This window comes from Megascapheus bottae, chromosome 16 (assembly GCF_031878675.1).
Source record: "Megascapheus bottae isolate mThoBot1 chromosome 16, mThoBot2.hap1, whole genome shotgun sequence".
Classification (NCBI taxonomy): domain Eukaryota; kingdom Metazoa; phylum Chordata; class Mammalia; order Rodentia; family Geomyidae; genus Megascapheus; species Megascapheus bottae.
The window spans coordinates 21,760,054-21,887,752 of record NC_143524.1 but is presented as its reverse complement, the minus strand read 5'-3'; the positions used below and the strand labels follow the sequence as shown (position 1 = coordinate 21,887,752).

Genomic DNA, 127,699 nt, shown 5'->3' with positions numbered 1-127,699 from the left:
TTTGAGGATCTCAGTTCAAAGCCAGCCTGGGCACAAAAGTCTCTGAGACGTATCTACAAGTAACCACTAGAAATCCAGAAGTGGTGCTGTGGCTCAAGGGATAGAGGCACTAGCCTTGAGCTGAAGAGCTCAGGGACAGTGTCCAGGTCCAGAGTTCAAGCTTGGATTTAGTTGCCAATAATGAAACAAAGGGAGGAAAGGAGGAGGGAAAAAGAAAGAAAGAAAGATCCTTGTAGAGGTGTTTGAAACAAGGACACTCTTTCAGAAAGACCCTGGGAAGAATAGCAGTATTCAGCTGTGGGGCAAAGGCCCCTTTTACCAGGACACTCATCTCAGTGTCCAGAGAAAGGTGCTGGATGGGAAAGAGGACTACAGCGCAGATATTACCTCGGGCCCAAGAAATCAGGGACTCTGACACTATCAGAACTTTTCAAAATATTTTCTGCCTTGTTAATTTTGAAATTGCTCATAGTCCCAGCTTTACAAAAAGGATTTATATCTGGTTGTAGAAGTTCAGATAAAAAGCCAGGTGCGGGGCTGGGAGTTTGGCCTAGTGGTAGAGTGCTCACCTAGCATGTACGAAGACCCGGGTTCAATTCCTCGGTACCTCATGCACAGAAAAAAGCTGGAAGTGGTGCTGAGGCTTAAGTGGTAGAGCTCTAGCCTTGATAAAATCCAAGGACAGTGCTAAGACCCTGAGCTCAAGACCAAGACTGGCCAAAAAAAAAAAAAAAAAGCCAGGTGCGGTGGCTTATGCCTGTAATCCTAGCTACTTAGGAGGCTGAGATCTGGGGATCAAAGCCAGCCCAGGCACAAAAGGACCAGAGACTCTTAACTCCAATTAACCTCTAGAAAATGGGAAGTAGGGCTTGGCTCAAAGGTAGGGCAGTAGCTTTGAGCTGAAGAACTCAGGGACAGCACCCAGGGCGAGTTCAAGCTCCATGACCAACAACAACAAAAAAAGTTCAGATAAAAATTCTATATGAGCAGATCAGTATTAACGTTTCTTTTCTTGATAATGATATGGCTAATGGTATGGCCAGGGTATGTTTAGGTTCTGGGCAGGGAGACCCTGGAGCTGGGGTTCCTGTAAACTGGCCACGTGTTAAATGGGAGTACTTCCAAAGAAGCCAAAAATTCCCTCTTGTAGAATGCAGCATGAGCTGAGGTTGTTCCTTGATGGGTTCCTGGGTCAAGGAGCCTCGGGTACCCAGCTCAGTACTTTTTGCCTTGCTTTAGCGTTGTCAGGAGAGCTTTCGTTCCTCTCCAGAGATGAGGAAGGGATTTTCCCCCCATTTCCTGCGTCTCAAACATGCTCCTATTGTAAGAGTTGACTTTTAGGACTAAAAAAAAAAAAAAAGAATCCCTCATGGAACGGAGACAGCAGAGCTGAGCGTGCGTAGTGTGGAATCCATGCACTCATGACACAGCTGCACAGACTCAGCCTACCACTGCCTCCTTGTCCACTGGAGCATTTTCACTGCTGGCAGATGCCAAGGACAAAGGAGCAAAGTTTAGGGTCCCAGTATGCATGCTAAGTGTTTTCTTGTTGCTCTAAAAATCCAGTGAGCTAACTTGCTTCCTGGAATCAAACAGAATTATCCGTGAGAACCAGAAAAGTTCCTTTAGTTCATTTGTCACTCAGGAAACCCAGGAAGCATTTACTTGTAACTGTCCCTTACAGGCTCTCAGAGGCAGATATTCTTTGCAGAATAAGTTACCCTACAGAATTGACTTCATTCAGCCTTGTGCTGGTAGCTTACGCCTATAATCTTAGCTACTCAGGAGGTTGAGATCTAAGGATCACGATTTGAAACCAGCTTGGGCAGGAAAGTCTATAAGACTCTTATCTCCGATTAACTACTCAAAAAAACTGTAGTGGAACTCTCAAGTGTGGCGTGCTCAGGAACAGCACCTAGGCCCTAAGTTCAAACAACAAAGCAGGATCAGCAGCAAAAAATAAATAAATGAAAGAAAGAAAAATTCTTGTATTTCATAATGATTACATTTGACTTGGTTTTTTGTCTTGAAGGTTTAGAGACATGTGTCTTCTCATGAATTGCTATTTATTCCAAAATTCTTTATGACACACTCAGAAGCGAGCACCTTGAGAGTGGGGTGAGGGTGGGCTGAGCCCCTTGTTAAGTTGGTGGTCATGAATGAATGTTGAGGACAGTTACTGTCACTTTGTAGGCTCTCTCCGTTGATGGATAGATAGGTGGATGGATTCTGAGTAGGACTAAAAAAAAATTTCATTCCTGCAAAATGTAATTATGTCACTTTATAACTCGACTCTCTACTTCATGAAATGGTGTCTTATTGATTCTATGAAGTAGATGTGTAGCATCTTTTTTTCCTCTATGAAGAAAAGCTATTAAAAGGCTTAGGCATATAGAGTGCACAATGTGGCCGGGATTCTTTTTTTTTTTTTTTTTTTTTTTTAGCCAGTCCTGGGCTTGAGCTCAGAGACTGAGCACTGTCCTTGGACTTTCTCAAGGCTAGAGCTCTACCACTTAAGCATCAGCACCAATTCCAGCTTTTTCCTATGTATGTGGTACCAAGGAATCAAACCCGGGTCTTTGTGCATGCTAGGCAAGCACTCTATGTGGCCGGGATTCTGAGCAGTGTCCTCTCATCTCTGAAGATCCTGGGAATGGAATTATCATGACCATCTTGGCACTTCATAGGCATGAAGTATTTGCGGTTTGATTTCCAGTGACCTTTTGGCATGCTCTGACTTACATGATGACATTTGAGCTTCTTTACATTTGGGGAAAGTTATTCAAGAAACCAACCAGGTTTGCATCTATGTACTCCACTTGGTAAATATGAATATTTGGAGCTTTTCAGGTAATAGAACTCAAGTTGTATATTTAAAAAAAAAAACTGGTAATAGAAAACTTTCTTGAAGGATAGAAATATGCAATAGCAACATTTATGGATATCACAAATACAATACTCAATTATTAAAAAAAAATAAAGAAACCAGGGTTTATGTACTACTGGCTGTGGTAAATTAGGGTCTATTTTGGACACCTATAAAATGAAAGGATCTTGATAAGTTTTCTTTGAATTTTCACCTTCAGTGACAGTTTCTAATGTAGAAGATATAAGTTTGACTCTATGCTTTGTTGTCTTCTTACTACTTGTGTGTTGAGCTGGTCATTGTTTATTAGGCATAATAACTGACAATTTTGCTGTGAAGACCAAATCTGTGATGGATGTGAGAAGGTACGTACACAGAAAAGGCTATAATTCCCTTTAACAAGGGAGAATGTCTCGCCCTCTGCCTGTAAGCATACATCTGCTTGGTGGTAGATTCTACTGTAGTACCAGTAGAGCATGTTTTCACAGGCCCACAGGGAGGCATTCTTCCTGTATTAGAGCTTAGAGTTCCCTTTCCTCACCTCCAGCCACTCCCACCCTCACTCCCACGTTATCTGAACTGAATGGATGAGTGAATGCTAATGGATAATGGGCTATGAACTTCAAATATAAAGGATTATCTCACTTAAAAATCTGAATAAATAATTACAATGATATTTGCAATTGTGTATTTATATTGTCTTTTGTACATATATAATTAATGCATAGCCTTTTTATTTATACATGCAAAGCAACTTCAGGAAGTGAGAGTTAGGATAATCTTTAAATTTAGGAAGCTCTAGGTTCTATCAAGCTATCAAATACTGTCATTTTCAAAAATATCACTCCTAGAGGACCGGGAGTTTGGCCTAGTGGTTAAAGTGCTTGCCTAGCATGCATGAAGACCCGGGTTCGATTCCTCAGTACCACATACATAGAAAAAAAACCCAGAAGTGGTGCTGAGGCTCAAGTGGTAGAGCTCTAGCCTTGAGAAAGTCCAAGGACAGTGCTCAGGCCCTGAGCTCAAGCCCAGGACTGGCAAAAAAAAAAAAAATATCACTCCTAGAAATAAATACCAAAAGCCTAAAAGGACTTTTATTCAGAATTGTCCCTTTTATGGATGAAATATGCTGCTTTCTGAATGAAAGGATCAGGACTAGGCGGTAGGCTTGACTTGATGGTGTTTGTTTTTTTGTTTTTGCCAGTGCTGGAGCCAGAACTCAGGACCTGGACACTGTTCCTGAGCTGCTTTTGTCTGAGACTAGCACTCGGCCACTTTAACCATAGTGCCACTTCTGGCTTTTTCTGTGTATGTGGTACTGTGGAATTGAACCCAGGGCTTCATGTATGATAGGCAAGCACTGTACTTCTAAGCTACCTTCCCAGCCCAGCATCATTGATTTTTAGTTAAATTCATCTGGTATTGGTAGCACTAGTCAAATTTCATTTCCCTAATCATTTTTAAGTTTAAGCTCTGAAAACTTCAAATGCTACTTCCTACACAAAAATAATCTTAGCCGGGTGCCAGTGGCTCACTCTTGTAATACTAGCTGCTTGGGAGGCTGAGATCTGAGAATCATGGTTCACAGTCAACCCAAGCTCAAAAAAGTTTGTGAGACTCTTATCTCAAATTAACCACCATAAAATTAAGGTAAGTGGCCATGTGGCTCAAAATGGTAGAGTGCTTGCCTTGAGCTGAAGAGCTCCAGGACGTGCCCAGGCCCAGAATTCAAGCCCTGGGACTGACCAAAAAAAATCTCAATATTGGTTGGGAGCAGTGGCTCACACCTGTAATCCTAGCGACTCAAGAGGCTGAGCTCTGAGGATCGAGGTTCGGAGCCACCCTGGGCACTGAAGACTCTTGAGATTCAGATCTTAAATTAACCATAAGAAAACTGAAGTGGTCCTGTGGGTCAAGGGGTAGGGCAGTAGCCTTGAGCTGAAGAACTCAGAGACAGTGCCCAGGCCCAGAGTTCAAGCCCCAGAACTGGCAAAACAACAAAAAAAAACCCTTAATATTGAAGCAAGACTACTTCCCATTTTATTCTTGTTGCCTTTTGGGGGGTGCAGGGGTGTTGGGGCCTAGCCTCCATCTCTGAGGCCTGATTCTGGCTCAGCTGCAATTAAAGGGCTTTGTCTAGGCATTCGGTCTTTTGCATACCTCTCTTAAGGCTGTGTACGTGACTCGATTGAACCCCCCGCAGTTTCACGGGTCTCGCAGCAGCTCAAGTCTCGCGCGCTTTCCTGCACCTGTCCTGCCCACTACCTGAAAGCCCCACCCAGACCCTTAGTGGTAGCACAGGGGCCCTCTTCCTATTGGCTAGCTTCCCAGTGCCCACCTTCTCCTACCCTAACAGTATGTAACTAATTGTCTGACGCAATAAAGGAGGAGAGCATCAGAGAGAACGAGAGATCAGCAGAGATCAGCAGAGAGATCTGATGCGCTTTCATGGTTAACACTGCTTCTGACTCAGCGTGGTTTTTTCTTCCCCGGTGATTGGGGGAGGGCTGGGTCTTCGACACTTACCATCTCGCTCGGCTCCCGGGGGACTACAGGCTGGCCCTGTGTGTCCCTCCCCGTTCCTGTGTTGCTGCCCCCGAGAGGAGCAACACAGGGGTGGGAGCAGGGAGTTTATTACTAGAGTTTAAAATCAAGGCCTTGCTTTTGCTAGGCTGTTAACAGCCTTTTTTTACTTTATTTTTAGGATATGGTATTACATTTATCCTGGGCTTCAGCTATGGCTCCCCTCATAATTGGGAAGATGGGAACCACCACACAGGGCTATTGGTTGATGAGATGGTGTGTCCCTAATTTTGCTTTAACCACAGTCCTGCTTGTCACTGCTCTTATTTTTTTTTTGGCAGTCCTGGGACTTGAGCTCAGGGGCTGGGCACTGTCTTTGGGCTTTCTTAAAACTAGCACTTTACCACTTGAGTCACAGCACCGCTTCCGGCTTTTTTCTATGTACGTGGTACTGAGGAATTAAGCCTGGGTCTTTGTGCATGCTAGGCAAGCACTCTACCACTAGGCCAAACTCCTGGCCCCATTTTTATTTATTTTTGTGGTTCATGGGGCTTGGACTCGGCCTGGGCACCGTGTCTGAGCTCTTCAGCTCAAGGCTACCATACTACCCTTGAGCCAAACCCCACTTCCCATTTCTGGAGGTTAATTGGAGATAAGGGTCTCAGGTCCTTTTGTGCCCAGGCTGGCTTTGAACCTTGATCCTCAGATCTCCTGAGTAGTTAGGATTACAGGCGTGAGCCACCACCCTCATCCCTTAACTGGATCTCTATGTAAATAGTTTTTCCAAAAATGAGTTAAGAGTTTTGTAGTTTAAATACTTAACCTGCATTGCAAGTTTTTTCTCACTATACTTAAAACTTGGCTAATTGGCTATAATTTCTTTGATGTTATCAGTGATTAGCACTGAAAGCCTTTCGAAGTATAGCTGACAGGGGCCAGGAGTTTGGCCTAGTGGTAGAGTGCCTGTCTAGCATTCACGAAGACCCAAGTGCCTCAATACCACATACATAGAAAAAGCCAGAAATGGGGCTGTGTCTCAAGTGGTAGCGCTGTAACCTTGAGAAAACCCAAGGGCAGTGCTCAGACCAAGTTCACGCCTAAGACTGCCCAAAAAAAGAAAAAAAGAAAAAAATATATATATGCCAAAGAAAGACCTGGAAAGGATATGTCACTCATTACAAATACACACAGTAAGTACAAGATGGCTTTTCATGTATTACTGACATTTATTTTAAATGTCTTTGGCTGAATAATGGAAAGTAAATACCTAATGTAATAAAATCTGGATGCAAGAAACAGAAGGGGCAATTTTTTTTTACATACTTTTATTTTTTGAAGGACTGTTTAAAATTTTAAACTACAAAACAGACTCCATACATTCTGCCATAAATAAAAACAAACAAGGCAGGACTCTACATAAGCAAACTGAGAACAATTCTTTTTCAGAAAATGTGATAAAATGCTTTACAATCATAAGCCATCCAGTTTTTAAAATAAAACTGTGGAAACTCACAAATCTTCAAGTGGCACCCTTGAAGAGGGAACAAAATGTGGTTCTTCCATTTTGTGCTGTTCTCACATTTTGTAAAACCTAATCTTGCTTAAAGCGTAGGTCTGTTCCATATTCTAAAATTCACACAGGTTTGTTTTTTTTTTCTCAAGAACCATATGATAGAGGCACCAATGACAATACAACTTTGTTTCCAAGAACCTTGTAACAAAGCGTTGTCTCTTAAACATGTGACAGATGAGGCAAAAAGGGAATCCTGGAAAGAGGTGTCAGAGGCGGGACTTAAGGCTGCCTCATCGAATCCGCTTCTGCTGCCTTGCTCTGTAAATGTCATGAACAGGGGGGACAACAGCTCCTTTTTCTTCATCTTCATCTGAATCCTCATTGGGCCTTTTGACAGCTTTGGTGAGTACGGCACTGCTTTCCACGGGGCCATTGCCTTCCGCAGCCAGCTCCGCGCCCCCCCCAGTGATGATTCTCACAGCTTCCTCGACAGCTGGCGGAACAGGGACAGATACATTAGAGGTGGCCGAAGATCATGCTGCTATGAGAACACGTGTGCTCTGTTTGGGACACTGCATAGCATTTCATAGTCTGCTATTAGCAGAGCATGGGCTTGTATTACAGGCAAAGACAAGCTGCTATTAAAACTAATAAAATTCTTTTCATAAGCCAGATGGGATATGTTCTCCCGAATAAAAGAGATACAAATGGATGATATTTGACTTAGTGGAGCTAGACTATAAGCCAGCCTCTCTCCCTGCCACAGAGGCTCAGCTTGCTCCTTGGGCTTTTTTTTTTTTACACTTCTGCAAATTAATTTGCTGGTTTGAGACCTCAGTGGCAAAATATAGCAAGTTCACCTGCCTAGGAGATGATGTAAACTCACATTGAAAATGGAGGTTGCATTACTCACTGTTTGGTATCTTGCATCTCCGGAAAATTTCCATCAGTTCATCCACTTGAACAAAAGGACCCTATTTTGACACAAAAATTGAATCCCCATTACCTGACTAAAGTAACAGTACTTTGGATTTTTCATTATACAAGAGAAAGTACACAATGATTATATTACATAACACCAGTATCTAACCATGCAAACAATGAACGAACCTGGAAACAAATAGGAGGCGGGAGAAGCTTCATCAAAACGACGGCCGCGGGGGGCACTGGAAACACTCCCCCAGGAACGGGGTGCAAGCCCGGAGCTAAGAGACAAAGAAAGGGAACCTGGTCCACACGGGCCCTTTATAACAAAAAGACAAAAATCCAGGAGTGACATGATGATATTCTGTGTCTCCATTGCTTCTTCTGGACTTTTTGGAATGCTTTTTGCACTTCCTTTGTTTGCTCAACCCAGAGTAAAGACAGGAAGTGCAGTCCCACCCCTGGGTCGCTGGGAAACAGGAGGGGGGACAAATGACTTTCCATAAGACAGCCAAGGCATTGAACTAAGGGAAGATTTGTCAAGACTTGTTTCGGAGCCAGACATGTCAAGCGTCCAGCAATACTGTTTAAAATCTGCCTGTTGAACAGCAGATTTAATCAGAAGGGCCTTGTTCAAAAAAGATTTAGAGGCGTTACTAACCACTAATAACTGGGATACCAAATAAGTAAGTTTCCAGCTGTTCAAGTAATCTGTACAAAGCAGCATTTCAGAAAACAAGTCTTGAGTTTACTGTCAAAATGGGTTACTGAAATCTGAATCACTGAAGTTCTGTTTCTAGAACATTCTTAGTTCATCCACTTCAGACTGCCGCCAATCAGGTCACTTGTCATAGTGACCTGGAGTCTAAGAAATTACCCTGCAATGGAAAAGGCCACGTTACTACCCCCACCCCAGACCTTGCACTTCAACAGACAAACTGAGCTCTTGTTACTGGATCTGAAGTCATGGCTTACGTGCTAAATGTCGTGGCTGAAATGGAATCATCTGTTGAGTGTCTGGCTTAGGGTACTCTGGTTTTCTATCCACTTCATCTTTCAGAACAGGCACTATAGAAGGAGCTACAACTGGGTCTGGAATGATAGCGGCTAGCTTAGCACGGGACACATCCTGAAAATGCAGAACAAAAGAATCCTAAACCCGAAAAGGATCTGAGGGAGTACAATTGTGCAGTTCTACAATCTTAAGGATACAGTGAGAATCACTGGCTTATCAAAGAGAATGGACCGGGTAAACAAGAACATTAAGAACATTAATGATAATGGAGAGGGTCGAATAGGCAATAAAAAAAGCTATTGACTATAGCGTTTTATTACCTTACCATAATCCCAGCTAAGAATTTTTAGAACTTGTCACCAAATAAGAGCTTTGTAGGACAGATACAAGCTCTGTGGGGAAGTCATGAGGCTGAGCATCAAATTAAGTGTAGGATGGTTTGCAGGAAAGCTGGAGGAAGTAGGGTGACAGGAGGAAAACTCAGTTCTCCCACTAGAATTGCACAATAGTGTAGAGACTGGACTAAATGAAGTCCTGCTTCATGAGTGCTAAAATAAGGTTTGTCAGAACACACACTGATTTAAAAGAGTTTGCTCATGAAATGAGAATTTTTCCTCATTATACCAACACAGGGGAAATTAAGCAGACACTACTTGTCAGCCAGTTTAACCACTGTCTGTACTCCTTTCTTGAGGCAATTAGAAATGTCTCCATTATTTTGAAGCTACTGAAGTGTAGAGGGTCACCGAGCTCCTCAGAAGTAGAAAGAGGGTTTAGGAGCCCCTAGCACCCGACCTTACCCCAATCCAGGCTCTTCAGGGCACTACAGGACTCTACAAGGGCTGAGATATGTTATAGCAAAGGAACCCTATAATCACTTGTTAGCTAGGCCTCAAAATTTGCTTTAATATAGTAGTGACATCTGGTATTATAAGGTATTCAATGTTAAAGAATAGACACTCAGGAAATTTATCACGCTCCCCACCAACATCTGAAGCACATTAATTCCTCCTTAATAAAGGAGTAAAAATAAATATACAAGATGGAAAATTTGACAGGCAGGCACTGGTGGCTCACACCTGTTCCTGGCTACTTAGGAGGCTGAGATATGAGGATCATGGTTCAAAGCCAGCCCAAACATGAAAGTCCATGACACTCATCTCTAATTAACCACCAGAAAAACGGGAGTAGTACTGTGGCTCCAGTGGCAGAGTGGTAGCCTTGAGCTGAAGAGCCCAGGCTCAGAGTACAAACCCTATGATCCACCAAAAAAAAAAAAAAAGCCAACCTATCTCCTGTATATCTTCTCTTTGGCGTTCCATCTTGGGTCTTTTTTTTTGGCATAGAAAGATCAAAGAATGATGGAATAATGGTCTCTTCAGCAAGGGCTAATTCTGAGGCTTCATAAATATTCATCTTTCCCTCTGGCCTAGACAGCTTCAAAGACCAGATCTGTTTTCTCATGATCCAGTAGTCTTCATTAAAAGAATCTATTCCCCTGAAGGCCACTGAAGGAACACTTGTTTCTAAGATACAAATTTCTCATGGAAATTTATGGATTTAATGAGTTGTCATACATTTTCATTATATCTAAAAAAAGGTACAATTAGGAACTACATTTAGATCTGAGGACCAGGCTCTGCAGCCAGCCCAGACAAGACAAATCTAAGAGTCTTCTATTTCCAATGAGCTAGAAAAGAGCCAGAAATGGAGCTGTGGCTCAATTGGTAAAGTGCCAGCCTTGAGCAACAACACTAAGTAAGGGTGTAAGACGCTGAGTTCAAGCCTCAGTACGGGCACAAAAACCAACCAAACCAACAAATATATGACCTGTCAAAACATGTTCATTTGTCTGTTAGAATTATCAGAAAAAAGAAAAGTAAAATGTAGGGCTGGAGGTATAGAATCTATTAGTAAGCACAAAGTCCCAAGTTCAAACCCCAATATAGCAAAAAATGCATAAAATAATACTCATTTTTTGTTTTTTTCAGTCCTGGGGCTTGAACTCAGGGCCTGAGCACTGTCCTTGAGCATTTTTCTCAAGGCTTTATCACTTGAGCCACAACACCACTTCCAGCTTCTATGTATGTGGTACCGAGGAATTAAACCTAGGTCTTCGTGCATGCTAGGCAAGCATTCTTACCACTAGGCCAAACTCCCGGCCCCATCTCCTGTATGTCATTTCTATTTGCCACCCCCCCCAAAAAAAAATCAGCATGAAAGACACTGGTAGTCTAGGACAGAGTCAAAATATTTGCTATATCTGAAATATTTAATTTTAATTTTATTCAGCTATTTTTGATCTTCAATGTTTTATAAATCAAAGAACTTTTTTCCTGTCATATTAACATTTCAGAATTTTAGAATGAAAATTATCCATCAGTTCTTCTAAAGCATTGGAAAAGCAAAGATATTACAGATATCCCAATCCTAAGTGCATACCTTATATCCCAGGGCTTTCAGTTCACTTGCAGAACAAGGATATAAATCCATGAACTTGTATCTGTCAACCAGTAAGGCTGTCTCTTTGCCTTCATATTCTTCTTTGAATGCTGCAAACCGCCTTTTCTCCACTTTGAGTATACTGGCAAGATCACCAATATTACTTTCAAAAGCTAGAAATCTGGCCCAGATTTCACTGTAAAAAAAAAAAATCACTGTTTAAGTTATTTTGGGTTTGGGACACAGAGTCCATTTACAAACCCTAACTGTCTCCCCTTTTCTTTTTCAATTATAAAAATCCCTTTTTATTATAAAGTTGTCTAAGACATAGGAAAATAGAACAGTATAATACCTTTATACTGTTACCCAGATTTAAAAATTGTTATTTTATCCTATTTGTTTAATAGAACTTTCAGCTAAGTATTTGAACATCAAGTACAGACATTACACATAATCCTAATTGAAGTCCTTTTCTAAGTTGTTACTTGTATAGTGTATCTTCAAATTTTTTATGGTCAACAGAGAGACCATAGATAAAAAAAAAAATGCAGTTGGAAGAGTTGGAAAAACAATCTAGACAGTTTTAATTTCTCTTGAATATGGCTTTGTCATGTTTACTGGCATGAATTTCAATGTAGAATACATATTTAAGCTTTCCATTAATTTGGATGTCATTAGAGATAAACTAATGATTCATCCCTTTTACAGCCAAAGTTAATGCTGAGATTACATGCCACAAAGCATTTAAATTTAGGAGTGCCTATTATACCATATCCAGACTATCACAAAAACCTTACACTGATGGACATTTTTTGGATTTAGTAAGAAAGCAAAGATTAACAAAACAATTATTTGTTCACCGTCCAGAGGGCAGGGTGCAATCTGAACTTAAAACTTTTTTTTGGTGTTCCACTAAATTATGTTGCTCTGTTCATTAAAACTGACAAGAATCAAAACCATTAACTGGAGACAAATATGTAATATTTAGGAAGAATCTCTTCTGTTAAAAGGGAAATGAATTTCAAAATACCTCTAACATTTGATAACTAGAAAAACATGACATATTTAATAATAAATTACAGACATCTCTCAAAACAAGGCTAATCATTATGCAGAAATAAATCATCTTAAACAGGTAAGAAAATATTCCAGGAAGGAGCCTTGAGAGAAGAAGGGAAATTGTTCCTGAAATTTCCACTCAAGCAATCATTTGCCACAGATCACATCGCAAGTACACAGCTGCCTTGGAACCTGACCAATCCATTTTCCCAGTGCTTACCCAGACTTCTCCGGAGGGAGGCTTCCAGACGTTAAAACTCGTTCAAACAAAACTCGGGTATTATTGTCCTCTAGGATATTTTTAAAAATTTAAATATTAAAAAAAATCAGTTTTACAATTCAACAAAGTATTTTCACAAGCATAATTGAAAGTCATTGAAAAAAAAATCCTAGGTAGAAAGGTAACTATTGTCACAACATGATTTTTATTTAAAAAAAATTTTTTTTTGCCAGTTCTGGGGCTCGAACTCAGGGCACTGTCCTTGGGCTTTCTCAAGGCTAGCACCCTATCACTGGAGCCACAGCTCCACTTCTGGCTCTTTGTATGTGTTTGTGGTACCAAGGAATCGAACCCAGGGCTTCATGTATGCTGGACAAGCACTCTACCACTAGGTCATGTTGCCAGCCCCAAACAACCTAATTTTTATAGATGAGGAAATCTGAGCTTCAGAAATATTGAGTGATTCTAACTTGGCTCATTGCTATTATGTAACAGAATGATGACTATATACCAGGACTTTTTGACTTTTAGTTTATTTCTTCATAGAGCAACTGTAATATAATCTGTGATGCCTAAACAACCAGGTGTCCTACTTGCATTTCTAAAATAATAAGATTATATATCTGATATATAAAGCAGATTACCAACTTTTCTTTTCTTTCTTTTTTTCTGGTGCCAACACTAGGATCTTGAACTCAAGGCATCTAGCTTGCTTAGCTGGGTGTATTAACACATGAACCATTCCAGCCTGGCATTTTGCTGGTAATTTTGGAGATAGAGCCTCAAGTGGCTGGCTTTGAATTTCAATCCTCTGGATCTCAACTTCCTCCTTAGCTAGGATTATAGGCATGAGCCAGGCACCCAGCTTAGATTACTGATATTTAGAAAATACATTGAATGTAAAAATGGCAAATTCAAACTTACATATAATAACTCTTAATTTAAGTTTCTATAGGAACTCATGTATATTAGGAAACTTATTTTCCTTACTAAATTCTAGGGATCTTTTAAAATTTAAGAATTTACTATTAGTTGAGTGTTGGTAGCTCATGTCTGTAATTTTTGCTATTCAGAAGGTGAGATTTGAGGATTGTGGTTCGAAGCCAGCCAGGACAGGAAAGTCTGTGAGACTCTTACCACAAAAACAAACAAAAACAAACTACCAAAAATCAGAAGTGGTACTGTGGCTCAAGATAGGGAGCTTGAGCACAAAAACTCAGTGCAGTGCCCAGTACTGGTGCCAAAGGGGGAGGAAAAAAAAAAGTCCACTAAAAAACAACAACAAGAAAAAACTTCCATTGAGTCATATATTTAAAATGGGTGCATTTGTGGAATCGAAATTATATTTCAGTAAAGTTGTCTTGCCAGGAGCGTGGCCTAGTGGTAGTATGCTCGCCCGTGAAGCCCTGGGTTCAATTCCCTGGAACCACGTACACAGAAAAAGCCAAAAGTGGCACTGTAGCTCAAGTGGCAGAGTGCTAGCCTTGAACAAAAAAAAAGTATACAAGGACAGTGCTCAGGCCCTGGGTTCAATCCCCAGGATTGGAAAAAAAAAAAATCTATCTGTCTATCTATCTATTTATATCTATATATCCATATCTCTGGCAAAATAGTTATCAATATACTACATTTCCATATGTAAGATAAACCCAAATGTATTCAACCAAAGAAAATGGCACCATAATCACAAGTTATAGTTTAACATAATTCACACTGGTTGCTTTATTCCCATCTTAATTTATCTACCAGACATACTTTTTTTTTTTTTTTTTGCCAGTCCTGGGCTTGAGCTCAGGGCCTGAGCACTGTCCTTGGACTTTCTCAAGGCTAGAACTCTACCACTTGAGCCTCAGCACCACTTCTGGCTTTTTTCTATGTATGTGGTATCGAGGAATCGAACCCGGGTCTTCGTGCATGCTAGGCAAGCACTTTAGGCCAAACTCCCAGCCCCTACCAGACATACTTTTAACCATTCTACACAACTTTTGCCCTCTTGCCAAGTGCTAGAGTCTTTATTTGGATAATGCTTTGTCCTTGTTCTTTACTCAGTAACTATTGCTCATGTTTCCACTCTTCTCCCTTTGCTGTGACCCGCTAGGACAGCACAAATGGAAACATTACTCAAGCCAATATAGAATTTAAATATCCTGCTGGCCATAATAAAGGAGTAAAATTGTGTGTGCTGGTGGCTCACATCTGTAATCCTAGGTACTCAGGGGGCTGAGATCCGAGGATCATGGTTCAAAGCCAACCCAGGCAAGAAAGTCCATGAGATTCTTATCTGCAGTTAATTACCAACAAACCACAAGTGGTGCTGTGGCTTAAAGTGGTAGAGAATTAGCCTTGAGCAAAAGAGCTCAGGGAAAGCACCCAGGCCCTGAGCTCCAAGACAAACAAAAACAAGGAGCAGAGGCTGGGAGTTTGGCCTACAGTAGACTGCTGCCTAGCATTCATGAAGATACGGGTTCAAGTCCTCGTTACCACATACAAAGCTGGAAGTGATGCTGTGGCTCAAGTGGAAGGGCTTTAGTCTTGAGAAAGCCCCAGGGCCAGTGCTCAGGCCCTGAGTTTAAGGCCCAGGACTGGCAAAATAATAATAATAATAATAATAATAAGAAGAAGAAGAAGAAGAAGAAGAAGAAGAAGAAAATAATAAATAATAATAAAAGAAGCAAAATAGCAAAATGAGGTGATTTTGCCATGAGAAACTATAATTTAAGATACTTAACTCACAATATCTAAATTGTAATTTCCACATGCAAACAATATGAAAAATAACTAAGATATTTCCTCCCTTCCTCTTTCTTTCTTTCTTCCTCTCTCTCCCCCCCTTTCTTCCTTCCATCTATACCATCCCTGTGTTGGCCACAGGACCTGTAGAATGGTGGCTGGCACACTGTGCAGAAGAGCTCCAGACCTTGACTATGCTCTCTTCTCCACTATGTGTCCAAACAGCTCCATTCAGGCACTCTCAGAGTATTGAGCACAGCTCTTTGATGTGTGTGTTCACCTCCATCCTAGCTAACATTTATGGACTGCTTACTGTATGTAAGTAAAACACAGGCAAAAGTTATTCAATCCTGTCAAAGGCATTCTTATGATATCCATTTTGCCATGAGAAGCGTAGTTTAAGATTACACACCTAACCTCATGTATATGTAGATACAATTCTTAAACCAACTTTTATACAAGATTGCTTTTTTGTGAATGAATTGAATTTCTTGGATAATCAATAACTAGACTACATTTTATTTGCCACACATATGCACATGCACATATACACATACAAATAGATGTGCCTGAAACATAATAGGAACTCAAAAAGGTATTTCTTTCCATACTTCTCCTTTACAATGGGACTTGTTTTGAGTTTTGGTTTTTACAAACCTGGTGGCTCTCACTGGCCAGCCAAGCTCTCTGCCACTGAACCACCCAATCCTATGGGGCGTGTGTGTGTGTGTATGTGTGTGTGTGTGTGTGTATGTGTGCATGTGTGTGTGTGTGCATATTTCACCTCCAGGAGATTGGGATACACTGATGTTTACGTTCACCAGAGATGAACTCTAACTGCAGCTTCCTCCAGTTATTGATAGTACTTTACTTAATTACAGGTCATTCTGCAGAGTCAGAATCTACCACTACTCAATAAATAAAAATTCATGGTTATCATCTCACAGATATTTCTTGGGTGAATCTCAAGTACCTATTTCTAGAGTGATGCCAGAATTTTGATATATTCAAGAAGTGAAAAAAAAATAACCTAACAACACAATTTCAGATGGTTTAATTTAAATAACCCTTGTAGATTTTAGCATCAACTTACCATTGAGGTGAGATAGATAGTCAATATAAGCCAAGACATATTCTGGAATGTCACCATATTTCTTTAGTCCCAGCTCAAAAATCTTAAAGGCAACTGATTTGTCCTAGAAGTATGGACAATGAAGTATAGATTTCCATGAAAAATGTCAGGTAAGATACTCAAAAGAATATTAAATCCACAACTCTTAAATATGACATGTACAAAGAATTAAAATGATGCATTTACTTTACTACAATAATATTCCATGAGTGCTGCAGTAACATAGACATGATGGCGGGTTCTGGTATCCTCTCTTGCTTTCTTAAATATCATTCTTCCAGATTTGATGCCTTCAGCTCTCCTTGCAAATTTCATATATTGGATATATACCTGTACAAAAAAACCCCAAAAGGATCTATAGTCTAAAAATCAAGCAGAATGTCATACTCAAGGGCTTCTAGCATAAGCTCACCTAAGTCCTATGCTAATGTCTCCTAGTTAACAAAGCAATCCTAAATCTCTAGTAAGAGAATAGGAAGTAGAACTATAGAAAATACACTATTTAAACCCATAAGCTATATTTCCTGGTATTAGGCATACATTCTAATTTGTTTATACTTTTTTTTGGGGGGGGGAGGGTCATGTAGCTTGTATTATGGGCCTGGGCACTGTCCCTGAGCCCTTCAGCTCAAGGCTAGTTCTCTACCACTTTGAGCCACAGTGCTACTTGCAGTTTTCTAGTGCTAATTTGAGATAAGAGTCTCATGGACTTTCATGCCCAGGCTGGCTTTGAACCATGATCCTCAGATCTCAGCCTGCTCCTAAGTAGTTAGGAATATAGGCTTAAGCCACCACGCCTGGCTTATCAAGATCTTTTAACCAGGTAGGATGCAAAGTTTTGACATAGTATCTCATATTACTGAGGCCGGTCTCCAACTCTTGGGGCTCAAGCCATCTCAGCTTCCCAAGTAACTAGAACTCTAGTGGTGTGTTACACACCACATGTAAAAACAAAACTAAAACTAAACAATTCAATAAATTGAGATCAGCAAATTTTAATAACTAGGACTGGGTATAAGAGGGGTGGTCTATAAAGGATCACATAAGGGACTTTTGTGGAGGTGACTGAAGTGTTTTGCATGTTGATTGGGATTGTAATCCCATGACTCTGTTATTTGTCAAGACAACAAAAACAGTGAAACGTCGTATAGAAAAATTAGATTCTTGGCCGGGCACGGTGGCTCACGCCTGTAATCTTAGCTACTCAGGAGGCTGAGATCTGAGGATCATGGTTCAAAGCCAGCCCAGGCACTAAAGATCCTGAGACTCTCTCTTTTTTTTTGCCAATCCTGGGCTTGGGCTCAGGGCCTGAGCACTGTCCTTGGATTTTCTCAAGGTTAGAGCTCTACTACTTGAGCCTCGGCATCATTTCCGGCTTTTTTCTACATATGTGGTACCGAGGAATCGAACCCAGGTCTTCATGCATGCTAGGCAAGCACTCTACTACGAGGCCAAACTCCCGACCCAAGATCCTGAGACTCTTATCATCAATTAACCACTAGAAAATGGGAAGTGGGACTGTGGCTCCAGAGGTAGGGTGGTAGCCTTGAGTTGAAGAGCTCAGGGCAGCAGCGCCCAAGCCCAGAGTTCAAGCCCCATGACCCACCAAAAAATAAATAAATAAATAAATTTTGGGGCTGGGAGTTTGGCCTAGTGGTAGAGTGCTTGCCTAGCACGTATGAAGACCCAGGTTCGATTCCTCGGTACCTCATACATAGAAAAAGCCAGAAATGGTGGTATGGCTCAAGTGGTGGAGCTCTAGTCTTGAGAAAATGCAAGGACAATACTTAGGCTCTGAGTTCATGCCCCAGGACTGGCACAGGAAAAAAAAAATTAAATTTTTGTTGTTAAATCAAGTAATAAAGGTGGGAAAAAAACAATTATAAATTTACTTACCAAGGTGGGGTCAATATCCTCAATTGCCAGAAGTCTGTTATATATACTGTGAACCTTCTCATACTTCATGCGACTCTAAGGTGATAGAGAAGCGAATATAAATATATTGTCATAGGCAAGCATGATCTGAGCTTTCTAGACTGCATTCTCTGACCCACTCTTGTACAGATACAATGTCACCTATACTGAGCACATGAGTTGAAGACAAATAACTGTTTGATATGGCATTTCTGGCTACCAAAATCTATAGGGGTTAAATTGGCAATCCATTTACTCAAGAGGCTAAGGTAGAAGGATCGAGGTTCAAGGCTAGCTTGGGAAAAATAAATTTTAAGAAAGTTCTGACCACTCTTACCTCTTCATAGTCAGCATATGCAAAATAAAGAAGCATATTCTTCTTCAATAAAGTGCTTATGGCTCTTTCATATATATTAGCAGCTTCATCACTAAATAATTTGGCATTATTCATATCCTAGAAGAAATGTCAACCTCAATAATTTTAGTATATTTGAGAAAATAAAAGCATCTATGTATGAGAATATTATAGATATACATATATATGAGAATACATATAGGCTTGAATACACATACACATTCATCTTGGATGTAAAAAAAAAAACTTCCAAAGACTTCTTCGTTTTTTGGGTATTAGGGATTAAATGCCTGGCTTCTACCACTAAGCTGCACTTCTAGCCCCCTATATTTTAACTTTCAGAAGAATCATGCAAGTATATTAGATGATTCATTAGTATTTAAAAGCAAAAAGCAACAACAACAACAACAACGAACAGCTATTTTCCTGGGTACTGGTGGCACACCCCTGTAATTCTCACAATTTAGGTGGCTAAGGTCAGAGGATTGCAGCTCAAAGCCATCCTAGGCAGGAAAGTCCCTGAGACTTTCCAGTAAACTACTAAAAGATGGAAGTGGTGCTGTGGCTGAAGTGGTAGAGTGCTAGCCTTGAGCACAGAGAGGCTCAGGGACAGAACTAGAAACAACAAACAAAAAACAGCTATTTTAATTCTGATTAAGTAAGTCAAATCATACATGAATAGCACCAAGATTCATACTGACATAATTTAACTTGTTTTTTTTTGTGGTTTTTTTTTTTTTTTTTTTTTTTTTTTGCCAGTCCTGGGCTTGAGCTCAGGGCCTGAGCCCTGTCCTTGGACTTTCTCAAGGCTAGAGCTCTACTGCTTGAGCCTCAGAACCACGTCTGGCTTTTTTCTATGTATGTGGTACCAAGGAATCGAACCAGGGTCTTCGTGCATGTTAGGCAAGCACTCTACCACTAGGCCAAACTCCCGGCCCATTTTTTGGTTGTTTTTTTTTTTTTTTGGCAAGTACTGGGGCTTGAACTTAGGACCTGAGCACTGTCCTTGGGTTTTCTCAAGGCTAGCACTCTACCACTTGAGCCAAAGCGCCACAGAAAAAGCCAGCTTTTTCTGTGTATGTGATATCGAGGAATCGAACCCAGGGCATCACACATGCTAGGCAGGCACTCTACCACTAGGCCGTGCTCCCAACCCACAGTTTAACATTTTTTAAACCCATTTAATAATCAAAGATTAAAGAAAATAGTGGAAGGAATACTTACTCCCTTCTCTGCAAGCAATTTACTCGACTGTTCCAGGTACTGGGCAGCTTCATACCAAATATCAGGGTGATGGCCCAACACAAGCAGGCATTGTTCATAAGCAAACATAACTAAGGGAAGACATGTACAAACAACATTCAGTTAAAACAAGTATTTGTGCTGGCTGTGGTGGCTCACACCTGTCATCTTAGTAAAGTAAGTATTTGAAAAACAATCACTATAATCATCACAACTAAACTATAAGTCTTAGATAGAGGCCTTAATAACAAATGACAACTGAAACAAAATTAATTCCAGTTACCTGGGAGGTTGAGATCTGAAGGATCTCAATTCCTAGCTATTCTGATCAGAAAAGTCCATGAGTTTCCAACTCAGTGAAAGCTGGGTGTGATGGTATGTACCTGTCATCAGCCAGGACAGAAAGCCTAAAATTGGTCGATTATGACACAGGCATAAGCCTAAACAGGAAGTAAGACCCTAATTCAAAAATAACCAGTGCTGGGCTGGGAATGTAGTTAGTAGTAGAGTGCTTGCCTACCATGCAGGAAGCCTTGGGTTTGATTCTTCAGTATCACATAAGCAGAAAAAGCTGGAAGTGGTGCTGTGGCTCTAGTGGTAGAGTGGTAGCCTTGAGCAAAAGGAGCTCAGGGACAGTGACTAGGCCCTTAGTCCAAGCCCCATGACTGGTGTAAATAAATAAATAAATAAATAGTGCAGAAAAATGCTGAAGGTATAATTTAGCGGTAGTGAGGGAACAGAGAAAAACTGAAGAGTAATCTGGAAGTGGTAGAGTAGTTTGCCTCACATAAACTCTACTGAATATAAAAATTATAAACTGAGGACTTGGGCTATAGCATTGTGGTAAAGCATGTGCATAGCATGCACCAGGGCTTGGGTTCAATCCCCAGAGCCTGCCCTTCAAAAATATATAGAAAAACCAAGTATGGAACTCCCCCCACCAAAATAAATAAATAAATAAAACAAACAATAATTAAATTGCACTGGAAAATAACCAAAATGAAACAGAAAATCACAGCAGATTGAGTTGTTGATCCAAAGGAAACTCTGAGTGAGATCTATATTTAATATAGCATTTTCCTTGAAGAGTATACCCATGAGTTTGCAACTAGATGTCAACTCAAGTTCTACAGTTTTATTGATTGGAGTAATATGGAATTCTGAGTTATGAGGGTATCTGGATACTAAATGTGTGCGCAAGTTCTCAAGAGGAAATTGCCAAAAAATTTGGGCATGAATATCCTCAAATCCTCAGCCGATCCTTGAAACATACATACACAGGAAAGAAGACAAAACTCTCAGTGGAAAGCAAAAGATGAAGGGCTGAGAGATCTGAATAGCTAGTTGAGAATTTGCATCCTACTTGGTTGAAAAATCTAGATAAGCCAGACATGGTGGCTTAAGCCTGTATTCCTAGCTACTCAGGAGGAGGCTGAGATCTGAGGATCATGGTTCAAAGCCAGCCTGGACACTAAAGGCCATAAGACTCTTTTTTTTTTTCTTTCTCCCAGTCCTGGGCTTGAGCTCAGGGCCTGAGGACTGTCTTGGATTTTTCTCAAGGCTAGAACTCTACCACTTGAGCCTCAGCACCACTTCTGGCTTTTTCTAAGTATGTGGTACCAAGGAATCAAACCTGGGTCTTCGTGCATGCTAGGCAAGCACTCTACCACTAGGCCAAGAGCTGAAGAGCTTAGGGACAGTACCCAGGCCTAGAGTTCAAGCCCTATGACTGACAAAAAAGAAAAAAGAAAAGAAAAGGAAAGATCTGGATAAACACTTGGGACTTTTCCATTATGCTTTAGAGCAAAGATTTTATCCCAAGATTAATAGTGCTTGCTTCACAAGTGCAAGCCCTGAGTTCAGTCCAAATGTACCACCATAAACAAGTTAATAAAAAATAGAGCATCAGCTGGACATAGTAGTGCATGACTACATAATCCTTGCATGCAGAGGCAGAGGCAGTAGGATCACAAGCTCAGTACTAACCTGGTCTACATAGTGACTTTGGGGCACCTGTGCTATGTACAGACTTTAGTGGTAAAAAAAAGTAACAAAACCAAGAGCCTTGAGAATTCTATGGGATTAATATCAAATGACCTCATCTGCATTTATTTCATTAGAATCCCAGCAGGGTTATCTTGTCACCTCTTTTAGTTATAAGAGTCTGATCCTCTGTACGAAGAGGGTTGCTTTTTTCCCACTGTATATACTTCTTCCACATATCTACTTGCTGCGCTTCTTGAGGAGTATTCTGAGGAGGCACTGAAGGTGCATTCCGATCCAAACCTTTCATTACGGTCTCATATTCCTAAACAACAAGCACAATTCTTTGGTGAGCTTGGACTGGAGTTGATCAACTTGGAAAAAAAATGTTAAAAATACCACTTTGTTAATATAATCTAAAAACTAAGAATAGGGAAAAAGATAACAATATTACACACCCCAAAATAGGTTATTAGGAATGGGTCAATAGGACACCCATGGGCTCTGTCTGAGGGATTTAGGAAGGTCTTTTTCTAGAATGCATCAGTTGACAGAGCAACACGATCAAAGATCTCGTGGCATATTGCCATCAGGAGAGAGTCTCTCTTTACAGGTAGTCTATTGCAAATATACCAGCTTCTCAGACAGGTAATTATTAGTTGATATGATGTCAATTATCTACAAGTAGTATTATTACTTAGGATTGCTACTAAAGGAAAATATCAATATCCATTTGACAGGAAAGGAAAGCCTTGCCATAAATAGAATCAATAATCATTAAATAAGTGGCCTGATGGAATTCCATACCTTTGCTACACGTCTGGCATTCATATAGTCTCTACTCCGATCTTCGATCATTTTTTTAGCTAAATGAATATTGATACCCTAAGAAAAAAACAAAAACAAAAACATACATTATTCATTTCTTGGCAGGTCAGTTCCAGGGATCAAATCTAGCACACAGTGTGCTAGGCAAGTAGGCAAGTGCTCTGCCACAAACTACATATTTCTGGGAAAAAAAAAATATATATATATGTATATATATATATATACATATATATATATATATATATATATATATATATATTTCTTTTGGCTAGTCCTGGAATTTGAGCTCAGGACTTAGGCACTGTCCCTGAGCCTCCATATGCTCACAGCTAGTGCTCTATCACTTGAGCCACAGTATTACTCCTAGGTTTTTGTGTTTGTTTCATTTTGTTTTGTTTGTCAGTTTGGGGGCTTGAACTCTGGCCTGGGCACTATCCCTGAGTTCTTCAGCTCAAGGATACAGCACCACCCTTGGGCCTGGGTGCTGTCCCTGAGCTCTTCAGCTAAAGGCTACCACCCTACCCCTGGATCCAAAGCACCACTTCCTGTTTTCTAGTGGTTAATCAGAGATAAACATCTCCCAGTCTTTAGTGCCTGGGTTGGCTTTGAACCTGATCCTCAGATAGATCTCAGACTCCTGAGTAATTAGGATTACAGGCGTGAGCCACTTGTCCCACTCCAGGTTTTTCTGTTTATGTGGTACTGAGGAATTGAACCCAGGACTTCATGCATGCTAGGCAAGCACTCCACTTGTCCCACTCCAGGTTTTTCTGTTTATGTGGTACTGAGGAATCGAACCCAGGACTTCATGCATGCTAGGCAAGCACTCTAGCACTAAGCCACATTCCTAGCCCCTTTTTGTTTTCTTACTTTTATTTATTTTATTTTTTGCTGGACCTGGGCTCTGAACTCTGGGACTGTGTGCTGACCCTGGGAGTCTTTGTGCTCAGGACCAGTCCTCTGCCACTTAAGCCACAGCCCTAGCTCCTACCTCCAATTAATCACAGAAAAAGCAAAAGTGGTGCCAAGTGTTAGAATGCTACCCTTGAGTAAAGGGAGCTTAGGGATAGTGCCCAGGACTAGCAATGAATGAATGAATAAATAAACAAATAGTACAAAAAAGTGCTAAAGGCATGGCTCATTAGTAAAGCACCTGGCCAGAAAGCACAAAGCCAAGTTCAAACTCCAGAATTAAGTTCCTTGTGTTTTAATTTTTTTAACCCAAAGATCAAAATTTTAAGTGTCAACTAGGGCTCATGCTTATAATCCTAGCTATATAGGAGGAGGCTGAGATATGAGGATTGCAGTTCAAAGCCATCCCAGGCAGGGAAGTCATGTGAGGCTCTTAACTCCAATTAACCAGTAAAAAGCAGAAAATGGAATCATGGCTCAAGTTGAGCAAAAACCCCTCCCCATCTCACCCACAACACACAAAAGTTTGAGTGCCACAGCTCTTTTCTATAGAGTTCCAATCCCCTAACTCTTCCATATTAAATGTAAGTATGAAAAATTATGAAAGAGGCCAGTAGTGTGGTAGACTGCTTGCCTTGCAGGCACGAAGCCCTGGGTTTGATTCCTCAATACCAAATACACAGATAAAGCCAGAAGTGGCCCCCTGTGGTTCAAGTGGTAGAGTGCTAGCCTTAGAAACAAAAACAAAACAAAACAAAACCCTCAAGGACAGTGACCAGGCCCTAAGTTCAAGCCCAATCCCCAGGACTGGCAGAAAAAAAAAATTTATGATAGAGCTTAGTTGGCATGCATGTTTTTATATATGGATAAATTAGGTTATCTGGTTAAAGCATCTTAGATTGTAGCTTCACATCTCAGAAGCTGAACACAATAATCATATCACTGAAATTAAATGAAAGGAGTATATAGCAATTATGTTACTGGAAATATAATTCCAAAAAGATAAAGTTTCGTGGGAGGTAAGGGCAATATGTGACTATGTAGATATGATTTAGCATTGAGTAGAAAGTGTTTTAGTCTTGAGGGTGGAAAGGACACCTCATTTTCCTAGCATGTGCAAGGCCCTGGGTTCAATCTGTAACACAGAAAAAGGAAATTATAGTCAGGTGCAGTGGCTCATGCCTGTAGACCTAGTTAAGCAGGAGGCTGAGATCTGAGGATCACAGTTCAAAGCCTATCTCCAATTAACCTTTAGAAAATGGGAAGTGGGGCTCAGGAACAGCACCCAGGCCCAGAGCTCAAGCCCCATGACCAACAAAAAAAGAAAAAGGAAATTATAGTTCACTTAGAGTATTAATATAGAGCAGTCCTTTTTATTATAATCACCATGTAAACAGATAATGAGGGCTAGGAGGGTAACTCAGTGGCAGAACACTTACCCTCTATGCTAAAGGTCCTGGTATGATCCACAGCTCTAATAAAAACAAATGAATGATCAAATGCAAACAATCTCACCAGAGACTATTTAACATTGATACTGAGGTATCTGATATTAAAAAGTCTAGATTCCACAAATTCACAGTGGAAAGAAATTAAAATGGCTTGGCTTACAATAATAAACTACTTTGGCTTAAATTACCTCTTCATACTTGTTATAGTCTCTCCAGAGCTGTTCAATGTTGATCATTGGATTAACACAACCTCGTTGATAAACTCTTCGAACAGCTGTTATCCTCTGATTTTCTGCATAAGATCCAACAGCTTCCCTAAAATTAGATGACAAATGTTATTAATTATATTAAAGCTAATTCTGTTTGTATATTTTTTTAAATTTTTTTGTGTGTGTGTGTGGCGGGGGGGGGGGGGGGGGGGGGGTTGTGGGGCTCGAACTGGGCCTGGGCGCTGTCCCTGAGCTCTTCAGCTCAAGGTTACCACCCTACCCTTGAGCCAAGCCTCACTTCCCATTTTCTAGAGGTTAACTGGAGATGAGAGTGTCAGGTCGATCCTTTTGTACCCAGCCTGGCTTTGAACCTTGATCCTCAGCCTCCTGAGAAGCTAAGATTACAGGCATAAGCCACTCGCCCAGCTTCTGTCTATATATTTTTTAAAATTATAAAATTACTCACACGCCTTTTAAGAAATTGATGTAATCCACCCAAATCTAAGAAATAAAACAAAAGGTTAGTATTTTTCTTGATGTTTTCAAATTTGTGTATATATTTTAATTATTTTAACACTACCTGATAAGACATAATTTCCATTCCAATTTTATCCAGTGCAAAATCATAAGCTTGAGCCATTTTTTCTCTGAAAAAATATAAAGACAAATTGTAAAATTTTTGTTATAAAAATATATTTATGGGCTGGGAGTTTAGCCTAGTGGTAAAGTGCTTGCCTAGCATACACAAAGAACTGGGTTCAATTCCTCGGTACCACATACGTAGAAAAAGCCAGAAGTGGGCCAGGAGGTTAGCCTAGTGGTAGAGTGTTTGCCTAGCATGCATGAAGACCTGGATTTGATTCCTTGGTACCATATACATAGAAAAAAGCCAGAAATGGTGCTGTAGCTCAAGTGGTAGAGCTCTAGCCTTGAGAAAGCCCAAGGACAGTGCCCAGGCCCTGAGTTTAAGGCCCAGAACTGGCAAAAAATAAATATAAGCTGGACACAGTGGCTCATGCCTGTAATTCTAGCATTCAGGAGGCTGAGATCCGAGACTCATGATTCAAAGCCAGTCCAGGCACTAACGTACATGAGACTCCAATTAACTACCAGAAAACCAGAAGTGGTGCTCTGGCTCAAGGGATAGTCTTGAGCTTGAAGATCTCAAGAACAATGCCCAGGCCCAGAGTTCAAGTCCCACGACCGATAAAAAAATAAATGTATAATTTCTAATCATATGATCACAAAACAGTTGAACCTTGGCTAGAAGCAAAAATTAAAGGCATCTTTGGAAGTTACATGGAGTTCTTTTTACAGAACTGAGGACTTGTGAGGCAAGGTCTCTTCCACTGAGCTAAATCCCCAACCCCTACATACAGTTCTTTTGTGTTATATTTGTCAATGTCATTCATTTGTTTACTATGCTTCCTTTACTGTTATCAAAGATAAGGCCCATATCTTATTCAGCTTTAAATCTTTTAAATCGCCTACTTTCATATCACATTCAGGTATGGAAATAGTCCCGTCAGGAAGGGGTAGGTAAGTTTCACTTAAAGATTAGATTGGAAATAAAATTAAGAAAGAAAGAAATTCAATAAAATTAGAGAAAAAACTTCAATTCTTATAAATGTAATCAGAAAAGATAATAAAGATAGAATTCAAATCACAGGCATAATTTGATTTTGTTATATACAAAAATAGTATCTGGGAAGGTGCATTATTTAGATTCAGCAAAGATGGGTAGTAGGTTGGTATAAAGCATCATGAGAAGTCAGTCAGTTACCCAACTAAGTTACACCAATCGCCTTAGATTGCTTCAGTGGCAATATAACTTGACAAGCAAGAGTGGTGCCTGACAAGTATGAAGATAATTTTTGAGAAACCTTAAGAAGTCTGTCAACAAAGTGGTTTGGTGTTGCAAATCCATAGTGCTTCCATATAGAAATGCATGGTTGATAAAATTCTAATGCCAAAGTCTCGGGTTCTTTTGTGCCCAGGATGGCTGTGAACCTTGGTCCTCAAGATCTCAGCCTTCTGAGTAGCTAGGACTACAGGCGTGAGCCACTGTGCCAGCTTTAAGTCTTATACATGACAAAAAAAGAGTGCTGCCAGTAGATGATTTGAATTCTTTTAAGATGTTGCTTTGTTTTGCCAGTCCGGGCCTGAGCACTGACTGTTCTTGGGCTTTCTTCAAGGCTAGTGCTCTACCAGTTGGGCCACAGTAACACTTCCAGTTTTTTCTATGTATGTGGTACTGAGGAATTGAACTCAGTCTTCATGCATACTAGGCAAGCACTCTACCACTAGACCAAACTCCCGGCCATGATTTTGTTTTTTAATAAGGACGGGAGAGAGCCATAGCTCACACCTATAATCCTAGCTACCAGGAGGCTGTGATGTGAGGATCGATGGTTAAAAGCCAGCCCAGGCACAAAAGAAGTCTCCGATTAATCACCAGAAAATTGGAAGTGGCACTGTTGCTTAAAGTGATAGAGTGCTGGCCTTGAGATGAAGAGTTCAGGGACAGCGCCCCGGCCCAGAGCTCAAGCCCCACAACTGACAATACATAAATAAATAAATATGGGAAATAAGGGAGCGTACTGGAGTTTGATGGGTTGCATATATGGAAATGTCAATGCAACCTCCCTTGTACAACTAATGTATGCTAATTAAAAAAACAAAACAAAACAAAAAGATCCCGATTTTACTTACTTGTAACTTGGTAGTTTACCCTTCGTTTCTCGAACATAGGAAAGATAGCACTTCCATAAATCAATGTGTAAAACCTTCATAAGGCATCTCTGAAATAGCTTTAAATGTAAGAAAATATTATCAGAATTCATCAAAAAATGTTTTCAAGGGGCTGGGAGTTTGGCCTAGTGGTTAAAGTGCTTGCCTAGCATGCATGAAGACCCGGGTTCGATTCCTCAGTACCACATATAGAAAAAAAGCCAGAAGTGGTGCTGAGGCTCAAGTGGTAGAGCTCTAGCCTTGAGAAAGTCCAAGGACAGTGCGCAGGCCCTGAGCTCAAGCCCAGGACTGGTAAAAAAAAAAAAAAAAAAAAAAATGTTTTTAAGTGTTGCCCGTTACGGGAGGTTCATACCTGTAATCCTAACTATGCAGGAAGCTGCAATCTGAGAATGGTGGTTCAAAGCCAACCCAGGCAGAAAAGTCTGTAAGGACTCTTCTCTCCAGTTAGCTACCAAAAACCAGAAGTGGAACTGTGTGTGGCTCAAGTGGTAGGGAAAAAAAAAGTAACTCAGGGACATGGCCCAGGCCCTGATTTTAAGTCCGAGGACTAGCATAAAAACAAACAGATCCATGTGCATATGAACAAAACTCAATATTTACAAAAATCCAGATCCTTTTCAGGAATTAATTTCTTATTTAATTAATTTCTCTATAAAAGACAATACCCAGTCTCTCCAATTTAAAATCATTCTTGTTCTGGATGCCACTGGCTCATTCCTGTAATCCTAGCTACTTAGGAGGCTGAGATCCAAGCACCACAGTTCAGAGCCAGCTCACACAGGAAAGTCCACAAGACCCTTATTTCAACTCACCACCAGAAAACTGTAAGTGGTGTTGTGGCTCAAAGTGATAGAGCACTAGCCTTCAGTGAAAAATAGGGACAATGCCCAGGTCCTGAGTTCAAGCCCCATGACCAAAGAAATAAAATAATTCTTGTTTTTGGTTGTCCTAATACTGCATAAACAAATATATAATTCTCCTTTTCCAGCATTTCTATGAATTTTTTTACACATTTAAGAACACTGAAGGTATACAATTCTCATATAATCACTACCTAGATTCAATAGCAGTTAATATTTTACTAGATCTGCCATAAAATTCTCAGCATAAAACTATTTTCAGAAAACTCACCTTTTCAACTTTGTCATAATTTTTAGCTTTAATCTGAAAGAAAAATGAAAAGAACATGTTTACCAATATTTTTAAGAGTATCAAGTCATTTTATGAATTTTTAAAATTGTATAACCAATTTTTAACCAATCTTGAACTTATTCCTCCCTATGCTTTTTTTTTGTTATTGTTCTTTAAGATTAAATAATAAAGGGCCAGACATGAAGGTATAAGAAAACTGGTTTGAGATCAGCTAAAGCTGAGTCTCCTGGGTTTTTCCCAAAGCTAGTCTTGGACTAAGATCCTTCTACCTACACCTCCTGAGTGGCTGGGATCACAGGTATATATCACCATGTCTATGTTATTAGGTGAGATCATGTCACTACTCATACTTGCCCAGGCTGGACTTCAATCACAATCCTTCTAAACCGCTTTTCAAATAGGACAACAGGTATAAGCTACCATGCCCGCCCTCTCAGGCAGTTTTTCCCTTTTTTTCCCTAAGGAGTACAAGTTCTGCAGTTTTCTGGCTTAAGGCTGTTATTTGCTCTTTCTCCCAGGAACTTATAAACTTTCATATTAATTTTCAGTGTTTCTAGTTTTTTTGTGGGTCATGGGGCTTGAACTTGGCCTGGGCACTGTCCCTGAGCTCTACAGCTTAAGTCTACCATACTACCCTTTAGCTAAGCCCCACTTCCCATTTTCTAGAGGTTAATTGGCAATGAGAGTCTCAGGTGTTTTTGTTCCTAGGCTGGCTTTGAACCTTGATTCTCAGATCTCAGCCTCCTGAGTAGTTAGGATTACAGGCGTGGGCCACCTCTCCCGGCTAGCGTTTCTAAATTTTATCCCTAAATACAGGGGTTTGCTTTTCACTGCAGTTTATGTAAGGCTCTAAAGTCAAACCTCTTCTCACATTCTGCCTGTCCACTTCACTTCCTTTTTTTTTTTTTCATCTGAGAAAAGGAGGTAGTTGTATCTATTGTGCAGGTTATACAAAGGTGAACACTTGGTAACTGTCATTTATTATAAGCTTGGAGGCCGGGAGTTTGGTCTAGTGGTAGAGTGCTTGCTTAGCGTGCATGGTGACCTGGGTTCAATTCTTTGGCACTACATACAGAGAAAAGCCAGAAGTGATGCTGTGGCTCAAGTGGTAGAGCACTAGCCTTGAGGAAGAAGCCCAAGGACAGGGCTCAGGCCCTGAGCTGAAGCCCAGGACTGGAAAAAAAGTTTACAATTACAGTTGTTTCTTTTTCCCATTTTAGAAGTCCTATTATATACTGAAAATCTGCTGGTTCTACTCTCACAATGATTCTGTTTGTGTGCGTGTGCGTGTGTGTGTACCCTCTTTGATGCTTTGGGTCAGGTTTAAAAAAAAAACCAACAGGGCCGGGAGTTTGGCCTAGTGGTTAAAGTGCTTGCCTAGCATGCACGAAGACCCGGGTTCGATTCCTCGGTACCACATACATAGAAAAAAAGCTGGAAGTGGTGCTGAGGCTCAAGTGGTAGAGCTCTAGCCTTGACAAAATCCAAGGACGGTGCTCAGGCCCTGGGCTGAAGCCCAGGACTGGCAAAAAAAAAAAAAAAAAAGTCTACTAGTTTCTCTAGGGTATTAAGCATCTGTGTGGCCATTTTTCTCGACTTAACCTACTACTGTATTTGGTTCCTAAGAAATGGCTTTTGGCTCTAGAAATGTTAATACTTGTTGTAAGAGTGTGAATCTTGTGCTCACACTATTACTCTGTTCCAGCAGTCTCTTTCTCTCTAGCAATTGACTTTGTGGGAGGTCTGTTATGCTGGGGCCTTAGGTATACTTTTCTGCTTAGTCATTCCCAGGGCATGAGTGAGCCCCTTTCTCTAGAGAAAAAGGTTTAGCTGGGTGCCGTGGCTCACTCCTGTAAACCTAACTACTCAGGAGGCCGAGATCTAAAGATCGAGGTTCAAAGCCAGCCTGGCCACTAAAGTCCGAGACTCTTTATCTCCAATTAACAACGAGAAAACCGGGAGTGGCGTTGTAGCTCAAGGGGTAGGATGGTAGCCCTGCGCTGAAGAGCTCAGGGACAATGCCAAGGCCCAGAGTTCAAGCCCCATGACTGATGAAAAAAAAAAAAAAAAGAGTAGCTAGGACTCAACTTGTTTGTATAATTGAAGGCCAGCATAGGCTACTAAATTTATGGGACTCTTATCTCAAGTTAACCACCAAAAAGCCAGCGTGGAAGTGGTTCAAATGGGAGAGCACCAGCCTTGTGTGAAAAAGCTCCAGGACAGTGCCCAGGTTCAAGCTTTAGTAGTAGCATGCACACACAACACAGTTATGGTTGGCAGTGACAAGGGTGGAGGAAGAATAGAAAAACTGTATGCTTGCCTAGCAAGCACAAAGAAGCCCTGGGGTTCAATTCCTCAGTACCACATACACAGAAAAGCCAGAACAGATGCTGTGGCTCAAGTGGTAGAGCACTAAGTTGGAGAAAGCTCAAGAGCAGTGCCAGGTCCTGAGTTCAAGCCCCAGGACTGGCAAAAAGAAAGAGAGAGAAAGGGGAGGGGGAGAGATTATACTATTGTATCCAGGCACTAGCCTTTAATTCTAGCTATTCAAAAGGCTGAAACTTGGAGGATCAAAGTTCTAAGCCAGCCCAGGCAGAAAAGACTCTATCTCCCACTAAGTAACATAAAGTAGTCTGGAAGAATGGATGAAGTGGCAAAGTGCCATCTGGGCAATTACAGGGCCCTGAGTTCAAGCAACCCTTCAGTGCCAGTAGAGATTATGCTACAAAGTGGTGACATAACATAGCAGATATAATATCATTATTTAAAATATATCATTTATGAGAATGTGCCTTAGGTGGTAGAGTGCTTGCCTAGCGTGCACGAAACCCTCAGTACCACATACACAGAAAAAGCCAGAAACAGTGCTGTGATTCAAGTGGTAGTGCTAGCCTTGAGCAAAAGAAGCTAAGGGACAATGCCCAGGCTATGAATTCAAGCCTCAGGACTGGCCAAAAAAAAAAAATGGAAACACAAACAAAATGTTTTTTTTGTTTGTTTGTTTTTTTTGTTTTTTGAGGTGGGGAGCAGGGTCGATCACAGGACTTGAACTCTGGCTGTGGGCAATGTTCCTGAGCTCTTCAGCTCAAGGCTAGCATTCTACCACTTGAGCAACAGCTACACTTCCGGTTTTCTAGTCGTTAAATGGACATAAGAGTCCCACAGACTTCCGTGTCCCACTGGCTTAGCACGGTGTTCCTCAGATCTCAGTCTCCTGAGTAGCTAAGATTATAGGTGTGAGTCACTGGCTCCCAGCTTAAATATGTCATTTATTTTTTAAAAAAAATTCTTAGCAGTACTGGGGTTTGAACTCAAGGTTTCGAGCTTACTAAGCAGTCACTCAACTACTTACACAATATTGCATCAGTTATTTTTCAGGCAGTTTTTGCTTTTGCTTTTTGCCAGTCCCTAGGCATGATCTCAGGGTCTAAGCGCTCTCCTTGGACATTCTCAAGGCTAGAGCTCTATCACATGAGCCACAGTACCACTTTCAGCTTTTTCAGTGTACATGGTACCGAGGAATTGAACCCGAGTCTTTGTGCATCCTAGGCAAGCACTTTACCAGGAGGCCAAACTCTCAGCCCCTCAGGCAGGTTTTGTTGTTGTTGGTGGTGGTAGTGGTGGTGGTGGTAGTTGGGCTTGAACTCCAGGCTTGGGTCCTGTCCCCGAGCTCTTCAGTTCAAGGCTAGTGCTCTATCACATTGAGCCACAGTGCCACTTCACATAGTGCCCAGGCTGGCTTTAAACCTCAATCCTCAGATCTCAGCCTCCTGAGTAGCTGAGATTGTAGTCATGAGCCACTAGTGCCCAGCAGGCAGGTTCTTTTGTTTTGGCTTGAGCTTGATCCTCTAATCTCTGGTATCCCAAGTAGCTGGAACTACAGAGATGTAAAATCACATACAACTTACTGAGGACTTGCTAATTTTTTTGCCCTAGCTGGTCCTGAAGCACAGTTTTTTCCATCTCAACCTGCTGAGTAGCTGGATTATGATATAGTAGCTGAGTGGCTACTATATCCAATCTCATTTTAAAATAAATTCTATCAACCTGTTTGGAAGAAAAAATCTACATTAATAAAATATGATCATACTGTGTGAACTACTAATCCTTCCCAGTGAAAATGATAATGACATGTATTTCAAAGGATTATTTCAAGGATTGAACATATTCCAATAGAAATTATAATTTGTAGACAGAAAGAACAAAGTTGTTATAACCAGCCCCACTTTACAGAAAAGGAAGATTGGGATCCAGGTCACATTAAAATTCATTAATGAGAGTACAGCACTCTATTTTCAGCTAGCCTATCACTAGATTATATTTCCTCTAAGAGTACTATCCTAAGTATTAATTACTATTACTTACATAAAAACATCCAATCTGTGAGTTAAATAGTCTTAAATACATTTAGCATAGTCAGGTGCACTTGCACAGAAAATCATTCTTTTTTTTAAATTTTGGTGCGGGGTGGGGGGTTGGTTGTAGGTTGTAGGGTTTGAACTCTGGGGCTTGGGCTCTCTCTCTGAGCTCTTCAACTCAAGGCTAGCATTCTACCATCTGAGCCTCAGCACCACTTCTGGTGCTCTGTGAGGCCCATCAGGCCAACAACAAAAAACTTGCATAAATAACATTTTTTCCATACCCGCTGTGGTGATGGGGATTAACCCAGGGCCAAATGTATGTTAACTATTCTAATACTCACATCCCCTGTCCAGAAATGACTTTTAACGTCTGGACTGGCTTTGAACTGTGATCTCCTGATCTCAGCCTCCTGAGTAGCTAGGGTTACAGGTGTGAGCCACCAGTGCCCAGCTTGGTTTAATTTTTGTTGTTGTTGTTGTTGTTTACAATTTTAAATGATGAATAATTCTTTTTCTTGACAGTCCTGGCATTTGAACTCAGCACCTCAGCATGATCCTTGAGCTTGTTTTGCTCAAGGCTAGCACTCTACCATTTGAGCCACAATGCCACTTCTGGCTTTTTCTGTTAATGTGGTACTGAGGAATCAAACACAGGGCTTCATATACATTGGGTAAGCACTCTATCATTAATCCACATTCCCAGCCCCTGAAGAAAAATTCCTGATACATTGAAGTATTTTATTATAACATATGAAATTTCAGATCGTTCTGTAAGTAACAGAAAAATGTAGGGATGGGAGTTTGGCATAGTAGTAGAGTGTCTAGCATTCATGAAGACCTGGGTTCAAGTCCTTGGGACCAAATACATAGAAAAAGCCAGAAGTGGTGCTGAGGCTCAAGTGGTAGAGCTCTAGCCTTGAGAAAGCCCAAGGAGAGCGCTCAGGTCCTGAGTTCAGGCCCCAGGACTGACCAAAAAAAAAGTATCCATTTGAAGCCCATTACATGCATATAAATAATTTTGCAAAGCTTATATTGCTTGTATGTTTATTAAAATCAGTGTCATGGAGCGGTTATGTAGGTGTAACAGCTGAAATGGAATCACAAATCTAGGAAAGAAGAGGAAGGAAGATCACAAGTTGAAGGTCTAATTAGGCTCACAGGAAACCTATCACAAAACAACAAAAATGTAGGACAGGAGATGTGAGTTAGTGTTAGAATAGTTAGCATACATTTGGCCCTGGGTTAATCCCCAGCATCACACAAGGTATGGAGATAATGTTATTTAAGCAAATTTTTTGTTGTTGTTGGCCTGATAGGCCTCACACTCAGCGTCTGGGTATTATCCCTGAGCTCCTTCACTCAAAGTTAGTGCTTTACCACACTGAACCACAGCTCCACTTCTAATTTTCTGGTGGATAGTTGAAGAAGTCTTACAGAGACACTCCTGCCTGGGCTGGCTTTGAACTGTGATCCTCAGATCTCAGCTTCGAGTAGCTAGGACTACAAGTATGAGCCACCAGTGCCTGGTGTTCTGCATGTTTTAATGGTATACATAACATTATAAAACAGTGGGAATGTAACTCAGTGATGAAGCATTTACCTAATATATTCTGAAGCCTCAGTACTACTTTAAAAAACTATCTTTGACTTAGTGAACTATATATAACCCCTTTGTACAACTATTCAATAACAACAACAATAAAAAAAATACCCCCCAAAAATCTTTGGGGACTGTAGTTTAATGTTAGCAGTACTGATCAAAAAACAATCAAACTAATGTTTACTTAATATCTGCTAATAATGTCTGTGAAAAAGATTGAAGAAATACAAAAAATGCATACTTAATATGGTATGGTGATAAAAATAATTTTTCCCAATAATGTGGGTATGTCATTTTCATAGTTAAAATTGGGCTGGCAGTGTGGCCTACTGGTAGAGTGCTTGCCTAGCATGCAGGAAGACAGGGTTTGATTCCCTGGCATCTCACACATAGAATAAGCCAGAAGTGGTACTGTGGCTCAAGTGGTAGAGCTTGAGCCTTGAGAAAGCCCAATGATAGTGCTCAGGCCCTGATTTCAAGCCCAGGGCTAGCAAAATAATAATAATAATAATAATAATAATAATAAGGATAATTTTAAATACTTATTCTCTGATCTGTATATCTGTCTATATCTATGTGCCTGCCTATCTATCTATCCATCTATCTAGCCATCCATCCTGTTTTTTTGGTATTGGTCTTAAGCATGCTAGGTGAGTGCTCTAGGAATAAAACCCCAGCCCTTATATTAGCTGAATTTTTACCAAGATAGGAGAAGTTGTTTAAGAAGGAAGTTTTTTGAATTGCAACTTCCTAATAATAATTTTATTAAAAATAAAAAAACAAAAAAAACCCCAAAACAAAAAAAATTATTTTACAGAATAACAAGATGACTGAAAAAATGTAAATACTAGCTAAACATTAAATTTAAACTAAATTCAAATAAGGGGTATTTAGGGGACAACAAAACAAATATAATACGTTCAACAAATATAGATTGCCTGGTCCTTTTGTTTTTGCTAGTACAGAGGTTTGAATTCATGACCTGAAGTTTGCTGAGCTTGTTTGTTTGGCCAATGCTTGACAACTTGGGCTACACTTCCAGGCCTTCCTAATCCTTTAACACTTAAGCTCTTAGTTATTTACCCAGTTACTTCCTGTGATTTAGTTGTTCAGCTACTGGTTTTTGGAACTAAAACTGTGGCTGAACAACCATTGAATTACTTACTTTCAATGGATTACTTGTATAAGTTCAAGGCTGGCCTGAGTTACATATACATAGCACGACACTGACAGCCAATAGATTTACTAACCCAAAGAGTCAGAAATGGACATATGGTAGAGAGCTAGCCTTGAGTACAAAAGCCCAAGGACAGAGCCCAGGCACATGCATACACACACACACACACACACACACACACACACACACACACACACACACACACACACACACACACACACAGCACAGTGAGGATATAGCACAGGCAGGGCTAGAATCCATCTTAGTTCTGAGTTTACATGGCAATTGTCTATAAGGAAAATAATATAAATTGCATACCCACATTCCTAATTTGCTCCCTGAACTTTTTCTAAAGTATAAGTAAGATGCATACTTTTTATCAAATTTAGGACAACCACCCTCTGCTACTTATCCAAAAAGCTTATACTGGCCTTAATCCTGAAAACAAATGTAATTCTAAAAATAATTCATTTCCGTACATTTACTTTTTTTTTTTTTTTGCCAGTCATGGACCTTGAACTCAGGGCTTGGGAACTGTCCTTGGACACGTTTTGCTCAAGGGTAGTGCTCTGCCACTTGAGTCACAGCACCCCTTCCAACCTTTGCTCTGTATGTGATACCAAGGAATCGAACCCAGGGCTTCAAGCATGCTAGGTACTAGGTAAGCATTCTACCACTTGGCTATGATCCTGGCTCTGTACGTTTACTTTTTCCCCACTATTTTTTGGCTACTTTCCAATCCTCTATACAAAACTGAAGATTTAAGAATATAGTTTTTAAGGCATGTGAATAACATTTTAGAATAACATCTTAAAAGATGCTCAGGGACAGCATCTAGGCCCTGAGTTCAAGTTTCAGGAACAGGAAAAAAAAAGGGGGGGGGTGAAGGGGAGGGTAATGGGGACCAAGACATGTGAAAGGGTATCAATATATGTGAATTAATGCACCTTCTATCTGGCAAATATCATGTAACCCTTTTATTAATTACAATAAAAAATAAAAAAAAAGAAAAGAAAAATCTAAGATGTGTCTACAAATAAAATTTTCCACATTTTCTATTAACAACAATTAGTTGTGTAACTAAGTTATAACTTATAAATCCTTACGATTTAAGGAGTCATGTTAATGATATGTCAATAAAGGTGAGGCTAACAATGAGCCACAGTGTCATTTCTGGTTTTCTGGTGACTAATTGGAGATAAGAGTCTCAAGGACTTTTAAAGCCTGGGCTTTAAACCATGATCCTCAAATCTCAGCTTCCTCAGAAGCTAGGACCACAGACATGAGCCATGGAGTCCGGCTTTTCTTTTCTTTTTTGGCCAGTCTTGGGGTTGAACTCAGGGCAAGGGTACTGTCCTTGGGCTTTTTTAAAGCTAGCATGCTACAACTTGAGCCACAGCACCACTTCTGTTTTTTTCTGTGTATGCGGTACAGAGGAATTGAAACAAGTGTTTTATGCATGCTAGGCAGGCACTCGACCACTAAGCCATGCTCCCAGTCATCAAAGAACTTTTAACCTAGCTGGAAACAAAAACTAAACTTAGAAACTGAAGTTAGAATTTAAACTTAAGGGCTTGGAGCATGGCCTAGTGCATTCACAAAGCCCTGGGTTTGATTCATTGGTACCACATATACAGAAAAAGCCAGAAGTGGTGCTGTAGTTCAAATGGTAGAGCTCTAACCTTGAGGAAGCCTACGGACAGTGCTCAGGCACTGAGTTCAAGCCCCAGGACTGTAAAAAAAAAAATGTAAACTTAACTTGATTTATGTATGTTCCATCTCCTACAAAATTAAAGAGAAAAGGAGTTCTAGGAAAAGTAAGTTTTAGTGAACAGACCCAAGTCTTTACGAGAAAAGGGGTTTAATGCAAGTCTATGAAATTAAATTAGTTCCTTAAGGTTTTTTTGTTGTTTTTTAAGTTTTTGTGGAATAGCCAAGTCATCTCATGTTAAGAATGTATTCTAGAAATGTAGATTGCTGCCCTGAGGATCCTGGTTCAAAGCCAGCCCAGGCACTAAAGTCTATGAGACTCTTAGCTACAATTAACCACCAGAAAACTGGAAGTGGCGCTGTGGCTCAACAGGCAGAGCAGTAAGCTTGAGTTGAAGAGCTCAGGGACAGCGCCCAGGTCCAGAGTTCTTTTTGGACCCATGACCAGAAAAAGAGAGAGAGAGAGAGAGAGAAAGAGAGAGAGAGAGAGAGAGGGAGAGGGAGAGGGAGAGGGAGAGGGAGAGGGAGAGGGAGAGGGAGAGGGAGAGGGAGAGGGAGAGGGAGAGGGAGAGAGAGGAGAGGAGAGGAGAGGAGAGGAGAGGAGAGGAGAGGAGAGGAGAGGAGAGGAGAGAGAGAGAGAGAGAGAGAGAGAGAGAGAGAGAGAGAGAGAGAGAGAGAGAGAGAGAGAGAGAGAGACTGGATAGAGCCCTAAAAGGCTAGCACTCTACCACTTGAGCCACCTAGATACTTCTGGCCTTTTCTGTCTATATGGGTACTGAGGATCAAATCAAGGGCTTCATGCCTGCTAGGCAAGCACTCTACCACAAAGCCACATTCCCAGCCATAACTCATTGCTTCTTTAAGCTATACACTGAATTATTTCAGTTCTCCAATTCGTTTGTTGTTGGTTGTGGGACTTGAACTTTGGACCTCAGCATTATCCCCAAACTCTTCAGCTCAAGGCCACCCCCTACCCCTTGAGCCACAGTGCCACTTCTAGTTTTCTGGTGATTAACTGGAGATAAGAATCTCACAGACTTTTTAGTGATGGGGTTTGGCTTTGAATCACGATCCTCAGATCTCAGACTCTTGAGTAGCTAAGATTACAGGCGTGAGCTACCTCGACCAGCTCCAATTCTTTTATCCATGCCTTATCTGTTAATAAATCAATTCTTTTTTTTCCCTGGTGCCAGGACTGGGGCTTGAAGTCAGGCCTAGGTGCAATGCTAGGTGTTTTTGGTGTGCTGTCCCCCATTCTTTAGGGTCCCCCTCCCCACACACATAGCTAGCACTCTATCACTCGAGCCATAGCTCTACTTCTGGACTTTTGGGGTGCCTTATGCACGAACTACGATTACAAATGTGAGCCACCAGTGTTGAACAATCAACACAATCTTAATTCTTTCCTATACGCTTAATTTTTTTTTTTTCCTGGTGAGTCATAGGGCTTGAACTTGACCTGGGCTTTGTCCCTGAGCTCTTTACCTCAAGGCTACTGCATCTCAGGTCCTTCTGTGCCCTGGCTGGCTTTGAACCTTGATTCTCAGATCTCAGCCTCATGAGTAGCTAGGATTATAGGCTTGAGCCACTGTGCCCGGCCTACATGCTTAATTTTAAACACCTGAACTGTTTCCTTTCCTTGGGAGTTTTGTACATTCTCTAAAACCTAGTATGAAAGTACATTACTCTTCAAGAGGAGTTTGATTAAATTATTATAAAGTACTTAGTGGAAGAATTCTGGAAGATTTCACCTGAAATTCAGTTTGAGGGTTTTTCCTCACCCCTTGGGACTGGGGTTTGAATGTAATGTCTCAGATATGCTTAGTTTTTGAGCCATGCCTGACTTTTGCTGGTTTGGGAGATGGATTCTCACTGATTGTTCTGCCTCAGCTGTCTTTAAACCCCAGTCTTTCAGCAATCTTACTAGCCAGTTCCACTCTTCAGATCAAAAGAAATTTTCAGTGCCTTCTATGTTATAAAATGGTTCACTGTGAATAGAGCCTTTTGAGCATAGGAAAAGTTGTCCCATAGGACGGACTTCTCTCAACTTGGGGGCAGGTTTGGGGTTTTGACTGTTGATATCTGAGCTCTGAGAAGCCTTCAAAAATGAAACAAATCTATTTGGCAAATGTTCTCCCAAGAAGAACTTAAAACGCTTGCTGTCTCCCTTCTCTTTTCCTCCCAGCAATGTTTGGTCTGGCAATTCCTGTGCTGTCAATTCATGAATGCTTATAAGATGTTCTAAAGTTCTATCTAGAAACTTTGTCTTCAGAAACAGATTTGAACTGAGTATCTGAAGCTGTTTATTTTTTTTGTGTGTGCCAGTCCTGGAGCTTGAACTGAGAGCCTGGACACTGTCACTAAGCTGTTTTACTTAAGGCGAATGCTCTATCACTTGAGCACAGATCAGTTTTCAGCCTTTTGGTAGTTGATTGGAGATAAGAGTCTCATGAACTTTCCCGTTTGGTCTAGCTTCAAATAGTGACCTTCAGATCTCAGCGTCTAGAGTAGTTACAATTTATGTGCAAACCACCAGTGCTTGGCTTTTTTTTTTTTTTTTTGGCCAGTCCTGAGGCTCAGGACTGGACACTCAGGGCCTGGAAGTGTCCTTGAGCTTTCTCAAGGTTAGCACTCTACCGATTGAGCTGACTTTTTCTGTGTATGTGGTACCAAGGAATCAAATCCAAGGCTTCTTACATGGTAGGCAAGAACTCTCCTGGCAGTCAGGCTTAATTTTTTTTTTTTTTTGAGATGTCTCGCTAATTTTTCCTGAGCTGCACTTCAATTAGGGATTTCTACCTCCCAAGTAGCTAGAATTATAGATCTGTGCCACAATGCCTGACTCTCTTCAATGTTTTATTAACACCAACCTTTCAAAACTCTAATGTGCAATAAAACAAAGTTAGAAAAAAATCTAGTTAGGGTTGCAGGTTTAACCTAGTGGTAGAGTGCTTGACTGGCATGCACGAAGACTGGGATTTGATTCCTCGGTACCACATATAAAGAAAAAAGCCAAAAAAATATATGAAAAAAAAATAAAGAAAAAAGCCAGAAATAGTACTGCAGCTCAAGTGGTAGAGCTCTAGCCTTGAGAAAGTGCAAGGTCAGTGCCCAGGCCCTGAGTTTAAGACCCAGGACTGGCAAAAAAAAAAATTCAGCTGGGCACAGTGGCTCATACTTATAATCCTACCTCCTCAGGAGGCTGAGATCTGAAGATCAAGGTTTAAAGCTAGCCCAGACACTAAAGTCTTTGAGACTCTTATCTCCAATTAACCAGTAGAAAACTGGAAGTGGTGCTTTGACTCAAAGGGTATGGTTGTAGCCTTGAGTTGAAGAGCTAAAGGACAGTGCCCAGATCCACAGTTCAAGCCCCACGACTGACAAAAAAAAAAAAAAAATCCAGTTAAGCAAATGCATTTTTTCTATATTATGGTACTGTGGCTCAAGTGGTAGAGAAATTTCCTTTGATCTGAGGAATAGAACTGGCTAACTAGTAAGATTGCTGAAAGACTGGGGTTTAAAGACAGCTGAGGCAGAACAATCAGTGAGAATCCATCTCCCAAACCAGCAAAAGTTAGGCATGGCTCAAAAACTAAGCATATCTGAGACATTACATTCAAACCCCAGTCCCAAGGGGTGAAGAAAAACCCTCAAACTGAATTTCAGGTGAAATCTTCCAGAATTCTTCCACTAAGTACTTTATAATAATTTAATCAAACTCCTCTTGAAGAGTGATGTACTTTCATACTAGGTTTCAGAGAATGTACAAAACTCCCAAGGAAAGGAAACAGTTCAGGTGTTTAAAATTAAGCATGTAGGCCGGGCACAGTGGCTCAAGCCTATAATCCTAGTTACTCATGAGGCTGAGATCTGAGAATCAAGGTTCAAAAGCCAGCCAGGGCATAAGTGTGTGAAACTTTTTATCTACAATTAACCACAGAAAAATGGAAGTGGTGCTGTGACTCAAAGTGGTAGAGCCTTGTACAAAATAGCTTAGGGATAGTACTCAGGGCCTGAGTTCAAGACCCCAAACCCAGACCCATCAAAAAACAAAAACAAAACAAAATGGCAAAATTGCTAACAAAAACAAAAAGGCAAAATGGCTAACCATATATGTGTGTGTGTGTGCGCGTGCGTGTGTGTGTGTGTGTGTGTGCCAGGAATTGGCCTAGTGGTAGACTGCCTGCCTAGCATACAAGAAGCCCTGAGTTTGATTCCTTATATCACACACACAAAAAATGTAGGAAGTAGTGCTGTGGTTCAAGTGGTAGCCTTGGAAGGACTGGTAGAAAAAAATCTAAGTGTTATGTTTATGAAGTTAAAATAGAAATTCTCTCTCTCTCTCTCTCTCTCTCTCTCTCTCTCTCTCTCTCTCTCTCACACACACACACACACACATATATATAATTTTTTTTTTTTTGTGGGTCATGGAGCTTGAACTTGGCCTGGCACTGTACTTGAGCTTTTCAGCTCAAGGGTACTGCCCTATCCTCGAGTCAAGCCCCACTTCCCGTTTTCTAGAGGTTAATTGCACCAGGGCTGGCTTTGAATCTTGATCCTCAGATCTCAGCCTCCTGAGTAGCTAGGATTACAGGTGTGAGCCATTACCACGCCCAGCTTAGAAATTCACATATTTCTTAGTTTACAAATGTATTTTCTACTCATAACTTAGATTTTGGCATTATGCAAATAGTTAAACCTGTTAAAGGGATAAAGTAAATTGTTCTTTATTAATTCAACAAATCAAACCATGAAATTTTATAAAACATGTAAAAAATTCAATTGTTTGTGATAGTACATGTAAAAGCATCTCAGAAACATTATTCCAATACAGTTGTCTTAAACTTATTGTTTCCAGATAATTCTTTTTCTTTTTTTTGTCAGTCCTTGGGCTTTCCTCAAGGCTAATGCTCTACCACTTGAGTCACAGCACAACTTCCGCCTTTTCTATGAATGTGGTACCAAGGAATCAAACCTGAGTCTTTTGTGCATGCTAGGCAAGCATAATACCAGGCCAAACTCCCAGCTCCTCTTCCAGATAATTTTTAAAGAAATAGAGTATTTCACCAGTCTAGCTACTCAGGAGGCCAAGATCTGAGGATTATCATTCAAAGCCATCCTATTCAGGAAAGTCTGTGGGACTCTTATCTCCAATTAACCCCCAGAAAACAGAAGTGGAGCTATAACTCAAAGAAGTAAAGCATTAGCTTCGAGCAAAAGAGCTTAGGGATAGTGCCCAGACTCTTAGTTCCCGCCCTAAAATTGACAAAGTAAAGTAATTCTGGGTATCAGTGGCTCATGCTTATAATCCTAGTTACTCAGGAGGATTGTGACTTAAAGCTACTTCAGGCAGAAAAATCGTAAGACTCTTAGCTCCAATTAATCAGCAAAAATCTATGAGTGATAAGGCCATAAATTCAAGCCCCAGTACTATCATATACACAAAGATAAAGTCAGGTGTTACACACCTGTAATATCACTACTTGAGAAGTTAAGGCAGGTAGATAAGAGATTTTCAGGACAGCTAGGACAACATAGTAAGACTGTCTCAAAAGGAAGAAGACAAAAAAATGGTAATTTCTAGTATCAAAGAAGCTTATTTGGGCTGGGAGTGTGACCTAGTGGTAGAGTGCTTGCTTACCATGCACCAAACTCTGGGTTCAATTTCTCAATACCACATACAGAGAAAAAGCTACAAGTGGTGCTTTTTTTTAAAAGTGGTAGAATATTAGCTTTGAGAAAGCTTAAGGATAGTGCTCAGGCCCTGAGTTCAAGGACTGTGGGGGAGGGGGGAAAGTTTACTTTAAAACTTTGGAAGTTAAAGAATTAAAAAGACCATTTTCTTTCTTTTTTCCTAAAAACTTGTATGTTAACAGAAATTTACAGAATTTTATATTCATGAGAATACACTCCTATAATCTGATATCATGCTATTTTTTTTTTGCCAGTCCTGGGACTTGAACTCAGGGCCTGGGCACTGTCACTTGAGCCACAGTGCCACTTCCAGCTTTTTTCTGTGTATGTGGTATCAACCCAGGAGTTATGCATGCTAGGAAAGCACTCTACCACTAGGTTACACGGCCAGCCCCTTTTTTCATCTTTTTAAACAGGCTGTAACTCTAGAGCTCACGTGAATCTTAAATTTACCACGAAGCCTAGGGTGGCTCAGTATCTTGAGTGCTGGAATTATGGAGACCCACCTCTACCCACTGTAGATTTTTCTTTCAATACATATTTATACCACTCTTACATGCCATCAATCTTTCTAAGCTCCAAGAACATATCAACTTGCAAAAGAGACAAATAAACCATAAGTAAACTGTTCAGTATATGAGAAGTAGGTATTATACATGAAAAGGAGAACAGAGTAAAAGAAAAAGATGTCTAGGGTGCCAGGAAAAGGCATGACAATTTAAAATAGTGATAGTGATTTGACTGAGAAAGTAACACTTTCAAAAAAAAATTGAATAAAACAAAGGAGCTAGTAAAGAAGCTCTGTGGATAAACAGTGTAAGTATAGCATAAAAGCTTTAAAGTGGGAATATGTGAGGCATATGTTTTTTAGGAATACCAAAAAGACCAATGTGATTGGAGAGTTAACTTTACTATGTGGATTATCTGCTATTTATCTACCAGACACAAAATTTTACAAGGGGCAGTACTGTGGTTTGAACTCAAGGCTTACCACCTCCTGGGCTGGTGGGTCTACCTTTTAAGCCACACCCTTTGCTTATTTTGGAGATGGAGTGTAGACAACATTCCTATTGCCTGGCTAGCCTTGAACTACAACCCTCCAGATATCAGAGTGTGCCACCAGCATGCAGTTTATACTCTTTTGTATTTGAGACACTGTCTCATTATGTGCCAAGCTGGACTGGAGCTTGTGATTCTCTTGTCTCAGTACTGGGATTCAACATGTGTATCACCACATCTTGTTCAATATCTTATACTTAAGTTGATACCCTAGTTATTACATTAATTTTCCATCACTAATCAGCCTACCTTATTACCAAGAGTAAAGAAATAAACTCATAAAAAGGTAACTCTTTTGAAAAATGCTATTTCTATCTGAAATAGAACCCTGGTTATTGTAATAAGGCTCACTAAAGTAGTCAAACCTAATAAAGCAGCATATTAATTTACAAAGGTTTCTTTACAAATCCTTATCTACTCTAATTGCTATACATTTAACATTCTTTCTAAAAGCAAACATTACTATGTCACCACAATTATTCATATTAGCCTCTCTATACTCATTACCCAGAAGGGAAACCTGCTCAACAAATTTCTAAATTTTACAATATAAAAAAAATTAAAATTTTGTAATTTGCAGTATTTACCAACTTGACTTTTGACATGTTTGGAAACTGTTCATGTGCTTTTACTTTTCAAAACTTTAATTATACTTAAATATTCCAGAAGTAACAGATATTTCAAAGACACCAAGACATTAATTTCAGGATCCCATTTAAAACTATATTTCAACTTTTGATAGTAGAATAAAAAAAATAGTAAGTAGATCTTCATAATATTGGCGATTTTTTTTTCTTTGCCAGTCCTGGGCTTGAGCTCAGTGCCTGAGCAGTCCTTGGGCTTTTTGAAGGCTAGAGTTCTACCATTTGAGCCACAGCACCACTTCTGTTTTTTTTCTATGTATATGGTACTGAGGAATTGAACCCAGGTCTTTGTGCATGCTAGCTGGGCAAGCACTCTACCACTAGGCCAAATTCCCGACCCCAATATTGGCGATTCTTAATCCCTTTGGGAAGACTTAGTGTATATTTGCATGCTAACTCATTTAACAGAGGTGTGGGGGGAGTCTCTTTAGTTTCATTAATAAAATGTATAATAAACGTAAAAATGTTGGCAATATTCGAGATTTTATACTCCCATATGAGCCATATTTCCACATCACAAACCTCTTTTTCTATGCAGTGTTAGTCAACTTTGAAACTATGTCACTGGACTGACGAGAAACTGACAATGTCTTTGGATTCATGATGAAAATATTTCTAGCAGTCAAAAAAAACCCACAAAAAAAACCCCCAAAACAAAAAGTCCCAATGAACAATTTCTCCCATATAAAACTCCAATGTATTAACATCACGGTTTTCAAATTTTATAAAGAGGAGTACTGGGGCCGGGAGTTTGGCCTAGTGGTTAAAGTGCTTGCCTAGCATGCATGAAGACCCGGGTTCGATTCCTCGGTACCACATACATAGAAAAAAGCCGGAAGTGGTGCTGAGGCTCAAGTGGTAGAGCTCTAGCCTTGAGAAAGTCCAAGGACAGTGCTCAGGCCCTGAGCTCAAACCCAGGACTGGCAAAAATAAAAATAAAAAAAAGAGGAGTACTATAGCTTATTTCATAAGACCCGAATATAACTAATGAAATCAAAAGAATGTTGTGTATCTTTCCATAGATAAGGAATATAGGAATATGTGTGATTGTACATATATATACATACACACATACCTACATACCACATACATAGTTTTTAAGAATTGAAGAACTTCCCATTCTAAGTTAACTTTGCATGCAGGAGAGTAAAGTGTAGCCATAATCATGTTATCTTAATCTTTCTTTCTCCTAGAGCAAAGCTTTATTACATTAGCCACTATAAAATCTTAGAGGTTCATGGATTTTTCTCCAATGTTTCTCTGTAACAGTTTAGCTGGAATTCTACATTGGACCATTACATTCATGTTTCCATACTAAAGAAAAAAATGTATGTAATAGTGTCCTGCTTTAAATACTGAAATCACTAGAAGCAGAATTCAGCTTAAAAACCATAAGGCTAGGGGGTTGGGAGTTTGGCCTACTGGTGGAGTGCTTTCCTAGCATTCACGAAGACCCAGGTTCAGTTCCCTTGCTATCACAAACATAGAAAATGCCCAAGTGATTAGGGGTGGGGGTGGGGGAAGGGAAATGGGGACCAAGACATGAGAAAGGATATCAATGTTTACGAAGTAATACACTTTCTATCTGGTGACTATAATGTAACCCTTCTATTAATTACAATAAAAAACATATATATATATATATATATATACACACACACAAGAAAATGTTGAAGTGGTGCTGTGGCTCAAGTAGTAGAGCTCTAGCCTTGAGAAAGCCCAAGGAGAGGGCTCAGGCCCTGAGCTCAAGCCCCAGGACTGGAAAAAAAATACAAAAAAACAAAACAAATAAAAAAATTAGGCTAAGGGGCTGGAAATATGGCTTAGTGGTAGAGTGCTTGCCTAGCTAGCATGCATGAAGCTCTGGGTTCCATTCCTCAGTACAACATGAGGAGAAAAAAAGCTGGATGTGGTGTTGTGGCTCAAGTGGTAGAGTGGTAGCCGTGAGCACAGAGAGGCTCAGGGACAGTGCCTAGGCCCTGAGTTTAAGCCCCAGGATTGGCAAATACATACATACATACATACATATATACGTACATACACACATACAAATTACACTGTGATTTAAAAACAAATGCATTACCTTTACTAATAGAGTTGTACAAGTCATATTGGCAGCAGTTTCCTACAAATGTTTGAAACACTTGTTCTCATTATGGTTCTTTCTATGGCTAACCTTTAATTGAATTCAGAAAATTTTCTTACAAGAGAAGTATTTCTTAGGAACATATACATATATATTACAAAGTTATCCATAGCATCTAATAGTGGTGTAGAATGGGTTCACTTAGTAGACAGTGAATAACAAGACATAACTAAAAATTAATGACTTTTAAAAATATTTTGAGGGGCCAGGAGTTTGGCCCAGTGGTAGAGTGCCTGACTAGCATGCACAAAGCCCTGGTTTCAATTCCTCATTATCATATACACAGAGAAAAGCTGGATATAGTGCTGTGGTAAAGCAGTAACCTTGAACACAGAGAGGCTGAGGGACAGTGCCCAAACCCTGAGTTCAAACCCTAGGACTGGCTTTAAAAAAAAAAAAAAAAAAAGGATATTTACATCTATTGTCTTGTGTACGAAAAACATTACACTGGGTGTGTTGTGATGTGACACACCTGAAATCCTACCACTCATGAGGCTGAGGAAGGAGGATTGTAAGTTCAAGTCCAGTCAGAGATACAGAGTGAGACTAAAACCTTTTTTTACCTGCCTCAAAAACTTTTCCATATAATTAGCAGTAATATAGATTCACACTTAATTCTAATACAGTTCCATGCATGCCATCTTACTCAAGAGTAAGATCTACAAAAATTACATTTTATTGCAAATTTACTAACACTGATAATAAATAGGTTAAGTTGTTCCTTAGCAGTAAAATGTTTTTAAGAGTATTCCTCTTGGGCCAGCAATGTGCTTAGCGGTAGAATGCTTGCCTAGCCATGGGTTCAATTCCTCAGTACCCCCAAAACAGAAAAAGTTCGAAGTCTGGAACTGTGGCTCAAGTGGTAGAGTGCTAGCTTTGAGCAAAATAAGTTCAGGAACAGTGCTCAGTACAAAGTTCAAAGTTCAAGCCCCAAGACTGGCCAAAAAAAAAAAAAGTACCCCTGTAAATTCAACAGCAAATTGTCTTCATTTGACTCTTAACTTATAACTTTACAGATTGGAAACAATTTCTTTCTTATGAGTTCTCATTTTAGTAGGGAGCAGCAACTAACGAATTGACAATTAAACAAAATACACAAAAAATAGTATTTGATACAGTATTCGAGTAATTTAACCAGGAAGAGAAATACAGGGTATTAGAAAAGTGAATGAATCTAGAGCAGGTAGGGAACATGTGAGAAAATAGGCTATCAGAACACTACCAGTTTTTTAAGTGTGAAAATTATTGGGGTTTGAATCATATAAACAGAAAAATACAAAGAACTGACTGACGGCAAAACAAAATAACAAAGACCCTAAGTGGAAGGCACACTGGCATTCACAATGTTTGAATATATCATAAGAATTTAGGAAGGGAAACGAGACTGGCTCATTTATCCACAGTAATTCAATGTAAGAGGTATTGGAAGACTGACTCCAATGGTCATTTCTATCACTCTGTTCAATACTGGGGTCACCTGCAAATGATATGCATTTCTTTACATAGAGAACATTTTATTACATTTCCATTCCACTACCCAAACTGACCATGTTAACTGTTACAGCAACAAAAGTAGTACATTTCTGACTTTACAGATGAGGCATATTTATCAGGAAAGGTTTTAAAACTGAAATGTTTGTCTGGTGTTTGTAGCTCATGCTTATAATCCTAGCTACTCAGGAGACTAAAACACAAGGATTGTGGTTCAAAGCAAACCTGGGCAGTAAAGTCTGTGAGACGCTCATTTCCAAAGTTGGCCACCAAAAAGCCCGAAATGTGCTGTGGCTCAAATGGTAGAGTACTAGCCTTGACAAAAAAAAAAAAAAACAACAAAAAACAAAAAACAAAAAAAACCCCACAGGGATAGTGCCCAGACCCTGAATTCAAATTCTAGAACTGGTATAAAGAAATAAACAAATTTTCAACATGGAATGTCATTTTTTAAGATGCCAGACTGTTTTGAAAACTCCAGAAAAATCAAAGTTCACAGAACTTTTCTTATATAAAATATAAATGCACACACTCACACACCTTTTCAGTGCTGGAGATAGACTCCAGCTATAGCTCCTTAAAGTTACTTTTCTGAAGTAGTAAGAACTTCTTAATTGGTGCCTCAAATAAAGAAGTTAAACAAATTGTTTAAAAATATTAATAGGGGGGCCGGGAGTTTGGCCTAGTGGTAGAGTGCTTGCCTAGCATGCACGAAGACCCAGGTTCTATTCCTTGGTACCACATACATACAAAAAAGCCGGAAGTGGTGCTGAGGCTCAAGTGGTAGAGCTCTAGCCTTGAGAAAGACCAAGGACAGTGCTCAGGCCCTGAGCTCAAGCCCAGGACTGGCAAAAAAAAAAAAAAAAAAAAAAAAATTAATAGGTGTTATGAGACACACTAGTAATCCTAGAATGCAGAAAGCTTAGGCAGCAGCATTTCCTGAGCAGCCTGGGCTACATAGCAAGACCCTGTCTCAAAATATACGTAACAGCATTTGCTAGCACAATCATCTATCGAAATTGTTTTCTTTTTGAAAGATGTCACAGGCCTTTTTTTGTCCATTTTAGGACTTGAACTCTGGGCCTGGGCGCTCTCCCTGAGCTCTTCAAGCCCTACCCTGTAGTGCTACTGTTGCCATATGCTTTTGAGATGTATGTTTTACAACAGACGTGGTGGCTCATGCCTTTAATCCTAGCTAGTCAGGAGGCTGAGATCTGAGGGCCAACGTTCAAAGCCAGCCCGGACACAAAAGTACTTGAGACTCTTATCTCCAATTAACCACTAGAAAATGGGAAGTGTGGCTATAGCTCAAGGAATAGGGCAGTAGCCTTGAGCTGAAGAGCTTAGGGACAGTGCCAAGGCCTAGAGATCAAGCCCCATAACCCACACATACAAAAAATTTTAAAAAAGTTAATACAATACAAACACACTAAAATCTTCTAAGTCATTTTATAAATTTACTCACTAGTTAGCAATTTCAGATGGGGGAAAAAAAGCCAAAGGCCAGTGGCTCAGGCCTATAATTCTACTTAGAAGGCTAATGGCTGAAGAAACATGGTCTGAAGCCAGCCAGGGCAGGCAAATCCAAAAAACTTGAGCCATAAAGCAAAGCAAGAGTGTGAGGCACTGAGTTCAAACCCCTGTACTGGCCCAGGGGGGAAAAAAAAAAATCACAAGGTACTTGGTTCACATACCTATTCAGAAAAAAAATCTAATAATTATAACAAGAGCAAAACTCTTGTGGATAACATTTGACAATTATGTTTACACATAATGAAGTATGTTATTAGAAAATACATTGAGGGGGGCTGGGAGTTTGGCCCAGTGGTAGAGTGCTTGCCTAGCATGCACCAAGACCAGGGTTAGATTTCATGGTACCACATACATAGAAAAAGCCAGAAATGGTACTGTGGCTCAAGTGGTAGAGTTCTAGCCTTGAGAAACTCCAAGGACTCAGGCTGAATTCAAGCCCCAGAGCTGGCAAAAAAAAAAAAAAAAGAAAAGGAAAGAAAATACAATACATTGAAGGACTGGGAATGTGGCTTAGTGGAAGAGTGCTTACCTAGCATGCATAAAGCCTTGAGTTTGATTCAAACAACACTGTGGCTCAAGTGGTAGAGTGCTAGCCTTGAGCAAAATGAAGCGCAGGGACACTGCCCAGGCCCCAAGTCCAGTCTCCAGGATTGGCAAAAGAAAAAAAAAATATATATATATATATTGAAGTATTAAGTCATCATGTAGCAATGTAATCATTTATAATTCAGAAAATGTAAACCCAAATGTGTGGATTCTAAATTCCTGGGTTCCACCAACTATGGATTGAAAAAAATTCCAAGAAAAAGAAAATTGCAGTGTATATTTTTCTTATGATTCCCCAAACTACACAGTATGACAAGTATTTACATAGTATTTTATTAGCTATTCACTATCTAGAGATGACTGAGATTATATGAAGAATTTTTGGGTTAGATATAAATGTTTTTATAAAGATTTTAGTTCCTGAGTTTTCATATACCAACACATAACAATTTGTCAAAACATCAATATCAGCTGGACAGTGGAGGCTTATGCCCATAATCCTGCTACTAGGGAGGCTGAGACCTAAGGATTATAGTTCAAAATCCAACCAGTAAGACAAATCTAAGATACTCTTACCTACAATTAACTAGCAAAAAGCTAGGGGGTGCTGGATCCAATGGTAAAGAACCAGGAATGAATGAGAAAGCAGTGAGTCCAAGTTCCCAGTGCAACACAGTCATACATATATATATATACACATTCTCACTAACACACATACACACACACACACATAACTGGGGACAGTGGCTTGAGCCTGTAATACTAGCTCAAAGTCCTGGAGACACTTATCTCCAATTAATCACCAGGAAATCAGAAGTGGAGTTGTAGCTCAAGACGTAGGGCGGTAGCCTTGAGCTGAAGAGCTCAGGGACAATGCCCAGGCCCAAAGGTCAAGTCCCACAACCAACAAAAGAAAAACAAATGGGTCCAAGGGTTGGAAGCATGGCTCAGGTGGTAGGGCACCATATACAAAGTTTGAGTCCCATCTCAAAAAAAAAAAAAAAAAAAAAAAGTCCATCAATAGGAAAGTTTCTCTCGAAACTTTGATAGGATCGAATAACCTCAAAATAAAAATTATAAAAGTTTGCCAAACATAGTGTTGTACACCTTACAGAAAAAAAAGGCAAGATTTCAAATTTGAGAATAGCTTGGAAATTTCCTTAAAAGCAGTAGGGAAGCTGGGAACCAGTGACTGTTACCTCTACACCTAGCTACCCAGGAGACTGAGATCTGAGGATCCCGGTTCAAAGCCAGTCCAATAAGAAAGTCTTTGAGACTCTTATCTCCAATAAACTACCAAACAAGCCAGAAGGGGAACTGTGGCTCAAGCGATAGTGCTAGCACTGTGAGGAAAAGCTCAGGGATGACTGGGCACAGTGACTCAGGCCTGTAACTCTAACTACTCAGAGGCTGAGATCTGAGGATCACGATTCAAAGCTAGCCAGGCACTAAAGTCCGTGAGACTCTTATCTTCAATTAACCACTAGAAAACCAGAAGTGGTGCTGTGGGTAGGGCAAGGGGTAGGGCAGTAGTCTTGAGTGGAAAAACTCAGGGACAGTGCCCAGGCCCATGGCCGAGTGCTTGCCTAGCATACGCAAAAAAAGCCAGAGGTGGTACTGTGACCCAAGTGGTAGAGCATTGAGAAAGCCCACGGACATTGCCCAGGCCCTTCATTCAAGCCCCAGGACTAACAAAATAATAAATATATATATTTTTAAAAAATGGTTGAGTTGGGGCCGGAAGTTTGGCCTAGTGGTTAAAGTGCTTGCCTAGCATGCATGAAGACCAGGGTTCGATTCCTTGGTACCACATACATAGAAAAAAGCCCGAAGTGGTGCTGAGGCTCAAGTGGTAGAGCTCTAGCCTTGAGGAAGTCCAAGGACAGTGCTCAGACCCTGAGCCCAAGCCCAGGACTGGCAAAAAAAAAAAAAATGGTTGAGAAACATCTTTCCAGTAAAAAGCTTAGAAATGAAAACAGGAACCTCTGTAAGTAGTGATAACTAACTTACGTAGGAACAAACCATTCCACTTTACCTAAAAGAAATAGCTGAATCAGGTCTTAAAGCTTTCAAAACATCCAAGGAAGCTATTATAAAAACAACAATGTTTGAAGCCTATCTCCAGTTTAAGTGACCTACTGACACTTGGGGACATTATATGTATGCATTAATGGAGTTTGGGCTTCAAAGCCAGCAATAAATTCAATGAGCAAAACTTGTCAAAATGAAATCACACAATCCTAAATTAGATAAAGGATGCAAGAAACAAGTCGCATGATTTCCAAGCATATGGCAGACCCCAGAAATTAATGACTAAATTACTTCATTATTTTAACAACTATACGAAATGTTCTACCAGACATGAAATGTAACAATGATTTAATTATTAACCTCTATAGCCTCAATTAACCTAACTGGCTGCCAGAAAAAAAAAAAAAATCAGGAAAACAGATTGCCTGTGGCCATCCCTTGGGACATTCCATCAGCAGTTTCAGTACACTGAAGTAGTGTATAAGCTTCAAACAAGACCATGAAAACAGTGAAGTGTTATGACTCCTAAAGGATAACCTTTCAAAAAAAATTTACTCATTCACAAAACTAGAGAGGCAACTTTAATTCACTACCTGCTAGAAATTTAAGTTGAAATAGTATCTATTTTGGTTTATCTACTTTAGCCAGATGCCAATGGCTCACTCAGATAATTCTTGTTACTTAAGAGGTTCAGATCTGAGGCTCAGTTTGAAGCCAGCCTAGACAGGAAACTTTCATCTCCAGCTAACCACTAAACAGCTGCATGTGCAGCTGTGGCTCAAGTGGTAGAATGCTAGCCTTGAGCAAAAAAGCTGAAGGACAGTGCCCAGTTTTCAAGTTCAAGCCCCAGTACAAGCAAAAGAAAAAAAAAAAAGCAATATTTAAAACAGGCATGGGTAGTTCATGACTATAATCTTAGCTACCAGAAGGCTGAGATCTGCAGGATCATGTTCAACAGTCCGCTAAGGCAGGAAGTTTACTAGACTTCAACAAAATAATCAGCAAAAACCAGGACTGGTGATTGTCTCAAGAGGAAGATAGCAAGTCTACAAACTTGAGTACTACTAAACAGGCTAATGAATATAGGATATATATAACACAGCCATAAATATACAATTGGGGGACATCATATTGAACAAGACAAGTTCAAAAAGCCAGATGTTTTCATTCTCATACGGAAGTTAGACCTAAAGACATATTTTCATGAACATGTACATATGTATACCTATATATTTATATGGACAAAAGAGAAGGGGCAAAGGTTAATCTTGAAATACATTGCAACTATATATGAAAGCAACAGTTTCTCAATTAAACCTGTTGTCAATAGTGGCTCTGGGAAGGCAATGAAAGAAAGCTGTTGGAGAGGCTATCTGTGAGAGGGGGTTGGGCTAATAAGGGAGTGTGAATGAGGATATATAGGGTCAAAGCAGTTGCATGTGTGAAAAACAAAACAAGAAAACCTATTGCTTGAGAAGTGAGAGTGATACAGGAGATGAGTTCAATTGTGTGAATGAAATATATATATTGGAAATGTCATTAAGTGTATGCTCATTATGAAATACATGCTTGATGAGTGCAAAATACACATTTCAAGAAAGTCATCATCATAAAAAGAATACTCTTCGAACCCAGAACAAATGCTGGAGCAATTATCACCACAAAAAAAGGGCCATCTCAGCCAGGTATTGATAGCCTGAAATCCTAGCTACTCAGGAGGATGAGATAGGATATCAGTTTGAAGCCAGGAAAGTCTGTGAGGATCTTATCTTCAATTAGTCACCAAAAGGGAAGTGGAATTGTGGCTTAAGTGGTAATGTGCCGTGCCAGCCTTGAACACTAAAGCTTAACAAAAATCTGAGGTCCTGAATTCAAGCCCCAGTATCCACACCAAAAAAGTTATCTCCCATGTAAAAAGGCTTATGTCATACATATGCAAAAGCTAAGGGTTGTATTTGAACATGTCATCACAAAACATTTAATTTTTTCACAAAGGACAAAAACAGATTTGGGACCTTACATGTTATCCTTTATTTTTGTTATATTTCAACTTATTATCAGAAAACATGTCAATACTGCCTTGGATATGAACTTCTCTTTTAACTACCACATAATATCTCCCAACATAATTTTCCTTTGGAGGTCTCTTAGGTATACAAATGGTGACTTACCCACATTCTGCTTCCTTGAGCCTTAGAAAAGCAGATGAGTTTCTTAGTAAGTTTTAGCTAAAGCAAACATTCATCATTTTTGTTCAAAGGTTGTGTATTTCAGCATGTGGGGAATGTAAACTTTGACCTATTATAATAATCATTTGACCATTGTAATAATCTACTGTGTTTTCTGCAAAAATTTGCAAGCAAAATTAACTTAGCAATAAATAGATAAAAAATTATAGCCAGGACATTGGTGGCTAATCAGGAGGCTGAGATCTGAGGACTGTGGTCTGAAGCCAGCCAGGACAGTCCATGATGCTATCTCCTATTCATAACAGATAAAGCTGGAAGTGATGCTGAAGCTCAAGTGCTAGTGTGCTAGTCTTGGGCAAAAAGAGCTCAGCGACACTGCCCAGACCAGAGGCTCAAATACCACGACCAGCAAAAATAAGTTAAGATAATTTACAAAGTAACAAACGCACTTGTTTGTATTCAAAAATACTAACAGGTGCTGGTGGCTCTCATTTGTAATCCTAATTACTCAGAAGACTGAAATCTGAGAATCTCAGCTGAAAGCCAGCCTGGGCAAAAAAAGTCTGTGAGACTCTAATTTCCAATTAACTACCAAAAAGTAAAGCACTACTACATGAGAAGAAAAATTCCAGGACAGTGCCCAGGTCTGGTGGTGCACAACAAGAAAAAAAAAAACGTATGCTCTTCACAGAAAGCAGCAGTGAAGTCTTAAGAGATCTTCATTTCTTTTCAAAGGACCTTTCATAGACAGTGGGTATGGCAGGGCACCCAGTGTCTGTTAAATGCCTGCAATACCACCATTTGGGAAGCTGAGTCAGGAGGATCATACTTTGAGACCAGCCTATGACTACACAGAGAAACTGTCATCCTCTAGTTCCTACAGTTGAAAATGGGAAAAAAATTTGAAAAAAAAAAAAAAAAAGACTATCTTAAAAAAAAACCTATTAAAACACGTGAATCTTATAACCTCAATGGTCTTAAGAGAAAATTACGAGCTACCTGTTTCTTTAAACTCAATTCAGAGCACCTGCTGTGTGCTGCTATCCATTCTATTTTCAAGAATGGAAGTTTCCAACTGCAATATCATGAAAGTTTTAAGTGTTTATCTGTGAATTAAAAATATAATTAGGTATAATTAGGGACAGTCATTCCATACATGTCCAAAAAAAATATAAAGCATGACTACTCTTCACAAAACTGTCAAACTGAGTAATACAATATTTTTCTGCTTCACAACTAATTTTAAAATTTATATGCTTAAAAAAAAATAAATCTAGCCGGTTGCTGGTGTCTCATGCCTCTAATTGTAACTACTTAGGAGGCTGATATCTGAGGATCACAGTTCAAAGCCAGATCAGGCACAAAAGTCTGTGACTCTTATCTCCAAGTAACCTCCAGAAAACTGGAATTGGCGCTATGACTCAACGTGTTGAAGAGCATTACCCTTGAGCTGAAGAGCTAAGGGAATAGTGCCCAAGACCAGAGTTCAAGCCATAGGATGGACCAAAAAAAAAAAAAGCCTGTTTAAAAAGTCTTACAGAGAAAATGTGTTTAATAATGACTGCATTGATTATAAATTTTGCTTCATAAAGTTGAGAAATAATTTCACCTAAAAAGCATAAAAATAAGCATATATATCTAAGCATCATTATCCAAGTGATGATGTTCCTTTGCAGTTTTTGTATGAGATGACTTGTATACAGAGAAAAAGGCCACAAGAAAAAGAAAATGTAAAGATGTTAGTATTAGTGACAACACCTAAAAACTACTGCTACAATAAAAGCAGGAGTAACACAGTTCAATAAAACCTACAGAGATTACTATTTAAAATAGTGAACTGAAAATAATTGTAACAAAGTTCTATCATTAGTCAAAACACCTCCGATAGCTAATTCATCAGCTGTGTTTACAATTCTACTCTTTATTAAGAATTATGTTTTATGTTAAGAAATTGTAATAAAGTGTAGAGTAAAATCTGAATAATCACACAGACATGGACCACATTTATTACAAACAGGAAAAGTGTAGATCTATAAGAGTACAGATTTTTGGTTCTTAAAAAAGGGAGAGAGCTACAAGCTGAAGTATAGAAAAGAAATCACCATAACCTATATGTCATCATTTAGTCTACATTTTAAGATCACAAATATACAACACATCAAAATACAATTTAATCTATTTAAAGGAATTAAAACAGTATTAAGAGTAGAGAAGTTTATTTCAATTTAGGCCACTCATGTTCCATCCTGAATTCATTTTCATTTTCCAAGAAGAAAGGTTATTTGGAAAAAAAGTGAAATTTATATGTCACAACCTATTATTTACAAGGAAAGAAAAAACAAGTATAGAGAAGAATTCACATTAAAATTAAAAAAATAAAATAAAAAGCAACCAATTCTCTACATTCGTTTATTAAAGAATTACAGCTTTTCACAAATGGGATACATTGTTGCTATTAAACAGGAGCATTACCTTCTTCATTTCTCCTTCAGCTATTGATAAAAATCATAATTCATTTTGAAACTTTTATGAACTTGGTTTACTTAAAAACAAATCACTTCCCACAAGAAATATTGTAGCTTACATGTCACATTAATTATATGAAAAGCTACAGAAACTACAGGGAACAAGATCCAAGGAAATATAGCAAAACTGTACAATATCTTAATTTGTTGTAACTTAGTGACCCTTTAGATCACTATAAAAAGTGGTTCTGTAAGAACTGAGAATAACTGAGGGTGAACAAACTCCATATTTAAAAACTTACATTTCTTAATATAAAAAATACTTAAACTATGCTTAGGGCATTTGTACGCAATAACTAGAATGTTATTTAAAATGTTCCCATAAAAGTAGGATGCAATAAAGATACTTTGATATCATTGTGATCACATTTAGACTCAATACTTGATAACTCTCTTTATGAGTAAGTCGTACCATTGCTTGTTCTTATGATATTAAATCATGTGAAGCAGTCGTTTGGGGATGCAGGAGGAAAGTATTACATTTCAAAGAATTGAGGCTAACATGACTCCTTAATATTATAATACTAAAGTTGGTCTAAATCTCAAAATTAGATAAATTATTCCTATATACTCATTCACAGAGTTTTACAGCACTTTCCATACTTCAGGGGGAAAAGTAATGAATGCTTCATATCTTAAAACGTATAGTTTACAGAAGTAATTATAATTACGTTGCTAACTTAGTTGTAGAAAAGCTGGTGATATACTGTGTCACTTTTTTCTGAATTATAACCTCAATTTCAATTGATATTTCAAATTGAAAAGTAATCTTAAAACTTTTTCTCTTTTTTCCCATTTGTATTTAAGCCAGACTTGCAAGCGTTTTCTCTAGGGAGGCAGATTACTTTTTCATATTAAAAATGTATTTTCTATTAGAATAGACTTGTGTATTTTAGAGCTATACATATTAATTTAGTTGAATGTAAGTGAACGAGAACATCACAATTTCTCCATCATAAAGTACTAAGTGAGTTACAATAATGTATTAACAGAAGTTTATTTTCTTGAGAGTGAATACAGGATAGTGTAAACACTGTTAGTATCACTTTTAATGAAACACATTCTTAGTATCAAACTCATATATTTTAAAAAATATTATATAGGTTATGCGTCCTTACCAAAAATAATGGTCACTTTGACCACAGGCAAAGGAAATTTTAGCCATTCAAAGACTAAACAAAAAAGTAAAATGTGGAAACGAAGAGGAAACCAGCAGAGAAGAGGAGATAGCTCAGGGATGCATTTGTGAACCCAGTATTCAATCTAGTAACTTAAGATTCTAAACAAGAAATATTAAATACAATTACCATTTCTTCACAAGATGATTTGAACATATATGTATTGTGTACATTTTATACATACATAATGTATTTTGTGTTTATATGATTGCAAATATTACCAACTAAATAAACCAAGCAATTTGCTAGTAGTTCTGTATATGAAACAAGCCTATTATTTAGACAACTTTCAGTCTCTTGAAATAATGTTTCTTTTCTTTGGTGTGGGGAGACAGGGTTTTCAGGATTCAATTTTTAGAACGAAGTTTTGATCTCGTAGTAAGGAAATGGAGGAAGTAAACTCACTGTGTTTATAAAATGCCAATTCTAGTTGAATTCATGCTAAAATAAAATACACTGATAATATCTGAATGTTGAAAGAACTAAAAGTCAGAAAGTACTAATTCATTATTTAAAAAACAACCCTATTTCAATCATGTTTGTTCCTATTGAGCTTAAAAAGCTAATGTGTTTGCAAGTCAGAATGCAGACCAGGTGCAGGTGGCTCAGGACCCTACTTTAATGAATAAATATGAAGCAGCACTTGCTTCGGCATCCTTCGGGAGGCCTCATTTGTGATGTTACACCCATCTACTTTGGTGATTTAAATATATACAGGAAAGAGAAAGTTTCAGAGGATCGGTGATGAAACCTTAAGGATATGGTCAAACTATCAGACTTCACATAAAATCTCACACACTCAACACACAGACCACATACACAACCACACATACAAAAATAAAGGACACACAATGTTCCTGCTACTGTCAGTAATTTCCCTCCCCACAAAGTAATAAAAACTAACCACAGCACAAACTCATGAGTACACGGTAGCCTCTATTCATGCATGCCGTTAATTGTGTCCTGAGGACACACTACAGGTGACATTGTGTTTCAGAGTCTGTTTAGTATTGTTGATGGCTAAAGCCATCCAAAACAGACCCACACATGTCAAATTTCCACCATAGTGGATAACGTTGTATTGAGGCTGCAATGTACTTAATTATGCTAAGAATTAATATTGTAAAATATTAAAAAGTACTGCATTAATAAGAAAGTCATCATTTTTAGCTTATTGGGGATATCAATTATTTTCATCTTACCCTCTATCCTATAATTTAAATAGCCCCGGAATGATTACATGGTGCCAATTATCAACATATTAACACTTTGACCACTAATTTCAATCTTTAAAAATAATTTCTCTTATAATCCTAAGAATAGGGTCCTTAGTCTTTAAAATAAACAAGCCCAACTTCAAATTTCAAGACAGATAAAAAGAAAAACAAAGGTTTTACGGTATAAATTATAATTGAAAATTTGGAATCACATTAGCTTATAACTGCACAATGTAAATTTTCATCATAAAGAAAAATAATTTTTTCTAAGTTATTAAAGTACTTATGATAAAAACACACATTTTCATAGTTAAAATTTAAATGTTTCATTTCACCTGTCAAAATACTTTATAATACTAAGTTAACATTTCTATATTTTCATATAATCCCATCAATTAGTTTATAAATACGAAAATGAGTTCTAAATAAATGACACAGGAGGCAATAAATTGACACATGACAAGTAAATAAAAGGCTAAAGCACTCCAATACCATTGAAACTGTTTTAATGTTGTTGCAACTCCAAAATGCAACAATCATCAGCTTGTAAAAGACCCAAATTTCAAAAATTCACTTTAATTACTCCTTCATACCTATTTACAATAAAGGCAAGAGACATTTAAATCCTCCTTGTCCTGATTCTACTATGCTACTAACTTGTATTCTACCACTATAGTGTATGTTGCAATTCCCACCAGATGCTATATAAGAAAAAATAAAATAAAATAAAGTATTAACCTCTGCTTCAATGTACAGTTTCCAGAATCTGCCAGAACTGGGGAACTGGGCAACAAGGCGTTCATAAGTCTTCCGTGCTTTGTCTATAGGTTGATTCTAAAATTGAAAACCAATAAACAGCATTTACAATGTTAGGACTATGAAAGTATTATTTACTGCAGAATCAAGTAGTGTGATTGGACCCATAGAGAAGGAAATGTAATCCTATATCACTAAACCTGTGCCTCTCGAATGAGAATGCTCCAAGCATCAAGGTCATATGGATTCTCTTCTAATTTCTTTTCAGCTTTCTTCACCTTCTCTGGTACATACTCAGCTGCCTGAGGGAGGAAGAAAAATAACGAACTGAAGTTACTGTTTTAAAAATCCAATGCCTTACTTAATTCAAGAGCAATATATCGGTCCTTAGATCCAATGTTATAATCCAATGCATTAAATTATATGTTTTCTAGAATCTATGAACTGCACATTTTTCCAGAAGCCACTTGGATATATGAGCAAATAATCAAATATTGTTCTTCAAGAGAAGTCTTTATATTTAAATACTTATTTTCATGTTAACACACAACATCATTTTCTAATTGGATGGTCTCAAGACACTTAAAATGTTCAGTAAGAAAAATCCTGAGTTATATCTGTGTAAATCTGCATTACACCTTTTTTAAAAGATATCTGCTGCTATATCATGTCATATACATGTTGAAAAAAGTGCATTACACACTCAAGAAAGAATAAGAGACAAATGATGTCTTAGATATTTTTCCTTTTGATTTTTTGGAGACTGACTCTTGCAGCTGTTACTCATGTTTATTTTGGGTTCAAATATTCTTCCTGCCTCCACCTCCCCAGTTGGATGGAACTTCAGTACTGGGTCACAGATTTGTTAATGAATAGTTTGAATTCACAGATGCTAAGGTCCTAGGGTACTTGAAACCAAGCCTGAAAATCACTGCTGCTGAAGAATACAGGGAATTCATTTTGTAGTTAAAAAACAAAAAGACATGATTCACAAGTTGTATACGCAGCATAATGTAAACTATGAAGAAGCCGGCAATAAGAGATTTAAAACAGGGGCCGGGAGTTTGGCCTAGTGGTTAAAGTGCTTGCCTAGCATGCATGAAGACCCGGGTTCGATTCCTCGGTACCACATACATAGAAAAAAAAAAAAAAGCCAGAAGTGGTGCTGAGGCTCAAGTGGTAGAGCTCTAGCCTTGAGAAAGTCCAAGGACAGTGCTCAGGCCCTGAGCCCAAGCCCAGGACTGGCAAAAAAAAAAAGAGATTTGAAACATACTAAGCCAGGCAGGGCGGAGGATCATGAACTCCAGGCATCTTATGCTACAACACAGCAAAGCACTCAAAACATGCTTTAGTGATCATGTTTAGGTACTAAACATTCACCAAACTCTTGTGGTGCTAGAGATCAAACCCAGGTGTCTGTGTACCTAGAAAATTGCTCTGCCACTGAGTTACATGGTAGTCCCTCTTCCAATTACTTAATAAAATAGGGAGTTTTTGTTTGTTTGTGACAGTACTGAGACTTGAACTCAGAACCTGAGTGCTTCCCCTTAACATTTGGCTCATGGTTATAGCTATACCACTTGATCCATAGCTTCTGGTTTTTTGGTGGTTAACTGGAAATAAGAATGCCAGAGATTTTCCTACCCCGGCTGGCTTTCAACCAAGATTCTGATAACTAAGTCTTTTGCCCAGCTAGGATTACAGGTGTGCGCAGACAGCACCTAGTGATCATTTTATTTCTAGTACAGAAATTTGTCTAGGAATGTCGAGTTCTCAGTGGAAAAGTGTGTGGCAGTTATGTTTAAGATTTGGAATTCCGAGCCATGAGTTTGGCCTAGTGGTAGAGTGCTTGCCTAGCATGCACAAAGACCCGGGTTCAATTCCTCTGCACCACATACATAGAAAAAAGCCGGAAGTGGTGCTGAGGCTCAAGTGGTAGAGCTCTAGCATTGAGAAAGTCCAAGGACAGTGTTCAGACTCTGAGCTCAAGCCCAGGACTGGCAAAAAAAAAATTCGGAATTCCAGGCTGGGAATGTGGATTAGTGGTAGAACTAGCCATGAACAAAAAAGGATGACTGATAGCTTTCATTCAGTTCAGTATTGGCAAGTAAGTCTGAAAAACAACTGTGTACCAGGAAAAATGTGTGACCAAGTCAGTGAAGTAGATACTAATTTAGTTTTTTTTTTTTTTTTTTTTTTCCCCCGGGGTGGTGGTGGTGGTCATGGGACTTGAACTCAGGGTTCAGGGGCCTGGGCATTGTCCCTTAGCTCCTCAGCTCAAGGCTACCGCTCTACCCCTTGAGCCACAGCACTACTTCCAGTTTTCTGGCACTTAAAAAGATAAAAGAGTCTCACAGACTGTAATGACAAAGGGCTGGCTTTGAACTGTGATCCTCAGGTCTGTCTCCTGACTAGCTAGGATTATAGGTGTGAGTCACCACACCCGGCTTGTTTTGTCTTTTTACCCTGGGATTTCCTGAATCCTATATGGCAATAAACAATGACAATATTCAAGGATTAAAAAGGTATAGCTAGGGTTGGGAGCATGGTCTAATAGTGTTAAGAGTGCTTGCCTAGCATGCATGAAGACCCAGGTTCTATTCCTTGGTACCACATACATAGAAAAACCCAATCGGTGCTTTGGTTCAAGTAGCAAAGCACTAGCCTTGAGCAAAAAATGTCCAAGGACAGTGCCCAGGCTCTCAGTTCAAACCCCACAACTGGCCAAAAAAAAAAAAAAAAAAAAGTATAGTTGCCTCTATCATTTATTCTTTCCTTTCTTCAGCCTACTGAGTATTGGGGGTTTCAGATATATACCGCCACTTTCAGCTCCTTCACCCATTTAAAGTTAAATTATCTCATGGAACAATTCTGTCAAAATAAGTTTAGGTGGACCCCAGTAGCTAACATCTGTAATCCTATCTACTCAAGAAGCTAAGATCTGAGTATCAAGAGTCAAAGCCAGCATAGGCAGAAAAATCCATGACTTTTTATCTCCAGTAAACTAATACCTCCCCCCCCCCAAAGCTTGAAAGTGTAGGTATGGATCATGTGATAAGAGCACTAGCCTTGAGCAAAAAAGCTAAGGGATAGCATAGAGGCTCTGAATTCAAGCCCCAGGACTGGAACACATGCATGCATGCAGGCAGGCCCACAAGCACACGTATATACAACATACATATGATCAGAGGAAAAAAATTACTTAGAAGAAAACTTTTCTTTGGAATAAATTTGCTTAAACCAGTTATGTCTGTGCTTATTTAGAGAGAAAAACAAGACTATAATAGCCTGATGCTTGTAAGCCTCACTATTCAGGAGGCTGACACCTGAAAATTACAGTTTAAAACCAGCCTGAGCATGACAATCTGTGAGACTCTTATATTGAATTAACAAGCAAAAAGATGGTTCGAAGTGAAGGTATGGCCAAAGCAACAGAGCACCAGCCTTGAGCTGAAAAGTCAAGCAAAAGTGGAAAGTCCCGAGTTCAAGACTCAATACTGGCAAGAAAAAGAAACACAAAACAACCAGTGTAATCTAAATTAAATTTATGCTTTACTAATATACAGGTAATTTACAGATAGCTTAATAAGTGAAAGCTAAAAAGGCATACTAATACACTATTAGTGGAAATCACTGTAGAAGATCCCTTTAAAAATGGAACATTTTGTCAGGAACAGTGGCTCATGCCTGTAATCCTAGCTACTCAGGAGGCTAAGATCTGAGAATCAAGGTTCAAAGCCAGCCCAGGCACAAAAGGACCTGAGACTCTTATCTTCAATTAACCTCTAGAAAATAGAATTGGGGCTTGGCTCAAGGGTAGGGCAATAGCCTTGAGCTGATGAGCTCAGGGACAGCCCACAGGCCCAGGCTGAGTTCTAGCCCTATGACCCACATCAAAACAAAAAACAAAAAAACACCCTGAACTTTTGGGGGCCACAAGCCTAGTCTAGTGGTGGAGTGCTCGCCTAGTATGCACAAAGCCCTGGGTTCAATTCCTGGTACCACATACCAGAAAAAGTCAGAGGTGGTGCTGTAGCTCAAGTGGCAAAGCACTGGCCTTGAGAAAGCCCAAGGACAGTGCTCAAACCCTGAATTCAAGCCCCAAGACTGGCCAAATCAAATAAACAAAAACTGAGTATCTTAAATGCTCTCAATCACAAGGAGGGCTGGGGGGAACTGAGCGTAGCTACACTATGGGGGTGGGGAACTAAAGCTGTAAAAAAGTTTTTAAAGCATTACAGGCCCCATTCACTTACATTTACACATCTACAGTTTGGTAATGGTGACAAACCATTCATCTGACCAACAAAGCTCAAAAAAAAGATCAACATGAAAAGAAAAAGTTCATGTTAAAAAGTAAACAGTAGGGCAAAAGTGACTGGTGTCTATGATACTAGCTACTAAGAAGGTTGAGATCTGAGAATGGATATTGAAAGCCAGATGAACAGGAAAGAAAGTCCTCTTTCCTAAGAGTATAGGCATGAGAATGTAATCTTAGCTACGCAGAAGGCTAAAGATTATAGTTTGATGTCAGCCCAGGTAGGAAAGTCTGAAAGACCTTTAATTCCAATTAAACACAATAAAAAAAAAGCCAGACGCTCATCTTTATTTCCCCCCTTCCCTGTCCAATTTCAAATAACCAATTAAGCACATACAAAATATATCAGATAACAAGATAAAATATTGTAACAATATGAGATAACCAAGGGATAGCAAAAGATGAGAGATAGCACAGTACATTAAGGATAACAATCACTCATTATATGGCTTTTGGAAGGGGGGAGGGAAATGGGGACCATGTCATGAGAAAGGGTATCAATGTTTGTGAAGTAATGCACCTTCTATCTGGTGAATATAATGTAACCCTTCTATTAATTACAATAAAAGAAAAAAATGTGGAAAAAAAGAGTAAAGAACAAAATGTGAATTCATAAGGCCATATAGAATGCTGTTAAATGAAAGGACCTCCAGGACATAGAAACAAAAGCCATATAATGAATGATTGTTGTCCCTAATGTACTATGTTATCTCTCATCTCTTTTGCTGTCCCTTGGTTATCTCATATTGTTACAGTACTTCTCCTGGTTATCTAATATATTGTATATACATGTATTTAGTTATTTGAAGTCGGATGAGGAAGGGAGGAAAACAAGATGAGGGGCAGGGGTGGGGAGAGGGAATTGGGGACCAAGACACGAGAAAGGGTGTCAATATATGTGAGTATGTGAAGTAATGCACCTTCTATCTGGTGACTATAATGTAACCCTTCTATTAATTATAATAAAAATATATGGGAAAAAAAGCCAGACGCATTGAGCCAGAAGTGGCACTGTAGATACAAGTGATAAAGGACTAGCCGTGAGCCAAAGCTTAAGGAAAGCAGCCAGAGAAACTCAGGGGCAGCACCCAGCCCTAGAACCAGCACACATGCATGTGCATGTTCCCTTCCTCCCCCCATCTCTCTCTCTCTCACCTGAAAAGGCAAAATTAAAGCAAAAGGGATGGGGCATGACTCATATGGCAGGGTACTTGCTAAGCAAACTTAAGGCTCTGAGGTCAATCTTCAATACGGGGATAATAAGAGCAAATAAATTTAAAACATGTCACATGACAAATACCAAATTTACAAGAGCATAAAATCCAATCAATAAAGTTAAAGAAACAATGATTCAAAATGAAAATGGACAAAAGGAGCCAAAAAGTATACAGCTCTATGGCAGAGTCCTATCTGCATGGAGGTGGCCCTAGATTTATCTCCAGCACTGGAGAGGGTAGGGAGAGGGAACAAAGTATAAGAATAGATCATAGAAAATGCAAGCAGCAGGAAGGGGCTGGGCTAACACACAAGAAGAATAACAATGAACATATGAATATTGTCAAGTAGACTGTTTGCCTGTATAGAAACACAATAAAACTTTATTCATTAGAAGGGGTGAAATTAGTGGAAACATACTGCATTACATTGCAATACTGCTTGGAAGTGTTGCAAAGAAACTCCCTTACATAATTTTTGTATGCTTACAACGATGTTCATTGCAGCACTATTTACCATAGCAAAGATATGGAACCAACCCAGATGTTCCTCAGTTGATGAATGGATCAACAAGATGTGGTATTTCTACACAATGGAATTCTATGCAGCTGTCAGAAAGAATGACATTTGTTAGGAAATGGAAAGACTTAGAAAAAATCATATTAAGTGAACTAAGCCAGACTCAAAGGAACATAGGCTCAATGGTTTCCCTCATTTATCATAACCAGAAGAAACCTTGGGCTCTCCTAGCAGAGATTTGCAATAGAGCAAAACCTAGATACATAAGGCCATATAGTATGATGCTAAATGAAAGAACCTCTAGGATATAGAAACAAATGCCATATGAGTGATTGTTGTCCTTAATGTACTGTTATCTCTCATCTCTTTTGCTATCCCTTGGTTATCTCATATTGTTACAGTATTTCACCTGGTTATCTGATATATTGGATATATTTGTATTTGGTTATTTGAAATTGGATAGGGAAGGAGGAAAACAAGATGAGGGGTGGGGGAGGGAAATGGGGACCAAGACATGAGAAAGGGTATCAATGTATGTGAATTAATGCACCTCCTATCTGGCAAATATAATGTAACCCTTCTTTTAATTACAATAAAAAATATATGAAAAAAAAAAAGCTGCCAGGTACTGGTAGCTCATGGCTATAATCCTTGCTATTCAGGAAGCTAGGATCTGAGAATCACAGCTCAAAGACAACCTGGGCAAGAAAGTTTTTGAGACTCTTTTCCAACTAACCACCTTTTTAGTGGTTGGTTTCCAGTTTTTTAGTTGGAAGTGTAACTATGATTCAAGTGGTAGAGCACTAGCCTTGGTCAAAAAGGGGGCTGAGGGAGAGCTGGAGAGAGAGAGGGAGAGAGAGAGAGCTAGGGAGAGAAAAGAAAAAAAGGAAACTGTACTCTCACCCATAAAAGAAAGCACCAGCAACACTCAAAAGAAATACAAATGAAACCTGAAGTCTGTAAGATGTATCAAATGTCTTGCAATTGACTATGCTGGCAGGAGAATGCAGAAACAGACATGTATATATTATTGGGGTTGGAGAACAAGTAGCAATATGGAACAAAATTTAATTCCGGAGCTGGGAACATGGCCTAGTGGTAGAGTGCTCGCCCAGCATGAACGAAGCCCTAGATTCAATTCCCTGGAACCGTATACACAGAAAAAGTCAGAAGTGGCACTGTGGCTCAAGTAGCACAGTGCTAGCCTTGAGCTAAAAGTATCCAAGGATAGTGCCCAGGCCTGAGTTCAAGTCCCAGGACTGGCAAAAAAATACATAAATAAATAAAAATAATTCTGGGGTCCAGGAGTTTGGCTGAGTGGTAGTGTTTGCCTAGCATGCACGAAGACCTGGGTTTGATTCCTCGAACCACATACAAGGAAAAAGGCAGAAGTGGTGCTGTGGTTCAAGTGGTAGAGTCCCAGCCTTGAGAAAGCCTAAGGACAGTGCTCAGGCCCTGAGTCCAAACCTCAGGACTGGCAAACAAACAAACAAAAAGCATAGCAAGGAAGAAGGCTCTGGGTGGCTCAAACCTGTAAGCCTAGTTACTCAGGAGTTACTCAAAGTTTAAAGCCAATCTGGGCAGAAAAGCCAGTGAGATTCATCTCCAAACAACTAGCAGGTGTGGCTTAAGGAACAGTGTGCTTTGCCTTGGGCAAAAGTCAAGGAAGAGCTCCTGGCCCTCAGTTCAATCCTCATTAAATAAATTGTGCTCACTAAAAATAACAAGGAAAGATAAGCAGCAACATGCTATGCTTTTCATAATACTGGGTTAAAAACAAGTAAATGCAAAACAAGGGACACAATGTACTTATTTTTACAATGTATACTCTGAAGCTCTGTTTAAGTTTTTACTATTCCTCTAAGAAACATCCCCACACTGTTTGGTATGTGCGAGTTTGGGGAATAAAATACTTCTTACAATTAGATTACGTATATTTTTCTCCTCATCCAATTTCTTGGAAATCTTAGCACATGAGGATCATCATGAATTTGTTACGTATCCCACTAGTCAATGATTTAGTTAAATATTCAGAAAATGATCTAGAGGTTAATATCAAATACATTCATAATGGAAGCTAACCAGAACAGCCAGGAGTGCACCCTGCTACTATTTAAGTCCCACAACAAAAAGCCTTTCATTGTCACAGTTATGAGCCAGTAGGTGACCAATGTTGACAGTAGCATATTTATGTTTGAGCCTGGCTGGTCATCATATTGCTACAGAGTAAAGGAAAATGAAATAGTATCCCATTATCTGCAGCATTAGGTCTGTGTAAGGAATATGGTTGTAGTATTTTCTGACTTTTGCCTGAAACCTAGCTATTTGGGAAACTGGGATCTGAGTGAGGATTGTGGTCCCAAGCCAGCCCAAGCAAAAGTTCATGAGGCATATATCTACAATACTAACCAGGAAAAAACTGGGAGTGGAGGAATGGCTCAAGTGGTAGAGTGCTAGCTTTAAGCTACTCAGAGGTTCAAAGCCAGCCTGGATAGATAAGTCTGGAACTCTGACCTTAATTAACAAAAAGTTGGAAATGGAGGTGTGGCTCAAGTGGTAGAATTTCAGCCTTGAGCGGGAGGGGGGGGGAGGAGTCGAGCAAGAATTTAAGGCTCCAAGTTCAAACCCCAGTACTAGTACACACACACACACACACACACACACACACACACACACACACACACTGTTTTTATTTTGGTGATCTTGTTAGTGTTTAGCAGAACAAAACATGTCTGCTTCTTTCAGTTTCTTGCAAAACTGTTTTGGATGCAATGGGCCATGGACTGACTGCAGTTTGAGAACTAATCATAACCATATAATTACATTTCAGACAATGTCATGCACTATGATGATCCTAATAAGACTAAAGGAGATGTAAAATTCTGCTCTATCATAGCTTGATATTATCTATCTTGGCCATCATAACAACTCAAGGCATTATTCATGTGTTTGAGGTGATTCTGATATAAAACAAAACTACTTTGCTACCAGTCACATAAAGGTCTAGAACATACAATTACATAGAACACGAATTACGTTATAGTAAACAACTATGTTGCTAAGTAGTGTAGTTACATTAGTATATTTTTTATCTAAAAGCAGTGTACAGCCAGTGGAGAGAAGAGTGAGCAAATGCAGTCATTATATTCAATATGTACTATGTAAAAATTAAACTACATAACTTGGGGATAAAGATGAAAGGGAGAAATTGGGGGAGATGGATGGAAGGGATAACAATTATCAAGATGCACTGTACTTATAACCTAACTTATGAAATCGATCTCTCTTGGACAACTACCTAATTTTTAAAAATGGTTTTAAAAAGAAAAGCCAGGTATAGTGGCAAACACTGATAGTGAGGCAAGAGAATCTTAAACTGAAGGTTAAGCTAGATCATAGTGAGATGTTATTTCAGAAGCAAAAACTGTTTAACAGGTGTTATATTAGGACTAGATACCAGACAGGTCTGTTCCTTTACCAATGCAAAATAACTCTGTTTTCATGAACAAAATTGAACAACTCACTGGGCACTGGGGGCCCAAGTCCATAATTGGAGGCTGAGACCTGAGGAATGCAGTTTGAAGGCAGCCCAGGCGGGAAAATCTATGAGACGACTCCAATTAACCATCAAAAAGCTGGAAATGAAGCTGTGGCTCATGCAAATGGTAAAGCACCAGCCTCGAGCAAAAGAGCTAAGGAACAGTGCCAAATCAAGCATCAGTGCTGGCTGGCAAAGGAAAAACAACAAAACTTCACAACTAACCATGAACTCAAATCCCCTTTTAGATCACTCTCACACAATTACCAATCCAACTAAATAAAATGATTCTAATTCACAACTAGGTCCAGTTTAATAAGAAATACACTTAGAAATATGAGAAACTTAATGTTGAAGAAATGTTTCCTCACTTTTTTTTTCTGTTATATCTCTAGGAAACACCAATACTAGTAGTTCAAATCAACTGCCCTTTGGAGCAATCACTGCCAAAGTCCAGTTTTCCTAAGAAATATTCATAAAGATCAAATTAATTCCACTAAATATTACTTTTAAAAGGAGAGGATGGAGTGGGAATGTGGCTTAGTGGTTGAGTATATGCCTAGCATACATGAAGTCCTGGGTTTGATTCCACAGCACCACATAAACAGAAAAAGCTGGAAGTAGTGCTGTGGCTCAAGTGCCAGAGTGCTAGCACAAGAAGCTCAGGGACAGTGCCCAGGCCCTGAGTTCAAGCCCCAGGACTGGTTTAAAAAAAGAGAAAGAGGGTAGCTGGTGACTCACACCTGTAACCCTAGCTACTCAGGAGGCTGAGATTTAAGGATTGGAATTCAAGAACAGCTTGGGAAGGAAAGTCTGAGACTCTTTTCTCCAATTAATAATAGAAAACGTTGGAACTGGAGATGTGGCTCAAGTGGTAGAGTGCTAGCCTTCAGTAAAAGGAGCGTAAACAGCCCCCAGACCCCGAGTTCAAGACAAAAAAAAAGCTAGAAGGGGGAAAACGTAGGAAAGGCCATTTACAAGAATTTCCTTAAAAAACAAACATAACTGTACAAAAAATATCTACTTGGTTCTTCCTCTAAACTCCATAGTTCTAACAAACAAGCATCTTGATTTTAAAAATGCTTGGTAATGCTGTTACCTTTGAACTGTTTTGAAGTACCTAAGGCTTACCCAACAAAATAAACAAGGTTTCAAGTTTCAACACTGGATATTTTAAACTTTCTTCCCTCATTACACACATCACAGCCAGGTACCCATGGCTTACACCAGTAATCCAGTAATCCTAGCTACTCAGAAGGCTGAGATTTGAGGACAGCAGGTTTTAAGTCAGCCTGGACAGGAAAGTCTGTTGAGACTTTTATCAGAGTGCCAATTAGTCACCAAAATGCTGGAAGTAGAGCAGTGCTCAAGTGTTAGTGCACTAGCCTGGAGCAAAACAACTCAAGAGACTGTGCCCAGGCCCTGAGTTCAAGCCCAGGATTGGTATACACACAAAAAAGTATATCATACAACACCTCTGTATCTATCATAGATATCTTCCCAAATCTACTTTACACTAAAAATAAACAAACAAAAATACACACAAAGAAAACACTGATAGATAACCCAGAATTACCCTCTTCGTTGAGAATTATTATCTTCTACTTCTTGGGAATCACATAGTTTTCTAAACCAAGGGTCATTTTGGTTATAATCCTGGCTTTCTTAATTTCTAGGATAGACTATACATTGTCTCAGAAATGCAGAACGAAGAGTAGTGACAAATACCTGCAATCCAAGCAAAGCATAGCTTGGTGAGTTTTAGCCTTCCTGGGCTACATGGTAAAATGCTCATCTCAAAACAGCAAAACAAGTCAAGAGTGTGGCCTGGTGGTAGAGTACTTGCCTAGCATGCTTGAAGCCATGGGTTCAATTCCTTGGTTGCACATACACAAAAAAGCCGGAAGTGGTGCTGTGTCTCAAGTGGTAAAGCATTAGTCTTGAGAAGTTCAAGCTCAGGCCTCGAGTTCAACCCCAAGACAGCCCCCCCCAACCAAAAAAAAGGAAAGCAAAACTGGTGGCTCATGCCTGTAGTCCTTACTACTCAGGAGGCTGAGATCTGAGAAGCATGATTCAAAGTCTATGAGATATGAGACTATTATCACCAGAAAGCTAATAAGAAAGCTAGAAGTAGAGCTATAGTTCATGTGGCAGAGTTCAAGCTCCTTCTAGAATCAGCTCATATGGGTGCATACACAAGCAAAACAAAATAAAAACAAGCAAACAAGAAGTGAACACTTTTTGTGGGGGCTAAGCTTGCAGGACAGGTCAGTGGTTGAGCCTTCCTCAAGAATGTTCAGAGATCTAGGTCCTATCCCCAGAGCTGAAGGGGAAGGAAGTAAGAGGAAATATCTTCAAAAGTACAGGAAGGCTAGGAGTTTGGCCTAGCATGCACGAAGACCAGGGTTCGATTCCTTGGTAACACATGCATAGAAAAAGCCAGAAGTGGTGCTGTGGCTCAAGCGATAGAGCTCTAGCCTTGAGAAAGCCCAAGGACAGTGCACAGGCCTTGAGTTCAACAACCTGGACTGACAGAAAAAAAAAGTATAGCAACAGAACTTTAGCAGTTTAAAATAACTGGTACTCAAATTTATCTTTTTTTTTGGCCTGAGCTCTTCAACTCAAGGCTACTGCCCTATCCTTGAGCTAAGCCCCATTTCCCACTTTCTAGAGGTTTACTGGGGATAAGAGTCTCAGGTCCTTTTGTGCCCAGGCTGGTTTTGAACCTTGATCCTCATCTCAGCCTCCTTAGTAGCTAGGATTATAGGCGTAAGCTTCTGCAACCGGCTCTTTGGACACTTTCTGCTCAAGGTTATTGCTCTGTCACTTGAGCCACAGCACTACTTCCTGGTCTTTCTGAATATGTGGTAACCAAGGAATTGAACCCAGGGCTTAGGACTATAATCCTAGCTACTCAGGAGGATGAGATCTGAGGATCAAGGTTCAAAGCCAGCCCATGCACTAAAATCCATGAGACTCTTTTCTTCAATTAATCACCAAAAAAACAAAAGTGGTGCTGTAGCTCAAGAGCTTAGGGAAAGCGCCGGGCCCAGGGTTCACGACCGCCACCCCTCCCAAAGAAACTAAACTTTCAACCAAGAAGAAAAAATGCCGGGGCCTACCGGCAGCAAACTGGGGTTCCTGAAATAGGGGGCAGGGACTGGAAAAAATAGAAGAGAGACAAACACATCGGGTCCGGGAGGTCTGCAGCCCAGGCAAAAACTGCCGCGCCCTTTATTCTCAACTCAAAGCTTATATCCCTTCTTGAGACCAGGGCACTGCCAGGTGTTACATCCAGATGGTTAATCAGGGAACTGTTGGGGGTTACATTCATATGGTAAATCTCAGATCAATTGAACAGGAGAAGGCCAAAAAACAATAAGACAATCAAGCAATTATCTGATGCAAATCAAAGTACAGTTTGATTCCACTCTGGCTCCCAACAAAAAAATATATACAAAAATTTAAAAGAACAGCTATAATTTGACACTGAAACTAGAAATGTGTTTGGGGGAAATAGGGAAGCTGTTTACGTGCACTGAATTTTATCGTAATTATATTCGCAAAACTAGAAAACAAAGGAGCATCAGAAGACTATCCTTGAATACTTCCTTGCTACAGTTTAATCTTCAGCAATGACTTTATAATTACTTCTCTTTCGGAGGGCAAAAAAATATTCACAAACCTTAGTACAAAAATAAAAACAAAAACCCTGCATAGGGCCGGGAGTAGTAGTGTTGCCTGCCTAGCATGCACGAAATCCTACGTTTGATTCCTCTGTACCACATACACAGAAAAAGCTGGAAGTGGTGCTGTGGCTTAAGGGTAGAGTGCTACCTTTGAGAAAGCCCAAGGACAAAGCTCTTGCCTTGAGTTCATGCCCCAGGACTGGAACAAACAAAAACAAAAAACCCTAAGCCAGGTGTGATGGTTCATTCCTGTAATCCCAGCTACTCTGGAGACTGAGATCTGAGAATCAAGGTTCAAAGCCAGTCCAGCACAAAAAGGCCTGAGACTCTTATCTTTAATTAAACTCTAGAAAACAGGAAGTGGGGGTTGGCTCAAGGGTAGGATGGTAGCCTCCAGCTGAAGAGTTCAGGGACAACGCCCTGGCCAAGTTCAAGCCCCATAACCCACAAAAACAAAACAAAAAAGCCCAACCCTGCATCAACTTTTAGTAACAAAATATTATTAGACTTATGTATTAATTACAAACTTGAGCTCTCAAGCTACTACTAAAAAGCTAAAAGATATCTAAACTATGTATATTGGTAGCATTCTTTGTCCACAGTCCATCTTGTCCTCTTTCCAAAGCAAATTTATGGTTATCAATGAGATGTGCATGTTTGGTCATGGGACCTGAACTCTGGGCCTGGGCATTGTCCATGAGCTCTTCAGCTCAAGGCTGCCACCCTATCCCTTAAGCCATAGGGCTTTCTGGGGATTAAACAGAGATAAGAGTCTTATGGTTTGTTGTGCTGGGCTGGCTTTGAATCATGATTCTCAGATCTCAGCCTCCTGAGTAGCTAGGATTACAGGTGTGAGCCACCCCACCTGGATTTAAGAATGATTTTTTTTTGAAAGAAGAAAAATTCAGAGACAGGTATCTGTGGGTCACGAGCAACACAAGAAGTTGATTACATGTTTTGAACCCAGAAATGGCAAACAAATCCTCAGACTAATCCCCAATTAACAGCAAAAAAGCTGGAAGTCAAGATGTGGCAACAGCAACAGAGCACCAGACATGAAGGAAAAAGCCAAGAAGTCTCAAAGCCTGGAGCTCAAGCCTGGTATTAAGCAGGACACCTATTCATACCAGTAATCCTACCTGTGTGGGAGGCTGAGAGTATAAGAATGATAATTTGAGGGGCCGGGAGTTTGGCCTAGTGGTTAAAGTGCTTGCCTAGCATGCATGAAGACCCGGGTTCGATTCCTCGGTACCACATACATAGAAAAAAAAAGCCGGAAGTGGTGCTGAGGCTCAAGTGGTAGAGCTCTAGCCTTGAGAAAGTCCAAGGACAGTGCTCAGGCCCTGAGCTCAAGCCCAGGACTGGCAAAAAAAAAAAAAAAAAAAAAAGATAATTTGAATACAGCTTGGGAAGAACACATTTTTTTTTTTATTTTTGCCAGTCCTGAGCTTGAGCTCAGAGACTGAGCCCTGTCCTTGGACTTTCTCAAGGCTAGAGCTCTACCACTTGAGCCTCAGCACCACTTCCGGCTTTTTCCTATGGAAACTGGAATTGAACCTGGTCTTCATGCATGCTAGGCAAGCACTCTACCACTTGACCGAACTTCCGGCCGGGGAAGAACACTTTTTATCTTAAAAATAACCAGCAAAAAGTAAAACTGTGTGTCTCAGGTGTCAGGGGACTGGCCCAGCAAGCTCAAGGCCTCAAGTTCAAAGAAAAGGTGATTTAAATTTTTCCCTTACACTATTTTTTTTTGCTTGTCCTGGGGCTTGAACTTGGCCTGGGTTCTGTCCCTGAGCTTCTTTTTGCTCAAGGCTAGCACTCTACCACTTGAGCCACAGTGCCACTTCTAGCTTTTTCTGTGTGTGTGAGTGGAACTCAAGGTTTCATGCACGATGGGCAAGCACTCTACCACTAAGTCACATTCTCAGCCTTTTCTCACAATGTAGATTGGGCACTAACTAGTGATCCAAATTCCCCCACCCAGACTGGGAATATAACCCTGTACCATTATGCTCAGACCTTATTTAGTTTCTTTTTTCTCACTTGTAATTTCAGGCCACTTCAGGTATTCCTTTCCTTTTGATTTTCACTGGTCATGCAATTCACAATGACTAGTGAACATTTAAGTGAACAATGTAAGGCCCTGACTTCAAGCTCCAGTATCCCCTTCCAAAGAACAGTTGATTCATATATTAAATCATACTGCATACACAAAAATCCCATCACTCTTTAAGGTGCCATTACTACTTCAATCAAATAATACAGTATATGAGATTTGCTTCAGTGTATTTACAAAACAATCAAATCAAGTGAAGATAGGAAAAAAAAAGACTGGCTATAAACCAAAGCTATATAATATGCCATACATTATACTAATCTCTTAATGCAGGTTGCGGGGGAAGCTAGACTTCAGTAGCCCAGGCTTGTAAATCCTTGCGACTTGAAGGCAGATCAGATGGATCTCAAATTGAAGGTTAGCCCAGGCAGAAAAGTTCAAGAGACCTTACCTTGAAAATAAATAGCAAAAAGAAGGGCTCAAGGAGTAGAGTACCAGACTACTAAAGGAGAAGCCCTGAGTTTAAACACTAATACTGCAGGGGAGAGGGGAAAAGAAAGTTATGATGTCAAGAAACATGTTTTAGGCCAGGCACAGTGGCTCATGCCTGTAATCCCAGCTACTTAAGGGGCTGAGATGTGAGGACAGCGGTTCAAAGCCAGCCTGGGCACTAAAGACAGCAAGACTCTTATCTCCAACTAACTACTAGAAAACTGGAAGTGGTGCTGTGGCTCAAGGGGTAGGGCGGTAGCCTTGAGCAGAAGAGCTCAGGGATAGCACCCAGGCCCAGAGTTCAAACTCCATGACTGATACACAAACACACACACACACACACACACGCACACGCACACGCACGCACACGCACACACACACACACACACACACACAAAAGAAACATGTTTTAAGCTTGATACTGGCACATCACACTTGTGATCTGGCTGCTTAGGAACCTAGGATCTTAGAATCTGATTTGAATTGTTTGCACAAAGTCAATCTGGCAGGCAAATCCAAGAGACTCATTGCCAACTAACTAGCAAAAAGCTGGAAATGGAGGTGTGGTTCAAGTAAGCAAGAGTGTGAAGTCCTCGGTTAAAGCCCCACTACTGGCAAAAATAAAAATAAAAAACATTAACAATAATGAACGGCTTTAGATTGAAGGAAAAAAAAAGACCACAAAGTTTTGGGCAAGCTGAGACTCTATAAGGATAATCTCTTAGGGGAGGAAAAAGAGGATCTACATAAAAATAACAGAACAATGCAATCTTCCTTTTTTTGCCAGTCCTGGGCTTGAATTCAGGGCATGAGCACTGTCCTTGGACTTTCTCAAGGCTAGAGCTCTACCACTTCAGTCTCAGCCCCACTTCTGGCTTTTTTCTATGTATGTGGTTCCAAGGAATCGAACCCTGCTCTTCCTGCATGCTAGGCAAGCACTCTACCACTGGGCCAAATTCCTGACCCCAATGCAATCTTTAAAAATATAATTTCTGGCGGCCCTGAGTTCAAGCCACAACTGGCAAAAAAAAAAATCTGGGTCGGGAGTTTGGCCTAGTGGTAAGAGTGGTAAAAGTTTACCAACTGATAGCTAGATAAAAGGATTACTAAGGAACAGAAACACAGAACTCAATATTGACAATTAATAATTGCACGGGGGAAAATGACCTAGTAATCATCATCCTAAGCAATCGACAAATTTAACCAAACAAGTAGTGCTTTTGATGTAATAAAACATACTACAAAAGTACTTGCCCTGAATATTATTAAGACCTAACTATAAACACTTCAGTGTTTGAAGGGACTAGTTAAATGACATCACTAAAAACTCCACCTAAACCAAAACCAAGGAAAAATAACACAAACCCAGAAAATTGTTAAATTCTGTAACTATTCTAAACTTTGCACAGAGACTATACCCTGGAGGGAAAGGGATACAATGGAGGAGACTGTTACAAGATAAAACCATATCAGAGCCTTAATCAGATTCTCACTTATTATAAAGTGATAAATAAAGCTAGACACCAGTGATTCTATAGTATTAGCTTCTTCGGAGGCTGAAAAGGGATGATACAATTTTGAGGTCAACCCTATGGCTGGGTTTGTTAGCCCATGACTGCAATCCTAGCTTAGTGGAAGACTGAGAATGGGACAATCAGTGCCAGGGCAGAAAAGTTCACAAGACTCCATCACAATGGAAAAGACTTGGATGAAGTAGCCTGGGATGCTACTGCTCATCGTTATCTGGGATATACAATGAGAAGCCAAAAATATTGAACCATTCCTAGGTCGAAATGGAGATCCTATTTCAAAAGCAACCAGTGTCATGGCTAATCCTCAGAATATGTCTAAGAAACACAAGACCCCGAAGTGTTGGGATATGTATGTGTGCGCATTCGTGCATTAATGAAAAGGTGGGGCATTGGTAGCTTCTGACCAACCTAGTTTCTCAGGAGACTTGAGCTATGTGGATCCAGGTCCTAGGCAGATAAATCCTCTCATCTAGAATTAACTTGTAAAAAGCTGGAGGCTTGGCTCAGGAGATAATCAGCTAAAAAAGAGCTGGAGGGTTCAAGTTCAAGCCCTGCTACAAGCTCACACACAAAAAAGCTCAAGGTAATGACATTACTATGTCCTTAGAATGCAGGCAAATGTAAAAAAAAAATTAACGAATTTGAATTTCGGAACATCCAATGAAACCTTTGTAACAACTTTACTCTTACACAAGATATAGTTCAGAAAGGGGTGTGTGGTAATCATTGCTACTCAGGAGGCTGAGATCTGAGATTCCATTTCCAATTAACTACAAGAAAATCAGAATTGGAGGTGTAACTCAAGTGGTAGAGCCAGTTCAAGCAGGCCAACTGGAGTCCCTCTTGTCCAACTAACCAGAAAAAAACTGGAAGTGGAGGTGTGGCCTTGAGTGAAAAAAGCCATGCAAGTTCAAACCAGAAGAGAAGAGAAGAGCAGGTGTGCAATGGGTTAAGTGTGGATACAATGGCTTAACCACTTTGCATACTTGAGCATCCTAAAGTTGGGTACAATGTAAACACTGGGAAAACTTCTGGACTGAAACAAGTCCTCAAGCAATAGCTAAAGTATATATATATATATATATATATATATATATATATATATATATATATATATATATACATATGTATATATTTTGCTCATAACGAAACATAGTTACTCCCTACTACACCACGAGAACAGTCCTCTTGTACCACGCACCTTCCACATTATCTGAGGGCTTGAAGAAAATGAAGAAGAAGAAGAAAAAAAAAAACCCCAAGTGTATTTTCGTTGCTATGGCAGTGGGAAATTTCAGGAAAACGAGACTTTGCAGGCGAGCTGAGACTCCATTTTAGAAAACGGCAACTTACCTAAAGACCATGACTTATCTCGAAAAACCCGCATTTACGGACATCTTTTGGGTTACAAAAACTCAGCTGCCTCTCTCACCTAAGAGGCAGACAAGTCCTTCCCACCCCCTCATAAACCCTCCACGCTGCTAGGAGGGAGAAAAACTAGCAAGTCCTCCCCCACCCCAGGGCTCCGCCGTCGTCTAAGCTGGACCCGCCGCGCCTGCCGGGCCCGCCCTTTCGGTCCGTGGGTTTCGTCTCGGCTGGGAGCTGCTCTCTTCCTGGGGCGAGCGCGCGCGCGTGAGTGTGCGCGCGCGTGTGAGTGTGTGCGCGCGCGCGTGCATGGCAGGAGAAACAAGTCGTTCGCAGTCTCCCCCCCGCTCCCCGAAAACGGCAACTACACCTTCGAATACTTCTCCCCACCGCCACACGCCGGATGCCCGGTGCGGCCGCCCAGGCCGGGAGAGGGACGGAGCGAGCCGGGCCATTGTCCGGACGGCGTGGTCCGTCGGAGGCGGAGGGGACCACTTGGCTGTTCCCTCACAGACCCCCCCTCCTCCATCGCACCCCCATTCCCCTCCCGACTTCGTCCTCCAGGGTCACCACATCTCCACACACACCCCTCCCCGCCCCAGCGCCCCCCCACAGCTCCTTCCTCCAGCGAACACGGCCGGCGTCCTCGGACCCACGGACACGGAAAGCAGAGGTCGCCACGAGGGCCGCTCTTCTCCCTCACCTGCTCCGCAGCGCCGTCTCCTGACATGGCCTCCGACGACCACAACGCGTGCACCGCCCGGAGGATCGGAAGCTACAAGAGAAAAATTCAACTAAAACTAGCACCCTCCCAAGACAGCCACTCTCTCTCCCTCTGTCTCTCCCTCTCTCACTGCCTGGCTGGCTCCAGACCGCCAACACGAGTCGCCACCGCCCACTCAAGCTATGAATTAAAATGGCTGCGCCCCAGCCGGCGGAGGAAAAGGTGTGACTTTTTTTTTTAATCGGCATTCACTTCCGGGGTAGAGGGCGGGGCTAAGAGCTCGTTATTCTGGGCGCGCAAACAGCAGGGAGTTCGGGGAGGGGGCGGGGCCGAGGCGTGGGCTGACGTCACGCCCCCAAGGCTATTGGAGCTGCGGGCGTGCGGCTGGGACGCCGGGGAAGCGGGAAAACCATTGGCTTTGCCAAGCTCGCGCGCTTCTGGGAATTTAATTACCGAGTTGCCGAGCTGGGTTCCGTCGGGATGAAACCCGGCCTGCCCGTCCGTTCAGTTCCCTCCCACTTAGCATGGGAAGGAGCTGTGCGAAGTGTTGAATGGCTCCTGGGTTGGCAGATGAGGAGACTGTCCAAGTTTTCTGTAGACCAGACAAATGAACAGATGAAGCACGCCTTAATTTTTGTTGCCGCCATCTCATATTGCGTAGTGGAAGCTTCTAAGACCATATTTTTAGCTTAGCGTCTCACCGTGCTTTCTTGTCTGCAAATGCGGGTGAGTGTATGGGAGCCAGTGTGGAATTGAATTTAGATTTGTTTTTCACCAGATGAATAACCTTGAGCAGTTTGCCTTCTTTGCCTCAGTTTCCCGGGTTTGAAATGGGACTTGTGATTTAAATATTTCAATACAATAAAAAATTTAAAATATACCTAGCCTTAAAAAAAAAAAAGCCCTTTTCAATTTAGTCCATCCTTTTTTTTTTTTTTTTTTTTTTTTTTGAGCACTGTCCTTGGACTTTCTCAAGGCTAAAGCTCTACCACTTGAGCCTCAGCACCACTTCTGGCTTTTTTCTATGTATGTGGCTGAGGAATCAAACCAGGGTCTTTGTGCATGCCTAGGCAAGCACTTTACCACTAGGTCAAACTCCCGGTCCCCATTCTTTTTGCCTATGATGTCCTACACCTCAAAGTAAACAATTCAATTGTTGTCATACTTGTCTTATTCTTGGTATGCTAGATCAAACACTTGATCAATTATGTATTTTATCAGTAGTCATTTCAACACTCAATAATGGAGTACTAGTTAAATGTATCACAAGTCATTTCTATAATGGGTATCAGTCTCTACACGGATGATACTATATAATTACTGACATGGGAAACATTAACAATAGTAAGGAAAAATTAGATCAAAATAATGTCTGTGTGCATATGTATGTATGTTCAAAACATTAAAAAAAAGATTAGATAATAATCCCCACACCTGTAATCCTAGCTATTTAGGAAGCTGAGATCTGAGTATCAAAATTTGAAGCCAGCTGGTACAGAAAGGTCCAGAGACATTTATTCATTTTCAGTCATTGGTCTTGAACTCTGGGCCGGGGCACTGTCCCTGAGCAATTCACCTAAAGGCTACAGCTCTGCCACTTTGAGCCACAGTCCCATTTCTGGTATTCTGGTGGTTAATTGTAGCTGAGTCTCTTGGACATTCTTTTCCATAATGGCTTTGAGCTGTGATCCTCAGATTTCAGCCTCCTGGGTAGCTATGGCTACAGGTGTGAGCCAGCAGTGCCCAACATAAGGTTTTGTTTTGTTTTGTTTTGTTTTGTTTCAGTTGAAGTCCTAAGGCTTAAACTCAGGGCCTGAACACTGTCCCTGAGCACTGTCCTTTGGTTTTCTTAAGGCTAGAGCTCTACTACTTGAGCTATGGCACCACTTCTGGCTTTTTCCATGTATGTGGTACCAAGGAATGGAGCCAGGTCTACCACTAGGCCAAACTCCCAGCCCCCAATTATTTATCATATCACAAGAATTGGTGACTTCTTGTACAAATGTACTGTGTTCTTCATACTTAGATTATACAAAATTTACATTCAAGCTGGGTCTTTACTATGGAAAATAAATACCAAACATAACTTGCCATTTATATTAGAATGCCAGGATTCTTTTGTTCACTTATTGCCTGGGAATTTTATCAAATGTAATCCTGCCTTTGAATTCCTTTCCAGATACGTACAACTATTCAAAAAATTCTGTGACAATGTTCATGTACATTATGAAAATAGTAGCCCTGGGGCCGGGGGTTTGGCCTAGTGGTTAAAGTGCTTGCCTAGCATGCATGAAGACCCGGGTTCAATTCCTCGGTACCACATATAGAAAAAAGCCGGAAGTGGTGCTGAGGCTCAAGTGGTAGAGCTCTAGCCTTGAGAAAGTCCAAGGACAGTGCTCAAGCCCTGAGCCCAAGCCCAGGACTGGCAAAAAAAAAAAATAAATAAATAGTAGCCCTGTAGTTAATAAAACACAAAAAATGAAAACATGTGTAGATCAATTTTTCTGATACTGAAAGTAAGGTGGCTCTTTAGATGAATGGTTAGCCATGCTTTGGCTGTCTGTGCAGTATTAGACAATCATCCTTCAAGAGCTTTTCCTTTCTATGACATCATGTAGCTAACAGTGTCCTCTGTCATTTCAGGTATGGTTTCAATAGAGCAAAGTCTACATCTGCCCTGGTGCACATGTTTGTGTCTTTATTAAAGGCAGACTTACCATGAGCCTTTTATCACATTAAAAAAATTGTCTTTTCTTTTTTTGTTGTTTAATTGTATTTTATTGTCACGTGATATGTAGAGGGATTAGTTAAATTCATAAGGTAATGTGCACATTCTTCTTGAACATTGATAACCCTAAAAATTGTCTTTTCCATCAAAGTGTATTGCTTTGGTCTGGTGGCTCAGCTCTTGTTAAAGAAAAAATAAAGGCTTTGTCTTAAACAGCTTCTTCTCAAAAAGGAATAAAGACACCCCAGACTGTTCAAGATATATCAGAGGTGGGGCCTGGAGTTTGGCCTAGTGATAGAGTACTTGCCTAGCATGCATGAAGACCGGGGTTCAATTCCTAGATACCACATATATAGAAGAATTGGAAGTGGTGCTGTGGTTCCATTGGTAGAGTACTAGGACAGCATTCAGGTCCTGAGTTCAAGTCCCAGGACTGGCAAAAAAAAAAAAAGATTTATCATAGAGGTTAATGGGTTGAGATTACTTTTGTTAATCTTATTTTAATTTTACCTTATATAAATACATTTCACTTCACCCTCTTCTCTGTTTTTTTTTTTTTTTTTTTGGTTTTTGGTCAGTCTTGGAACTTGGATGCAGGGCCTGGACACTGCCCTTGGATACTTTTTGCTCAAGGCTAGTGGTCTGCCACCTGAGCCACAGCACCACTTCTGGCTTTTTCTGTGATCAAACCCACAGTTTCGGGAATGCTAGGCAAGCACTCTACCACTAGGCTATGCTCCTGGGCCCCATTTCATCCTATTCAAACTAGCAAGCAGATTGTGAACCTGTGCTTAACCAATCTGAGCAGAGGGGTGGGGCCTGCTGCGTTAGGGAATAAACTTTGGAGCAGACTCCTTGTTCAGCATGCTTGCTTGCCAGTTTTTTGGCTAATGGCGTACCCTTCTGTGCAGAAGTATATTTTGTCTTGCTGAGACAATTCTTATTTTTGTATCTACCATTGTGACTCCAATGGTTTTTGGAGAGTATATTCAGAACTATTTAGGAAACTGAGACAGAAGGAGTACACATCTAAAGACTGCCTGGGCCACATAGACAAAATAGCATGACACTGAGTCAAAGCAAAACAAACAATGGCAGTCATCAAAAAAAATCTATTCAATTCTATATTTTCTTTTTTCTGCTTTATATCAAGGAGATCATAATATCCTACCCATGAAGTAGGGAATGAAACGATGGGAACCATATTTTCATAGTTGTTTTGTTCCAGGTTAGTGTGTTACCATTTGAGCCACAGGTCCACCTCCACCTTTCTTGGTGGTTAATTGGGGATCAGTTTCTCACAGGTTTTCCTGCTGGAGTTGGTTTCAAACCATGGTCCTTATAGCTCAGCCTGTTTTGTTTTGTTTTTGTAACATTTAAAAAATTGTGCCTGGGCCTGGGAGTTTGGCCTAGTGGTTAAAGTGCTTGCCTAGCATGCACGAAGACCCGGGTTCGATTCCTTGGTACCACATACATACAAAAAAGCTGGAAGTGGAGCTGAGGCTCAAGTGGTAGAGCTCTAGCCTTGAGAAAGTCCAAGGACAGTGCTCAGGCCCTGAGCTTAAGTCCAGGACTGGCAAAAAAAAAAAAAATGTGCCTGGCGTGGTGGCTAATGCCTGTAATCTGTAATCCTTGGTACTCAGGAGGCTGAGATCTGTGGATCAAGGTTCAAAGCCAGCCCAGGCACAAAAGGACCTGAGACTCTTACCTCCAATTAACTTCTAGAAAACAGGATGTGGGGCTTGGCTCAAGGGTAGGGTAGCCTTGAGTTGAAGAGCTCAGGGACAGCTTCTAGTCCTAGTACAAGCCCCATGACCTACAAAAAAAAATGTTATTGTTATTATAAGGTTGATGGTCAGAGGAGTTACAGTTTGCATAAGTCATGTAATAAATACATTTCTTTTTAGACAATGTCACCCTTAGATCTCAGCCACTTGAGTAGCCACAATTACAGGTCTGAACCACTAGTGGCTAGCCTAATTTTATTATTTTTTCTTTTCTTTTTTTCCAGTCTTAGGACTTGAACTCAGAGCCTGGGTACTGTCCCTGAGCTTTTGCACAAGCCTACTACTCTACCACTTGAGCCACAGCTCTATTCCTGGCATTTTCTGTTTATATGGTACTGAGGAATCAAACCCAGGGCTTCATGCTAGATAAGCACTCTACCTAAGACTCTGGCCTAACTTTCATAATTTTTTTAAACTGTTGCATAGTACTATGCTGTGTGGATGTAGTATATAAGTTTATCTAAACCTACCAATAGATGCTTTTGTGATTTATAGTCATTTGCTTTGTTCAGGTTCATGGAAGATAAAGTTAACCTTGGCAAGAACAAAGAAAACTGCATTTATTTATTTATTTTTTATTTTATTTTATTTCATTTGGCCAGTTCTGGGGCTTGAACTCAGGGCCTGGGCACTGTCCCTGGGCACTTTTGCTCAAGACTAGTGCTCTGCCACTTGAGCCACAGCGCCACCTCTGGCTTTTTCTGAACATGTGCTACCAAGGAATGGAACCTAGGGCTTCATGGCATGCTAGGCAAGCACTCTACCACTAGGCTAAGCTCCAGGCCGGAATGTGTTTCAAGAATTGACAAAATGGTGGCTTTATTTACAGCTTTAATTTACAAGGGGGTGGAAAATGAAATCTCTTGTTATTCAGCAATTATGATTGGTAGGGACAAAAGCTAAGGTGTCTTTATGGAAGGGACTGGGTGCAGTTTCAAGCACTGCCTGGGTAGTTAAGAGGAAGTAGTCTGTTGTAGGGAAGAGTAACAAAGATTAAGATTGAGGAAACTGTTGGTGGGACTCAGTCCAAAGGTCAGCTCACATCTGGAGCTTGGGAATTTCTATAGCTTAGTTCAAAAGTTCTTACTGTGGACACTTGAGATCTGACTAACATTTTAAGTGCCTGATTCCATTTTAAGTACCTCATACTGTTTTGACTTTTTTTTCTTTGACAGCTGTACAGCAAATAATCTTGTACATCTGTTGTTTTGAATTTGTGGGTGTGTGTTTTAGGATACATTCCTAGACAGGATTGCTAAGTCAAATTACCTGTGTCCTTCATTAGATCTTATACAATTTCCTTCCAAGGAATTTTCAATACTGTGATCTTTTTTTTCATCCCCAAATCAGGATAGTTTTCTGATAGTTTCCTAATCCAGTGTGTTGTCAAATTTGAATTTCTACCAATCTCTTGGGTTGAAACTGGGATCTCAATGTAGTTTTAGTCACATTCCTTTCTATTACAAGTAATGCTATATACTTTTTATGAACCTTTGAGCTATTTTCTTTCATTTTCTCCGAACCATCTATTCTTTACCCACCATCTGTGTTTTACCCACTGTTCTATTACATTTTGGTTTTTCTATATTATAGAGATTAACTTTGGGTATTGTTTATCAGAGGTTCATTCTTATTCCTATCACTTAATTAAATTATGATTTTGGTGTTGTCATTGGAAGATGAATGGATGAGGACTTAACTTCCCAAGTACTACTCAAAATCCTCGACACCTGGAGATCTACTAATGAAAGGTATTTCAGAGTGACCCACAAGAAGTTGCACAGGTGAAGGTTTTAGTAAACATTTATTTTAGTTTGACAGGTTAAAGGGCGGAAGAAACTCAAAAGAGAGAAAAACATTTTCTGCTTTCCAAACAAAAAAAAATGGGAGTTTCAGATTCAAAAATGTGGTTATTATTTGTAGCTTTCATACTTTCTAAGCTATGTGAATCCACAAATCAGGTCAGTCTATCAACTCTTAATTTTTAGACTATGGTTTGGATGAGTAAGATGGATGAAGCTCACCCAAAACACAAGCAACTTTCAAGACTTCCTTTTGCCAGATATGCTCTCCCCATCTCTGTATTTATGAAAAACTTGCAGATTTTTGCCACTTCAAAAGGTAGGGTTGGGTGCTGTGGCTAACACCTGTAATCCTAGCTACTCAAGAGGCTGAGATCTGAGGATCAAGATTCAAAGCCAGCCCAGGCACAAAAGGACCTGAGACTCTTATCTCAAGTTAACCTCTAGAAAATGGGAAGTGAGGCTTGGCTCAAGGGTAGGGTGGTAGCCTTGAGTTGAAGAGCTCAGGGACAGTGCCCAGGCCGAGTTCAAGCCCCATGACCCCCCCACACACACAAAAAATGGTAGGGCAGATTTAGATAAACTCTCTTATTTTGAAGATGAAGGCAGATGTTATAATTTAATCTTATAACATACTCAAAGAGGACTCCATTGGACTCATCTTTCCATGAGTCTCACTGTTTTCCTTTCACTTTCAATTAAATTTGTTCTGTCTGCTTTTAAACTGTTTGCTATGTGTTGGTGGCTCAAGCCTGTTTTCCTAGCTACTCAGTAAGCTGTGATCTGAGAATCTGGGTTTGAACCCAGGCCTGGCAGGAAACCATCAAAAGGCCAGAACTGGAGCTGTGTCTCCAGTGGTTGAGTACCAGCCTTGAGTGCAAAAGCTAAGGGAAAATGGGTTCAAGCCCCTGTACCATCACACATACACACACATCCCACTTTCCTGCAGAGAAAACAAACCTGTACCTATCCCTAAACAGAATACTACCCTTAAGCTACATCCCGGCCCCTATTTATTTATTTTTATTGCTGGGTATGGACTCAGGTCCTGGGCACAGTTCTTCAGCTTTTCTGCTCACAGCTAGCATTCTACCATTCTGGCTTTTTGGTGGTCACTTGGAGATAAGTCTCACAGATGTTCCTGCCCAGGCTAGTTTCAAATTATTTTTAATATTATACTGGCAAAAAAAAGGAGATGTATACAATATTTGTTTTGTCTACCATGTTATTATTATTGCTTTTTTTGGTCAGTTGTAGAGCTTAAACTCAGGGCCTAGGTCCTGTCCCTGAGCTCAAGGCTAGTGTTCTACCACTTTGAGCCACAGCACTGCTTCCTGTTTTCTGGTGGCTAACTGGAAATAAGAGCCTCATACACTTTCCTGCCAGGCTGGCTTTGAAGCTCACTTCTCAGTTCTCAGCCTGAGTAGCTAGGATACAGGTGTGAGCCACTGGTATCCCTTATGAACTCTGTTGCTTGTAGTGGTTCCATGAATCCCCCAGGGGGCAGACAAACACAATGGTTAAATAAACTTGATCGCTTTCTTCCTGAAAATCAGAAACGTTCATCTAAATTTAAAAGGATATTCACTCTGTGCTATAGTGAAAATTAGTCCTAAAAGGCAAGGTGTATGTTGCATTTGATATCATATGCACACTTGTTATAAATATAAATATTTACAACTCCCTTCTTTGTTTTTTTTTTTTTTTTTTGCCAGTCTTGGGACCTGAACTCAGGACCTAAACACTGTCCTTGGGCTTTCTCAAGGCTAGAGCTCTACCACTTGAGCCACAGAACCACTTCCAGCTTTTTTCTATGTATGTGGTACCATGGAATCGAACCTGGGTATCCGTGCATGCTAGGCAAGCACTCTACCACTAGGCCAAACTACCGGCCCTTAAAGTTTCTGCCTTCTTGTATTCATTGTGATATGCTATTTCTATACTGATCAACCTTAGTGTCACTCTCTTTTATCCTCTTCCCCATCTCAAAATAATTTCCACAAGTTTTGTTATCCTTTCCCTCCGCTCTCTCCCCTCCCCTCCTTCCCCTCCCTTCACTCCCTCCCTTCCCTCCCTTCATCACCCTTCCTTCCTTCCTTCCTTCCTTCCTTCCTTCCTTCCTTCCTTCCTTCCTTCCTTCCTTCCTTCCTTCCTTCCTTCCTGTGTGTATCCTAGTCCTACAGCTTGAACTCAGGGCCTCCAGCTCTTATATAGTTTTTCCATTCAAAACTGGTACTCTACCTCTTGGTTAATTGGATGTAAGAATTTCTCAGATTTATCTGCTCATGGTTGGCTTCAAACTTCCATATTCAGATCTCAGCCTCTTATGTAGCTAGGCTTACAGGCATGAGCGTCAAAGCTCAGCTCATTGTACTGTTTTCATATTTGCAAATAAATCAGTCCCTTTACATTTAAGCCTATTTTACTTTTCTGTCATTTGTGTGTGCATGCATGTGTGTGCGTGTATGTATGTACGTGTGTGTGTGTGTGTGTGTGTGTGTGTGTGTACTGGTCCTCCATCTCAAGACCTTGTTTCATCTTGCTCATAGCTGTCATTCTATCCTTTGAGCGATACCGGCAGTTTGACTTTTTGCTGGCTAACTGTAGTGTCTCAGATTTGGACCCAGTTCTAAAACTTTTTCCTTCCTTCCTTCCTTCCTTCTTTCCCTCCCTCCCTCCCTTCTTTCTTTCTTTCTTTTTTCTTTCCTTCTCTCTTTTCCTCCTTCCCTCCCTCCTTCCTTCCTTCCTTCCTTTCTTTCTTTTTTTCTCTTTTCCTTCCTTCCTTCCCTCCTTCCCTCCCTCTCTTCTTTTTCTTTCCTTCTCTCTTTTCCTCCCTCCCTCCCTCCTTTCTTTCTTTCTTTCTTTTTTTCTCTTTTCCTTCCTTCCTTCCCTCCTTCCCTCCCTCTCTTCTTTTTCTTTCCTTCTCTCTTTTCCTTCCTTCCTTCCTTCCTTCCTTCCTTCCTTCCTTCCTTCCTTCTCTCACTTTTTAAAAAAAATTTTGTTTCATACTCAATATCTCCTGCTCTTACTGAACTTGCCCACTCACAGCTGGTACTCTGCCGACCGAGCCATTCCTCTAGTCCCCAACCTCCTCTTTTTGATGTGTATTAATGGCACTGAGGGGGTGTATTATGCTATTTCAGATGTGATATAGCATTCTTTGCTTAGAATTATCTTCTTCCACTCTATTTCCCCCCTATTTCTGTCTTCCTTTTCTATTTTGTTTTATTTTAGAGAAACACAAGCTCATGACTTCAGCTATGTAGAGGGATGGGCAAATATTTTAAAAGCTTGTGTTGAGGGGGGTACGGATAAATTTGGAATTTTATTTTTAAAGTATGTGTAGCACTTCCAAGTGATGGATTTCCCATGCACATCATAATATTGACTAGAATGACTATTAGTTTGTCTTGAATTAGAATGCCCATCTTTTATAAACTTCTGGAATTTATCTGACTCTCTTAGTTGCATTGAAGATGATTTAAAATTAAAATATTTACAGTCAGTTTAAAAACATCTTGGTGGTGGTGTGTGTGTGTGTGTGTGTGTGTGTGTGTGTGTGTGTGTGTGTATACTCACGGCCTGGACACTATCCCTGAGCTGTTTTTACTGTTTAAACTGGTCCTCTACCACTTGACTTGACCCTTGGTTCCACTTCTGGCTTTTTGGTGATTAACTGAAGACCAGGCTCATTAGCTGACTGGGCTGATTTTAAACCAAAATCCTCAGATCTCAACCTCTTGAGTAGCTAGGATTGTAAACATGAGTCACTGGCACCTGGCTAATTTGAGTATTTTTGTCAAATTATATAATTATATAATTATAATTATAATAAATTATGTGTATTATAAATATTTTTAAAGAACATTTTTGGGTGAGTTGAAGGGCTTGGCTCAAGTGGTAGAGAACTTGCTAGCAAATGCAAGGCCATTAATTTAGAGAACCTGCTAATAAGTGGGAGGCCCTTAATTTAGTCAAAGCATAAACATAAAAATTCAAATTTGAGCTGGGTGTGGTGCCTCACACCTGTAATCCTAGCTACTCAGGAGGCTGAGATTTGAGGATCAAGGTTCAAAGCCAAAGGACCTGAGACTCTTACCTCCAATTAACTTCTAGAAAATAGGAAGTGGGGCTTGGCTCAAGGGTAGGGTGGTAGCCTTGAGCTGTAGAGCTCAGGGACTGTGCCCAGGCTGAATTCAAGTACCATGACCCAACAACAACAGCAACAAAATTAAATTTGATGCCAGGGCCAGGAGTGTGACCTAGTGGTAGTGTTCTTGCCTAGCATTCTTGAAGCCTAGATTTGATTCCCCAGAACCACACACACAGAAAGAGCCGGAAGTGACACTGTGGCTCAAGTGGCAGAGTGCTACCCTTGAGCAAAACGTGTCCAAAGACAGTGCGCAGGCCCTGACTTCAAGCTCCAGGACTGGCAAAAAAAAAAGTGAGTATTTTAGAGCTTTGCTTTGAAGATTTGCATTATTATTCCTTGTCGTGGGAATTATATAAAAGAGTTATTCATTTTTTCTGCAAGAAAAAGACATCTACAATGTCCATAAATTTACATGATTAAAAATGCCATGTCTGTTTTCAGCACATAAATGTAGCCCACAAAGGGTTCTCAGTAAAGTGTATGTGCCTGTAATCTTGGTGTGATGGCACTGTGCTTAGTAACACAATACTACTATTATGTTTTGTGCACTGACTTTTAGCCAAAGATGCTTCTAGATTCTTTGTATGAATCAAGAAATACTTAGACTCCCTGATGGTCACTTCACTATTATTTGTAATGGTACAGAGGATGGAATGTGCTATTCCTGGCAGGAAGAATCCTGTTGGAAGTTTAGAGAGAAGAAATTGTCTTTATACTTCAGTGAGTAAAGAGAAAACACTTAATAGAAGAAAGAGAAAGTTCCAAGACGTTTGTATTTATTATCTCTGTGCTCTTTTGTTGCAACTCTTTTATCAGTGAAGTCATATTTTTTGTTTCAAGAGCTCATTTATCTCTGCTAGTTTTCTTCATTATAGCTTGCACCCTAACAACAGCAAACTTCCTTCCTTCTTTTCTTTTTCTTTCTTTCTCTCTTTTGTTCTTTCTTTCTTTCTTTCTTTCTTTTCCACCCTCCTGCCTTTTCCCTCCCTCCCTCCCTCCCTCCCTCCCTCCCTCCCTCCCTCCCTTCCTTCCTTTCCTTCCTTTCTCTTCATGCTGATACTGGGGCTGGAACTCAAGACCTTATGCATTCACTTAGCTTTTTCACATAGTTGGCACTTGATCAGTTGAGTCATATCTACTTCTCGCTTTTTGTTGAAGGTAAGGGTTTCTTGGACTTGGACTTTATTTGGTTAAGGTTTTACTTTCCACTCATGTGCATATCTGAGTTGTAGACCAACTATTTTTAGGTCTTTCTTTCTTTCTTTCTTTGTCTCTTGCTTTCTCTTCTTTCTTTCCCTTCCTTCCTTCCTTCCTTCCTTCCTTCCTTCCTTCCTTCCTTCCTTCCTTCCTTCCTTTCTTTCTTTCTTTCTTTCTTCCTTTCTTTCTTTCTTTCTCTCTTTCTCTCTTTCTTTCTTTGTTTTGTTGGTTGTGAGGCTTGAACTCTGGGCCTGGGTGTTGTCCCCAGCTCTTCAGCTCAAGTCTACCACCCTACAGCATGAGCCACAGTGCTACTTCCTAGGTCTTGTTGTTGCTGGGATCACAGAAGTGAGGTGCCATGTCCAGCTCCCCCTCTGTGGAGGTAGAATTCCAAGGACTTTTCTGCCCAAACTGACTTGGCACCATGTCCTCCCAATTCTCAGCCTTTCATGTAGCACAGGCTCATGCCAGTTATTGGTTGGGAAGGAGTTTTGTGAACTTTCTTGTCGAGGCTAGTCTTGAACTGTGGTCTTCCTATTCTCAGCCTCCTAAGTAGCTAGGATTACAAGCATGAGCTACTGGTGCTTGAAAATATTTTCCATTTTTTTCTTTCAATTGTGTTTTATTGTCAGGGTGATATATAGAGGAGTTATAGTTCCATTCGCCAGGTAGTGGGTATATTACTTCTTGAACATTGATACCCCTTCCCATGTTTTTCTCCCAGTTTTCCTCTCCCCACCCCTTCCATATCATCTTGATTTTCCCCCTTCCCTTCCCTACTTCAAATAAACAAATGTGCATATAATATACCAGGAACCAAAAATCAGGTATAGTAACAGCATGAGATAAACCTTAAGGACAGAAAAAAGGGGGGGGGAGAAAGGGAGAGAGAGAGGGAGGGAGAGAGGAATAACTTTATACAGTAGGTTAAGAACAACAAACACAAAAATAAACCTCTTGTTTTCATAATCTGGGGTTCTTTTACTTATCCTCATCCTATATGGCCATATCCACATAGCTATTGAGCTATTGTAGTCTTCTGCTAGGAGAATCCTGGATGTGTACTACTTATTGCAAACAAGGGAAACCATAGAGGCTATGTTTCCTTGGGTCTGGCTTACTTCACTTAATATTTTTTCCAAGTCTTTACATTTCCTTATGAATGAGGCAATGTCATTCTTTCTGATGCCAGCATAGAATTCCACTGTGTATAAATACCACATCTTCTTGATCCAATCATCTACTGAGGGGCATCTGGTAGTTTCCATATCTTATCTATGGTAAATAATGCAGCAATGAACATTGCTGTGCTAGTAGCTTTAGTATGTCCTTGTTTATGGACAATTGGGTAAATGCCCAAAGTGGGATTGCTGTGTCTCTGTTTAGCCTTTTGAGGAAGTGCTATACTGCTTTCCAGAGTGGTTGAACAAGATTACAATCCCACCAACAGTTTAGTAGCGTTCTCTTTTGACTAGATTCCAGCCACCATCTGTTGTTATTAGATTTCTTGATAATGGCCATTCTAACTGGAGTGAGGTAGAACCTCAGAGTTGTTTTGATTTGCATTTCTTTTATGACCAGAGATGTTGAGCATTTCTTCATGTGTCTATAGTCCATTCTTATTTCTTCTTCAGAGAAGACCCTTTTTAAGTCTTTGGCCTATCTTTTAATGGGATGGTTGTTGCTTTGGAGATTAGTTTTGGAGTGATTTTACTTTTTGAGCTGTTATATTTTAGATATGAGGCCCTTGTCTCTTGTATGGCTAGTGAAGATCTTCTCCCATTCCATGGGCTTTCTATTTAACTTGTTAGCTATATCCTTTGCCATACAGAAGCTCTGAAGTTTAATGCCGTCCCATGTGTCCAAACTTTCTTTAATTTGTTGTGTTTCTGGGCCTTTTTTTTTTTTTTTTGCCAGTCCTGGGCTTGAGCTCAGGGCTTGAGCACTGTCCTTGGACTTTCTCAAGACTAGCACTCTACCACTTTAGCCACAGCACCACTTCTGGTTTTTTTCTAAGTATGTGGTACCGAGGAATCGAACCCGGGTCTTCGTGCATGCTAGGCAAGCACTCTACCACTAGGCCAAACTCCCGGTCCCTGTTTCTGGGCCTTTATTAAGAAAGTTTTGACCTGTGCCAAGGATTCCAAGTATATCTACTATTCCTTCCTGTAAAGTTTTTAGGGGTATTTGCCTTCACCTCAAGGTCTTTGATCCAGTACCAAGCTATTGGGTTTTTTTTTTTTTAATAGACTCAAGGACAGTGTCTAGGTCCTGAGCTCATGCCTAAGGACCAGCCCAAAAAAAGAAAAAGAAAAAAGAAGAATCTCATGGATGTTCTGCCCAGATTGGCTTTGAAGTGCAGTTCTCAGATCTCAGCCTCCTGAGGAGCTAAGGTTACAGGTATGAGCTACAGGTGCCCAGCCCATCACAATCTTTTTGTTGTTGTTGTTGTTTTGCTTTTTGTCAGTCATGGGGCTTGGACTCTGGGCATGAGCACTGTCCCTGAGCTCTTCAGCTCAAGGCTACTGCCCTACCCCTTTGAGCCTCGGCGACACTTTGTTTTCTAGTGGTTAATTGGAAATAAGAGTCTCATGGGTCTTTAGTGCGCAGGATAGCTTTGACTTGGGATCCTCAGATCTCAGCCTCCTGAGTAGCTAGGATTCTAGGCTCATCATAATCTTTTTCTTGGTGATCATATGATTTTAAACATATTGACACGTAAAATTGTACCTTTAGCAACTTCTCTCTTCTGAACTCTAGATATCTCAATTTGAGTATCTAACAGAGCAAACACTTTACAGGTCCCAAATCAAGCTTTTACTCTTTCTGTGTGTGTGTGTGTGTGTGTGTGTGTGTGTGTGTGTGTGTGTGTGTGTGTGAGAGAGAGAGAGAGAGAGAGAGAGAGAGAGAGAGAGAGAGAGAGAGAGAGAGAGAGAGAGAGGGAAAGAGAGAGAGAGAGAAAGTTGTGTGCTGGTTCTGGGGCTTGAACTCTGGAACTCATGCTCTTGCGTATCTTTTTTGTTCAAGTCTGCAGCTCTGCTTTTTTTTTTTTTTTTGCCAGTCCTGGGCTTGAGCTCAGGGCCTGAGCACTGTCCTTGGACTTTCTCAAGGCTAGAGCTCTACCACTTGAACCTCAGCACCACAGCACCACTTCTAGCTTTTTTTCTATGCATGTGGTACCGAGGAATTGAACCCGGGTCTTTCTGCATGCTAGGCAACCACTCTATCACTAGGCCAAACTCCTGGCCCCAGCTTTTTGGGTTTTTGATAGTTTATTGAAGATAAGAGTCTTACAGACTTTGTGGCTTGGGCTTTGTACAGCAATCTTCAGATCTCAACCTCTTTTATAGCTCAGATTATAGGCTTCACACATCTATAAACTGGTAAAAGGAAAAGAAAAAAAAAGGAATTATTTTTCAGAACAACTGTCATGGTTCTCAGTAAGTCCTAATCTATGAAAGTTGGTGAGATTAAAAGAAAAAAGTAGTAATAATAGAAAAAAGTAACTTACTAGCTAATTAGCTTTCCAAAATTAAAAGTGTCATGAGGGATTTTTCTTAGCTAAGCAACATTAAAAAGCACTTCATAGTCTAACCCAGTGTGTTAAGTCTTCCTCCAGAGAGAAACAGAAGAACGTCTTAAATATTATGATGGTAGACAATTGAACGAACATAAAGTACTTGGATGCATTCATTTGTTGGACTTAAGAATGTAGTGACCTATATGTGTACAAACTTAGATCAACAGCAGATTTAGGGAATCACTATTAGAAGGCACCTGTTGGAGCCCTTAGTGAATCCAGTCCCTGTTTCAGGCTTCCAGTTGGAGCTGGCAGTTGTTGTAGGGATTAAATTATTTAAAGCCTTCAGCTGGCTAGTGTAGGCAAGCAGTAGCTTAGAACACAGTTAATCTATTTTTTTTTTAAATCTGTTCCTAAGTTTGCTTTGCTTACACTGTATGCACCACCCACCAATTACATTCTGGAATCTTCTAAATTTATTCCAGAAAATAGAGCTCTTCAAGGAGTATCTATATTTTGTTACAATAGATTTATTTATTTTTCTTTGAACACAATCTTTTTAAAAGATAGATCATAACATACATGCATGTGAAAGGGTATCAATGTGTGGGAATTAGGCACCATTTATCTGGCAAATATCATGTAACCCTTCTATTAATTACAATAAAAATATATTTAAAAAAATTCCACAAGGGGCAAAAAAAAATAACATACATGCATAACTGGCTCAAAAGGTACTGTTTAAATTTATTCAACAACCAAGTCTCCTTCTGTAATTTATGTAAGCTAGTAAGAGATACATTTATTTTGAAAGAAAATTCACAAATTACTGATTTCCATATTTTCTTTGGATTTTTTTTGTAATTATAGAGAGACTTTTGGTAATAAACAATATATGCATCTTTCCAAACAGATATTTTGAAAAGGTACCTCCATTGTATTAAATAATCTGTCAATATATTACAGCAGTTTTCTTTTTTTTTTATCATTGATTAAAAGACATTTGAAGATACAATCTCAGTAAATGAAAGCATTACTCCAAAGATTGTGAGAACACAGTTAAGATTCTAAAAATGTGTTAAAAATATTGTTTAGGGCTATATGCAGTAGCTCATGTCTGTAATCCTAGCTACTCAGGAGGCTGAGATCTGAGGATAGAACAGCTGGCTTTGAACAGCCAGCCTGAGCACTAAAGTCCCTAAGACTTGTGTCTCCAATTAACCATCAGTGGCGTTGTGGCTCAAGGGGTAGGGTGGTAACCTTGAGCTGAAAAGTTCAGGGACAGAGCCCAGGCCCAGAGTTCAAGTCCCACAACTGATAAAAAATATGTGTGTGTATACGTATATATGTATATATATAGTTTAATGCAAATATACATGCAGGCTATTTTGCTTATTTTTAGAAAGCTAAAATTGCTTAATAAACCTTACTGTGATTTCAAATGACCTAATAAGGAATTTAGATGAAAGCTTTTAGATAATTCTGGTGCAGAGGATTTAATAAGTAAATCTTCATACCAGAGGTCTGTAAATGGCATCTTCATTCCTCTTGGAAATCTTTAGTCTGATGTATATCATTTCTTTGAATTTGTTGAATGCACAATAGATTAATTTAACAGTTTTCAATAGAATGATGTTTTAGACATCATTTACTATCTGAACTTCTTTCTCATGTTTCTAAAAATAATACTTTTTGCCAAAATTGTGGGATACAAAGTAAAATATGATGGATGTATATTCTTAGTTTTCTAGTGCTTACATGTAGAATATTTGAAACAAATACACAATACACTATGAAATACATATGAATTTTGAAGTGTAAAATTCTGATCTTTTCTTTTTACCGTAAGTCACAAGAACCCTTTAGTAAAGCTAGCAAACTTTATTATTTTCTTTTTTTCCCTAAGACTTATCATTGCTTTATTTTTAGAAGCTTATTTTGGGCATGCGTAAGATAAAGGCAAAAATTTTAGATATGTAGCAGAGGAAGCAAATAAATTTGGGACAACTGTTTCTGAAAGTAAATAATGGTTAATGTTCAGACTTTTAGTTAGCTTCACGGAGACTGACAAAGAAAAATGAATCATGCCTTGATGCTAAATGGCATAGCCTTTAGAGAGATAATTGAGAGATAATCTAGCTGCACAATGTTTATTTTTACTTATTCAATCAGGCAGAATTTTATCTTGTCTCATTTGATTGCTGTAAACATGCTATCACTGGATGTCATTCCAGAACCTCATGGTTAAGGCTAAGAACCCTCTAGTCCTTCATAGTCACTTTATTTTTTTTTTGTTGGTCATGGGGCTAGAACTTTGGACCTGGGCATTGTCTCTGAGCTCTTCAGCTCTAGGCTAACACTCTGCCCTTTGAGTCACAGCACCACTTCTGGTTTTTTGGTGGTTAATTGGAGATAAGAGTCTCACAGACTTTCATACCTGGGCTGGCTTTGAACCACAATCCTCAGATCTCAGTCTCCTGAATAGTTAGGATTACAGGCGTGAGCCACCAGCGCCTGGCAGAGTCACTTTCTTCCTTTGAGCTGGATTCCAAGGGATCAGAACTCATTTGTTTATTCCTCACAGCTGTCACCACCTGCTCTGTTTCCTGGGGTCCCTCCTCTACTTCATCCCACCCAAGACTGGCTGTGGTGTGACCCAGTTTGTTTTGCTATCTCCTTCCTTTCTGTCACTGAAAGTAAGCATGAAGGCTGTGCACAGAGGGAGCCATGTATAGGAATGAATCCACCATCTGTCCATCACACTGTCACTCAAAAATGTAGCCTTGCAGGAAACTAGTCCATCCTCCTGTGCCTGACTTCCCTTTATAATGCATAAAGAATAAAACCTGTATGTTTATTTGTCTTTTCTACAAGTATTTACCTTTTCAGTGATTACTACTTTCCCCTGAGAATCTGCTTATTGTAAACACAAGGTTTATGGCATGAAAGAGTTAGACAAGCAATCAGAGAGACTGTTGAGTGGCATCAAATGGTGTATTCCACCTGTAATCTCAGCATCAGGGAGGCTGAGGCAGGACCATCTCATGTTGGGATGCACTGACCCGCTCAACTCAGTTATAGTCCTCAAACTGACCTCTGTCAACATCTCAATTTTTTCCTTTCTGTCTTAGTCCATGATTGCATACATTATCCAGTATGACTGTGAATTGCCCATATACTCTTAAAAAAAAGTGTTCTACACAGAGTAAGAAGTAGCCTGTTGGAGGCTTGGGTTCACTATAAATTAGAAGGTCTGTTGTGGCAACTTCCTCCAAATGGTCTCTTTAAACTTCACATTATACCTACTCCAAAGACTACTGGTAACCTCCTATGGCCAAGATCTGTCTCCTTTAGGCTACTTTGAATAATCTCCAGTGTAAGTTCTTTCAGTTCTAAGATCATGGAATTTAAGTCTTGGAGTTCTCTTAGTTTCCTCCATTTGGGATCTGGTGACTCCACAGAATGCTTTTTCTAGCAATTTCCTTTGATCCAACAAAGAAATGAGGTTAGGCCCCTTCATGGCAGAGGCTGTATTTTACCTCTCTAATTCCCAATGCCAGAACAGAGGCTTCTAAGAACATGCATGCACCATCAAATTTTAATGGTGGTGATGAAGATTATGACTTTGGTGATTAGTTCTTTAAGAAATAATACTAAGAGCCGGGTGCAGTGGCTCATGCCTGTAAGCCTAGTACTCAGGAGGCTGAGATCTGAGGATCAAGGTTCAAAGCCAGCCCGGGCACAAAAGGACCTGAGACTTTTATCTCCAAGTAACCTCTAGAAAATGGAAAGTGGGGCTTGACTCAAGGGTAGGGCAGTAGCCTTGATCTGAAGAGCTCAGGGACAGTGCCCAGGCTGAGTTCAAGCCCCATGCCCCACCAAAAAAAAAAAAAAAGGAAGAAACAACACTTAAGGGGACTGGGAGTTTGGCCTAGTGGTAGAGTGCTTGCCTAGCATGCACGAAGATGGGGTTTGATTCCTCGGTACCACATACATAGAATAAAGCTGGAAATGAGGCTGTGGCTCAAGTGGTAGAGCTCTAGCCTTGAGAAAGCCCAAGGGCAGTACTCAGGCCCTGAGTTCAAGCCCTGAACTGGCAAAAATAAAAGAGAGAGAGAGAGACAGAGAGGAAGGAAAGAAGGAAGGAAGGAAGGAAGGAAGGAAGGAAGGAAGGAAGGAAGGAAGGAAGGAAGGAAGGAAGGACACTAAATGCTTTCATCCTTTTAGTAATGTGATAAGCTGTAGTTGGCCTACAAGGTAACAGCATGGTTCAGTGACTATTGCTCTGGTTTCTGGGGCCATCTTTCTTTCTTTCTTTCTTTCTTTCTTTTTGTTTTATATTATTGTCAGGAGAATGTATTGAGGGGTTACAGCTACATTGGTCAGGTAGTAGGTGCATTACTTCTCACACATTGATATCCCTTCTCATGTTTTTGTCCGTTTCTCTCCCCCATCTATTCCCAATCATCTTGTTTTCTCCCCTTCACTTCCTTATTTCAAATGAACAAATAAACGTATATACAGTATACCAGGTAACAAAGTCAGATATAGTAACAACATGAGATTAACCATAAAGGCAAAAAAAGTAACATAGTACATTAAGAACAACAATCACATAAGCTTCTGATGGCATCGTAGAATCCCATTATATATGTTTCCGGAGGCATATTTCTTCTGTTCAAATCCTTGCTCTGTCACTTTGTAGCTATAAGACCTTGGGCATGTTATTTAATTGTCTTAGACTTCAGTTCCCTCATATATATATATATATGGAGATATTGTTATAAAGATTAAGTGAGCCAACATTAATAATGAACTTAGAACAACGTGTACCACCTAATTAAACACAACACCCTAGTTAAACGGACAAAAAGCTTACTTTAAAATAAGTAGCTGATCTATGCATACTCTCCTAAGTAGTATTAAAATACTCATTATTTAAATCTGGGGAAAATATTTTATATCGTCCAGCTAGAGTTCCAGAATGAATATAGCTTATTAATAATTGTTTGGGGAGCCAGGCACTGGTAGCTTACACCTAGCTACTCAGGAGGCTGAGATCTCTGAAGGATTGTAGTTCAAAGCCAGCATGGACAGGAAGGTCTTTATGAGATTCTTATCTCCAATTAACCACCAGAAAATTGGAAGTGGAGCTGTGGCTCAAAGTGGTAGAGTGTTAGCCTTGAGCAAAAAGTTCAGGGACAGGGCCCAGGCTCTGAATTCAAATAGTAAAAGTAAGAATAACAATAATTGTTTGGGGCTGAGAGTTTGGTCTAGTGGTTGAATGTTTGTGTAGCACGCACAAAGACCCAGGTTCGATTCCTCAGTACCACATACATAGAAAAAGTGGCTACTGTGGCTCAAGTGGTAGAGCTCTATCCTTGAGAAAGCCTAAGGATAGTGCTCAGGCCCTAAGATTAAGCCCCAGGATTGGCAAAAATCATCATCATTAGTAGTGGTAGTAGTATTGTCTAGGTAATATTGAAATCTTTCATTTTCAGCTTTCAATCATTAATGACAATTATTTAATAAATAATTAAATGTGATGTGGGTTACTATGGAATTTAGCAATGAGGGTGTGTTGTTTATACAAAATTCCTCCAAAATGGAAATACGTCACATAAATAAAGATGGAAAGTGCATGTTTAAGTACAGTGGAAGCTCTAAAATGTCAAGGGGTAAGAGAGAGTAATGTGTATATGTAGATATACACATATTCATATACACAAACACTCAAAATAAGATAAAAGCTGGATATGATGTTATATACACAAGGCCAGTCCAACTCTGTCATAAAACTTAAAAAATACTAACAAAAACATAGTATTTTTTTGGTGTGTGTGTGTGTTCCCGTATCGGAGTTTGAATTTAGGGTCTGGACATTAACACTTCCTTGGCTTTTTTGCTCAAGGCTGGCACTTTACTACTTGGCCACTGTTCCACTTCTGGATTTTTGCTGGTTCATTGAAGATCCTCAGATCACAAACACTACGATTGCAGGCATGACCCACAAACCCCTGGCTCAACATGGCAATATTTTGACTCAAAAATTATTTTTAAAGAAAGGAAGTAGGTTATAAATAAAAATCCATTTTATCTTTCCTTTCACGGCCTCTTTAAACCTTGAAGGAAGTTTGGGGCGGTATCTTGTACCTTTTTTGGTCATCAGTTAGATAATGAAAATTCCAGGACATTTTTATTTCCAGTAATACTTGCATTTCTGTAATCACATTGGCTAGTCCAGTGAAATACTTGAAACTGGACTCCTATATGATTTAGTGCTTGTTTTTTCCTCTAGGTTTGGTCTACCTAGAGCAGGGGGGAGAGAAGGTAAGAGGTTGCTTCTTTTCTCAGCTTCTCCTTCTTCATGGACTTTCTGCTGCCCTTTCTGAACCCCTAACTGTTTCTTCCAGAAGAGAGCCAAGTAAAGGAAATTGTCTTACTTGATTGACAACCAGGAAGTTCCTATTGAGGCCTTGTAGGAGTAACAAGTTCATATTCTTATTTTCATCCTTGTATGGTTTGCTCAGAGATTTCCCCAATTGCAGTCACTGTGATGTGGTCCGTGCTGTTCTCAGGAAAGTGGCTTACATTCTTAACCCTAAGCCCTTGGTTGTCCGATGGCTATATACACATGCACATTCGGTTGGAATCTCATGTCCCTCTAGTCAGCCCATCTGAGAAATGTTCTTTTACAGCTCATTTCAGGTTGGCTTTTGCCCATGGGTGCACTTGGCCCCCATCCCAGTACAGCTCATTCCAGAGAAGCCTGGCCTCTTTCCCTTCCTGCCTCTCCAGGCCAAAGCCATAGCTCATCATCCGATCATTTCCAAAGAACTCTCAAACTGTGGTGGACTTTATCCAGCTCAGCCCTAGAAGTAGTTTTTTGAAGACTTGTTTTGAGGATTCACACACACACACACACACACACACACACACACACACACACACACACACACAGAGATGATACACAATTCACTTTACAAAAAATTCTCCTCTTCTGACTTCAATAAAAAAAATTATGCTCACAATATTGGCTAAGGTTCACAAAAGCCAGTTTTGGATTTTTGCCATGGTAAGTCCTGTTGGGGAGGTAGCTACACTCTGGAATGTCAATGTTTTTGCTTTCTATTGTTTCCTCTCACCATTTGAGACCAGTGGAAAGGAAGTCAGAAAAGGGTCTTACAACATCCTACTTCACTTACATATCCAGAGAAAACTTCTTTAAATATAAGTGATAAATGAGCCACCTACCTTTAAGGGACTGTGGGACTGACGGAAAGATATTGAGGGATTTCATGGCATAGGGTCTTATAGCTTTTACATTTTATATCATGTGTGTTTGTTTCCTATTACGTATATATGTAATATATTCTGTATTATATGTATAATCATCTTGTCCTAAGGTGCTTCATCATGTAAAGAGCAGAGCAAATGCAGAAAAAGATGGTGTGTGTGTGTGTGTGTGTGTATGTGTGTGTGTGTGTGTGTGTGTGTGTGTGTGTGTGTATGCTGGTATTGGGGCTTGAACTCAGAACCTTGTAGTCTTCCTTAGCATTTTTGCCCAAGGATGGAGCTTTATTATTATTTGAACCATATCTTTACTTCTGGACTTTTGGTGGTTAATTGGATCTACAGTTTTTTGAATTTGTCTATCTGGGCTGGTTTTGAATATCATTCTTCAGCTCTAAATCTCTTGAGTAGCTAGGATTACAAGTATTACCCTCTACTGATGCCCAGCAAAGATATTTGGTTTTATTTTGTAATTAATTAATTGTGCCAGTGTTGGGGCTTGAACTCCAGACCTTTTCTTGTTCAAGGCTGGTGCTCTACTCTGGTGCTCTACCACTTAAGCCACAGCTCCACGTGTGGCTTTTTAGTGGATAAGCAGAGATGAATCTCATGGATATTCTTGCCTGGACTGGTTTCTAACCAGAATCCTTAGTTCAGCCTCCAGAGTAGCTAGGATAACAGGTGTGAACCCCACTTACACTCAACTCAAGATCTTTGCTTTAAAATTTAACTCAAAGTAAAGAGCAAAAATGAAATCATATTTGTTTTCAAGCTACAAAACCCTTTAAGTCTTTATATAGCATACTTCTGTGTTTTTGATTGTTATATTGTCTCAATTCTTTAATGTTTATTTCTGCCTCAGTGGTGCTACTACACTGAACAATTCTGTCTCTTCTTCTTCTCCTTCTCCTTCTCCTTCTCCTTCTCCTCCTTCTCCTCCTTCTCCTCCTCCTCCTGCTCCTCCTGCTCCTCCTACTCCTTCTTCTTCTTCCTCTTCCTGCTCCTCCTCCTCCTCCTTCTTCTTCTGTCCTGGGGCTTGATCTCAGTGCCTGAGCTCTGTCCTTGGTCTTTCTCAAGGCTAGAGCTCTACCACTTGAGTCACAGTACAACTTCCAGCTTTTATTATGCATATGATACCCAGAAATCGAACCTAGGTCTTTTTGCAAGCTAGGCAAGCACTCTACCACTAGGACAAACTTCCAGCCCTCCTCCTCTTCCTCCTCCTCCTCTTCCTTCTTTTTCGTCATGGGGCTTGAATTCTAGGCCTGTTCTTCTTTTTGAAACTTTGAAAATAAGATTCAAAGATAAAGGAGTGTCTCCACAGTATTATATAACTCAGTGACAGCCTTTATTGCTTCTTATGCTACCGTCAGGGTAGAACTCAGTACCTACTTTTCTTTTCTTCTTTCCTTCTTTCCTTCTTTCCTTCCTTCCTTTTGCCAGTCCTGGAGCTTGATCTCAGGGCTTGTGGGCTGTCCTTGGGCTTTTTCAAGGTTAGAGCTCTACCACTTGAGCCAGAGCACAATTTCCAGCTTTTTCTATATATGTGATACCAAGGAATCGAACCCAGGCCTTCGTGCATGCTAGGCAAGCACTCTTACCAATAGGCCAAACTCCAGGCCCTTTTTCTTTCTTTCTTTCTTTCTTTCTTTCTTTCTTTCTTTCTTTCTTTCTTTCTTTCTTTCTCTCTTTCTCTTCTCTCTCTCTCTCTCTCTCTCTCTCTCTCTCTCTCTCTCTCTCTTTCTTTCTTTCTTTTCTTTCTTGTGGGTCATGGAGCTTGAACTCGGCCTGGGAACTGTCCTGAGTTCTTCAGCACAAGGCTACCACCCTACCCTTGAGCCAAGCCCCACTTCCCGTTTAATAGAGGTTAATTGGAAATAGAGTCTCAGGTCCTTTTGTGCCTGGGCTGGCTTTGAACCTTGATCCTTAGATCTCAGCCTCCTGAGTAGCTAGGATTACTTAAAAAAGAAAATCTAGGCCGGGAGTTTGGCCTAGTGGTTAAAGTGCTTGCCTAGCATGCACAAAGACCCGGGTTCGATTCCTTGGTACCACATACATACAAAAAAAAAAAGCCGAAAGTGGTGCTGAGGCTCAAGTGGTAGAGCTCTAGCCTTGAGAAAGTCCAAGGACAGTGCTCAGGCCCTGAGCTCAAGCCCAGGACTGGCAAAAAAAAAAAAGAAAAAGAAAATCTAGCCAGGCACTGTGGCTGGTGCCTGTAAATTCTAGCTATTTAGGAGGCTGAGATGGATTGAGATTCAATGCCAGCCTGAGCACTAAAGTCCTTAAGACTCTTATCTCCAATTAACCACTAGAAAATGGGAAGTGTCACTGTGACTCAAGAGGTAGGACAGTAGCCTTGAGCTGAAAAGCTCAGGGACAATGCCCAGGCCCAGAGTTTAACCCCCATGACAAAAAAAAAATCCATTTTGTACAGAAGATGGATTGGAAGGTTACATCACCACGCAATCAAACTGGATGAGAGGCCCCATGAACAGTGCTGTTCTCCCCCTGTGTTCATTCAGGGGCACTCGCTAACCCTTCTCCCTCAGACACTTTGCTCAGGCAGCTTTCTGAGGCCTGTTGGTTACAATCAGCCTACAGCCCATCAGTTCTTTTCCCCAAACTCCTAACTCTCCTGTGTCTCCTAAAGAGCACATCAACTGCCTCCTTCTCTTTTCAGTTTCACATCTGTTCTTCTGAAATTCTGACTGTAAAACACACACACACACCACACACACACACACACACCCCTTTCTGGGCCTCAGGGTGTTTGTTCAGTGACAGAATGTGTTCTTAGCATACCCTGGGTTCAGTCCATAGCACCAAAGAAACGAGTAAACAAACAAAAACTTCCTTATCTCAAAATATTTTTTTCTACTATGTGACATGAAATCAACCTCAAATAAAGATACAGTCTAGATTTATACAATTGAATATGTTTGGTGCTACAAAGCTCTGAAAGATGAGAGGTATGAGGTTAGGGATATAACTCAGTAGTAAATGCTTGCCTGGCTTATATAAGTTCCTGGATTTGATATCTAGTAAAGAGGCCAGGCATGATGATGTGCTCATGTAATCCTAGATGGGGACACTGTAGGATTAGGAGTATGAGGTCACTCTGATCCTAGGTAAGACATTGTCAAAAAGATAAGAGAGGCTGAATTCTGGTGCCTCACACTTATTAATCCTAAGTACTCAGGAGGCTATGACATGAGAATAAAGGTTCAAAGGCACCCCCAGCTAGATGAATGAGACTCTAATCACAAATAACCAGCAAAAACTATATATAACTGGAGGTATGGCTCAAGAGATGAAGCACCAGTTGTGACCAAAAGATCAGGGTGAGGGACTTAGGTGTGTACTGCATACATGTGTGTGTGCATGCCTGCATGTGTGTGCACATGTGTGGCCACATGGCTAAACTCTCTTGAACAGAACAGGAGCAGAGCTTGAGAGGAAGGTGCTTGTTGATTACTTCTCTCTCCTGCTTCTCTCTGGAGCAGGAAATCAGACTTGAGAGTGACACAACTTGGGTCATTCAGCAAAAGGAGTACCCTTGCTGGAGTCCATAGCCGAATAGCACCACCATTATTCAGGAAAGGAGAATAGGCGTCTATCCAGACGTAATATGTCAGTAGAAGCTGAAGTTTTACTATGCTTAGAGAAGAACTGACCTAGAGCCTGATCAGAGGCCTAAGGTAGAAGGAGTCAGTGTTCCTTCAATCTAGAGCATTAAATTTACCATCGTATCCATTTATGTATAGGAGATGGGGGACTGAGGATCTAAGCCAAGGCTTTGTTCATGCTAGAACATTCTGTGCTACTGAACTATACTCCAGCTCCACTTTGATCACTTTGAACAATAGTTCCATGGTATTAAGTATATTCAGATTGTTGTGAAACCATCACCACCAACTGTCTCTCTAACTCTTTTCATTTGTAATACGGACACTTGAAACTCTATACTGTTTAATAACAACTGCCTATTCTTCCCCACCCCAGCCCCTGGCAACTCCATTCTACTTTCTACTTTGGGTTTGTTAGGAGAAGAAAAACAAACCCTTAACTCGTATACTGCTCAGATTTCCCTCCTTTAGCACAGGCACTCATTTCCTCAGCTGCTAAGAGTGTTGGCAGGTGACAGCTTTAGCTGAGTCTCCCTCTCTAGAAACTGTCCTTGACTGAAGAGATATTTGACTCCAAATTTTTTCAGATTCAGCCAGTTGTAGTGACCCAAGGGATGGATGCAGAGGTCAGTTCAAATATTGGTCCCCTTTCCCCTTCTTGGTATAACTCTAAAAGACTATTGATGGAACCTTTCTTAAGTTACTGTGCTTGCATTACAGCTTGACTTTCCCTCTGTCTAAAACTACTATTTTTCCTCCTCTATGGTGTTGATTTGGTAAGCATTCATTTTTTTATATATCCTTGGCTAATAAGAGCTATCCACAGTAGGAAGCCTAAGTCTCTAAAACTATTCCTTTCTTCCCATTTACCTCAATACCATCTCTAGCCTGCCGAGATAGTAAATCAAAAGAATATTTGCAGCCGGTCATGATGGCTCATGCCTGTAATCCTAACTACTCAAGAGGCTGAGATCTGAGGATCAAGGTTCAAATCCACCCTGAGCACAAAAGGACCTGAGACTCTTTTTTTTTTTCCATTTTATATTTTATTATCAAGGTAATGTATTAGAGGGGTTACAGTTATATTCCCTAGATAGTAGGTGCATTACTTCTCAGACATTGATACCCCTTCCTATGTTTTTGACCCATTTCCTTCCCCCCACCCACTCCCAATCATTGTTTTCCCCCCTTCCCTTTCCTATTTCAAATAAATGTGTATACAATACATTAGGTAACATTAACCAAAGGGCAACAAAGGAGAAGAGAAATAACATAGTACATTAAGAATAGCAATCACTCAAGATAAAGCTCTTGTTTCCATATCCTAGAGAGCCTTTCATTTAGTCTCACCCTATAGACCTTACGTATCTAGGTTTTGCTCTATTGTAATCTTGTGCTAGGAGAGTCTTAGATATGTACTGATTATTACAAATGAGGGTCTGGCTTACTTCATTTAATATGATTTTTTCCAAGTCTTTCCATTTCCTTACAAATGGGGCAATGTCATTCTTTTTGATGGCAGCATAGAGAAAAAGGACCTGAGACTCTTATCTCCAGTTAACCTCTAGAAAAACGGCCTCAAAGCCAGTCAGGGCAATACAAAAGCCCATGAGACTCTTATCTCCAATTAATCATCAGAAAACTGGAAGTGGCACTATGGCTCAAGGGGTAGCCTTGAGCTGAAGAGCTCAGGGATAATGCCTAGGTACACAGTTCAAGTCCCATAAACAACAACAACAACAAAAGAATATTTGTGCTGGGTGCTGGTGGCTCATACCTGTAATCTTAACTACTCAGAAAGCTGAGATATAAGAATTCCAGTTCAGATCCAGGATCAGGCAGGTAATACCTTGAGACTCTTATCTCCAGTTAGCCAGCAAAGAGCCAGAAGTGAAGATGTGCTTCAAGTGGTAAAGCACTAGCCAGGAGGAAGAAAACCATGTAAGAACAAAAGTTCGTGAGTTCAAGCCCCAGTATCAGCACATACACAAAAAGAGGCATCATTAATGAAATTTAACATCTTTGTAACATTTATGTATGTATATAATTTTTCTGTTTTCATTTCTGTTCCAATATTTGGCTTAACCTCAGGGCCTGAGTACTGTCTCTTAGCATTTTTCCTCCAGGCTGATGTGCTATCACTTGAACCACAGCTCTACTTCTGGCCTTTTGCTAGTTAATTGGACATAAGCGTTTCACAGACTTTCCTAGCTAAGCTAGCTTTGAACTGTGATCCTCAGATCTCAGCTTCCTGAGTAGAATTTTAGGAGTGAGCCTCTAGCACCTGGTTTCTTTCCTTTTTTTTTTTTTTTTTTTGTGGGTCATGAGGCTTGAACTCAGCCTGGGCGCTGTCCTTGAGCTCTTCAACTCAGGGCTACCACCCTACCCGTGGGTCTTGGTGCTATCCCCGAGCTCTTCAGCTCAAGGCTACTGCTCTACCTCAGAGCCAAGCCCCACTTTCCATTTTCTAGAGGTTAACTGGAGATAAGAGTCTCAGGTCCTTTTGTGCCCAGGCTGGCTTTGAACCTTGATCCTCAGATCTCAGCCTCCTGAGTAGCTAGGATTACAGGTGTGATCTACCGCGCCTAGCTCCATTTTTTTTTTAACCTGTGTGGATTTCACCTTTAGTCTAGCTTCTCACATAGCAAGATGGCTACCTCCACTAAGGTCTTTTAAATAGTTATATATAAAGACAAAGAACAGTTTCTCTTCATGAGTTTCTTTTTATCAGGAGAATAAATCTTTTTATTTGGCATTTGAATGGCCAGATAGTCATAATGAAAAGCTGGCATTTGGAGTTCAATACCCAGATCTCTTGACAGAACTTTGGTCCAAGTCAAGACAATGTTTGTAGTCTGGAAGACTAAAGTTCTAGTGACAGACTGCTTCTTGTCCCCTTACTCAATCAAATTCCATTTCTATTTTTTTAAAAAACTTGGTTGAATTCAATAACACCAGAAAGCACCACGTAGGGATGAGATGACTGGGGCCCCAGGAGATCACATCTTAGGCAAGGAGGATTAGTGTCTATAGCTCATGCTTATTATTATCTGCCCAAGCTTTGCTTTTTCCTCCAGGGGTCTGAGCTGGGGTTGGTGATGTAGCATGACTGGAAAATGTATTCTAGAATCTGGCTTTTGCAGAGCTTAATTTTTTGTTGTTGTTGTGGATCATGGGCCCTACCCCTGAGTCACAGCCACACTTCCCATTTTCTAGTGATTAATTGGAGATAAGGGTCTCACATTCTTTAGGGCCTGGGCTGAGTTTTAAAGGTATTCCTCGGATCTCAGCCTCCTCAGTAGCTAGTATTACAGGTGTGAGCCATGTGCCTGGCTACAGAGCTTAAATTTTAACAGAAGCATATAAGCAATGTATAACTAAGTTAATTTTTGTAGTACTCAGAAGATAAGTGTTAGTAGGAAAAGAGTATGGGAGATCTGGTGTATTGGGTCGGTGAGGACATACCACAGGAATTTTAGAGTAGCTTTACTGAAAAGATGACATATGCATTAAGACTTGAAGAACATGAAAGGGTGAGCCATGTGGGAGTATAAATGAGAACATTCCAGGCAGGCAGAGAGTCTGCCCCATCCGAAGCTAATCCTACTGAAGCAGGAAAAGGAAGGACATTTTTATGGTCAAATAATGAATAATGTTAATGTGTCTGAAGAAAAGGCCTAGGTCATTCCTAATGTGAAACCTTATTGGCCAATCTTAAGACTTGGACTGTGTGTGTGTACATACATATTGGGGCTTGAACTTGGGGCCTGAGTGCTATCCAGTTGTTTCCACTCAAGGCTGGTGCTTTACCACTTGAGCCACAGCTTTACTTCCAACCTTTTGGTTGCTAATTTGAGATAAGAGTCTTGTAAGCCAGGCACAGTGACTCACACCTGTAATCTTAGCTACTCGGGAGGCTGAGATCTGGGGATCACAGTTCAAAGCTAGCCCAGGCACTAAAGACAAAGACTCTTATCTCCAATTAGCCACTAGAAAATGGGAAGTGGAGCTGTGCTTCAAGGGGTAGGGCAGTAGCCTTGAGCTGAAGAGCTCAGGGACAGAGCCTAGGCCCAGGGTTCAAGCCCCATGACCATCACCAACAACAAAAATTCTTGAAGTCCTTTCTGGCTATGGTGACTTTGAACCATAATCCTAAGATCTCCAACTCTTGAGTAGTTAGGACTATAGACATGAGCCATTGGCACCCTGCTATGAATTTTTTTAGGGGTGCAGTGCCTGAGCTATCCCTGAGCTTCTTTTGCTCAAGGCTAGCACTCTACCACTTGAACCATAGCACCATATCTGGCTTTTTCTTTTTATGTAGTACTGAGGAATCAACCCAGGGCTTCATGCATGCTAGGCAAGCACTTTACCACTAAGCCACATTCCCAGCATTATAATTTTTTTAAAAAATAACTATTTTTGATGATTGGTTGTTCTGGGAATTGAACCCATGGCTTTAAGAATACTAGTACTGTGCCACAGATCTATACAGCTCTGGGGTTGGTTAGTTATGTGCTTATTCATTCATTTCTTTAGAGATGGGCTTTCACTATGTAGCCCAGACCGAGCTCATGTGATACCTCATGACAGGCATGGGGTATCAAAGCCAGGGCCTTGTGCATGCTAGGCAAGTGCTTTGCCACTGAGCTGTATCCCCAGTCCCATGCTGTGTGATTTTGATACTTTACACAGTACATAGGTCTTGATTAAGAGGAAATAAATTGCGTAGAAAAGCAATTTAAGATGAGTATAATGACACATGCCTGTAATCCATCTATTCAAGATGCAGAAGGAGGAGAATCTCAGTTTGAGACCAGCCTAGGTAAAGTCAGATAAAAACCCCATCTGAAAAACAAAGCAAAAGCAAAATAAACTGAGGGAATGACCCAAGGAAGAGTGTTTATGTGAGGCCCTGAATTCAATTTCCCAGTGCCCTGTCTTTAAAAAAAATGCTAAGGATTAATTCAATGTCTAGAAAACAATCAATGCCTAGGTACATGAACTACAATGACAATGATGATAATGAAAAATTTCACCACTCTGAGGACACTACCAATTTAACCTGTCTTAGAAATATGTCAATCTTCTTATCCCTGTAAACTCATCTAATACAAAGTCAAGTTTTCTGCTACTCCACCTTTATTTTTATTTATAGTAATAACAATAATAGTATCACTATAAAGTAAATGTTAAAAGGAAATAAACCTCTGTCATGTCACTATCTAACCATCTGGTCTTTATTTTTCCATTCTCTATTTTGTAAGTTAAAATAGTTGAATCATGACACCTATATACATATGTATCCTGGTTACTTCAAATAATATCGTCCCACAAGCTATTTTAATACCCAGTTAATACATAGTTTCCACAATTAGAATTTTTTTTTGCCAATCCTGGACTTGGGCTCAAGGCCTGAGCACTGTCCTTGGGTTTTCTCAAGGCTAGAGCTCTACACTGGAGCCACAGCGTCATTTTTTGGCTTTTTCTATGTATGTGGTACTGAGGAATCGAACCTGGCTTTGTGCATGCTAGGCAAGCACTCTTACCACTAGGCCAAACTCCCAGCCCCCACAATTATAAATTTTAGTAGCTGCAAAAATTTCCATATTGAAAGCCGCGCCGGACCAAGCCGCGAACAGCAGCTTGAGCGGGCACTGGCTCCACGCGGAGAAAGCGGGGGCGGGCATCAGCTCTAATCCATGAAAAGCAGTGGCAGTGGAGGGCACCAGACTGGGAACCCAACGGCTGCAGAAACCAGCACAGAACCGGGCCAGCGAACGGCGGAAGCAGCGGAACCCAGATGCGGAACCAGAACAGCAAGCGGCGGAACCCAGACGCAGAACACAGGCGGTGGCGGAGACCCGAGGGGAGTGAAAGACTCCCCACCACTGTGGAGCACCCGCAGACGGACGCAGAGGCGTGAGTAATACAGCGCATACCCAAACACATCGGGAAAGCGGAGCAGGTGCCAAGCAATAGAACTTAACTCAGACCCCAACACCCCGCCCCGAGAAAGACTGGTGGGAGCAGGGGGGCAAGGAATTTAGAATCCTGTCCCTCCCCGCAACAGCCCCCTCCCTCAGGCCATTGACTGGAGATTGACAGGCGGGCTACCCATAAGACCCAGCACCCCACCAAGGGAGGCGGGGCTGCCCCAACTCCCACCCGCCCAACGGGCTCAACCCCCAGCCCTCTGACTGGAGACTGACAAGCAGGCGGACCCTAAGACTCAGCACCCCACCAGGGGAGGCGGAGCTGTCCCAGCTCCCACCCGCCCACCAGGCTCCTCACCCAGGCCACTGGATCTGGAGAGTGGAGGGCTTTGGGACCCTGCCTTACAAAAGTGGGTAGGGGGTGCGGGTAAATAGGAGCCAGCATCTGCCCCCCCTCAATTCTCGAGTGGGGCATCCTCCAGCTGGGAATCCTGAGCAAGAAACCACCGAGGGCCCCCCCCACAGTCACAGACTCTGACAAAGCGGTGGAAACACAGCAGGGATCTGAAGGGCCAACCAGCAGCCAAGCTCCCCTTCTGAGAACCAAAAAGGCGCGGCTCCGTCCTTGGAGCCCACGTCCCCAGCTGGGCCCCGCCCCTGGGAACAGAGGGGCCTCCTGCTGGGCCTGCTGAGAGCTCCTGAAACTCTCAATCCCCAGACCCTTGGCTTGGGGCCGCCCCTGGAAGCAGCACAGGAAAACGTCTGCCAACCACGCTCAGACGGAAGCTCGCAGATCCATCCCATGGTCCACTGTGAGGCCACTGGTTGGGCTAAGAGCTAGTCGTGCAGCAACACATAAGTTTTATTCTAATACTTTCCAAACTTTGTACTCAAATACTCTACCTACTTACCCCCTGACCTCTTTCATTCTATTTTTCTATCTCTGGACCTCTGCTCCTCTTTCAACCCTTATACTGCATGGATCTACACTTGATGGCTGTTGAGCAACATTGTATATCTAGGTGTTTAATCATTCTCTAGGCTCAGAGGGACTTAAAGACAATAGAGATTGGATTGAGAGGCTTATTGTTTTGGATATAAATCACTTATCAGTGAATAATTAGAGTAGTCGGTAACTGCACAAAAAGAAAGAGTGATAACACCAATCAAAACTTGTGAACATCTAGAGTTCAGCTACAGAGGTCTAGGTTGGTTATATCTGAAAAACTATAATCGTGTTTAGTATTAATCTTGCTCCCATTTTCAAATGGGCAGAACAAGAAACTCAAGAAAAATGTCAAATCAAGAAACAACACCTCCCACCTCCCCCACCCAATGTAAACAGCCAATGGAACAGTCACTGGCAAACCTAGAGGAGAGTCTTCCAAGTGCTGTACAAATGCAATTGATAAACATCATTAATGAAAAATGTGAAAATATAAAGAAAGAGATAAGGGAGGAAGCCATAGCTGAACAAGAGGAAACCATAAACAAGGTGATAAGTAAAAAAGAAGAAGCCATAAAGGAGGCCATAATAAAGGCTGTTCAAAGAAAGATGGATGAATTCATAGAATCCACAAATAAAAAGGTGACCGAACTCCAGCAAATGTTCAAAGAAAATAAAGCTACTGAGCTAACCACTCAAATGGAAATCAAGGAGCTAAAGAAATCCATACATGATCTAAAAGAAAAGATGCAAGGCATCAAAAATGAGCAATTAGTAGCAAGGGAGATGAAAAATAAACTAGATAGCTTTGATAGCAGGTTAGACAATGCAGAGGAGAGAATTTCCGGGGCTGAAGATAATTTAGTTATTATAGAGAAAGAACAGAAAATGAGTCAATCCAAATCTAGGAAAAATGAGAGAGTGCTTCAGGAGGTCCAAGATACAATTAGGAAGCCTAATTTAAGGCTAATCGGTATTGAGGAGGGTCTGGAGAAAGAGGTCAATGGTATTGGAAATATACTTCAGGGAATCATCTCAGAGAATTTTCCATATATCCAGAAGGGCAGACCCATCCAGATACAAGAAGCTTTTAGAACCCCAAACAGACCTGACCAGAAAAGAACATCTCACCGCCACATCGTAATCCGAACTGGATCAGTAGAAACCAAAAAAAGGATCCTAAAGGCAGCCAGGGAAAAGGGTTCAGTAACCTATAAAGGAAAACCAATCAGAATAACCCCAGATTATTCAGCAGAGACCATGCAAGCAAGAAGTGACTGGAAGCATATATGTCATGCCCTTAAGTCAAATAACTACCAACCAAGAATACTGTACCCAGCTAAGCTCTCATTCATAACCGAGGGAACAATAAAAACATTCCATTCCAGGGAAAAGCTGCAACAATATGTCGCAACAAAACCAACACTACAGAGAATTCTGAAAGATGTTCTATACATAGAAAACCAAAATAAATGCAATATAGGGAAAGAAATGGCACCTAAACAGCATACCACCTAAGGACCACAAGAACTGTCAAGACACAGGCCCAAATAAAAGCTTTTAAAAATGGTAGGACCTAATAAATATCTCTCAATCCTAACTCTCAATATCAATGGACTCAACTCTCCAATTAAACAGCATAGGCTGTCTAGTTGGATCAAAAAGCAAGAGCCATCGTTCTGCTGTCTTCAAGAGACACATCTTACCCAAAAAAACAAGCATCTTTTGAAAGTGAGAGGTTGGAATAAACTCTATCAAGCTAATGGCCCCCATAAACAGGCTGGAGTTGCCATCCTCATATCAGATAAAATAGACTTCAAACCAAAATTAGTAAGAAAAGACAAAGAAGGTTACTACATACTACTAAAGGGATCTTTCCTCCAGGAAGACATAACGATCCTAAATATTTACACACCCAATCCCGGAGCTCCAAACTTCATCAAGCAAACTTTACTTACACTGAAACCATACATAGATCGAAATACAGTGATTGTCGGTGACTTTAACACACCACTTTCACCTATGGACAGATCAACAAGGCAAAAACTCAACAGAGAAACCTTAGAACTGAACAACTATATAGAACAACTAGATCTAACAGACATCTGCAGAATATTCCACCCAGCAACAACACAATATACGTTTTTCTCAGCAGCACATGGAACATTTTCCAAAATAGATCACATCTTAGGCCATAAAACAAACCTGGACAGATTCAGAAACACAGAAATTATTCCATGCACACTCTCAGACCACAAAGGCATCAAACTGGAACTGAACACACATCTCCACCAACGAAAACCCTGTAACTCATGGAGACTGAACAACACATTGTTGAATCACCAATGGGTCATCGAAGAGATCAGAACAGAAATCCAACAGTTTATGAAATTTAACAGTAAGGAGCACACAAAATACCAACTCCTTTGGGACACAGCAAAGGCAGTACTCAGAGGAAAATTTATAGCGCTGAGTGCCTACAACAACAAGTTGGAAAAATTGCAAACCAACAAGTTAATGTCTCACCTTAAACTCCTGGAAAAAGAGCAACAAACCAACCCTAATCCCAGTAGAAGAAAGCAAATAATTAAAATCAAAGCAGAATTAAATGATTTGGAATCCAAAAAAACTATAGAAAGAATCAACAAAACAAGGAGTTGGTTCTTTGAAAGAATTAACAAAATTGACAAGCCCTTAGCAAATCTCACCAAAAAAAGAAGAGAGCATATCAAAATAAACAAAATCGCAGATGAAAATGGTAATATCACGACAGAAATTACCAAGATCCAGAATATCATGAGGGAATACTTCTCAAACCTTTATGCCAACAAATTTGAGAATCTAGATGAAATGGATGAATTCCTAGCCAATATTAACATACCCACACTGAACCAAGAAGAACTAAGCCAACTCAACAGGCCTATTTCAAGCTCTGAAATAGAAATGGCAATTAGAGAACTTCCACCTAAGAAAAGCCCAGGGCCAGATGGATTCACAGCTGAATTCTATAAGGTCTTCAAAGCAGAGCTCACACCAATACTCCTCAAGGTCTTCAACGAAATTGAAAATGAAGGTTCCTTACCAAACTCATTCTATGAAGCCAGTATAACCCTCATCCCCAAACCAGACAGAGATTCATCAAAGAAAGAGAACTATAGACCTATATCTTTGATGAACATCGATGCAAAACTTCTCAACAAAATACTGGCCAACCGTCTACAACGACTCATCAAAAAAATTATACACTATGATCAAACTGGATTCATCACAGGGAGGCAAAGCTGGTTCAACATACGCAAATCAATTAATATAATTCAACACATCAACAGGAGCAAGGACAAAAATCACATGATTGTCTCAATAGACGCGGAAAAGGCATTTGACAAGATCCAACACCCCTTTATGTTAAAAGCTCTGGAGAAACTAGGAATCCATGGAACATTCCTCAATATAATAAAGGCTGTGTATGAGAAACCTACTGCTAGTATTACACTTAATGGTGAAAATCTAAAGCCATTCCCTCTAAAATCAGGAACGAGACAAGGATGCCCACTTTCTCCACTACTCTTTAACATAGTACTAGAATTCCTAGCCAGTGCAATAAGGCAAGAAGCAAGCATAAAGGGGATCCAAGTAGGGAAAGAGGAAATAAAACTATCCCTCTTTGCAGATGACATGATTCTGTATTTAAAGAATCCTATAGACTCTACTCCCAAGCTCCTTGAGCTGACTCAAAGCTTTGGAAGACTAGCAGGCTATAAAATCAACCCTCAAAAATCAACTGCCTTCCTTTATGCCAACAGTGAGAGGAACAAGGCAATAATCAGGAAAGAAACTCCTTTCACAATAGCCTCAAAGAAAATAAAGTACCTAGGAATTAGCTTAACTAAGAATGTAAAGGACCTTTTTGATGAAAACTTTAAAACCCTGAAAAAGGAAATTAAAGCTGAACTAAGGAAATAGAAAAACCTGCCATGCTCCTGGATTGGAAGAATCAACATTGTGAAAATGACAATCTTGCCAAGAGCTATCTACAAATTCAATGCAATACCCATCAATATCCCAATGTCATTCTTTAAAGAAATAGAAGAGGCAATCCAAAATTTCATATGGAATAATAAAAGACCCCGTATAGCAAAAACACTTCTTAGCAGAAAGAACAGCGCTGGAGGAATTTCAATTCCAAACTTTAGACTCTATTACAGAGCTATAATCCTCAAAACAGCTTGGTACTGGCACAGGAACAGGCCTGAAGACCAATGGAATAGAACTGAGGACCCAGATATTAAACCACAGACATATGGCCACCTAATCTTTGACAAGGGAGCCAAAAAAATAGAATGGAAGAAAGACAGCCTCTTCAACAAGTTGTGCTGGTAGAACTGGTTAAGCACCTGCAGAAAACTAAAGCTGGATCCTTCTTTGTCACCTTGCACTAGAATTAACTCCAAATGGATCAAAGACCTGGAGGTAAAAGCTGACACACTGAAAACTCTACAGGAAGGAATAGGAGATACACTAGGCCTCCTTGGCACAGGTCGAAACTTTCTTAATAAGGACCAAGAATCACAACAAATCAGAGAAAGGCTGGATAAGTGGGACTGCATTAAACTGCAGAGCTTTTGTATGGCAAAGGACATAGCTAGTAAACTAATCAGGAAGCCTACAGAGTGGGAGAAGATCTTCACCAACCAAACAACGGACAAAGGCCTCATATCTAAAATATATCAACAACTCAAAAAATTGAATCACTCCAAAACTCACCTCCAAAGTAACAACCATCCCATTAAAAAATGGGCCAAAGACTTAAAGAGAGTCTTGTCTGAAGAAGAAACAAAAATGGCCTATAGACACATGAAGAAATGCTCAACATCTCTGGTCATAAAAGAAATGCAAATCAAAACAACTCTAAGATTCCACCTCACTCCAGCTAGAATGGCCAGGATCAGGAAAACGAATGACAACAGATGCTGGAGGGGATGTGGCCAGGAGGGATCACTACTACACTGTTGGTGGGAGTGCAAACTCGTTCAACCACTATGGAAAGCAGTGTGGCAGTGCCTCAAAAGGCTAAACATAGAACTCCCCTATGACCCAGCAATTCCACTACTTGGCATTTACCCAACCACCCAGAAACAAGGACATACTAAACCCACTAGCACAGCAATGTTCATTGCAGCACTGTTCACCATAGCAAAGATATGGAACCAACCTAGATGTCCCTCAGTTGATGAGTGGATCAACAAGTTGTGGTATTTGTACACAATGGAATTCTATGCTGCTGTCAGAAAGAATGACATTGCCCCATTTGTTAGGAAATGGAAAGACTTAGAAAAAATCATATTAAGTGAAGTAAGCCAGACTCAAAGGAACTTAGGCTCAATGGTTTCCCTCATTCGTCATAATCAGTAGAAACCTTCGGCTCTACTAGCAGAGATTTGCAATAGAGCAAAATCTTGATACATAAGGCCATATAATGTGAAGCTAATTGAAAGGTCCTCCAGGATATTGAAACAAAAGCCATATAATGAATGATTGTTGTCTTTAATGTACTATGTTGTCTCTCATCTCCTTTGCTGTCCCTTGGTTATCTCATATTGGTATAGTATCTCACTTTGTTATCTGATATATTGAATTTATTTGTATTTGGATATTTGAAATTTGATAGGGAAGGGGGGAAAACCAAGACGGGTGTGAGGTGTGGGGGGGGAGGGTAATGGGTACCAAGACATGTGAAAGGGTATCAATGTATGTGAATTAATGCACCTTCTATCTGGCAAATATCATGTAACCCTTTTACTAATTACAATAAAAAAAAATAAATACCAAAAAAAAAAATTTCCATATTTACTTGTCTGCTTTCCTATTGTTGCTTATTTAGGTTGTTTTTAATGTTTCACTATTGCAGCTAGGGCTGCAATCTCATGCATTTATAATGTTTTTCCTTCTAGAATATACTGCCAAGAATAGTATTAGTGGGTCAAAAGGTATGAATATTTTTATAACTCTCAGTGCCTCATGCCAAACTGTGGGAAAGTTTGCACTGATTTATAGTGCTAAAGGTTGGGGCTTTTCACAAGAAAAAAGGAAGCAAAGAGTAAAATCAAACACATCAAACTAGACTCATTTAGAAAATAGATTTACTAATATCATTTTAATGAAACTCTATCCTTATAAGTTTTTAGCAGGTACAGTCGTGGGTTTTTTTTCCCCCTCCCTATTTGGGCTTCAGGTTACACTTAAATCTAAGTCTAAAAATTAGTACTTGTGCATTGTTAGGTAGCATAAATGTTCCCATGAAGTCTTTTTGAGAGTTGATTTTAAAAAGTCATGTTAAGCCAGGAGTTTAGCCTAGTGATAGAGTGCTTACCTAGCATACACAAAGACCTAGGCTCAAGTCCTTGGTACCACATAGAAGAAGTTGGAAATGATACTGTGGCTGTACCCTTGAGAAGGCGCTCAGGCCCTGAGTTCAAAGCCAGGACTGGCAAAAAAAAAAAAAAGTGCTGAGTGAGGCGGCCCAGGCCTATGATCCTAGCTACTCTGGAGGCTGAGATCTGAGGATCAAGGTTCAAAGGCAGCCCAGGCACAAAAGGACCTGAGACTCTTATCTCCAATTAACCCCTAGAAAACAAGAAGTAGAGTTTGGCTAAAGGGTAGGGTGGTAGACTTGAGCTAAAGAGCTCAGGGACAACACCCAGGCCCAGGGGTAGGGCAGTAGCCTTGAGCTGAGGAGCTCAGGGATAGTGCCCAGGCTGAGTTCAAGCCCCATGACCCACCAAAAAAAAAAAAAAAAAAAAGGACATGCCTATAATCCTAGCTACTCAGAAGGCTGAGATCTGAGGATTGAGATTGAAGCCAACCTGGGCAAGAAAGTACATGAGACTCAGATCAGATTAACCTCTAAAAAGGCAGAAATGGAAGTGTGGCTCAAATGGTAAAGTACCAACCTTGAGCAAAAAGGGATAACACCTAGGCCATGAGTTTAGTACTAGCACACACACACACACAAAAAATTATATATGACCCATATTTGATTATAGTCACATAAGTGATGAATACATTTCTTTTTGAACAGTGGCACCCTTCCCTTGTCCTGTCCCCACCTACAAGATGTGTAGTTCATTTCAACATAGACTCTAGTGAATACTACCGCTGCATTTGTTCACCCTTTGTCCCTCCATTTCTGTTCTCCCCTTACCCTCCCGAAGACAGATAAATGAACAAACAAGACCAAAAGAAAAGAAAATGAAAACATCACAAAGAAAAAAACTTCTTGTTTCCATTTCCTGAACTTTATTTCAGTAAATATGATTTCATATGGTCAGAGGTATATAGGCATTGTCTTTGTTTTCCTCCTTTGATCTCATTGTGTGTAGATGCCTAGAGCCCTGTATAATTTTTTTTTCCTGAGCTTGGACTCAGGGCCTGAGCACTGTTCTTGGACTTTCTCAAGGCTAAAGCGCTACCACTTGAGCCTCAGCACCATTCAGGCTTTTTTCTATGTATGTGGTACAGAGGAATTGAACCTGGGTTTTCATGCATGCTAGGCAAGCACTCTACCACTAGGCCAAATTCCTCGCTGAGCCCTGTATCATGTCCCAGTGTAATTTAGATCTAGTTTCTGCCTATGAGAGAAAACATGTGCTATTTCTCTTTGAGTGTGGCTTTAAAAAATAAAAATAAAAAGTTATTGTAAAGGTGAGGTACAGAAGGGTTACAGTCACACAAATCAGGTAATGAGTACATTTCTTTTGTACAATTTCACCTCTTCCCTTACCATATTTTTTCTTTATGTCATTAAAAAACGTTCTAGTTACTGGGTGCGGTGGCTTACACCTGTAATCCTAGCTACTCAGGAGGCTGAGATCTGAGGATATGGGTTCAAAGCCAGCCTGGGCACTAAAGTATGAGATTCTTATCTCCAAGTAACTGCCACAAAACCAGAAGTGGCGCTGTGGCTGAAGGGGTAGGACAGTAGCATTGAGCTGAAGAGTTTAGGGCCCTGCCCAAGCTCAGGGTTCAAGCCCCACAACTGACCAAAAAAAAATGTTTTAGTCTGATATCATCATCGTTGTTGAATGGTGCTTGTACTCAGGGTTTCATATTCTTGCTGGTACTCTATCACCGAGTCATACCTCTACTTTGGGTGTTTTTTGCTGATGAATTGGAGATCCCTATCTCTAATTATCTCCTAAGTTTATCTGCCTGAGCTGGCTTCAAGCTAAGATTTTTAGATTTCAGCCTCTTGAGTAGCCAGGATTACAGGCATGAGCTACTGACATTCAATTCTAGCCCTTTTATTACACCAGGAGGTAATTTAATTTGGCCCTACCCCCACTGCCGCAGCTGAGGTGAGCTATTAAAAGAAATCTAAGATGTAGAATTAACTGGCCTTGGTGATTAACTATCTAATCTCCTTGCTTTCTGTAAGTGAGGAAAAGCAGGTCTCCAGTGGGAGACTGAAGTAAAATCTGACCAGCTGGTTCAGAGTAGGTTGGTTATAAGGACCCCAGGAAATAGCAGGAGCATATCTATTCATTTGAGGCCACTATGATAACCCAGTTAAATTCCCCATGTCTGTTCTTTTTTCCCTTCTCTTCTTGTCATTCTTATCTTTTTTTTGACTAATTCAGTACTAAAGTTACTAGTTGAGATTGAGCTAAGTGGACGTGTACACATGACTAGATTGGTGGAGAATCCTGGCAAGAAGAACAGGTTTGGAGTAAGGTGGGTTTGGAGCCTTAGCAGGAATGTAGAAGGCATCCACTTGACTGGTGGCCTGGCTAAGGAGTCAGAAACTGAGAAGGGTTAAGGAGAATGAACATAGTCAAAGTAATTTGGTTGCATGGATGGAAATAAAACAATGACACCTGCTGCAGTTGTTTTAAGAAGTAGAGCTAAGGGAGAGTGACAGAGAGGATGAGAAATAACTGTGATACATTGTATACATACATGGAAATGTCACAGTGAAGCCCTCCCTTGTGCACCTAATATATGGTAATAAAGAGAGCAGTGTCAGAAAGCACCTACCTGAAGAGAATGGTGGCAGAGAAGTATGTATGTATGTATGCATGTGTATACCGGTATTGGTGCTTGAATTCAGGGCCACACACTCTCACTTGGCTTTTTCACTCAAAGGCTGGCACACATCCACTTCCAGCTCTTTGGTAGTTCATTGAACAGTCTCATGTACTTTTCTGTCCTGGCTAGCTTTGTGCTGTGTTCCTCAGAGGTCAGTCTCTTGAGTCGTTAGGATTAGAGCCACGAGCCACTGATGCTCAGGTTAATGCTTATGTTTCTCTGCCCTTTTTATTTATTTGTTTGTTTAAAATGAAAGGAAAGCCGCTAAATAGACTGTGAAAAAGGGACCCCAAAGATCTGTGTTCTTAGTACCTGTTTTATGAAATTAGCCTTCTTTCTCATAGCTAAATTTGACTGCTTCCATTTTTTCATTCTTGTTTAATTTGTTTTTTTTCCTACATAGATGTTTGAGAAATATTAAGGTACTGATTCAACAGAATTAACTTGCATCATGTTCACAGGGACAAAGGAATAAAGCAGTGTGGATAAATGTTTAGCAAAGGAATGAAAAGGAACCAGTGCATTAATGGGTAGAAATTAAGTTTAAATAAAAGTCTGAAGTTTTCTTTCTTTTTTTTTATTTTTTGAAGTGCTGGGCTTCAAACTCAGGTCCTTCCTTCCAAATGCTGGGCAAATACTCTACCACTGACCTATATCAGTAAATTTTATCTTATAACTTTATTTTCTGCCAGTCCTGGCATTTGAACTCAAGGCTTGGACACTGTCCTTGGACACATTTTGCTCAAGGCTAACACTCTGCCACTTGAGCCACAGTGCCACTTCAGACTTTTTCTGTGTATGTGGTACCTAGGAGTCGAACCCAGGGCTTTGTGCATGCTAGGTGAGCACTCTACCACTAGGCTGCGCTTATCTTGTAACTTTTTATGAGTAAAAAAGACTTTCATGGGGCTGGGAGTTTGGCCTAGTGGTAGAGTGCTTGCCTAGTATGCACAGATACTCAGGTTCAATTCCTCAGTACCACATACATAGAAAGCTGAAAGTGGTGCTATAGCTCAAGTGACAGACTGCTAGCCTTGAGGAAAAAGCCCTAGGAAAGTGCTCAGGCCCTGAATTCTAGCCCCAGGCCTGGCAGGGGGCAGGGGAAGACTTTCATAATTGTTTGAGGGAAGGGTTTTTTTCCCCTTAACTCTCCATTTCTGCTATAAGTTGCTTCCAGTATTCCTAAGTAGACAATGTAAATGCATAGATAGGAGAAAGAAAAGAGAATGAATTTTAAAATCATATAGCCGGTGTGGTGGCTCATGCCTATAATCCTAGCTAGTCAGGAGGCTGAGATCTGAGGATTGAGGTTCAAAGCCAACCCAGGCACTAAAGACCATGTGACTTTTATCTCGAATTAATCACTAGAAAACAGTAGCGCTGTGGCTCAAGGGGTAGGATGGTAGGCTTGAGCTAAAGAGTTCAGGGACAGTGCTCAGTCCCAGAGTACAAGACCCATGACCAAGAAAAAAGAAAAAAAAAAGAAAAACAGAGCAAAAAAAAAATCATACAATAATCTTTTAAAAAATCAAACACAAAATGTACAATTACCTCCCCCTTTCCCACTGCTTATTGTGAGATAGGGTCTCACATGCCTACTACCATAATCCTCTTATTTTATACTCTCCTCCATATAATAGCATGGATGACAGGTATATGTCGCCATATCTTCTTCTAGTGATATGAAATACGTATATTATGTATATGTAGACAAAAAATACCTACATACATTTATAAATTTAGGATAAATCTACCACCGTAGTAGAAGCACCTGATGAAAAGAGGAACTTAGGTTGGGGAATGGTTCCTTTTTTGTGGGGGAGAGGTAATGGAGCTTGAACTCGGCCTGGGAGCTGTCCCTGAGCTCTTCAACTCATGGCTACCACCCTACCCTTGAGCCAAGCCCCACTTGCTGTTTTCTAGAGGTTAATTGGAGATAAGAGTCTCAGGTCCTTTTGTGCCCAGGCTGGCTTTGAACCTTGATCCTCAGATCTCAGCCTCCTCAGTAGCTAGGATTATAGCTGTGAGCCACCGTTCCCAGCTTTCCTTTTTTTCCCCCCCACAAAATTAGGTTTTAGTTTTCTTCTCTTTATTTGCAAAGCCTAAAGTACCTAGGACAGCTCTTGGCTCACAAATGAGTCAGTAAATAATTGTTGGCTGAAAAGAAAAAACAAAACTTACTTTAATATGTGCCCTTAGAGACACATTTCCTGGTTCTGATTCCCTGGGGCATATGTAAAAATAGACCATGACTAAAATGTGTTGCAGAAAGAAACTTCTGGAAATACAAAATACTTGGTCATGCACACCCTTTTACCTTTGCTACCAATAACTACAGAACTACTACATACATAGAACAGCAATTTCACCTTCTGATGTTTCTTATCACTCTGATGAACAATGAATTCATTTAAGGTACTTAGTTGTTTAGTGTGCATAAATAAGAGTTATTTCTTGAACCAAGGGTGGTAGTATATACTTGTAATCCTAGCATTTGAAAGGTTTAGGCAGGATCACAAGATCCAGGCTTGCCAGGGCTGTATAGTGAGAACCCTATTTCAAAATAGGAAAAACAGCCAGGCAAAGTGGTTCACGCCTGTAATCCTAGCTACACAGGAGGCTGAGATTTAGGGTCACTGTTCAAGGCCAGCCCAGGCACTAAAGACCATGAGACTTTTTTTTTTTTTTGGGGGGGCAGTCCTGGGCTTGAGCTCAGGGCCTGAGCACTGTCCTTGGGATTTCTCAAGGCTAGAGCTCTACCACTTGAGCCTCAGTTGCCACTTCCGGCTTTTTTCTATGTATGTGGTACTGAGGAATTGAACCCGGGTCTTCGTGCATGCTAGGCAAGCACTCTACCACTAGGCCAAACTCCCAGTCCCACCATGAGACTTTTATCTCCAATTAACCACTAAAAAACTGAAAGTAGGGCTGTGGCCCAAGAGGTAAATTGGTATCCTTGAGCAGAAGAGCTCAGGGACAGCGCTCAGGCCCAGACTCTAAGCCCCATAACCAATTTAAAAAAGGGGGAGGGAGGCAGTAGTTTGGCCTAGTGGTAGAGTGCTTGCCTAGCATGCATGAAAAACAAAGATCTGGGTTTGATTCTTCAGTATCACATATATAGAAAAAAGCTGGAAGTGGTGCTGTGGCTCAAGGTTGAGTTGTAGCCTTGAGAAAGCCCAAGGATAGTGCTCAGGCCCTGAGTTCAAGGCCCAGGACTGGCAAAAGAAAAAAAAGAAAAACAAAAAAGTTGTTCATTTCTTGCTTATTAGTTTTTTTTTTTTCAGTCTTAGGGTTTGAACTCAGGGCCTGGGCACTGTCCTTGGTCTTTCTTCAAGGCTAGCACTCTACCACTCATGCCACAATACCACTTCCAGCTTTTTCTGTTTGTGTGGTACTGAGGAATTGAACCCAGGGCTTCATGCATGCTAGGCAAGCACTCTACCACAAGGCCACACTCCTGGCCCTCGTTAGTGTTTTCAGAAGAAAGAAAGAAAGAAAGAAAGGAAAAAAGTAAGGCCAAGAGTTTGGCCTAGTGGTAGAGTGCTTGCCTAGCATGCACGAGGCCTGGGTTCGATTCCTTGGTACCACATACATGCATAGGAAAAAGCTGGAATTGGTGCTGAGGCTCAAGTGGTAGAGCTCTAGCATGGAGAAAGTCCAAGGACAGTGCTCAGGCCCTGAGCTCAAGCCCAGGCAAAAAAAAGAAAGGAAAAAAGTAAAGAAAGCAAGACCACAGAGTCCAGGATTTAGTAAATCACGAGAAATATTTAGATATCAAATTCAGAGATAATTGTACATGGATGGAGACATTACTTATTTGCATTTGTATTTATTATTCAAAGATGTAGTTCTTTAGACTTTTACTTTGATGAAGCACAGTTTTCACTCAGAATAGAGAAGAGCACCATGAATTTGTTTCCTCTCCAAACTTTCATTGTTTTTATTTCTATAGCATTGTAGCTAAAGACTAGGCTCTAATTATCTTATTTCAACCTATGCCTTAGTTTCCTCCCATTTTTTTGGAGGGGGAGTGTTGTTGTTGTTTGTGGGACTTGAACTCTGGGCCTGGGCACTGTCCTTAAGCTCTTCAGTTCAAGGCTACTGCCCTACCCCTTGAGCCTCAGCACCACTGCCACTTCCAGTTCTCTGCTGATTAATTGGAGACAAGAGTCTCAGGGACTTTGGTGCTCAGGATGGCTTTGAACTGGATCCTCAGATCTCAGCCTCCTGAGTAGTTAGGATTACAGGCATGAGCCACTGTTCCCAGCTAGTTTCCTTCCTTCAGTAAAGGGATCATGATCAAGCTCAGAGTGTTGCTCAATAGTAGAGTCTTGATACTGGGGGGCCTGGATTCCAATCCTAGTATTTCAAAGTAAATAAATATGGGCACCAGTGATTCACACTTGTACTCGGCAAGTTACTCAGGAAGCTGAGAGCTAAGAATTAATGCAGCCATAGTAGAAAACCATTGCAACTCTTATTTGCAATTAACCACCAAAAAGTTGAAAGTGGAGATGTGGGTCAAGTGATAGAGTACCAAACTTGAGCAAAAAAACCTAAATGACAGTGTCCAGGCCCTGAGTTCAAGCCCCAGTACTGGCAGACACACACACAGACACATAGACATGTACAGACACACACAAACACACACAAGACCATCTATTGCTAGGAATAGTCAAAACACAGAAAATGGAAAACATTGTTGTTCTTGGAAAATTCTTTTTTTGTGTGTGTGTGGTTGTGAGGGGCTTGAACTCAACCTGGGTGCTGTTCCTCAGCTCTTCAGCTCAAGGCTACCACCCTACCCTTGAGTCAAGCCCCACTTCTCATTTTCTAGAAGTTAATTAGAGTGTTAGGTCTTTTTTTTTTTTTTTGTGAGTCCTGGACTTGAGCTCAGGGCCTGAGCACTGTCCTTGGACTTTCTCAAGGCTAGAGCTCCACCACTTGAGCCTCAGCACCAATTCCAGCTTTTTCCTGTGCGTGTATGTGGTAGCGAGGAATCGAACCCAGGTCTTTGTGCATGCTAGGCAAGCACTCTATCACTAGGCCAAACTCCTGGCCCCTCTTAGGTCCTTTTGTGTCTTGGCTGGCTTTGAAC

At 40.4% G+C, this 127,699-nt stretch overlaps 1 protein-coding gene across 2 annotated transcripts; it reads right to left on the bottom strand.

The window, feature by feature from the left end:
* Window positions 1–6,675: 6,675 nt before the first annotated feature.
* Window positions 6,676–80,762, bottom strand: Cstf3 (cleavage stimulation factor subunit 3). 2 transcript variants are annotated; one of them, XM_090347918.1, is made up of 22 exons: window positions 80,660–80,762; window positions 80,509–80,580; window positions 61,279–61,380; window positions 61,061–61,156; window positions 29,201–29,233; window positions 28,031–28,128; window positions 25,899–25,965; window positions 25,785–25,819; window positions 25,298–25,424; window positions 22,726–22,803; window positions 22,081–22,243; window positions 19,918–20,027; window positions 18,676–18,792; window positions 18,321–18,395; window positions 16,611–16,754; window positions 16,386–16,488; window positions 12,563–12,632; window positions 11,284–11,479; window positions 8,802–8,955; window positions 8,013–8,107; window positions 7,816–7,876; window positions 6,676–7,395 (listed from the first exon to the last, which is right to left on the bottom strand). In XM_090347918.1, the coding sequence occupies exons 2-22, from the start codon at window positions 80,533–80,535 to the stop codon at window positions 7,193–7,195; spliced, it is 2,154 nt and encodes a 717-aa protein (XP_090204044.1). In that variant the 5' UTR covers window positions 80,536–80,580; window positions 80,660–80,762; the 3' UTR covers window positions 6,676–7,192. The 2 variants fall into 2 exon arrangements, with proteins under 2 accessions (XP_090204044.1, XP_090204045.1); XM_090347919.1 differs by having other exon boundaries at window positions 80,663–80,762.
* Between the last annotated feature and the right edge of the window lie 46,937 nt (window positions 80,763–127,699).

Coding starts and splice junctions, on each gene's coding strand:
- Cstf3 (XM_090347918.1), bottom strand. CDS start 80,535: ATGTCAGGAGACGGCGCTGCGGAGCAG. Junction 25,425..25,784: donor ATCAATTTCTTAAAAGGCGT/GTGAGTAATTTT, acceptor ATCTAATTTTAG/GGAAGCTGTTGGATCTTATG. Junction 18,793..19,917: donor AATTGCTTGCAGAGAAGGGA/GTAAGTATTCCT, acceptor CATTTCTTCTAG/GATATGAATAATGCCAAATT.